At 49.5% G+C, this 144,179-nt stretch overlaps 2 protein-coding genes across 6 annotated transcripts in view; one reads left to right on the top strand and one right to left on the bottom strand.

The window, feature by feature from the left end:
* Positions 1-16,243, bottom strand: part of GON4L (gon-4 like) — a 34,456-nt gene extending 18,213 nt beyond the window's left edge. For 4 of the 5 annotated variants that reach the window (XM_075330182.1, XM_075330183.1, XM_075330180.1 and 1 more), the window contains exons 1-3: positions 16,139-16,243; positions 11,939-12,420; positions 11,765-11,863 (exon numbers count right to left, since the gene is read on the bottom strand). In XM_075330182.1, coding sequence (XP_075186297.1) covers positions 11,765-11,863; positions 11,939-12,110 — 271 coding nt within the window. In that variant the 5' untranslated portion in view covers positions 12,111-12,420; positions 16,139-16,243. The remainder of the gene's footprint in view (positions 1-11,764; positions 11,864-11,938; positions 12,421-16,138) is intronic. The other variant, XM_075330179.1, reaches the window with a different exon arrangement.
* A 28,798-nt stretch (positions 16,244-45,041) lies between these two features.
* SYT11 (synaptotagmin 11) lies at positions 45,042-99,553 on the top strand. The gene is made up of 4 exons (XM_075331263.1): positions 45,042-45,198; positions 93,607-94,397; positions 94,493-94,616; positions 95,286-99,553. The coding sequence occupies exons 1-4, from the start codon at positions 45,165-45,167 to the stop codon at positions 95,594-95,596; spliced, it is 1,260 nt and encodes a 419-aa protein (XP_075187378.1). The 5' UTR covers positions 45,042-45,164; the 3' UTR covers positions 95,597-99,553.
* The last annotated feature ends 44,626 nt before the right edge of the window (positions 99,554-144,179 follow it).

Below are 144,179 nucleotides of genomic sequence, written 5' to 3'. Positions count from 1 at the left end.
GAGGAGACGAAGCGCATCCCGGCACCGGCCCAGGAAGAGGAGACGAAGCGCATCCCGGCACCGGCCCAGGAAGAGGAGACGAAGCGCATCCCGGCACCGGCCCAGGAAGAGGAGACGAAGCGCATCCCGGCACCGGCCCAGGAAGAGGAGACGAAGCGCATCCCGGCACCGGCCCAGGAAGAGGAGACGAAGCGCATCCCGGCACCGGCCCAGGAAGAGGAGACGAAGCGCATCCCGGCACCGGCCCAGGAAGAGGAGACGAAGCGCATCCCGGCACCGGCCCAGGAAGAGGAGACGAAGCGCATCCCGGCACCGGCCCAGGAAGAGGAGACGAAGCGCATCCCGGCACCGGCCCAGGAAGAGGAGACGAAGCGCATCCCGGCACCGGCCCAGGAAGAGGAGACGAAGCGCATCCCGGCACCGGCCCAGGAAGAGGAGACGAAGCGCATCCCGGCACCGGCCCAGGAAGAGGAGACGAAGCGCATCCCGGCACCGGCCCAGGAAGAGGAGACGAAGCGCATCCCGGCACCGGCCCAGGAGGAGGATGAGGAGGAGACGAAGCGCATCACGGCACCGACCCAAAGGAAGAGGAGGAGGGTGAAGCGCATCCCGGGACCGGTCAAGAGGAAGACAAGGAGGGTGTAACACATCCCAGGAACATCCCAGAGGAAGCGGAGGAGGGTGTAGCGCATAACAGGAAAAGCCCAGAGGAAGAGGAGGAGGGTGAAGCACATCCCGGGACTGGCCCAGAGGAAGAGGAGGAGGGTGTAGCGCATCGCAGGAACAGCCCAGAGGAAGAGGAGGAGGGTGTAGCGCATCGCAGGAACAGCCCAGTGGAAGAGGAGGAGGGTGTAGCGCATAACAGGAAAAGCCCAGAGGAAGAGGAGGAGGGTGTAGCGCATAACAGGAAAAGGAGGAGGGTGAAGCGCATCCCGGGACTGGCCCAGAGGAAGAGGAGGAGGGTGTAGCGCATCCCAGGAACATCCCAGAGGAAGAGGAGGAGGGTGTAGCGCATCGCAGGAACAGCCCAGTGGAAGAGGAGGAGGGTGTAGCGCATAACAGGAAAAGCACAGAGGAAGAGGAGGAGGGTGTAGCGCATAACAGGAAAAGGAGGAGGGTGAAGCGCATCCTGGGACCGGACCAGAAGAAGCGGAGGAGGGTGGAGCGCATCGCAGGAACAGTCCAGAGGAGGCGGAGGAGGGTGGAGCGCATCCCAGGAACAGCCCAGAGGAAGAGGAGAAGGGTGAAGCGCATCTCGGGACTGGCACAGAGGAAGAGGAGGAGGGTGAAGCGCATCCCAGGAATGGCCCAGAGAAAGCGGTGGAAGGTGAAGTGCATCCCGGCACCGGCCCTGAGGAGGAGGGTGAAGTGCATCCCGGCACCGGCCCTGAGGAGGAGGAGGAGACGAAGCGCATCCCGGCCCCGGCCCAAGAGGAGGAGACGAAGCGCATCCCGGCACCGGCCCAAGAGGAGGAGGAGGAGACGAAGCGCATCCCGGCACCGGCCCAAGAGGAGGAGGAGGAGACGAAGCGCATCCCGGCATCGGCCCAAGAAGAGGAGGAGGAGACGAAGCGCATCACGGCACCAGCCCAGAAAGGGAGGAGGAGGAGGAGACGAAGCGCATCCCGGCACCGGCCCAGGAAGAGGAGGAGGAGGAGGAGGAGGAGACGAAGCACATCCCGGCACCGGCCCAGGAGGAGGAGGAGACGAAGCACATCCCGGCACCGGCCCAGGAAGAGGAGACGAAGCGCATCCCGGCACCGGCTCAGGAAGGGGAGACGAAGCGCATCCCGGCACCGGCCCAGGAGGAGGATGAGGAGGAGACGAAGCGCATCACGGCACCGGCCCAGGAGGAGGAGACGAAGCGCATCACGGCACCGGCCCAGGAGGAGGAGGAGACGAAGCACATCCCGGCACCGGCCCAGGAAGAGGAGACGAAGCGCATCCCGGCACCGGCTCAGGAAGGGGAGACGAAGGGGAGACGAAGCGCATCCCGGCACCGGCCCAGGAGGAGGATGAGGAGGAGACGAAGCGCATCACGGCACCGGCCCAGGAGGAGGAGGAGGAGACGAAGCGCATCACGGCACCGGCCCAGGAGGAGGAGGAGACAAAGCGGATTTGGGTCTACACACCCCGTATCATTATCAGAGCAGTGAAAAAGTAGAAAGACTTAATGGTACATTGAAAAACAAAATACTGAAAGCTAGTTAGGAGGTCAAACTTCCCTGAATAGACATGTTGCCTACTGCCTTATATTCAGTCTGAAACACTCCAAGGGGTCCCACTAAACTTACACAATACGAGATTCTTTTTGTGGGGCCACAAATAATACTTCCCACAACAGCTAGATTTATAAAGCGATACTCTTGTGAATTATGTTGTTGCCCCTTACTAAAGAATTTTTCAGTAACACATGCACGAGTTTCATCGTCCATTCCAGATCCAGATTCCAGTGAAGGTGTCCATTATTTCCAACCTGGTGACTACATGCTGGTAAAGAAGTTCACCAGAAAGACGTCCCTGGAGCTGAGACTGGGGTCCTTACCAAGTGCTCCTGACTACTCCCACTTCCGTCAAACTTGAAGAAAGATCAACGTGGATACACGCCTCCCACTGCAAGAAGTTCACGCCTCCATCAGAGTCTCTGCATAATGCCACATATCTTTTACCTTATGTGTTACGCCGTTCTACACTCCTTTGTAGGAACACAAAAGACCGCGATCACCCAAGCAGGGGGGTGATTACGTTCTGGTATAACACCACTACACATGTTGCTTCTTTTACATTCGATTATTGTGATGTAGTACAGTGTGACACTTAATGGGCTTCATCACCCTCCTCAATGAGTCTACCGGCACTGCTAAGTTCAGGACAACAATATATACATTACAGACCAAAAGTTCAGACACACCTTCTCATCTCTAGAACAACTATTAAGAGGAGACTTTATGCAGCAGCCTTCATGGTAAAATAGCTGCTAGGAAACCACTGCTAAGGACAGGCAACAAGCAGAAGAGACTTGTTTGGGCTAAAGAACACAAGGAATGGACATTAGACCAGTGGAAATCTGTGCTTTGGTCTGAGGAGTCCAAAGTTGAGATCTTTGGATCCAACCACCGTGTCTTTGTAGAAAAGGTGAACGGATGGCCTCTACATGCCTGGTTCCACCGTGAAGCATGGAGGAGGAGGTGTGATGGTGTGTGGGGGGGGGGGGGGGCTTTGCTGGTGACACTGTTGGGGATTTATTCAAAATTGAAGGCATACTGAACCAGCATCTTGCAGCAGCGTGCTATTCCATCCGGTTTGCGTTTAGTTGGACCATCATTTATTTTTCAACAGGACAATGACCCCAAACATATCTCCAGGCTGTGTAAGGGCTATTTGACTAAGAAGGAGAGTGATGTGGTGCTACGCCAGATGACCTGGCCTCCACAGTCACCAGACCTGAACCCAATTCAGATGGTGTGGGGTGAGCTGGACCGCAGAGTGAAGGCAAAAGGGCCAACAAGTGCTAAGCATCTCTGGGAACTCCTTCAAGACTGTTGGAAGACCATTTCCGGTGACTACATCTTGAAGATCATCAAGAGAATGCCAAGAGCGTGCAAAGCAGTAATCAAAGCAAAAGGTGGCTACTGTGAAGAACCTAGAATATAAGACATTTTCAGTTATTTCACACTTTTTTGTTAAGTATTTCATTCCACATGTGATAATTCATAGTTTTGATTTCTTCAATGTGAAGCTACAATTTTTAGAGTCATGAAAATAAAGAAAACTCTTTGAATGAGAAGGTGTGTCCAAACGTTTGGTCTGTACTGTATGTGTTACGGGTGATGGGTGGGGACAAACATGTAGTTCATGGAGGGCGGTCGATTGGAACACAGGTGAAGATTGGGGGTGTAGACCGAAAACAGTCCTAAATAAACTAGATTCCCATGGCAAACCCCTACTCAACAGGATGACACTCTCTCGTACAAAAGTCCTCAAGCCCTGTGATACCATCGGCTAATGCAATCCCCTAGTCCTTAACCTGGAGAACCCTCAACCAGGCGACAAAGGCACCCAACTGCTGGGTACACATGTATATGGTGGGTGTGCTAGTTGTGCCCATCTAGGGGTGTTCAGATTAGCGGACATAAGAGAAATGTCGACAAAAGATAGAAATACACACTCAAACTCACTAATGTTCCGTATTCAAAAACGTAATAAAATGATGGCCATTGCAAACCCTACATTTGAAGATATTCTTGCTGTTGAAACAGGGTACACTGAGATCAATGGATGAAGTGGATTAAATATACGGCCAATTAATATAATAAATCTAATTGCTTTGTCTGTGGAGGGGCGAGACCCCACCTAGGATCTGTCCCTCTAGATCTCCCCCAAGATGTGGAAAAATGTTTCCAGAGTCTGTTCACTAACAAATCCCTTAGTGAATTAAATTGTGAAAACTGGAAAAAGAAGTACCCCATAGTCACAGAAACACCTAACCCGGGTCAAGGCATCACCATATACCCAGGAAAATACACCTGTTATACTAGCACTGAGGGGAACACATTTGTGGGCAATTTCAGAGGGATATTGCACCAGATATAGTAATGCCACCCGAGAGGACCTGATCAACCAGACCCAGTCCATTTCTGAAGTCTTCTGGATATGAGGGGACATGAAGATTAGAACTCATTTAGAAGGTGAATGGATGGGGGAATGCACACTAGCCAAAGCCATAATGCCCTTCCACATAGCAGCAGAAGGTGAGGAAGCCCTAACCTCAGAAGATCTACACATCCCGAACCCAAAGGCAGTTTTCACCCCCATGTTTATATCGATGCTATAGGGGTCCCAAGGGGGGGTACCAGAAGAATTTAAAGCCAGATATCAAGTCAAAGCAGGTTTTGAGTCATACTACCTCTAATTACCATAAATAAAAATATAGACTGGATGCATCACATCTACTATAACCAACAAAGATTTGTCAATTACACTAGAGAAGATCTTCAAGGTTTGGCAGACGAGCTAGGCCCTACATCAATAATGGCGTTTCAACACAGGATGGTCCTTGACATGATACTGGCAGAGAAAGGAGGTGTTTGTAAAACGGTGAAGTCCGCGTGTTGTACCTATATTCCAGATAAAACGGGTCCCACCGGGAAGGTCACAGTAGCCATAAAAGAAGGGAATTTTGTTTACTTACCGTAAATTCCTTTTCTTCTAGCTCCTATTGGGAGACCCAGACAATTGGGTGTATAGCTTCTGCCTCCGGAGGCCACACAAAGTATTACACTTTAAAAAGTGTAACCCCTCCCCTCTGCCTATACACCCTGCCGTGCATCACGGGCTTCTCAGTTTTGGTGCAAAAGCAGGAAGGAGGAAACTTATAAATTGGTCTAAGGTAAATTCAATCCGAAGGATGTTCGGAGAACTGAAAACCATGAACCAAAAGAACAATTCAACATGAACAACATGTGTACACAAAAGAACAAACAGCCCGAAGGGAACAGGGGCGGGTGCTGGGTCTCCCAATAGGAGCTAGAAGAAAAGGAATTTACGGTAAGTAAACAAAATTCCCTTCTTCTTTGTCGCTCCATTGGGAGACCCAGACAATTGGGACGTCCAAAAGCAGTCCCTGGGTGGGTAAAAGAATACCTCGATAAAAAGAGTCGAAAACGACCCCCTCTTACAGGTGGGCAACCGCCGCCTGAAGGACTCGCCTACCTAGACTGGCGTCTGCCGAAGCATAGGTATGCACCTGATAGTGTTTCGTGAAAGTGTGCAGACTCGACCAGGTAGCCGCCTGACACACCTGCTGAGCCGTAGCCTGGTGCCGCAATGCCCAGGACGCACCCACGGCTCTGGTAGAATGGGCTTTCAGCCCCAAAGGAAGCGGAAGCCCAGAAGAACGGTAGGCTTCAAGAATCGGTTCCTTGATCCACCGAGCCAAGGTTGACTTGGAAGCCTGCGAACCCTTACGCTGGCCAGCGACAAGGACAAAGAGCGCATCTGAACGGCGCAGGGGCGCCGTGCGAGCCACGTAGAGCCGGAGTGCTCTCACCAGATCCAACGAGTGCAAATCCTTTTCACATTGGTGAACTGGATGAGGGCAAAATGAAGGTAAGGAGTTATCCTGATTGAGATGAAAAGGGGTTACCACCTTAGGGAGAAATTCCGGGACCGGACGCAGAACCACCTTATCCTGGTGAAAAACCAGGAAAGGGGCTTTGCATGACAGCGCTGCTAGCTCCGACACTCTACGGAGCGATGTAACTGCCACTAGAAATGCCACCTTCTGCGAAAGACGTGATAAAGAGACATCCCGCAGCGGCTCGAAAGGTGGTTTCTGAAGAGCCGTTAGCACCCTGTTAAGATCCCAGGGTTCCAGCGGACGCTTGTAAGGTGGGACTATGTGGCAAACTCCTTGCAGGAACGTGCGGACCTGCGGAAGCCTGGCTAGACGCTTTTGAAAAAATACGGATAGCGCCGATACTTGTCCCTTGAGAGAGCCGAGAGACAAACCCTTGTCCATTCCAGATTGAAGGAAGGAAAGAAAAGTGGGTAAGGCAAACGGCCAGGGGGTAAAACCCTTATCAGAGCACCAGGATAAGAAGATCCTCCAAGACCTGTGATAGATCTTGGCGGACGTTGGTTTCCTGGCCTGTCTCATAGTGGCAATGACATCTTGAGATAACCCTGAGGACGCTAGGAGCCAGGACTCAATGGCCACACAGTCAGGTTGAGGGCCGCAGAATTCAGATGGAAAAACGGCCCTTGAGACAGAAAGTCTGGGCGGTCTGGGAGCGCCCACTGTTGACCCACCGTGAGGTGCCACAGATCGGGGTACCACGACCGCCTCGGCCAATCTGGAGCGACGAGAATGGCGCGACGACAGTCGGACCTGATTTTTCGCAGCACTCTGGGCAGCATCGCCAGAGGGGGAAATACATAAGGCAGTCGAAATTGCGACCAATCCTGAACTAACGCGTCCGCCGCCAGAGCTCTGTGATCTTGAGACCGTGCCATGAATGCCGGGACTTTGTTGTTGTGCCGTGACGCCATGAGATCGACGTCCGGCGTTCCCCAGCGGCGACAGATCTCTCGAAACACGTCTGGGTGAAGAGACCATTCCCCCGCGTCCATGCCCTGGCGACTGAAAAAGTCTGCTTCCCAGTTTTCTACGCCCGGGATGTGAACTGCGGAGATGGTGGAGGCTGTGGCCTCCGCCCACAGCAGAATCCGCCGAACTTCCTGGAAGGCTTGACGGCTGCGCGTGCCGCCCTGGTGGTTGATGTACGCGACCGCCGTGGCGTTGTCCGACTGTATGCGGATCTGCCTGCCCTCCAGCCACCGATGGAACGCCTTTAGGGCTAGATACACTGCCCTTATCTCCAGAACATTGATCTGAAGGGAGGACTCTGTCGGAGTCCAGGTTCCCTGAGCCCTGTGGTGGAGAAAAACCGCTCCCCACCCTGACAGACTCGCGTCCGTCGTGACCACAGCCCAGGATGGGGGCAGGAAGAATTTTCCCTTCGACAGAGAAGTGGGAAGAAGCCACCACTGAAGAGAGGTTTTGGCTGCCAGGGAAAGAGAGACGTTCCTGTCTAGGGATGTCGACCTCCTGTCCCATTTGCGGAGAATGTCCCATTGGAGTGGACGCAGATGAAACTGCGCAAAGGGGACTGCCTCCATTGCTGCCACCATCTTCCCCAGGAAGTGCATGAGGCGCCTCAAGGGGTGTGACTGGCCCCGAAGAAGAGAGTGCACCCCTGTCTGCAGCGAACGCTGTTTGTCCAGCGGTAGTTTGACTATCGCTGAGAGAGTATGAAACTCCATCCCGAGGTAAGTCAGTGATTGGGTCGGTGTCAATTTTGACTTTGGGAAATTGATGATCCACCCGAACCTCTGGAGAGTCTCCAGAGCAACAGTCAAGCTGTGTTGACATGCCACCCTGGAGGGTGCCTTGACTAGGAGATCGTCTAAGTAAGGGATCACCGAGTGGCCCTGAGAGTGTAGGACCGCCACAACGGATGCCATGACCTTGGTGAAGACCCGTGGGGCTGTAGCCAGGCCGAAAGGCAGTGCCACAAACTGAAGGTGCTCGTCCCCGATGGCGAAACGCAGGAAGCGTTGATGCTCTGGTGCAATCGGCACATGGAGATAAGCATCCCTGATGTCGATTGATGCTAGGAAGTCTCCCTGGGACATCGAAGCGATGACTGAGCGGAGAGATTCCATCCAAAACCGCCTGGTTCTCACGTGTCTGTTGAGCAGTTTGAGGTCCAGAACGGGACGGAATGATCCGTCCTTTTTTGGCACCACGAACAAGTTGGAGTAGAAACCGCGACCACGGTCCTGAAGGGGAACGGGGATCACAACTCCTTCTGTCTTCAGAGTGTTCACCGCCTGAAAAAGTGCATCGGTTCGCTCGGGGGGCGGAGATGTTCTGAAGAAACGAGTCGGAGGACGAGAGTTGAACTCTATCCTGTAGCCGTGAGACAGAATGTCTCTCACCCATCGGTCTTGGACATGTGGCCACCAGGCGTCGCAAAAGCGGGAGAGCCTGCCACCGACCGAGGATGCAGCTTGGGGAGGCCGAAAGTCATGAGGAGGCCGCCTTGGAGACAGTGCCTCCGGCGGTCTTTGGAGGACGTGACTTAGACCGCCATGCAGAGGAGTTCCTCTGGCCCTTCTGTGGCCTGTTGGACGAGGAGGATTGGGACCTAGCTGAGGGCCGAAAGGACCGAAATCTCGATTGAATTTTCCGTTGCTGAGGTCTGTTTGGTTTAGACTGGGGTAAGGACGAGTCCTTTCCCTTGGATTGCTTAATAATTTCATCCAATCGCTCGCCAAACAATCGGTCGCCCGAAAATGGCAAACCGGTTAAGAATTTCTTGGAAGCAGAGTCTGCCTTCCATTCGCGTAGCCACATGGCCCTGCGGACTGCCACCGAGTTGGCGGACGCTACCGCTGTACGGCTAGCAGAGTCCAGGACGGCATTCATGGCGTAGGATGAAAATACCGACGCCTGAGAAGTCAGAGACGCAACTTGCGGAGCAGAGGTACGTGTGACCGCATTAATCTCAGACAGACAAGCTGAGGTAGCTTGGAGTGCCCACACGGCTGCAAAGGCTGGGGCAAAAGACACGCCTGTGGCTTCATAGATGGATTTCATCAGGAGCTCTATCTGCCTGTCAGTGGCATCCTTGAGCGATGAACCATCTGCCACTGAAACAACAGATCTAGCCGCCAGTCTAGAGACTGGAGGATCCACCTTGGGACATTGAGCCCAACCCTTAACTACGTCAGAGGGGAAGGGGTAACGTGTGTCAATAAGGCGCTTAGTAAAGCGCTTGTCCGGAAATGCTCTGTGCTTCTGGACAGCATCTCGGAAGTTAGAGTGATCGAAAAAAGCACTCCGTGTACGTTTAGGAAACCTAAACTGGTGTTTCTCCTGCTGCGAAGCCGACTCCTCTATAGTTGGAGTTGGGGGAGAAAGATCTAGCACCTGGTTGATGGACGCTATAAGGTCATTTACTATGGCGTCCCCTTCAGGTGTATCCAGATTGAGAGCAACGTCAGGGTCAGAGCCCCGAGCTGCGACATCCGCTTCATCCTCCAGAGAGTCCTCAAGCTGAGACCCCGAACAGCGTTATGAAGTCGGGGAAGATTCCCAGCGAGCCCGCTTAGCCGGTCTGGGACTGCGGTCCGTGCAGGAGTCCTCCCCGTGAGATCTAGGGGTCACCCCAGGAGCACGCTGCGGCGCAGACCGAGAGGGGCCTGGGGGCGATGATCGCACAGTGCCCGGGGCCTGTGTAAGAACCGATCTGGACTGCAAGGCTTCTAGTATCTTAGCAGACCATCTGTCCATAGACTGAGCCATGGATTGTGAAAGCGACTCAGAGTTTCTCAGCCAAAACTGCAAACTCTGTCCCTGCCACCTGAACAGGGGAAGCCGGCGGTTCTACCTGAGCCGAGGGTCCCACCAGTGCCCGAGGCTCCGGCTGAGTGAGTGCAACAGGGGCCGAGCATTGTTCACAGTGAGGGTAGGTGAAACCTGCAGGTAACATAGCCGCACAAGAGGTACAGGTTGCAAAATTACCCTGTGTCTTGGCACCCTTGCTCCTTGTGGACGACATGCTGTTGTCTCCTAGGAGAGTGATCACTGAGGGTATATAGCCAAAGGCAAAACAATGCGGCCGAACAGAGAAAATGTATACAAATTATATATATATATATATATATATATATATATATATATATATATATATATATATATATATATATATATATATATATATATATATATATATATATACATACATACATATACATACATACATATACATACATACATACATACATACATACACACACACACACACACTTCGGCACCCTAGGGGGACCAGCACCGGGTGACCGGTGTGGCTTACCGACCGCCCAAGCGGTTGTGTGTCCACCAGATTACCTGCCTTGGGCCTCCCAGTGTTGTAGAGCTCGTTCATGAAATCCTCCACCGGCAGAATGTGAATTGTAAAAATGGCTGCCGGAGCTCTCAGGGGAGGAGGGAGCCGTGGGCGGCGACTAATAAAGTGCGGGAATCTGGTGCCCCTCAGTGATTAGTGAGGGGGGAGGAGGACACCTAAAGTATGCTCCAGCCCTCACTGTCGACGTCAGGTCGACCGTCCCGCCCTTACCCCTGACTGGCAGGCCCGGGGGCGGGAGTTATAGTACTAGGCCGCAGAAGCCGGGGACTAAATTTAATACCGCGGCCGGCAAACAGGCGCGGTAGTCCCGGTCGTCACAAAAAAACAGCAGCCGCTGCAGCGTCTGTGACACAAGCGCTCCATGCACCGTCCCCATGGGGACACAGAGTACCTTTAGATGCAGGGCCTGTCCCTGATGATACCAAGTCTCCTGTCCGGCAGATTCCCACAGGGGCTGCGGAGGGAGCCCGGTCCCAGTGAATGGATGACCGGATAGGATCCCACTTCTCCCAGAGCCTCTAAGGGATGGGGAAGGAAAACGGCATGTGGCTCCAGCCTCTGTACCCGCAATGGGTACCTCAACCTTAACAGCACCGCCGACTTAGTGGGGTGAGAAGGCAGCATGCCGGGGGCCCTGTGGGGGCCCTCTTTTCTTCCATCCGATACAATCAGCAGCTGCTGCTGACAAAAATGGGAGCTTGAGTGAATGTGTGCCTCCTTCAACACAAAGCACAAAACTGAGGAGCCCTGATGCACGGGAGGGTGTATAGGCAGAGGGGAGGGGTTACACTTTTTAAAGTGTAATACTTTGTGTGGCCTCCGGAGGCAGAAGCTATACACCCAATTGTCTGGGTCTCCCAATGGAGCGACAAAGAAAAGCTAGCTTCTCTACAAAAAGAATTAAAAATAATTCAGGTGGAGAAGATCCCTGGGACCAAAACTTTTGGTGGATGAAGGGATGGCAGAGATGCCTGGCTCAGATAGGCATAATGATCCTTGTTGTCTTAATTGTTGCAGCTATTATTGTTTGTTGTGTCTTTCACTGTGTAACGAGGATGATCAAGAAAGTTGAAGAAACGTCAGTTCCCATATTCCTAGCTCAACAAAAAGAAGAAAAAGAAATAAGAAAAGAACCCCAGGACTACAGAGGAGGAGGAAGGGCAGCATCCCAGGACCACCAACTCCCTGGGAAATGGGGAGCAGCATTCCAGGACTACCAACCACCCAGACAGCGGTAAAATCAGTCCCTAAGACTTTATGTACTATACATACACTATGAGATTACTTACCATAAGGGATCACCAGCTCTGCATGATCCTCCTCCTGGTGCAGAGAAACAAGTGGGCAGACACCGCAGCCAACCTCTATATCAGGGTGAGGTTGGCCACCTAGGAGCACAACGATGTGTAAATACCAGGCATCTACAGTATACAGGAGCTAGCTGTATATGTATATATACTCACCAGCATGGATTCCCTCCAGCTCGGCACTGGTGATCCTGCTGCCTCCGGCGTCAGACGCTGCACTGATCCTGGTGTCACTGGCATCAGTAACCCCAAGCCCTGAATCAGAGGGCGGCTGTAAACCCACAGCACACGTTGTGTGGTCACTGACTGTTATTCTCGAAGGATCCATGTCAGCGGGTCTCTGTACAGAGTCTGGAATAAACCACGATGTTGGGGAAAAACAATGGGGTCGCCTTTTATTAAAGCACTGAAAGAAGGATCCGGTGGTGCTCTATTAGTGGGGGCTATTTCTGGAGGGTCTTCTGGAATACTCACTCCTGGATAAACCTGCCTCACTTAGCGGATTCTGTACAGATAAAAGTGAGTCAAAGGAAAAGCCATGACATGTCCGGGAAGTCAAACTAGTAGCAGGACCCAAAGGTGCCCCGAGTCCAGAGATCAGCAAAAGGGTCAACGCTTGGCCGGTCCTCCATCACTGACTGCAAGGAGACCCAGAAAGGGAGGTCAGGACACCAGACTCATCCACAAGGAACACACACCAACTATATACATCTGTGTACTCATACACATACCATATCCCCCGAAAAATATATACACATCCATCCCATTCAACCACGTACATCCTCCGTATAATATATACACATCCATACCATGTGACCCCGTACATTCACATCTATACTATAACCCGTATACCATATACACATTTATACTATACCCCGTATATACACCCATATATTCCCGTATAATATATACCCATCTATACTATCCCCGTATAATATATACACATCTATACTATCCCCCGTATAATATATACACATCTATACTATCCCCGTATAATATATACACATCTATACTATCCCCCGTATAATATATACACATCTATACTATCCCCCGTATAATATATACACATCTATACTATCCCCCGTATAATATATACACATCTATACTATCCCCCGTATAATATATACACATCTATACTATCCCCCGTATAATATATACACATCTATACTATCCCCCGTATAATATATACACATCTATACTATCCCCCGTATAATATATACACATCTATACTATCCCCCGTATAATATATACACATCTATACTATCCCCCGTATATAATTATATACACATCTATACTATCCCCCGTATAATATATACACATCTATACTATCCCCCGTATAATATATACACATCTATACTATCCCCCGTATAATATATACACATCTATACTATCCCCCGTATAATATATACACATCTATACTATCCCCCGTATAATATATACACACATCTATACTATCCCCCGTATAATATATACACACATCTATACTATCCCCCGTATAATATATACACACATCTATACTATCCCCCGTATAATATATACACACATCTATACTATCCCCCGTATAATATATACACACATCTATACTATCCCCCGTATAATATATACACACATCTATACTATCCCCCGTATAATATATACACACATCTATACTATCCCCCGTATAATATATACACACATCTATACTATCCCCCGTATAATATATACACACATCTATACTATCCCCCGTATAATATATACACATCTATACTATACCCCGTATATCCCCCGTATAATATATACACATCTATACTATCCCCCGTATAATATATACACATCTATACTATCCCCCGTATATCCCCCGTATAATATATACACATCTATACTATCCCCCGTATAATATATACACATCTATACTATCCCCCGTATAATATATACACATCTATACTATACCCCGTATATCCCCCGTATAATATATACACATCTATACTATCCCCCGTATAATATATACACATCTATACTATCCCCCGTATAATATATACACATCTATACTATCCCCGTATAATATATACACATCTATACTATACCCCGTATAATATATACACATCTATACTATCCCCCGTATAATATATACACATCTATACTATCCCCCGTATAATATATACACATCTATACTATCCCCGTATAATATATACACATCTATACTATCCCCCGTATAATATATACACATCTATACTATCCCCCGTATAATATATACACATCTATACTATCCCCCGTATAATATATACACATCTATACTATCCCCCGTATAATATATACACATCTATACTATCCCCGTATAATATATACACATCTATACTATACCCCGTATATCCCCCGTATAATATATACACATCTATACTATCCCCCGTATAATATATACACATCTATACTATCCCCGTATAATATATACACATCTATACTATCCCCCGTATAATATATACACATCTATACTATCCCCGTATAATATATACACATCTATACTATCCCCGTATAATATATACACATCTATACTATCCCCGTATAATATATACACATCTATACTATACCCCGTATATCCCCCGTATAATATATACACATCTATACTATCCCCCGTATAATATATACACATCTATACTATCCCCGTATAATATATACACATCTATACTATCCCCCGTATAATATATACACATCTATACTATCCCCCGTATAATATATACACATCTATACTATCCCCGTATAATATATACACATCTATACTATCCCCGTATAATATATACACATCTATACTATACCCCGTATAATATATACACATCTATACTATCCCCCGTATAATATATACACATCTATACTATACCCCGTATATCCCCCGTATAATATATACACATCTATACTATCCCCCGTATAATATATACACATCTATACTATCCCCCGTATAATATATACACATCTATACTATCCCCGTATAATATATACACATCTATACTATACCCCGTATAATATATACACATCTATACTATACCCCGTATAATATATACACATCTATACTATACCCCGTATAATATATACACATCTATACTATACCCCGTATATCCCCCGTATAATATATACACATCTATACTATATCCCGTATATCCCCCGTATAATATATACACATCTATACTATACCCCGTATATCCCCCGTATAATATATACACATCTATACTATACCCCGTATATCCCCCGTATAATATATACACATCTATACTATACCCCGTATATCCCCCGTATAATATATACACCCATATATCCCTCGTATAATATATACACATCTATACTATACCCCGTATATCCCCCGTATAATATATACACCCATATATCCCCCGTATAATATATACACATCTATACTATACCCCGTATATCCCCCGTATAATATATACACCCATATATCCCCCGTATAATATATACACATCTATACTATACCCCGTATAATATATACACATCTATACTATACCCCGTATAATATATACACATCTATACTATACCCCGTATATCCCCCGTATAATATATACACATCTATACTATATCCCGTATATCCCCCGTATAATATATACACATCTATACTATACCCCGTATATCCCCCGTATAATATATACACATCTATACTATACCCCGTATATCCCCCGTATAATATATACACATCTATACTATACCCCGTATATCCCCCGTATAATATATACACATCTATACTATACCCCGTATATCCCCCGTATAATATATACACATCTATACTATACCCCGTATATCCCCCGTATAATATATACACATCTATACTATACCCCGTATACCCCCCGTATAATATATACACATCTATACTATCCCCCGTATAATATATACACATCTATACTATACCCCGTATACCCCCCGTATAATATATACACATCTATACTATCCCCCGTATAATATATACACATCTATACTATCCCCCGTATAATATATACACATCTATACTATACCCCGTATATCCCCCGTATAATATATACACATCTATACTATATCCCGTATATCCCCCGTATAATATATACACATCTATACTATATCCCGTATATCCCCCGTATAATATATACACATCTATACTATACCCCGTATATCCCCCGTATAATATATACACCCATATATCCCCCGTATAATATATACACATCTATACTATACCCCGTATATCCCCCGTATAATATATACACCCATATATCCCCCGTATAATATATACACATCTATACTATACCCCGTATAATATATACACATCTATACTATACCCCGTATATCCCCCGTATAATATATACACATCTATACTATACCCCGTATATCCCCCGTATATTTTCTTACGTGTCTCGCTCATGGTCACATGACTACCGGTGTTTCCCGCTATTCTCCATTCCGGTGAAAACGTTACTAAGAGACCACGCCCCCGGAAGTGAGATCGCGCTGTAAACGTCATTTCCCTCTCCTCTCAGAACAGATGGCGTCAGTGGGCGGAGTGTGTAGGAGGCGGAGTGTCAGGGCTCTGTAAGGTCACGTGTCTTTTGGGAGGCTCCGCCCAGCAGTTGATGTGTGTGCACGTGCACGGTTGCGTCTAGAATGGAGGTGATTTTTTGTGATCCTCATTTTAGCCCCTCCATTCTACACGTAGTGTCGTGACTACAATGGAGCTGAGGTTTTGAGGCCCTCGTTTTAGCAACTCCACAGTAGATGGCTCTGTACCGAGGTGACGAGAATGGAGTTCATCTTTTGAGGATCTCTCTCCCTCAAAAAATCAACTCCAACCTAGACAGCTCCTCATAATATATATATATATATATATATATATATATACATACATATACACATACACATAAATGCACACACATCTATATATATAATTGCCTTATTCTGTCTGTCATGCTCCAAAATTGTGTCACCGTGACATTGTGTCACCGTGACATGTCCTTACGGTGACACAAAGCTGATTGGCCGCTGGGTTCGCCATGGCCCCGCCCCCCCACACGGATTGGCCTCTCGCCCCAGCTGCGCCCCCACACGGATTGGCCAGCCGCTCGCCCAGGCTCTGCCCCCCCCCACAGATTGGCCTCTCGCCCCGTCACCCTGCAGGCATTGGCAACTCGCCCACGCCACGCCCCGCCCCCCTCACGCAATAGACGTTAGCTCTCGCCCCCCCCCCCGCATTGCCCGAACTGACACGGTCACGGAGCCACGAATCCCAGGTGAGTACTGTACTCCCCCCCTTTCCCCCCTCACCAACGGGAGCCCACATCAGCGTACGCCGCCGCCGTATGCTGGTGTTGGCTCCCGTGCGAGCGGGGGACGTGTTGCGCTGGTAACCATGCTTGCATAGTTACCAGTAAATCAAGGTCCTGCAGCGGCGTGACTTCCACACGCACAAACATAACAGCACACACACACGCATACACACACACATCAGATCGCACTCACTCTCACAAACACCTCACACACACCTCACACACACATCGCATCCACACACTCACAGCATCCGGCGATATCGCTTGCTTCTCGGCCTCGATACTGTGCTGTTGTGATCTTCCAGGACCTGACGGAGGATCACATGGCCAGAGGCATGTGGTATGTCCGGATGTTGTGAGTATCAGCGCGTATGTGCGATATCGTCAGTGTCTGTGTGTGTGAGTGGATGCAATCGGGTGTGTGTGAGTGGATGCAATCGGGTGTGTGTGAGTGGATGCGATCGGGTGTGTGTGAGTGGATGCGATCGGTCGGGTGTGTGTGAGTGGATGCGATCGGGTGTGTGTGAGTGGATGCGATCGGGTGTGTGAGTGTCGGCAGAGGAGCACGGCGTGCTGGAGGAGGCTGGGAGCAGAGAGGCTGATCATGGGGAAGGCTGGGAGGAGAGAGGCTGATGCTGGGGGAGGCTGGGAGGGGGAGGCTGATGCTGGGGGAGGCTGGGACGAGGGAGGCTGATGCTGGTGGAGGCTGATGCTTGGGGAGGCTGATGCTGGGGGAGGCTGGAAGGAGAGAGGCTAATGCTGGTGGAGGCTGATGCTTGGGGAGGCTGATGCTGGGGGAGACTGGGAGGGGAAGGCTGATGCTGAGGGAGGCTGGGAGGAAGGAGGCGGGGAGGAGAGAGGCTGATCCTGGGGAAGGCTGGGAACGGGAGGCTGATGCTGATGGAGGCTGGAAGGAGAGAGGCTGATGCTGGGGGAGGCTGGAAGGAAAGAGGCTGATGCTGGTGGAGGCTGATGTTTGGGGAGGCTGATGCTGGGGGAGACTGGGAGCGGAAGGCTGATGCTGAGGGAGGCTGGGAGGAAGGAGGCTGGGAGGAAGGAGGCTGGGAGGAGAGAGGCTGAACCTGGGGAAGGCTGGGAAGAGGAGGCTGATGCTGGGGGAGGCTGGAAGGAGAGAGGCTGATGCTGGTGGAGGCTGATGCTTGGGGAGGCTGATGCTGGGGGAGACTGGGAGCGGAAGGCTGATGCTGAGGGAGGCTGGGAGGGGGAGGCTGGGAGGAAGGAGGCTGGGAGGAGAGAGGCTGATCCTCGGGAAGGCTGGGAAGGGGAGGCTGATGCTGAGGGAAGCTGGAAGGAGAGAGGCTGATGCTGGGGGAGGCTGGAAGGAGAGAGGCTGAGGCTGGGAGGAGAGAGGCTGATGCTGGGGAAGGCTGATGCTGAGGGAGACTGGGAGGGGAAAGCTGATGCTGGGGAAGGCTGGGAGTACGGAGGCTGGGAGGAGAGAGGCTGATCCTGGGGAAGGCTGGGAGAGGGAGGCTGATGCTGGAGGAGGCTGGAAGGAAAGAGGCTGATGCTGGCAGAGGCTGATGCTGGGGGAGGCTGGAAGGAGAGAGTCTGATGCTGGTGGAGGCTGATGCTTGGGGAGGCTGGGAGAGGGAGGCTGATGCTGAGGGAGGCTGGGAGAGGTAGGCTGAGAGAAGAGAAGCTGATGCTGGGGGAGGCTGATGCTGGGGGAGGCTGGGAGAGGGAGGCTGATGCTGGGGGAGGGTGGGAGGAGGGAGGCTGGGAGGAGAGAGGCTGATGCTGGGGAAGGCTGGGAGGAGAGAGGCTGATGCTGGGGACAGAGAGGAGAGGCTGATGCTGGGAGGAGAGAGGCTGATGCTAGGATGAGAGAGGCTGATGCTGGGAGGAGAGAGGCTGATGCTGGGAGGAGAGAGGCTGATGCTGGGGGCAGAGAAGCTGATGCTGGGGGCAGAGAGGCTGATGCTGGTGCAGCATGGGGGATGGAGCATGATGGGGGGGTGCGCAGCATCGGGGATGGAGCATGATGGGGGGGTGCGCAGCATCGGGGATGGAGCACGATGGGGAGTTCACAGCATGGGGGATGGAGCTCGTTTGTGAGTGCGCAGCATGGCGGGTGGAGCACGTTTGGGAGTGCGCAGCATGGGAGATGGAGCACGATAGGGGGTGCGCAGCATAGGGGATGGAGCACGATGGGGAGTGCGCTGCATGGGGGATGGAGCACGATGGGGAGTGCGGAGTATGGCGGATGGAGCACGTTTGGGAGTGCGCAGCATGGCGGATGGAGCACGTTTGGGAGTGCGCAGCATGGCGTATGGAGCACGTTTGGGAGTGCGCAGCATGGGAGATGGAGCACGATGGGGGGTGCGCAGCATAGGGGATGGAGCACGATGGGGAGTGCGCTGCATGGGGGATGGAGCATGATGGGGAGTGCGCTGCATGGGGGATGGAGCACGTTTGGGAGTGCGCACCTCCCCCCAAAACACACACACACACACACACGCGCGCGCGCGCACTGCACAACACACCACACACCACACATCACACACACACACACACACTGGGAACCACAAACAACTGCCCTACACAGACACCCACACACACAGACAACGCTGCGCACACACAGCACCCAACACACAAACACCGCGGCACACACAAATATACGCACATACCGCACAACACACACATTGCACAAAACATACCTCCCCCCAAAACACACCACACACACACAAACCGCGCAACACACACACAACGCTACAGACACACAGCGCTCCACAAACAACGCAACACACGCAACACACATAAAACACCGCTCTCACCCCCCGTCACACCCAGACAACACCCAGAACATGTACAGCCCCTACACAAACACTTGGTAACTACACACAACAACATCTATATATATATATATATATATATATATATATATATATATATAACAAAAATCATACATGAACTACACAATACGTAAATTCTAGAATACCCGATGCGTAGAATCGGGCCACCTTCTAGTATTATATATATTAGTGATGGGAAATCTAGTTCATTTTGGTGATTAGTTCACTGAAAAGATTAGTTCATTTAGTTCAGTATTTCTCTCCTGTGAGGAGCGGACAGGAAACGCATCATGTGACCTGTGAACTAAATGAACTATATGAGCTGCTGAACTGAATGTTCTACTGAGAATGAATCAGGACAGCCTAGTTCAGTCTGATGACTGAGCCCAGCAGCGCCCCATGTGGTAGTGTAGAGTACTGACTTATAATGAATGTGTATGAGGGAGCTGAGGAGCAGTTCAGCAGCCACCATTTTGAGAACAGAACAGGAGCCAGTGGTAAAGATTTTAGCAAGACTGATCTTCTAGACTACAGGAGGCTGATCCTCTACAGGAGGCTGATCCTCTACAGGAGGCTGGTCCTCTACAGGAGGCTTATCCTCTACAGGAGGCTGATCCTCTACAGGAGGCTAATCCTCTACAGGAGGCTGATCCTCTACAGGAGGCTGATCCTCTACAGGAGGCTAATCCTCTACAGGAGGCTAATCCTCTACAGGAGGCTGGTCCTCTACAGGAGGCTGATCCTCTGCAGGAGGCTGGTCCTCTACAGGAGGCTGATCCTCTACAGGAGGCTTATCCTATCACACAGACAGGTGAGGGGCATGAACCACACACACACTCTCTCTCTCTCATACACACATATGAGCTGCGTCTGTCTACTGTGCAATTTCAGTTTTTATTAATATTACTATTATATGTGTATTTGATGTGTGGTAGAGTGTTACTACCTCCTTTTCCAGCATCAGGAGCTATAAAGAGCAGTGTGAGGGCAGGAGCCTCCTGGAGCTGTAGAGGATCTCTGTCTCCTCACACTGCTGTTTAGTTCATAATGAACTAATCTCTGTCAGGATGTGACTACATGAACTAGTTCACTCTGAAGAGTAGTTCATTTTGAACTACTCACTCACGAACTACCCATCACTAATATATATATATACATACACACACACACACACATATAAATCCCCACCTATTGTCTCCTCCCCATAATCCTATAGAATGTAAGCCCGCAAGGGTAGAGCCCTCTTCTCTCTGTACTAGTCTGTCTACAGTAACTTGTATATGTATTTTGTATGTAACCCCCTTCTCATGTGCAGCTCCATGGAATTAATGGTGCTCTATAAATAAATAATAATAATAATAATATAAATATACACACACACATATACACAGACACACATATATAAATGCACACACATACAGTGCCTACAAGTAGTATTCAACCCCCTGCAGATTTAGCAGGTTTACACATTCAGAATTAACTTGGCATTGTGACATTTGGACTGTAGATCAGCCTGGAAGTGTGAAATGCAGCAAAAAAAAATGTTATTTCTTTTTTTTTTTGAAATTGTGAAAAGTTTATTCAGAGGGTCATTTATTATTCAACCCCTCAAACCATCAGAATTCTGTTTGGTTCCCCTAAAGTATTAAGAAGTATTTCAGGCACAAAGAACAATGAGCTTCACATGTTTGGATTAATTATCTCTTTTTCCAGCCTTTTCTGACTAATTTAGACCCTCCCCAAACTTGTGAACAGCACTCATACTTGGTCAACATGGGAAAGACAAAGGAGCATTCCAAGGCCATCAGAGACAAGATCGTGGAGGGTCACAAGGCTGGCAAGGGGTACAAAACCCTTTCCAAGGAGTTGGGCCTACCTGTCTCCAGTGTTGGGAGCATCATCCGGAAGTGGAAGGCTTATGGAACTACTGTTAGCCTTCCACGGCCTGGACAGCCTTTGAAAGTTTCCACCCGTGCCGAGGCCAGGCTTGTCCGAAGAGTCAAGGCTAACCCAAGGACAACAAGGAAGGAGCTCCGGGAAGATCTCATGGCAGTGGGGACATTGGTTTCAGTCAATACCATAAGTAACGTACTCCACCGCAATGGTCTCCGTTCCAGACGAGCCCGTAAGGTACCTTTTACTTTCAAAGCGTCATGTCAAGGCTCGTCTACAGTTTGCTCATGATCACTTGGAGGACTCTGAGACAGACTGGTTCAAGGTTTTCTGGTCTGATGAGACCAAGATCGAGATCTTTGGTGCCAACCACACACGTGACGTTTGGAGACTGGATGGCACTGCATATGACCCCAAGAATACCATCCCTACAGTCAAGCATGGTGGTGGCAGCATCATGCTGTGGGGCTGTTTCTCAGCCAAGGGGCCTGGCCATCTGGTCCACATCCATGGGAAGATGGATAGCACGTTCTACCTGGAGATTTTGGCCAAGAACCTCCGCTCCTCCATCAAGGATCTTAAGATGGGTCGTCATTTCATCTTCCAACAAGACAACGACCCAAAGCACACAGCCAAGAAAACAAAGGCCTGGTTCAAGAGGGAAAAAATCAAGGTGTTGCAGTGGCCTAGTCAGTCTCCTGACCTGAACCCAATTGAAAACTTGTGGAAGGAGCTCAAGATTAAAGTCCACAGGAGACACCCAAAGAACCTAGATAACTTGGAGAAGATCTGCATGGAGGAGTGGGCCAAGATAACTCCAGAGACCTGTGCCGGTCTGATCAGGTCTTATAAAAGACGATTATTAGCTGTAATTGCAAACAAGGGTTATTCCACAAAATATTAAACCTAGGGGTTGAATAATAATTGACCCACACTTTTATGTTGAAAATTTATTAAAATTTAACTGAGCAACATAACTTGTTGGTTTGTAAGATTTATGCATCTGTTAATAAATCCTGCTCTTGTTTGAAGTTTGCAGGCTCTAACTTATTTGCATCTTATCAAACCTGCTAAATCTGCAGGGGGTTGAATACTACTTGTAGGCACTGTACGTGCGGTGGCAGGAAATCCGCAGCATTTTCCGCAGCCGCAAATACCGCAGCATTGATACAGCACTCCCCAAATACCATAGGATAACATGGGGAGTTTCTGTACTAGCGTAAACACGCGGATTTATCTGGAAAATCAGCGGGTTTTCTGCTGCAAAATCCGTGGTTACTTTCTCCCTTGGGCACATAACCTAAGGCTGTGAGCACACAGTGCGTTTTTTGTTGCTGATTTGTTGCAGTATGTAGCAAAAATCTGCATGTCTATCTTTATGCCAGCTATGGCAGCAAAGTTAATGTAAATGCTGACGTGTTTTGCGCACGTTTTTGTTTTTTTGCAGATTTGGTGTGTGGCGCCCTGGACTAGCCAGGTCGTCACAGGGACTACAACACGACACCCCCACCCCGAGATAGGCACATCAGTCAGACACAAATCCTTGTTGCCCCCCTCCAGGGGCGGATGTCCACACCAGGTGGGGTGGAGCCAGGTGGTTGGCCCCACCCACTGAGGAGTTCACAGTCCTGGAGGCGGGAAAGGAAGTTAGTTCAGCTCGGGCAGAGCTCGAGTGCAGTTAGGGAAGTGGTAGTAGAGGAGCAAACTGACTGTGTCCGGGTACGTGGCCCGGGCACCGAGAGCAAGGTTGGCAGACGGTGGTGGCCGTCTGCTGGAGAGGCAGATCAACGCGGAACCGTAGGACCGGGGACGGGCGGTGGCCCGCCGGTACCGAACCGGGGAGCAAAGTGAAGCCAGCACAAACCGGCAGGGCCTGCGGACCCCGACCAGGCTTGGAGTCGCCGTTAAACATGTCAAATCCGTTCGTAACCGGAACCCCAGGGGTTTCCTAACAGCCAAGACCCGATTGAAGGCAACCGTCCAACCAGCAAAAGGGAAATACAGCTACTGCCACAGCTAGAGTTCCCAGGGCCAGAGCCTGCGGGCAAAAGGGCTCCTCCGGCACATATACACGCTGGGGAGCGGGTTACCGGTGGGAAGCCATCGGGACCTAACATACACAAAAGGTGCAGGGAAAGGCAGCCACCACCACCCGTCCGGGAGAAACCACAGCAGCCGGCTGCGGGACCCGTCCATCCAGCCGTTTGGTTTACCAGAGACTTTGCATCCATTTGTGGCTGAGTGAGTACTACCGTGCCATCCGGCACCGCGCTGCGCAGTCCAAGCGACCCTGCACCTTGCCAACCCTGCCTCTCCGACTCCTCACTGGGCCCCAGGACCACCAACCCCCTACCCACAGAGGGGAGAGAAACATCCCAGCTGCTCCCTACCGTCGCTCCCGGGATCCCCGTCAATAGCAGCGGTGGTGCCCAACCTCACCACAACCCGTGGGTGGCGTCACGGACCAAGTCCCCAAACCGAACTACCTCCCTTTCACTCACGGGCGAGGAGCGCCGCTCGAGTCCCCGGATCCGGCCCACCGCTCGAGCCACCGAGCAGCAGCAGCGCCGGACCGAGCGTGGTGAGCGCAGTGCCCCACCGCCCGCGACAGGTGCAATCTACAGCATGTCAATATTATTGTGTTTCCTCCTTCACTTTTTAGCCCTTCAACCCATTGACTACATTAAGAAAAACGTATGGCACCAAAATGTACCAAAACGCATGTGTTTTTTGGTGCATTTTTTTGTCAGAAGGTGCAGATTTCATGGAGAACATTTCTGCACCCAATCTGCTACATGCAAACAGAATGCAGCCAACAGAGTTGTCATAATTTACAACATTGGATTGGAGATGATTTTTTGAGGACCTCATTTTCGTAACTACATTCTAGATGATTCACTAGTGAGCCGGCTAGATTAGAGTGGATTTTTTGACGATCTCCTTATAGCCTCCACTCTGGACAGGTTGGTGCGGAGGTGACTAGAATGGAGTTTTTTTTAAAATTGGGCTGAGCCTCACAGGGAGAAGCGTAACAGAGCGCAGCAGAGTCGTCACAATCTACAATATTGGATTGTAGTTGATTTTTTGAGGACCTCATTTTAGCAACTCCATTCTAGATGGTTCATTAGTGAACTGTCTAGATTGGAGTGGATTTTTTGAGGACCTCATCGTAGCCTCCACTGTGGACAGGTCAGTGCTGAGGTGACTAGAATGGAGTTTATTTTGAAGATTGGGCGAAGCCTAAAGGGGGAAAGCGTAACAGAGTGTAGTAGAGTCATAATAATTTACAATATTGGCTCGTAGTTGATTTTTTGAGGACCTCATTTTAGCCACTCTATTCTAGATGATTCATTAGTGAGCTGGCTAGATTGGAGTGGATTTCTTGAGGACCTCATCATAGCCTCCACTATGGACAGGTCGGTGCGGAGGTGACTAGAATGGATGTTTTTCTGAAGATTGGGCAGAGCCTCACAGGGAGAAGCGTAACAGAGCGCAGCAGAGTCGTCACAATCTACAATATTGGATTGTAGTTGCTTTTTGAGGACCTCATTTTAGCAACTCCATTATAGATGATTCACTAGTGAGCTGTCTAGATTGGAGTGGATTTTTTTGATGATCTCCTTGTAGCCTCCACCAATGGTATACCACCAATAGAGGCAGGCCACTTCACCACTATTAGGCCCGTGAGTCACTGGGGCCCGATGCCAGCGCCGGCATCGACCACCCCCTCCTGCGGGCCCCCTGCTTAGGATCGCACTTTCATTTATATCGGCATCACAGATGCCAATACAATTGAAAGGAATGATGAGAGAAGGAGCAGAACCCTCCCTTTCTCATCATTCTCCCGCTGTGTCTGTGACACTCTGATGTGTCAGCACAGAGGAGCGCGGTGACGTCACTACTGCGTGCCACTGTGCTAAAATGTCAGAGTGGCAGAACAGTGGACACACGCTGGAGACTGGGGCAGTGGGGAATGAGGAGAAGGGAGTATATTTGTGTATTTAATCAGGATGGCCAGAGGACTATGGGGAAGCATACTACTATATGGGGGTTGCAAAATAGTATATGGGGGCTGCATATAACTATATGTTGGAGCACAATTATTATATTGGGGCACACAATATTGTGGTGCACTATATGGGGGCTGCATACTAGTATATGGCGGAATATAAGGGGTGCATACTATTATATGGAGGAATATAAGGGTTGTATTATACTATATGGAGGAATATTAGGGGTGCATAATACTATATGATGGAATAAAAGGGGTGCATAATACTATATGTAGGAATATAAGGGATGCATAATACTATATAAAGGATCCCTTTTACATGAACTATAGGGGTTCATTATACATGAAGGACTATGGGGTGCATTATAATACATATAGGACTATGGGGGTTGCATTATATGGAGGACTAATGGGGTTACCTTATACATGGAGTATAGGGATGCATTATACAGTCATATGTAAAAGTTTGGGCACCCCTATTAATGTTAACCTTTTTTCTTTATAACAATTTGGGTTTTTGCTATTTCAGTTTCATATATCTAATAACTGATGGACTGAGTAATATTTCTGGATTGAAATGAGGTTATTGTACTAACAGAAAATGTGCAATCCGCATTTAAACTAAATTTGACAGGTGCATAAGTATGGGCACCTCAACATAAAAGTGACATTAATATTTGGTAGATCCTCCTTTTGCAAAAATCACAGCCTCTAGTCGCTTCCTGTAGCTTTTAATGAGTTCCTGGACCCTGGATGAAGGTATATTTGATCATTCCTGTTTACAAAACAATTCCAGTTCAGTTAAGTTTGATGGTCGCCGAGCATGGACAGCCGCTTCACATCATCCCACAGATGTTCAATGATATTCAGGTCTGGGGACTGGGATAGCCATTCCAGAACATTGTAATTGTTCCTCTGCATGAATGCCTGAGTAGATTTGGAGCGGTGTTTTGGATCATTGTCTTGCTGAAATATCCATCCCCTGCATAACTTCAACTTTGTCACTGATTCTTGCACATTATTGTCAAGAATCTGCTGATACTGAGTTGAATCCATGCGACCCTCAACTTTAACAAGATTCCCGGTGCCGGCATTGGCCACACAGCCCCAAAGCATGATGGAACCGCCACCAAATTTTACTGTGGTTAGCAAGTGCTTTTCTTGGAATGCTGTGTGTTTTGCCTCCATGCATAACGCCTTTTTGTATGACCAAACAACTCAATCTTTGTTTCATCAGTCCACAGGACCTTCTTCCAAAATGTAACTGGCTTGTCCAAATGTGCTTTTGCATACCTCAGGCGACTCTGTTTGTGGCGTACTTGCAGAAACGGCTTCTTTTGCATCACTCTCCCATACAGCTTCTCCTTGTGCAACGTGCGCTGTATTGTTGACCGATGCACATTGACACCATCTGCAGCAAGATGATGCTGCAGGTCTTTGGAGGTGGTCTGTGGATTGTCCTTGACTGGTCTCACCATTCTTCTCTGCCTTTCTGATATTTTTCTTGGCTTGCCACTTCTGGGCTTAACAAGAACTGTGCCTGTGTTCTTCCATTTCCTTACTATGTTCCTCACAGTGGAAACTGACAGTGTAAATCTCTGAGACAACTTTTTGTATCCTTCCCCTGAATAACTTTGTTGAATAATCTTTGTTTTCAGATCATTTGAGAGTTGTTTTGAGGAGCCCATGATGCCACTCTTCATAGGAGATTCAAATAGGAGAACAACTTGCAAGTGGCCACCTTAAATACCTTTTCTCATGATTGGATACACCTGCCTATGAAGTTCAAAGCTCAATGAGGGTAGAAAACCAATTTAGTGCTTTAGTAAGTCAGTAAAAAGTAGTTAGGAGTGTTCAAATCAAGAAATTGATAAGGGTGCCCATACTTTTGCACCGGTCAAATCTTGTTTAAATGCAGATTGCACATTTTCTGTTAGTACAATAAACCTCATTTCAATCCAGAAATATTACTCAGTCCATCAGTTATTAGATATATGACACTGAAATAGCTGCTGCAAAAACCCCAAATTGTTATAAAGAAAAAAGGTTAACATTAATAGGGGTGCCCAAACTTTTTCATATGACTGTATATAGAGGATTATGGGACTGCAATATACAATATGAAGGACACCTTATACATGGAATGCGAGGGTGCATTTACATGGAGAACTATGGGGCTGCATAATACAATATGAAGAACTATGGGGCTACGTTATAATACATATATGACTATGGGGGCTGCATTATATGAGGACTAATGGCGTTACCTTATACATGGACCATAGGGCTGCATTAGAATACATGAAAGACTATGAGGTGAATAATACAATTTGAAGGACTATGGGGACTGCATAATAATACATATAGGACTATGGGGGTGCAGTATAATATACAGAGGACTATGGGGTGCAGTATATACAGGACTATGGGGACTGCATTATAATACATATAGGACTATGGGGGTGCAGTATAATATACAGAAGACTATGGGGTGCAGTATATACAGGACTATGAGGTTCAGTATAATATATGCAGGACTATGAGGTTCAGTATAATATACAGAGGACTTTGGAGGCTGCATTATAATACATGGAGTACTATGGGGAGTTCATTATACAGTAATACATGGAGTACTATGGGGGCTGCATTATAATATATGCAGGATTATGGGGGCTGCATTATTATACATAATCTACATAATCATAACCTACATCTCCACCCTCCTCTCTGTCTATCACCCCACCCGTTCTCTACGCTCTGCAAATGACTTTCGACTAACATCCACACTAATCCGAACCTCCCACACCTGAATCCAAGACTTCTTCCGAGCTGCACCAAACCTCTGGAACGCTCTACCCCAAGAAGTTAGGACGAATCACAAGTTACTCAGCTTCAGACGCACCCTAAAGACGCATCTTTTTAACACACTCCCTAGCCGAACTAATTTCACATAGTCCCTCCACAACTTATCAGAACATAACCCCACGTCAAACTCCATGGCACCCAAATGCATCTCAAGGCTCTGGCCAACTGGTCCAGGAAGCCATTATCTATCCCCCATGAGATGGCTGGATTGTCATTGTAAATAAGCACTTGTACCTTGTCCCTCCATCTCATTGTAGATTGTAAGCTCTCAGGAGCAGGGTTGCCTTTTTTCCCTTTAAATATTGTATCTTCTATAATTGTTACTTGCTTGTATATGATCCTCCTGAATTGTAAAGCGCTGTGGAATATGTTGGCGCTATAGAAATAAATATTATTATTATTATTATTATAATACATGGAGGCCTATGGGGTCTGCATTATAATACATGGTGAGCTGTGGGGTGCATTATAATACATGCATGACTATGGGGGCTGCATTATAATATATGGAGGACTATGATCTGAATTATAATACATGAAGGAATATGGGAGTTGTAGTATAATAATTGGAGGGCTATGAGAGCTACCTTATACATTGAGGAACTATGAGAAATGCATTATAATACAAGGAGGACTATGGGGTGCATTCTAATAAAATGAAGGGTTACGTGGGACCCAATATAGTATATGGAAGGCTATGTGGGGGCCATTATAGTATTTGGAGAACTATATATATGAGGGGGGACAAATACACAAGCTTGGGATGGGATAGTTTTGTGCTGATGGAAAGAGGCTCTTTCCCGCAGCACCCAGCTTTCCAATACTCTGATATCATGGGAAAGCTGGGTGCTGAGGGAAAGATGTATAGCAGAGCATGGGGATGCTGGGTGCTGAGGACAAGATAGATATCACAACAAAGTAAAGCTGGATGATGATAGAAAGAAGGATTTCAGATCATGGGAAACCTAGGTGCTGAGGGAAAGAGCCAAGCCTTAACATCATTATCCCGTACCCCGTGTGTCTGTGTTGAGGGGGCCCAGGTCCAAACTTTGCACTGGGGCCCATCAAACTTTAGTTACACCACTGCCCAGTAGAGAGATGACTAGATCGCAGTTGTTGCACTGAGGTTCATGATTTCTGGGCACTTTACTGTCTATAAGGCCAGAGTCACACTGGCGTATGACTCGAGAAAATCTCGCATTGCACTCGGCTTCATGTTAGACAATGATGCAGCTCAGATCTACGATCTTTTCTTCAGTCCCAATCGGACTGAGGAAAAAATGGCAGCATGCTGCGATTGCAGGGAGTCTGGACTCACTTGCACTCATACAAGTCTATGGATGCGTGTGAAACATCGCATTGCGCTCAGATGACATCTGGATACACGCAGAGATAAGTAATGGAGAAGATGGAGAGATTAATCCCTCCCTCTCCTCTGCACCTGTGATCCAATCACTGGATCGGATCACTGTATAATGACACTCGACTCACACTTACGGCAGAAGCTGATCCAAGTGCCATTAGCATATCTCATCTGATGCCTTATGCTAGTGTGGCTGTGGCCTAAGGAAAACCCTCTTAACAGCAACTCCGTTCTAGTTTTCTCACTACAGAGGTGACTAGATCAGAGTTGCTGCACTGAGGTTCATGATTTCTGATCTCACAGCACTGTTTATAAGGAACGTCCTCTGTATAGTAACTCTATTCTATCTCACTACAGAGGTGACTAGATCGGAGTTGCTGCACTGAGGTTCATGATGTCTGATCTCACAGCACTGTTTATAAGGAACGTCCTCTGTACAATAACTCCATCTATCTCACTACAGAGGTGACTAGATCGGAGTTGCTGCACTGAGGCTCATGATGTCTGATCTCACAGCAATGTTTATAAGGGACGTCCTCTGTATAGTAACTCTATTCTATCTCACTACAGAGGTGACTAGATCGGAGTTGCTGCAGTGAGGCTCATGATGTCTGATCTCACAGCAATGTTTATAAGGAACGTCCTCTGTATGGTAACTCTATTCTATCTCACTACAGAGGTGACTAGATCGGAGTTGCTGCACTGAGGCTCATGATGTCTGATCTCACAGCAATGTTTATAAGGAACGTCCTCTGTACAATAACTCCATCTATCTCACTACAGAGGTGACTAGATCGGAGTTGCTGCACTGAGGTTCATGATGTCTGATCTCACAGCAATGTTTATAAGGAACGTCCTCTGTATGGTAACTCTATTCTATCTCACTACAGAGGTGACTAGATCGGAGTTGCTGCACTGAGGCTCATGATGTCTGATCTCACAGCAATGTTTATAAGGAACGTCCTCTGTACAATAACTCCATCTATCTCACTACAGAGGTGACTAGATCGGAGTTGCTGCACTGAGGTTCATGATGTCTGATCTCACAGCACTGTTTATAAGGAACGTCCTCTGTATAGTAACTCTATTCTATCTCACTACAGAGGTGACTAGATCGGAGTTGCTGCACTGAGGTTCATGATGTCTGATCTCACAGCACTGTTTATAAGGAACGTCCTCTGTATAGTAACTCTATTCTATCTCACTACAGAGGTGACTAGATCAGAGTTGCTGCACTGAGGCTCATGATGTTTGATCTCACAGCACTGTTTATAAGGAACGTCCTCTGTACAGTAACTCCATCTATCTTACTACAGAGGTGACTAGATCGGAGTTGCTGCACTGAGGTTCATGATGTTTGATCTCACAGCAATGTTTATAAGGACGTCTGGTGTACATCAACTCCACTATAGATGTTTCAGTACAGAGATGACTAGATCGGAGTTGCTACACTGAGGCTCATGATGTCTGATCTCACAGCACTGTCTGTAAGGAACATCCTCTGTACAGTAACTCCATTCTATCTCACTATAGAGGTGACTAGATCGGAGTTGCTGCACTGAGGCTCATGATGTCTGATCTCACAGCACTGTCTGTAAGGAACATCCTCTGTACAGTAACTCCATTCTATCTCACTATAGAGGTGACTAGATCGGAGTTGCTGCACTGAGGCTCATGATGTCTGAGCTCACTGTACTGTCTATAAGGATGTCTGGTGTATGTGACACCCTGACAAAACCGGGTAGTCACACATAGGGCCCCGCATAACATCTTCCCTCGCAGGGTTACACTCAGCCACCTGAAACCCTAGTCACCCCCATCAGGGCAAGACAGGCACACCAGTGGGCAGGACCAGGTGGTTAAGGAACGCCCACCTAGGGATCTAAACAGCCCAGGGCAGTAAAACAAGCAGTGAAGTTTTGGAGTTCAAGTGGAGAGGAGTGGAGGCTGGGGCTAGGTGTAGCTCCAGCAGAGGAGTAGCTGAAGTTGAACAGTGCCAGGGTTGGGGCCCTGGTACCTTGGCTAGGTGGCAGACGGTGGTCTCCGTCGGCAGGCGATAGGAAGACGGAGCTGGAGATCCGAGATGGACCGGGACAGGGTTGGAGCCCGCTGGTACCGACACCGGAGACCCGACCCGGAAACCGTGCACAGAGGGAACCAACAGCCTAGCTAATCAACCGATTGAGGGCAGAATTACAGGTTCTGTCCCAACCAAAGTCCCAAAAGCAGACAACCACCCACAGAGAGGGATAGGGCAACCGCCAGGGCCCATGGATCCAATAGGTCAGCGTCAGTGGGCACGGCTCCTCAGGTACACAAAAGGCCGGGAGCGGACTCCCGTGTTCCATACCGGGAAGTCTAAACAAACAACAATAATAGTGCAGAGGAAAAGACGGCGACCACCAGCCCAGGTGGGGGACCAGAGTACAATAGGCTGCGGCGGCTGGCCACCAGCACCTTGGTTTACCAAAAGACTCGTGTGATTCATTTAATTGTGAGTAACCAAACATCCCCTGGTACGTCCGGGTGCGCAGTCCCTTGTCATCGCCATACCCTGCACAGAGACATTGGGCCCCGGGTCAATCATCCCTATCCACGGAGGGGTTAACATCGAGCTGCCATCGCATCTCTCCCAGGTGCCCCCAAAACAACAGCGGTGGTGTCCCTCTTCACCACACACTGTGGGTGGCGTCACAAACCGAGTACGGCCAAGCCCGTACCACTACGTTCCCCCCTTTTTCATTCGGCATGTCCGCGTGACCCTCGGGTCCGGAGGATCCCTCGAGCCACTCAGCTGGTCTGGATCCGAGCAGTCCGGCTGCTACGGGCGTGGGGGCGGCACATGTACATCAACTCCATTATAGATGTTTCAGTACAGAGATGACTAGATCGGAGTTGTTGCACCTAGGTCCATGATTTCTGGGTATTGTCTATAACAGTGATGGCGAACCTATGGCACGCGTGCCACACTGGGCATGCAGAGCCCTTTTTGCTGGCACGCGCGCGATAGTACACGGCCCTGTATATTGCCCTGTATACAGTATAGAGGATGGTAGACGGCCCTGTATATAGCCCTGTATACAGTATAGAGGACAGCACATAGCTCTGTATATAGCCCTGTACACAGTATAGAGGACAGCACATAGCTCTGTATATAGCCCTGTATACAGTATAGAGGACAGCACACAGCTCTGTATATAGCCCTGTATACAGTATAGAGGACAGCACATAGCTCTGTATATAGCCCTGTATACAGTATAGAGGACAGCACATAGCTCTGTATATAGCCCTGTATACAGTATAGAGGACAGTACACGGCTCTGTTAATAGGGCAGTGGGGAACATAATAGAGCAGTGGGGACATTATAATGCAGTGGGGAACATAATAGGGCAGTGGGGAACATAATAGTCAGTGGGGACATTATAATGCAGTGGGGAACATAATAGGGCAGTGGGCACACTATACGGCAGTGGTGACACTGTAGGGCAATGGGAAACATTATAGAACAGTGGGGGATACTATAAGGCAGTGGGGGATATAATAGGGCAGTGGGGGACATAATAGGGCAGTGGGGGACATTATAGAGCAGTGGGGGATATTATAGAGCAGTGGGGGACATTATAGAGCAGTGGGGGGACATTATAGGGCAGTGGGGAACATAATAGGGCAGTGGGGAACATAATAGTGCAGTGGGGAACATAATAGGGCAGTGGGGGACATTATAGGGCAGTGGGGGACATTATAAGGCAGTGGGAGACATTATAAGGCAGTGGAGGACATTATAGGGCAGGGGGGACATTATAGGGCAGTGGAAGGACATTATAGGGCAGTGGGGGCATTATAGGGCAGTGGAAGGACATTATAGGGCAGTGGAAGGACATTATAGGGTGGTGGAAGGACATTAAAAGGCAGTGGGGGGCATTATAAGGCAGTGGGGGACATTATAGGGTAATGGAGGACATTATAGGGCAGTGGAAGGACATTATAGGGCAGTGGAAGGACATTATAGGGCAGTGGGGGACATTATAGGGCAGTGGAAGGACATTATAGGGCAGTGGAAGGACATTATAGGGCAGTGGGGGACATTATAGGGCAGTGGGGGACATTATAGGGCAGTGGGGGACATTATAGGGTAATGGAGGACATTATAGGGCAGTGGGGGACATTATAGGGCAGTGGGGGACATTATAGGGCAGTGGAAGGACATTATAGGGCAGTGGGGGGCATTATAGGGCAGTGGGGGACATTATAGGGCAGTGGGGGACATTATAGGGTAGTGGAAGGACATTATAGGGGAGTGGAAGGACATTATAGGGCAGTGGGGGACATTATAGGGCAGTGGGGGGCATTATAGGGCAGTGGAAGGACATTATAGGGCAGTGGAAGGACATTATAGGGCAGTGGGGGACATTATAAGGCGGTGGAAGGACATTATAAGGCAGTGGGGGACATTATAGGGCAGTGAGGGACATTATAGGGCAGTGGGGGACATTATAGGGTAATGGAGGACATTATAGGGCAGTGGGTGACATTATAGGGCAGTGGGGGACATTATAGGGCAGTGGAAGGACATTATAGGGCAGTGGAAGGACATTATAGGGCAGTGGAAGGACATTATAAGGCGGTGGAAGGACATTATAAGGCAGTGGGGGATATTATAAGGCAGTGGGGGACATTATAGGGTAATGGGGGACATTATAGGGTAATGGGGGACATTATGAAGCAAATTGGGGCATTATAGGTCAGTGGTGGACAATATGAAAGAAATTGTGACATCATAAGCCAGCGAAGGAGTCTTGCGAGGATAATTTGCATATTCCCAGTGCCTTCTGGGATAAGTGAAGAGTCACCGCGAGCTCAAGGAGAACCGGGTTTTGGCCGTTACAGCCGGAAGGAAGACTTCTGAAAGCCTGAATTTTAGCCTGTCTTCTTCATTGTGAGCGTGAGTGAGCAAAGTGTGAGCAAAAGTAAGTGTGAGTAGAATTGTTTGTATTTAGTTGTTTAATTACTTATCATTTGTTTAGTGCTATCCCCATTAGAAAATGTGCGCCACTATTGCTAATGCGATCCAGTGTACATCTTGTCTCATGTATGCAGTCCTTGAAAAGCCGTTCGAGGGTGCATACTGTTGTTCGAGATGTGCGCACGTTGCACATTTGGAAGCCCAGATACTGGATGTAAATGAGCAGCTGGCAACTCTGAGATGCATTAGCATATTGCCTGGCTACCTCTGGCCCCTTCCTCACTTGCAGCCTGTCCCGGCCCTCTCGGAGCACGCTTCACCATCAGCCTGGGAGCTACAACTCCAGACTTTTCTTCTGTCTGCCTCTCCTTACACTCTGCTCCAGCCCCTCCCCTCTGCTCTGCTTTTCTCTTACCCTGGGGGCTGTGGTTTGTCCTGCTGCATCGGTGTGGGATCAGATTACCAAGGAGGATTAACTCTTTCTGTGACAACCTGGCTGTGCCAGGGCGTCACACACCCCCTTGGTAAAACACGGCCCGTCCTCGGGCCGTCTAGGCACCAACATTTATTAAAACTGGAAAAAGGAAAAATAAACACATTACAATCATACATCTTCCCACATCGGGAGGTACGTTTTCTAAAACTTTAAACCGTTCTGCCACCCCACACCTGCGGAGCAGATGGCCTCCTCCTGAACTTGAGGGCGTTCAACAGGGGTGACAGTCCATAAAACAGTCAACTTTTTAACTTGTGGGTAGCCGTCCATGCTCCACTACCACTGCCGCTGCCGTCACTCCCAGTACGGGGCACGGGTTCCGTGCTCTGCCTCCTGGCTTCTGAGCCCTGTATACAGTATAGAGGATAGTACACAGATCTGTATATAGCCTGTATACAGTATAGAGGACACTACACGGCTCTGTATATAGCCCTGTATACAGTATAGAGGACAGCACATAGCTCTGTATATAGCCCTGTATACAGTATAGAGGACAGTACACGGCCCTGTATGTAGCCCTGTATACAGTATAGAGGACAGCACACAGCTCTGTATATAGCCCTGGATACAGTATAGAGGACAGCACATAGCTCTGTATATAGCCCTGTATACAGTATAGAGGACAGCACACAACTCTGTATATAGCCCTGTATACAGTACAGAGGACAGTACATGTCTCTGTATATAGCCCTGTATACAGTATAGAGGATAGTACACGGCCCTGTATATAGCCCTGTATACAGTATAGAGGATAGTACACGGCCCTGTATATAGCCCTGTATACAGTATAGAGGACAGCACATAGCTCTGTATATAGCCCTGTATACAGTATAGAGGACAGCACACAGCTCTGTATATAGCCCTGTATACAGTATAGAGGACAGCACGCAGCCCTGCATATAGCCCTGTATACAGTATAGAGGATAGTACACAGATCTGTATATAGCCCTGTATACAGTATAGAGGACAGCACACAGCTCTGTATATAGCCCTGTATACAGTATAGAGGACAGCACACAGCTCTGTATATAGCCCTGTATACAGTATAGAGGACAGCACACAGCTCTGTATATAGCCCTGTATACAGTATAGAGGACAGCACACAGCCCTGTATATAGCCTGTATACAGTATAGAGGACAGCACACAGCTCTGTATATAGCCCTGTAAACAGTATAGAGGACAGCACACAGCTCTGTATATAGCCCTGTATACAGTATAGAGGACAGCACACAGCCCTGTATATAGCCCTGTATACAGTACAGAGGACAGTACATGTCTCTGTATATAGCCCTGTATACAGTATAGAGGATAGTACACGGCCCTGTATATAGCCCTGTATACAGTATAGAGGATAGTACACGGCCCTGTATATAGCCCTGTATACAGTATAGAGGACAGCACATAGCTCTGTATATAGCCCTGTATACAGTATAGAGGACAGCACACAGCTCTGTATATAGCCCTGTATACAGTATAGAGGACAGCACGCAGCCCTGCATATAGCCCTGTATACAGTATAGAGGACAGCACACAGCTCTGTATATAGCCTGTATACAGTATAGAGGACAGCACACAGCCCTGTATATAGCCCTGTATACAGTATAGATGACAGTACACAGCTCTGTATATAGCCTGTATACAGTATAGAGGACAGCACACAGCTCTGTATATAGCCGTGTATACAGTATAGATGACAGTACACAGCTCTGTATATAGCCTGTATACAGTATAGAGAAGAAAAAGATTCCGCACATGCAAGCAGAGGCACACCAAAAAATTGTGCTGTATAAAATAACACACCTTTATTTATTGCACAAAGAAGACATGTTAAAATCAATTAAAAACCATACAAAGGGACAAAAAGACACCTGCTGAGCAAAACCAAGCGCCCCCAATCTCATAGTATGTATGTGACAGTACAAATATCAAAATACAATATAATGCCAAAAAGGAGGTCATAGACAGACCAAACACCTGGGTGATGCAATATCAGATATCAAGTGTCCCTGCTTAGAACATTGTCTTGTGGCTGGAGTGGGTACAAGCAAAAGGGGTGATAGTCATTAATTACGGCATAGGTAAATGCACATATCATGCTATAGATTTATCCCTATAATACCACTCCATGTAATAAAAATGTAAGACAGTGTATTGGCAGATATACGTCACTTTATAGTAGCCTATAGAGAAGAATACAACATGTAAAGTGCATATCAAGTGACCATACGGACAATACAGGATATTGAGTGGAATGGACCCTGTATGGGTATCACGAGAACAGTAGCCTGCAGGTGGCACTTGGTGTACCCTGAGGTAGTTACTACAATGAGGAGAACAATACTGATATCCAATCTTCAATTAATAGTAATATACAGTATATAAGCAGCTATGATCCAGCCGTTAGGATCACAGTCAAGTCGGATACTTCGGCGCAATAGTCAGATCATGCAAACCAAGTTGCAGCCGGTGGCCGCAACACTCTGGGATTGTATATCCAATCAACCAGACATGAAAAACGCAGCAAAGTGACAACCAATATTCACCCACATAACAAGTGGATAAACAGTAAGGCTATGTGCGCACGTCGCGTAAAAACATGCAGTTACGCTGCGCTTTGTAGCGCAGCGTAACTGCATGCGTCCTGCGTCCCCTGCACAGTCTATGGAGACTGTGCAGGGGCCGTGCGCACGTGGCGTCTAAGAGCGCAGCGCTTCGGCTACTGCCGAAGCGCTGCGCAAAAAGAAGTGACATGTCACTTCTTTCCTGCGCTTTGCCGGCAGCTCCTGCTCTGTCTATGGCAGGAGCTGCAGGCAGAGCGCATGGAATCGGCGCTCACTACGGACATTTCTGCAGCGATCTAAAGCGCACATGTGCTCTTCAGATCGCTGCAGAAATTTCTGCAGGGCTTGTACGCAACGTGCGCACATAGCCTTAGAGTGTCAAGAGGATGCGAGTCAGTGCAACCTCAACTACCAAAGAGCCAAGGCCATGTTCTTAGGGAGCGGGGTACAATAAATCTGAATAGTCACCAGTCATGAACCCAGGGATGGTCAGTCATGTCAGTGGAACATGGGTGCAGTCAGGTGTAGTGCTCAGCTGTAGGTGGCCACCTGCAGGCTACTGTTCTCGTGATACCCATACAGGGTCCATTCCACTCAATATCCTGTATTGTCCGTATGGTCACTTGATATGCACTTTACATGTTGTATTCTTCTCTATAGGCTACTATAAAGTGACGTATATCTGCCAATACACTGTCTTACATTTTTATTACATGGAGTGGTATTATAGGGATAAATCTATAGCATGATATGTGCATTTACCTATGCCGTAATTAATGACTATCACCCCTTTTGCTTGTACCCACTCCAGCCACAAGACAATGTTCTAAGCAGGGACACTTGATATCTGATATTGCATCACCCAGGTGTTTGGTCTGTCTATGACCTCCTTTTTGGCATTATATTGTATTTTGATATTTGTACTGTCACATACATACTATGAGATTGGGGGCGCTTGGTTTTGCTCAGCAGGTGTCTTTTTGTCCCTTTGTATGGTTTTTAATTGATTTTAACATGTCTTCTTTGTGCAATAAATAAAGGTGTGTTATTTTATACAGCACAATTTTTTGGTGTGCCTCTGCTTGCATGTGCGGAATCTTTTTCTTCTTTCTTACATTGATTCCTCTTTTCCGCACTGGTGTGCACCCAAATAACATACTTTTTCCAGTATCAGTGGTGCGCTCCAACACCCACTTCTTTTGTATACAGTATAGAGGACAGCGCACGGCTCTGTACATACAGTAGCTCTGTATACAGTATAGAGGACAGCACATAGCTCTGTATATAGCCCTGTATACAGTATAGAGGACAGCGCACGGCTCTGTATATAGCCTGTATACAGTATAGAGGACAGCACACAGCTCTGTATATAGCCCTGTATACAGTATAGAGGACAGCACACAGCTCTGTATATAGCCCTGTATACAGTATAGAGGACAGCGCACGGCTCTGTACATACAGTAGCTCTGTATACAGTATAGAGGACAGCACATAGCTCTGTATATAGCCCTGTATACAGTATAGAGGACAGCGCACGGCTCTGTATATAGCCTGTATACAGTATAGAGGACAGCACACAGCTCTGTATATAGCCCTGTATACAGTATAGAGGACAGCACACAGCCCTGTATATAGCCCTGTATACAGTATAGAGGACAGCGCACGGCTCTGTACATACAGTAGCTCTGTATACAGTATAGAGGACAGTACACAGATCAGTATATAGCCTGTATACAGTATAGAGGACAGCGCACGGCTCTGTATATAGCCTGTATACAGTATAGAGGACAGCACACAGCTCTGTATATAGCCCTGTATACAGTATAGAGGACAGCACACAGCCCTGTATATAGCCCTGTATACAGTATAGAGGACAGCACACAGCTCTGTATATAGCCTGTATACAGTATAGAGGACAGCACACAGCTCTGTATATAGCCTGTATACAGTATAGAGGACAGCACACAGCTCTGTATATAGCCTGTATACAGTATAGAGGACAGCACACAGCCCTGTATATAGCCCTGTATACAGTATAGAGGACAGCACACAGCTCTGTATATAGCCCTGTATACAGTATAGAGGACAGCACACAGCCCTGTATATAGCCCTGTATACAGTATAGAGGACAGCACACAGCTCTGTATATAGCCTGTATACAGTATAGAGGACAGTACACAGATCAGTATATAGCCTGTATACAGTATAGAGGACAGCGCACGGCTCTGTACATACAGTAGCTCTGTATACAGTATAGAGGACAGTACACAGATCAGTATATAGCCTGTATACAGTATAGAGGACAGCACACAGCTCTGTATATAGCCCTGTATACAGTATAGAGGACAGCACACAGCTCTGTATATAGCCTGTATACAGTATAGAGGACAGAACACAGCTCTGTATATAGCCCTGTATACAGTATAGAGGACAGCACACAGCTCTGTATATAGCCCTGTATACAGTATAGAGGACAGCACACAGCCCTGTATATAGCCCTGTATACAGTATAGAGGACAGCACACAGCTCTGTATATAGCCTGTATACAGTATAGAGGACAGTACACAGATCAGTATATAGCCTGTATACAGTATAGAGGACAGCACACAGCTCTGTATATAGCCCTGTATACAGTATAGAGGACAGCACACAGCTCTGTATATAGCCTGTATACAGTATAGAGGACAGCACACAGCCCTGTATATAGCCTGTATACAGTATAGAGGACAGCACACAGCCCTGTATATAGCCTGTATACAGTATAGAGGACAGCACACAGCTCTGTATATAGCCCTGTATACAGTATAGAGGACAGCACACAGCTCTGTATATAGCCCTGTATACAGTATAGAGGACAGTACACAGATCAGTATATAGCCTGTATACAGTATAGAGGACAGCGCACGGCTCTGTATATAGCCCTGTATACAGTATAGAGGACAGCACACAGCTCTGTATATAGCCCTGTATACAGTATAGAGGACAGCACACAGCCCTGTATATAGCCTGTATACAGTATAGAGGACAGCGCACGGCTCTGTACATACAGTAGCTCTGTATACAGTATAGAGGACAGTACACAGCCCTGTATATAGCCCTGTATACAGTATAGAGGACAGTACACGGCTCTGTATATAGCCCTGTATACAGTATAGAGGACAGCGCACAGCCCTGTATATAGCCCTGTATACAGTATAGAGGACAGCACACAGCTCTGTATATAGCCTGTATACAGTATAGAGGACAGCACACAGCTCTGTATATAGCTCTGTATACGGTATAGAGGACAGCACACAGCTCTGTATATAGCCCTGTATACAGTATAGAGGACAGCACACAGCCCTGTATATAGCCTGTATACAGTATAGAGGACAGCACACAGCCCTGTATATAGCCTGTATACAGTATAGAGGACAGCACACAGCTCTGTATATAGCCTGTATACAGTATAGAGGACAGCACACAGCTCTGTATATAGCCCTGTATACAGTATAGAGGACAGCACACAGCCCTGTATATAGCCCTGTATACAGTATAGAGGACAGTACACAGCTCTGGATATAGCCCTGTATACAGTATAGAGGACAGCACATGTCTCTGTATATAGCCTGTATACAGTATAGAGGACAGCACACAGCTCTGTATATAGCCCTGTATACAGTATAGAGGACAGCACACAGCTCTGTATATAGCCCTGTATACAGTATAGAGGACAGCACACAGCCCTGTATATAGCCTGTATACAGTATAGAGGACAGCACACAGCTCTGTATATAGCCTGTATACAGTATAGAGGACAGCACACAGCTCTGTATATACCCCTGTATACAGTATAGAGGACAGCACACAGCCCTGTATATAGCCCTGTATACAGTATAGAGGACAGCACACAGCTCTGTATATAGCCTGTATACAGTATAGAGGACAGCACACAGCCCTGTATATAGCCCTGTATACAGTATAGAGGACAGCACATAGCCCTGTATATAGCCCTGTATACAGTATAGAGGACAGCGCACGGCTCTGTATATAGCCCTGTATACAGTATAGAGGACAGTACACAGCCCTGTATATAGCCCTGTATACAGTATAGAGGACAGCACACAGCTCTGTATATAGCCCTGTATACAGTATAGAGGACAGTACACAGCCCTGTATATAGCCTGTATACAGTATAGAGGACAGCACACAGCCCTGTATATAGCCTGTATACAGTATAGAGGACAGCACACAGCTCTGTATATAGCCTGTATACAGTATAGAGGACAGCACACAGCTCTGTATATAGCCCTGTATACAGTATAGAGGACAGCACACAGCCCTGTATATAGCCCTGTATACAGTATAGAGGACAGTACACAGCTCTGGATATAGCCCTGTATACAGTATAGAGGACAGCACATGTCTCTGTATATAGCCTGTATACAGTATAGAGGACAGCACACAGCTCTGTATATAGCCCTGTATACAGTATAGAGGACAGCACACAGCTCTGTATATAGCCCTGTATACAGTATAGAGGACAGCACACAGCCCTGTATATAGCCTGTATACAGTATAGAGGACAGCACACAGCTCTGTATATAGCCTGTATACAGTATAGAGGACAGCACACAGCTCTGTATATAGCCCTGTATACAGTATAGAGGACAGCACACAGCCCTGTATATAGCCCTGTATACAGTATAGAGGACAGCACACAGCTCTGTATATAGCCTGTATACAGTATAGAGGACAGCACACAGCCCTGTATATAGCCCTGTATACAGTATAGAGGACAGCACATAGCCCTGTATATAGCCCTGTATACAGTATAGAGGACAGCGCACGGCTCTGTATATAGCCCTGTATACAGTATAGAGGACAGTACACAGCCCTGTATATAGCCCTGTATACAGTATAGAGGACAGCGCACGGCTCTGTATATAGCCCTGTATACAGTATAGAGGACAGCACACAGCCCTGTATATAGCCCTGTATACAGTATAGAGGACAGCGCACGGCTCTGTATATAGCCCTGTATACAGTATAGAGGACAGCGCACGGCTCTGTATATAGCCCTGTATACAGTATAGAGGACAGCACACAGCCCTGTATATAGCCCTGTATACAGTATAGAGGACAGCACACAGCTCTGTATATAGCCTGTATACAGTATAGAGGACAGCACACAGCCCTGTATATAGCCCTGTATACAGTATAGAGGACAGCACATAGCTCTGTATATAGCCCTGTATACAGTATAGAGGACCGTACACGGCGGCACGGTGGCTCAGTGGTTAGCACTGCAGTCTTGCAGCGCTGGGGTCCTGGGTTCAAATCCCACCAAGGACACTATCTGCAAGGAGTTTGTATGTTCTCCCCGTGTTTGCGTGGGTTTCCTCCGGGTACTCCGGTTTCCTCCCACACTCCAAAGACATACAGATAGGGAACCTAGATTGTGAGCCCCAATGGGGACAGTGTTGCCAATGTATGTAAAGCGCTGTGGAATTAATAGCGCTATATAAATGAATAAAATTATTATTATTATTATACAGTATAGAGGACAGCACACAGCTCTGTATATAGCCTGTATACAGTATAGAGGACAGCACACAGCTCTGTATATAGCCTGTATACAGTATAGAGGACAGCGCACGGCTCTGTATATAGCCCTGTATACAGTATAGAGGACAGCACACAGCCCTGTATATAGCCCTGTATACAGTATAGAGGACAGCACACAGCTCTGTATATAGCCTGTATACAGTATAGAGGACAGCACACAGCCCTGTATATAGCCCTGTATACAGTATAGAGGACAGCACATAGCTCTGTATATAGCCTGTATACAGTATAGAGGACAGCGCACGGCTCTGTATATAGCCCTGTATACAGTATAGAGGACAGCACTTAGCTCTGTATATAGTCCTGTATACAGTATAGAGGACAGCACACAGCTCTGTATATAGCCCTGTATACAGTATAGAGGACAGCACATAGCTCTGTATATAGCCCTGTATACAGTATAGAGGACCGTACACGGCCCTGTATATACCAGTAACGTCGGCTGTTTCCGTGCGCTGGGCGGGGCGGTGACTTCGGCTGTTTCCGTGCGCTGGGCGGGGCGGAAGCTTCGGCTGTTTCCGTGCGCTGGGCGGGGCGGAAGCTTCGGCTGTTTCCGTGCGCTGGGCGGGGCGGTGACTTCGGCTGTTTCCGTGCGCTGGGCGGTGACGGCTTCGCCTTTTTCCGTGCGATGGGTGGGGCAGTGGCTTAGGCTTTTTCTGTGCGCTGGGCGGGGCAGTGGCTTCGGCTTTTTCCGTGCTCTGGGCAGGGCAGTGGCTTCGGCTGTTTCCGTTCGCTGGGCGGGGCTATGGCTTCGGCAGTTTTCGTGCGCTGGGCGGGGCAGTAGCTTCGGCTGTTTCCGTTCGCTGGGCGGGGCAGTGGCTTCGGCTGTTTCCGTGCTCTGGGCAGGGCAGTGGCTTCGGCTGTTTCCGTTCGCTGGGCGGGGCTATGGCTTCGGCAGTTTTCGTGCGCTGGGCGGGGCAGTGGCTTCGGCTGTTTCCGTGCTCTGGGCAGGGCAGTGGCTTCGGCTGTTTCCGTGCGCTGGGCGGGGCAGTAGCTTCGGCTGTTTCCGTGCACTGGGCGGGGCAGTAGCTTCGGCTGTTTCCGTTCGCTGGGCGGGGCAGTGGCTTCGGCTGTTTCCGTGCTCTGGGCAGGGCAGTGGCTTCGGCTGTTTCCGTTCGCTGGGCGGGGCTATGGCTTCGGCAGTTTTCGTGCGCTGGGCGGGGCAGTGGCTTCGGCTGTTTCCGTGCTCTGGGCAGGGCAGTGGCTTCGGCTGTTTCCGTGCGCTGGGCGGGGCAGTAGCTTCGGCTGTTTCCGTGCACTGGGCGGGGCAGTAGCTTCGGCTGTTTCCGTGCGCTGGGCGGGGCAGTAGCTTCGGCTGTTTCCGTGCACTGGGCGGGGCAGTAGCTTCGGCTGTTTCCGTGCGCTGGGCGGGGCAGTAGCTTCGGCTGTTTCCGTGCACTGGGCGGGGCAGTAGCTTCGGCTGTTTCCGTGCACTGGGCGGTACCCCCCTCCTCAGGACCACAGTCGCAGCATCCTCTGTTCGGTCGCTGCTGGGACATGAAGTGACGGCTCCCGCTTGCAGCGCACACGGTCAGCATGGCGGAGATCACCAGCCTCTCCCCCAGCTTCGGTAAGTGGTGTACGCGGCGGAGATGCCCGGACCCGGAATATGGCATGGCTGTGCAGTGTCAGCATCCTAGATGACGTCACCGGCCTGGCTGTAGTGATAACGTCACCACAGCAGATGTCGGCTCTGAAAGAGGTCCTCATCCCAAGTGATATCACGCGTAGAGGAGGGGAGGCCGAGCGGACTCCGCGCACAGAGGAGGGGAGGCCGAGCGGACTCCGCGCGCCGAGGAGGGGAGGCCGAGCGGACTCCGAGCGCAGAGGAGGGGAGGCCGAGCGGACTCCGCGCACAGAGGAGGGGAGGCCGAGCGGACTCCGCACACAGAGGAGGGGAGGCCGAGCGGACTCCGAGCGCAGAGGAGGGGAGGCCGAGCGGACTCCGCGCGCAGAGGAGGGGAGGCCGAGCGGACTCCGAGCGCAGAGGAGGGGAGGCCGAGCGGACTCCGCGGGCAGAGGAGGGGAGGCCGAGCGGACTCCGAGCGCAGAGGAGGGGAGGCCGAGCGGACTCCGCGGGCAGAGGAGGGGAGGCCGAGCGGACTCCGCGGGCAGAGGAGGGGAGGCCGAGCGGACTCCGCGCGCAGAGGAGGGGAGGCCGAGCGGACTCCGCGCGCAGAGGAGGGGAGGCCGAGCGGACTCCGAGCGCCGATGAGGGGAGGCCGAGCGGACTCCGCGGGCAGAGGAGGGGAGGCCGAGCGGACTCCGAGCGCAGATGAGGGGAGGCCGAGCGGACTCCGCGCGCAGAGGAGGGGAGGCCAAGTGGACTCCACACGTAGAAGTGTACGGATGTCACGTGTACAAGAGAGGATGTGTAAGGGGCGTCACATGTAGAGGTGTACAAATGTCACGCGTACAGGAGAGGATGTGTACAGGCATCATGTGTAGAGGTGTACGGATGTCACATGTACAGGAGAGGATGTGTACAGGCGTCACGTGTAGAGGTGTACGGATGTCACATGTACAGGAGAGGATGTGTACAGGCGTCACGTGTAGAGGCGTATGAACGTCATGTGTACAGGAGAGCATGTGTTCAGGCGTCACGTGTAGAGGAAGAGATGCTTAATACGTGCACATGTAGAGGAGGGGGAGTATACAGGCATTATATATAGAGCAGGGGACACGTATGGACGTCAGCTGTAGAGGAGAGGACACTTACAGGCGCCAAGTATAGAGGGGCTGCTGATAAGTCTTTGGCTTTACCCAGAAAGAAGCGAGGTAGCATGATGAAACGTTCCATTTCTTCCACACACTCTCCACTGATGTCACTACACTTCTTACATCAGTATTCCAAGTTCTGTAAGCCTAGCAAAAAGAAGGATTTCGGTTGTGCCTCAAACCAGGCATCCGTAGCAGCCATGGCATCAGAAATGGTGTGAAATTTGGTACCCTTGAGGTGTTTCTTCAGGTTTGGAAACAAATGATAGTCGGAGGGAGCTAGATCTGGTGAATAAGGTGGGTGGTCACCAGCTGGAAGCCCGGCTCTGCCAGTGTTGCTGTGGTCGCTTGTGCAGTGTGATTGGAGGCATTGTCTTGCAGGAACAAGTTTCCTTTGGGCAGCTTGCCGCACATTTTGGCCTTCAGAGCTGCCTGCAATTGATACAAAAGTTCAATATAATACCTTGCATTGATGGTGGAACCCTTTTGAAGGTAGTCCACTAGCAGCACGCCCTCCTTATCCCAGAACACAGACGCCATCACCTTGGTGGCTGAGTTTTGCACCCTGAGCTTCTTTGGATGAGGAGAACCACTGTGCCTCCGCTCTTTTGACTGCTCCTTGTTTTCAGGGTCATACAAATAAATCCAGGTCTCCTCCATAGTAACCAGTTGATCCATGAAGGTCTTATCAGTCTGGAAACGCTGACAAATGGACCGGGAAGTCTTCACTCGCTGCTTCTCTGATCTGTTGTCAGACATTTGGGGACCCACTTAGCAGATCGCTACCTCTTGTCCAAATATTCATGGATAATGACGCAAACATGTTCCCGGGAAATCCCCTTGATGTCTGCTATTGCTTTAGCTGAAATTCGTGGATTCTCCAGTATGAGGTTGTGCCCAGCATTGACGATCTCCAGAACAACAACTACTCTTGGTCGTCCAGGACGTTCCTCATCATTGGTGCTGTAGTGACCCGTTTTAAATTTGGCAACCCAGTTCTTAACTGTGGAATATGAAGGTCATTGATCCCCCAATGTCTGCGACATATCACCATGAATATCCGCCGTGGACTTTCCTTGCAGAAACAAGAATTTTATCACTTCTCTGCTCTTAGTTGCTGTGAATATCGCATTAGACTCCGCTATTTTGTTTTCCCGCCTGTGTAGAACACTGTTGCCATAAGCAATAAACACAAAATTTTGAAAACATATATCAGACACATAAGGCTTCCATGTGATGTAAAATTCGTTACCATAGAAAAAAAAAAAAATCACAAAGCCAAAGACTTATCAGCAGCCCCTTGTAGAGGGGAGTTGTACGAGTGTCACGTTTATGGAGGAGACATATATATAAATCACTTAGAGAGGAGGCGACCTTTTTGTAGAGAAGAGAACGCAAACAGACGTCATGTACAGAGGAGGGGACGCGTATAGGCATCAGGGGTAGAGGAGGGGACACGTATAGGCATCAGGTGTAGCGGAAAGGGCCCATACGGGCTTCAGGTTTAGAGGAGATGACGTGCACGGGTGTCAGATGTAGAGGAGGGGATGCGCACGGGTGTCGGGTGTTGAGAGGACGCTCACGGGTGTCAGGTGTAAAAGAGGGAATATGCACGGGTGTCGGATGTAGAAGAGGGAACGCGCACGGTTGTTGGGTGTAGAGGAGGGGAGCACATGGGTGTCAGGTGTAGAGGAGGAGACGCGCATGGGTGTCGGGTGTAGAGGAGGGGAGCACATGGGTGTCGGGTGTGAAGGATGAAACGCGCATGGTGTCGGGTGTAGAGGAGGGGACGCGCACGGGTGTCGGGTGTACAGGAGGGGACGTGCACGGGTGTCAGGTGTAGAGGAGGGGACGCGCACGGGTGTCGGGTGTACAGGAGGGGACGCGCACGGGTGTCGGGTGTAGAGGAGGGGACGCGCACGGGTGTCGGGTGTACAGGAGGGGACACGCACGGGTGTCGGGTGTAGAGGACGGGACGCGCACGGGTGTCGGGTGTACAGGAGGGGACACGCACGGGTGTCGGGTGTAGAGGACGGGACGCGCACGGGTGTCGGGTGTAGAGGAGGGGATGCGCACGGGTGTCGGGTGTAGAGGAGGGGACGCGCACGGGTGTCGGGTGTAGAGGAGGGGACGTGCACGGGTGTCGGGTGTACAGGAAGGGACGCGCACGGGTGTCAGGTGTAGAGGAGGGGACGCGCACGGATGTCGGGTGTAGAGGAGGGGACGCGCACGGGTGTCGGGTGTACAGGAGGGGACGCGCACGGGTGTCGGGTGTACAGGAGGGGACGCGCACGGATGTCGGGTGTACAGGAGGGGACGCGCACGGATGTCGGGTGTAGAGGAGGGGACGCGCACGGATGTCGGGTGTACAGGAGGGGACGCGCACGGGTGTCGGGTGTACAGGAGGGGACGCGCACGGGTGTCGGGTGTAGAGGAGGGGACGCGCACGGATGTCGGGTGTACAGGAGGGGACGCGCACGGGTGTCGGGTGTACAGGAGGGGACGCGCATGGGTGTCGGGTGTAGAGGAGGGGATGCGCACGGGTGTCGGGTGTACAGGAGGGGATGCGCATGGGTGTCGGGTGTAGAGGAGGGGACGCGCACGGGTGTTGGGTGTACAGGAGAGGACGCGCACGGGTGTCGGGTGTAGAGGAGGGGATGCGCACGGGTGTCGGGTGTAGAGGAGGGGACGCGCACGGGTGTCGGGTGTAGAGGAGGGGACGTGCACGGGTGTCGGGTGTACAGGAAGGGGACGCGCACGGGTGTCGGGTGTAGAGGAGGGGACGCGCACGGGTGTCGGGTGTACAGGAGGGGATGCGCATGGGTGTCGGGTGTAGAGGAGGGGACGCGCACGGGTGTTGGGTGTACAGGAGAGGATGCGCACGGGTGTCAGGTGTAGAGGAGGGGACTCGCATGTAGGGCTGTGGAGTCGGAGTCGTGGAGTCGGAGCTCATTTTGGTGGAGTCGGTATAACATGGAGCGACTCCGACTCCTAAGATAAATAATAAATTGGGCACAGTAGTACAATGCAGAGTGTGATGAATATTTTTTCATAGGAATTTGTGAAACTTATGAAATATCCTATAAATGGCTGTGCTATTCCTGATCTAAGGCTGCATTCACACACAGTGTTTTTGCTGCATTTTTTGAGGATACGTTTTTCAGCTGCAAAAGCAGATCAGCTTTTTAAAAAACGCATCACCTGAAAGGTTTTTGAGCTAATGAATAATGCTTTCAATAGCAAAAGCAGATTAGAAAAATACCACAAACTGACTGCTCATTCTTTGTGAGGATCCTCACAAAACTCTTGACTCCGGAAAGTCTGACTATAGGCCCTCCCATCGAACAATCAACCATCCAACACACACCAGGGTTCTTACCTCAACAAATGCATATGTGTCGCCCGGGGACCAGGGGTACTCAGATCCGGGCCACGAGGTCACTTCTGTGGGTATCACGGTAGCGTGACCCGGTCTGTGATCCCAGGCTCCACAGTAAAAGGGGTTTTGTTAAGGGAGATTGTCCGTGACGCCACCCACGGTTGTGGTGATTGTGGAACACCACCGCTGCTCTGGACGGGGATCCCGGGAGTGATGATATGGAGCAGCTAGATGTTATTTCTCCCCTCCGTGTGTAGGAGGTTGGTTGTCTCGGGGCCCGGTGATGGGGTAAGCAGGGCGCAGTGCTGCGGTGCGGTGCCTGAGGGCACGGGCGTACTCACAAATAGTTCACACAGAGTCACTGGTAACTAGGAATTGCCGGTGTCTGCAGCCTTCGGTACGGGGGTGTTAGTGTCCCACACACGGTGCAGCAGCTCCTGTTGTTCTTTCCCTGCAGCCAGGTGCCTTTCTCTCCACTCTCTTCCTCTTTCTCTTCAGCCGGGAACGGGGAACACACTCCCCTGCAGTGATCCGGGTCACCCAGGTACCGGGGGGCCACTACCCTGCCCGGCTACCTCTGGCCCCTTCCTCACTACAGCCTGTCCCGGCCCTCTCGGAGCACGCTTTGCTATCAGCCTGGGAGCTACAACTCCAGACTTCTCTTCTCTCTGTCTCTCCAAACACTCTGCTCCAGCCCCTCCCCTCTGCTCTGCTTTTCTCTTACACTGGGGGCTGTGGTTTGTCCTGCTGCACCGGTGTGAGATCAGATTACCAAGGAGGATTAACTCTTTCTGTGACAACCTGGCTTTGCCAGGGCGTCACACACCCCCTTGGTAAAACACGGCCCGTCCTCGGGCCGACTAGGCACCAACATTTATTAAAACTGGAAAAAGGAAAAATAAACACATTACAATCATACATCTTCCCACATCGGGAGGTACGTTTTCTTAACTCTAAACTGTTCTCCCGCCCCCACCTGCTGTGCAGATGGCCTCTTCCTGAACTTGAGGGCGCTCAACAGGGGTGACAGTCCATAAAACAGTCAACTTTTTAACTTGTGGGTAGCCGTCCATGCTCCACTACCACTGCCGCTGCCGCCACTCCCAGTACGGGGCACGGGTTCCGTGCTCTGCCTCCTGCTCAGAAGCCAGGCCCACTTGGATGCCCTCGGCGCCGGCTACAACCGGCCTCGCTAACTGCCGAGGGCTCCCTCTCTCACTGGCCTGCTCCTCCTCTCTGCAGGTGCACTCCGGCTGCTCCACAGCCGTGACGGGGGTACCTGGGAGCGACTGGCGCCACATCTGGGGCAGACTTCCAATCGGGTGCCACCTCCGTTCCGGCCGGGCGGACTGCCGGAGCCGACGTCATCACCGTGGCGGCTGGGCGGACTGCCGGAGCCGGGTAAGATGTCATCGGGGTTGCTGCTACTGCTTGTCCAGGAACGGAATTAGGCAAAGTCCTGGCGTCCCTGCCTTTACAGTCCTGGTCACATAAACTGCGGTTCCTTCCTCCTGCTCCCCCTTGGTACTCGGGAGCAGTCCTTCCAGCAACTTTTAAAGTTTTCCTTTCGCTTCCGGTCCTCCGGAGCTTCACTTCCGCCCGCGTTCTCAGGGGGCGGAGCCTCTTTTTCGCGCCCACCGCTTGGGGAAGAAGGCGCTGGGCGGGAGATTTTCGCGCCCAAAATGGCGGCAAAGATGGCGACTTTCAAAATTTTTGCAGCGGAACACCGCTGACAGTCCAGAGTAAGGCGCACTTCCTCCAGGTAACTGGATGGGTTCGATCCTGTTCGTGACGCCAAATGTGTCGCCCGGGGACCAGGGGTACTCAGATCCGGGCCACGAGGTCACTTCTGTGGGTATCACGGTAGCGTGACCCGGTCTGTGATCCCAGGCTCCACAGTAAAAGGGGTTTTGTTAAGGGAGATTGTCCGTGACGCCACCCACGGTTGTGGTGATTGTGGAACACCACCGCTGCTCTGGACGGGGATCCCGGGAGTGATGATATGGAGCAGCTAGATGTTATTTCTCCCCTCCGTGGGTAGGGGGTTGGTTGTCCCGGGGCCCGGTGATGGGGTAAGCAGGGAGCAGGGCGCAGTGCTGCGGTGCGGTGCCTGAGGGCACGGGCGTACTCACAAATAGTTCACACAGAGTCACTGGTAACTAGGAATTGCCGGTGTCCGCAGCCTTCGGTACGGGGGTGTTAGTGTCCCACACACGGTGCAGCAGCTCCTGTTGTTCTTTCCCTGCAGCCAGGTGCCTTTCTCTCCACTCTCTTCCTCTTTCTCCTCAGCCGGGAACGGGGAATCCACTCCCCTGTAGTGATCCGGGTCACCCAAGTACCGGCGGGCCACTACCCTGCCCGGCTACCTCTGGCCCCTTCCTCACTACAGCCTGTCCCGGCCCTCTCGGAGCACGCTTTGCTATCAGCCTGGGAGCTACAACTCCAGACTTCTCTTCTCTCTGTCTCTCCAAACACTCTGCTCCAGCCCCTCCCCTCTGCTCTGCTTTTCTCTTACACTGGGGGCTGTGGTTTGTCCTGCTGCACCGGTGTGAGATCAGATTACCAAGGAGGATTAACTCTTTCTGTGACAACCTGGCTTTGCCAGGGCGTCACACACAGACTGAGTGACGTTGGATATATAAGGCCACAACAGCCCCGTCTATTAATACCTACGGTTCCGCGTCAATCGGCCTCTCCTGCTGACGGCCACCACCGTCTGCCAACCTTGCTCTCGGTGCCCGGGCCATGTACCCGGACACGGTCAGATTGCTCCTCTACTGCTCCTTCCCTCCTTCTCCTTCACTCTCCCTAACTGTTCCCTCGCTCTGCCCGAGCTTAACTGACTTCCTTTTCCGCCTCCAGGACTGTGAACTCCTCAGTGGGTGGGGTCAACCGCCTGGCTCCACCCCACTTGGTGTGGACATCAGCCCCTGGAGGGAGGCAACAAGGATTTGTGTGTGACTGGTGTGCCTATCTCGGGGTGTGGGGTGTGTTGTTGCAGTACCTGTGACGACCTGGCTTGTCCAGGGCGCCACACAACACCGGCTTCACCACTTGCCCTCAGCCGCCTCCACACCGGCTCAAGGACAACTAGCCAAATGTTGCCCACACCATGTCCCGCTGAGACTCAACCCAGCAAGGACCCGAATCCCCAATTACTTGCACCACCAGGGTAACCCGCTCCTGCACTGGGTTCACCCCCTTGTCTTCCGTGTAAACACCCACCTTCAGATACCACCCTCCTTTCCGCAGCTGTTGCAACAAAGTCATCAGGTCCTCTTCTACTTCCATTGCCGAGAATATGACTAGGGCGGGCGGGTGGTAAACGATTCGGTCAGGATGGCGTCCAGGTAAAAAGGACCCTCCCTCACCCCTGACCTGCCCTATATAGGACCCTTCTCCGCCTCCCCCTCCCTGGGCGCTCAGGACCAATTGTATCACCCTTGGGACATAAATGACCCTATTTACAGCCCTAGGTTTTGCTATCCCCTTTAACCCTATACAGAACCTGGGGCCTAGCATCCCTCCTAGTCATGCTGCCCTCCCTTGAGCCCCTTCGGGGCAGCAGAATGGGCTGCTCCTTGTCTCCGGAAAGTCTGACTATAGGCCCTCCCAACGAACAACCAACCATCCCACACACACCAGGGTTCTTACCTCAACAAATACACAGACTGAGTGACGTTGGATATATAAGGCCACAACAGCCCCGTTTATTAATACCAAAGCATAAACAATATACAAACATAATATCCCTTGAAGAACATCCGAAAGGAGGGGGTAAATGAAGTCTGACGAAACCGTAGGATGCAACACCGGCTCCACCACTTGCCCTCAGCCGCCCCACACCGGTTCGAGGACAACTAGCCAAATGTTGCCCACACCATGTCCCGCTGAGACTCAACCCAGCAAGGACCCGAATCCCCAATTTCTTGCATCACCAGGGTAACCCACTCCTGCACTGGGTTCACCCCCTTGTCTTCCGTGTAAACCGCCACCTTCAGATACCCCCCTCTTTTCCGCCACTACGAGCACGCATGACCCCATGTGCGTGCGAGTCCTCCCACACCAGTAACGCTTTTTCGACCCCATCCTTGAGCCCCAGAGCCCAGATATCACTACCCACAGAATTCAAATGAACGCCGTCCTGACGCAAAAATTCAGAAGGTGCAGACTCTATATCTCTATGTCGTACCATGACGCCACCCAAGCGTGAGACAAATCGCGCGACCTCCTGATTAACATTCATCCGCGTCTTATTTACACCTTCAATCGATCTAGCCCGCCTCCACAATTGACGCGCAACAATGTCCGACCACACGAGTACTAGACCCGGCTGGGACGACAGGAGCCTTAGGCAGCCGCACTTGATATCACGGATCAAGTCCCTGGACGCCCGGACACCCAAGTCGTTGCCCCCTGCGTGCAGCACCAGAACATCCGGTGGTCTGTCAAGCTCAGAGTGTTGTCGCCAAGTAGGCAGTACCTCACTCCACAGCATGCCTCTCACCCCGATCCAGCGCACCGTCGCCTTGTCTCTGGTGTCCCCCAATTGACAGCCATTGGGTCTTACGTCCACCCGTAGGGCGCCCCAATAGACATACGAGTGGCCTAGTACCCACACCAGCAAAGGAGAACCTACGAGACAAAAGGTGACACGGTAGCAAGGGGAGGGTAGGGATGGGGGGGAAGGAGTAGGGAAGAGGAAAAAGGGGGGGCAATCACGATACATTATAAACATAACCCTTAACCAACTACCCTCATGAGCATCTTACAACAGGGTGGGCCGCACATAAGATCTGTACCTAGTGGACTCCCAGTGTCCGAACAAGGACCCTGTGCGGGTTCCTCTCATCTTCAAATATGACGAGACCTGTTTGACCGGGCACTCTCCTAGGCCCGGTACCCCCCAGAGTTCTACCACATGACCTCTACCCAGCTGATCCGTCTTGGACAGATTTAAGCGGCATCGCACTACATCCATCTCACATTCAATCTTATCCAACCGTAAACCTCCGTGACATTTTGTGTTCTTGCTAACTAGCTCGCTAATCCTAAAGGCACCGAAAAAGGCCAGGACAAAGGCAGTCCCAAACAATCGACACTCATATTCCGATAAACACACCTGAGGCAAGACCTCAAGCAGTCTACGTAGCAGTTTGAAAGACACTGGTCGCCTCCAATCTTGCCGCGTCCCCTTTTTGTGATAGCCCTTTAACGCCTGGCGTACCATGAAATCTTTAGTAACGTCCCTCCAGCCAAGCAATTTGAAAAAGAAGGCCATACCGGCCAGCCTGCTAGCAACCACCGACCACGACCGACCATCTTCCCTCGCTCGGCCCAACATGAAAAGTAGAAGATACACCCTTTCCTTCTCGGGTACATTACCACCGACATTGTCCATGAGCTTGAGCCACTCCTCCCACGCCGCTGTGTATCTTCGCCAAGTACTAGGCGCCACCGAGTCTCAAATCAGTTTCCAGGCCGGATGCAAACTAGATCCCACAACCAGGCGGGCCAAGCGGTGTCCTGCTGTTCTGCGTCCGGTGCCAGCATATGAAAATGATCACACTGGAAGCGAGATAATGCGTCAGCCACGTAATTTAACACGCCTGGGACATGCGCTGCACAGATCCACAGATTAAGTTTCAGACACTGCAACACCATATGCCGTAAGAGGTCCACCACCGGGGGGGAATCCGCCATCAACTTATTGACACATTGAACTACCCCCAAGTTGTCGCACATAAAGCGCACTTTCCTATCTCTCAGGTCCTGTCCCCAAACTTCAATAGCCATGATGATAGGGAAAAGCTGCAACAAGGCCAAATGTTTGGTCAAGCCTAAAGACTGTCACGCTTCAGGCCACTTGCCAACGCACCATTTACCTCCGAAGTATGCACCGAAGCCACTGGACCCCGCTGCATCCGTGTACAGGACCAAGTCATTGTTGGACACCGCCTCCTTCATCCACAATGACCGACCGTCATACAGCTGCAAAAACCGAGACCACACTCTGAGGTCTGCCTTGTGTTCGACCTTCAAACGCACAAAATGCGAAGGATGTGACACCCCCGCCATGGCTTGTACCAGGCAACGGGAAAAAACTCTTCCCATGGGTAGAATCTTGCAAGTGAAATTAAGCTTACCCAGTAGTGATTGTAAATCCCGCAAGCGAATCTTTTTTGCCGACAAAGCTCTCTGAATGCAATCTCTCAAATCTAACAACTTGTAATACTACTGTATGAACTAAGGATTTCGATTGCGTTAGGGCAATGACAACCAGAGATGGGTTCTTGGTGCAAAGAAGTTTTATAATATGCAACCAACAATATGTACACAGGAAAGAACTTAAACACAGTAGAACATAAATAAAGTAAATACCTGCCAGGTTCGGAGCAAAGGGGAATTCCCGGGCCCGCGCACCGGACTCCCCCAGGGAGGCCGCCAAGAGCGAACCCCTATACAGGGGCTGTCTGGCGATCACCCCAGAAGGTCTAAATGCGCAGCAGCCGGGACACGAAAGGTCAACAGGTTATAGTCCAAAAATGTCCGTACTGGATGTGGAACACGGGTACTAGAGTGGATATGTGCCGAAAGGGACCGGGCACAAACGCCAATCAGAGACAGCAGACAGAGTCCGGGACCAGTGAGGGCACAGCTCGATGAGACCAGGTGGAGTCCAGGGCCGGTGTCAGGTGATTCACTAGGATCCAAAATAGCAACCAGGAAAGGAGAGCAGCAGGGCAGGAGTTGACAGGAAGCAGTATACTCAAGCAACTAGACTAAAGCCTGCTTTACACGTTGCAATTTCGCATACGATATCGTATGCGATTTGCAACGCCCCCATCGTATGTGTGGCACGTTCAATTTGTTGAACAAGCCACACAAACGATTAACCCCCGTCACACGCACTTACCTTCCATACGACCTCGATGTGGGCGGCGAACGTCCACTTCCTGGAGTGGAAGTGACGTTCGGCGTCACATCGACGTCACGCGGCAGCCGGCCAATAGAAGCGGAGGGGCGGAGCTGAGCGGGACGTAAACATCCCACCCACCTCCTTCCTTCCGCATTGTGGGCCGGGAGCCGCAGGACGTAGGTAAGATCTGTTCATCGTTCCCGAGGTGTCACACACTGCAATGTGTGCAACCCCGGGTACGATGAACAATCTGACGGGCAATTCTAGGGAAAGGTACGATGTGTATGCGATAAACGTTTTACCGTTCAATCGCACGTACCTGTCACACACTGCAATGTACCTTACGATGCCGTATGTGCGTCACTTACGACGTGACCCCGCCGACACATTGTAAGATATATTGCAGCGTGTAAAGCAGGCTTAAGCTTAGGGGCGGGCTTTTAAACAGATGAACAGGAAGTAGGGTGACAGAACAGAAAACTCCATGTTAACAAAGGGCAAGATCCTTCAGAAGCAAGCTGGAAATCCCGGAACACTGACATTACTCCCCCCCCCCCCCCCCAGAAACGGCCTCAGGACGAACCAAGGCCAGGCTTGTCCGGGTACCTCCGATGAAACTGAGCAATCTTCCGGGGTGCTCGGATGTTACCCACACCAACCAGATACTGAAGCCGATGCCAATGGAGCCGGGAGTCAATAATGTCCTCAACCACAAACTGCTCCTGGCCATCAACCATCACCGGCGGAGGAGGAGGCACGATACGTCCCTGAAACGAATTAGGGGAAACCGGTTTCAGCAGGGAAACGTGAAAGACCGGGTGTACCTTCAAATTCCGCGGTAACTTCAGCCGACAGGCCACAGAGCCACAGAGCTCACTATCCCGGTGATCTTGAACGGACCAATGAATTTCTGCCCCAGCTTCTGCGAAGGAACACCCAGTTTTAGATTCTTGGTGGACAACCACACCGAGTACCCTATCTTATACATGGGCGCCTGTTTCCGGTGAGTGTCTGCCGACTTTTTGTAACGCTCCTGAGCTGAAGCCAAAGAGTTCTTCAAAACCTCTAGATTTTGCTGTAGCTCCGTCAATCTGTCCTCCACCGCTGGCACCGAAACTGCTACTGGTGACCTAGGCAAAATACTCGGATGATAACCCAAGTTAGCGAAAAAGGGCGTTACCTTAGTGGAGCTGCTCTGAGTATTGTTATACGAGAACTCCGCCAAAGGAAGCAGCTTCAACCAATCGTCCTGCAGATGGCTGACATAACATCGCAGGTACTGCTCCAGGGTTTGATTAGTCTGTTCTGTTTGCCCATTTGTCTGGGGATGGTATGCAGAAGACAAACAGACATCAATATGGAGTGCAGAACAAAACCCTTTCCAGAATTTAGAAGTGAACTGCACGCCCCGGTCAGAGATGATCTCGTCAGGTACCCCATGCAACCGAAATATATTCTGAATAACCAAATCCACTCTCTCTGCGGCTGATGGAAGACCGGTACATGGAATGAAGTGAGCAGCCTTTGTCAACTGGTCCACTACCACCAAAATGGTATTGTTACCACCCGAGATGGGCAACTCCACAATAAAATCCATTGAGATGGATCCCCAAGGGCGAGATGGTACGGGTTATGGTTGAAGGAGTCCCGTAGGAGCCACACGAGGGACCTTGCACCGGGCACAAACCACACATGAGTGGACATAGTCTTTCACATCCTTCAAACAGGTAGGCCACCAGAAAAAACGACTCAGAAATTCCTGCGTCTTCTGTACCCCTCTATGACCTGCCAACACGGAGTCATGGACCAACTTGAGAACCGGAAGTCTTACAGCCTCCGGGACATAAATACGTCGCTCTCTCAACCACACACCATTCCGAAGGACAAGAGTCACATCATTCGGGGGGGCAGCAAGAAATACGTCACCATCATAGGCCAGCTTGATGTCCTTCCACAAGTCCTGGTCCCGGATTACTCCAACAAAATTGGCATCTGATAAAACGGTCTGAGACGGGGTTCCAGGCACGGAGTCCATGGCGTGGATTCGGGACAAGGCATCGGCTTTCCCATTACGTGACCCTGGACGGTACGTGACGATAAAATTGAACTGGTTAAGGAACAGGCTCCAACGGGCTTGCCGTGGAGACAGGCACCTGGCAGATTTAAGGAATTCCAGGTTACGATGGTCTGTGAGAACTACCACTTGTTGCGCTGCTCCCTGTAAGTGGTGTCTCCATTCCTTAAAAGCAGAAATAATCGCCAACAATTCCTTGTCCGCAATGTCATAGTTCTTTTCTGCAGGGGACAACTGAAAAGAAGGCACACAGGTGCAAGAGACTCTTGTCCCCAGTCCTCTGTGAAAGGATAGCCCCTAATGCATAATCGGAAGCATCGACTTCCACAATAAAAGGGAGTGCGGGATTCGGGTGTATTAGTATTGGTGCTGAGGTAAAACAAACGGTGAGACGATTGAAAGCTTCCTGGGCCTGGGTGGACCACACGAACTTCTGCCCCTTTTTGGTTAACAGGGTGATAGGACGGACGATCTCTGAAAAGTTGCGGATAAAGCGTCTGTAAAAATTAGCAAAACCGACAAAGCGTTGTACCTCCTTGATGTTTCCCGGTTCCGGCCAGTCTAGAATTGCCCGTATCTTGCCAGACTCCATGTTCAGTCCCTGAGGAGAGATGACATATCCTAAAAATTGTATCTTTGAGCAATGGAATTCGCACTTCTCCAGTTTAATATACAGGTGGTTATCCCTCAGACGGGCAAGTACTGTCTTGACGTACTCCTGGTGTTCCTGTAGGGAATCAGAAAAGATCAAGATATCATCTAGGTAAATCACCATGAACTGGTCCATTATATCCCTAAAAATATTGTTGACTAGGTGTTGGAAAGTCGCAGGGGCGTTACAGAGTCCGAAGGGCATCACTAGATACTCATAATGTCCATACCGACATCTGAACGCTGTTTTCCACTCGTCCCCGGAATGGTTATCTTATTTAGTTCCCGGTAGTCGATACAAGGTCTCAGAGTCCCCTCTTTTTTCTTCACGAAAAAGATGGGTGCCTCCGCTGGTGAGGTAGAAGGTCGAATAAATCCCTTTGCTAGGTTTTCATCGATATAATCTTTAATTGCTTGTAACTCTGGGGCCGCCAACGTGTAGACATGACCAAATGGGATCTCTGCCCCTGGGAGTAATTCTATGGGACAATCATACGGTCTATGCGGGGGAAGCCGATCTGCTTTTATTTGTCGCATATATCTGCGAATTCCTTATAAACCAGAGGTAGAAGAGGTACCTGTATAGTGCCCTCCGCATTCTGTGATACTGGAACCGGTACAGTTGGACTAATGGTCGGACCACTCTGGGGTGGGAAACATATTTCTTTAGTCTCCCAATCGATGACTGGATTTGTAGACCGCAGCCAAGGAATTCCTAAAATTATCGGAAAATGGGGAGAAGAAATCAACATGAAAACAAGGGTCTCCTGCTGAACTGGTTTCATCACACATTCAAGGGGTACTGTCTCCCGATCAACTGGTCCGGAAACTAATGGAGAACCGTCTACTGTCTCCATGGTAACCGGTGAGGATCTTTCTTGAGTCTGGATACCGTGTTTCCTGGCAAAAGAAGAGTCCATGAAATTTCCCCCTGCCCCAGAGTCTATCATAGCAGATGTAGGAATTAACTGTCCCTCCCACCGTATCTGAATGGGAAGCGAGCAATGGGTGTATTTCCCTTCCGGGTCCTTAGGTGAAGTTGACATCAATGTCGAGGGAAATACCGCATCCAGGTGTAAACTTGCTTCAGAGACATCGGACTCTGCGTCCGTGTTGTCACACTCTGCCACTGCTGCCAGTACCTTATTCGGGCGATTGGGACGTTTTGGGCAGTCAATCAGAAAATGGTCCGATTGACCACAATAGAAACACAAACACTCACGGAGCCGATGTTCACGACATTCGTTGGTCTCTCGCCTTTGCAGAGAGTCCACTTGCATAGGAACATCCTCGGCTTCCCGTGGTGTCTTGTGAGCGGGTTCCCTAGAAGGAAAAGCAAAGTTGGTTACCCGGTTTACAGCTGCCCATTTTCCTGTCTGTGTTCCGTCAAGCGGGTATCGATACGCACACAGTGTTGGAGAAACAGTTCAAAATCCCGTGGAGATTCGGCACGAGCTAACTCGTCCTTGATGGTACCGGACAGACCCTTTCTGAACACTGACAATAGCGCATTATTTCCCCAGTCGGTGTCTACCACTAACCTTTTGAACTCAGTGGCGTATTCGACGACAGACCGCTTTCCCTGACGTAAGGAAAGCAGAGCCGATTCAGCGGTAGCACGGCGATTAGGATCATCAAACATTTGCGCCATTGCTGTTAAAAAGTCATCCAGGTCATCTGTCATGGTTCGCCTCCCTGTCCACATGGCTAGGGGGCGGAGCCTTCTCTCGAGCCTCACTTCCAGACCCTGGATGCCTTAAAAGCTGGCATTTCCAGTGAACCAGTGCCGGCTATAAGCTTAGCACTGCTTTGCCTGTGATTGTTGGTCCTGTGAGTGATATCCTGATCTGTCTGTTCCTGTGCTCCCGTGCCCTTGTCTGTGTTCCATCCCCTGGTCGTCCCTCCTGTCCTCTGTCCCCTCTCCTATTTCCCCACTCGGTTGCTTCCTCCGGTACTGACCTTGGCCTGACTTTGACTCCGCTTTTGCTCGTTCCTCCGGTCCTGCTTCTGCCCGTACGGTGTTTGACCCAGCCTGTCTGACTATTCCTTGCATGCTCTGCAGCTCTGCTTCTCAGCTGTGCTTTGAGGTAATGCATGAGAACGCTGTGAATTCACTTCCTGGTTCTCATTGCTCTGTGTAGTGTATTATGCTACAGAGCTCTGGCTCCCCCTGGTGGCAGCATTACAGTATAGCCGGGCTCTATAGGCTTTATCTCCCATAGGGAAAAAAAAACAAAAAAAAAAACAACAAAACATTTATTTCTTGGTAGTGGGATCCAACTTTACAGCATAAAAAACTGTAATGGATCCACTCAGTACCTTGTGCGAGCAAGTAGCCAACCTTACGCAGCTGGTGCAGGATTTGGCTGCAGAGCATCGCACCCTGGTAGCTTCACACAATATGCTGCAGAGTGAGGTCTCCGCTTCTGCAAGGGCCACCTCAGTGGCAGCTACCTCACAAATCGTAGGACAGCATAGTCCCACGGATGTCCAACTGACCTCCACCGAACCCACGGTGATGCTCCCCGATAAATTCTCGGGGGAGAAAAACCTATTTCGGACATTTAGGGAGAGTTGCAGGCTCCTTTTCACTCTCCGTCCTCGGTCCTCGGGGAATGAGACCCAGCGGGTGGGGATCATCATGTCGTTACTTAGAGGGGGTCCCCAGACCTGGGCGTTTTCCCTACCCCCTTCGGCCCCGGGACGGCATTCGGTTGACCTCTTCTTTGACTCCCTCGGGGTGATATATGACGAACCAGACCGTGTACGAGTGGCTGAGGACAGGATCATGTGTCTCACTCAGGGAAATCACACTGCTGAGCTATATTGTTCTGAGTTTCGGCAGTGGTCCACTGAGGTACGGTGGAATGATTCTGCACTTAGGTGCCAATTCCGGAGAGGTCTTTCGGACTCACTGAAAGACGCTTTGGCTCTGCACCCACCTCCCAGCATCTTGGATGATGCGATGACGGAGGCAGTTCGTATGGACCGCAGATTACGGGAAAGAAGGGGCACCATGCGTGAGATTCCGCCCCCTCTACCCAGGGCACCTTCTTTGCCGGCTACGGAACACATGGAAGTTGGAGCCATCAGTCCGGATGAGAAGGAGAGGAGAAGACGCCGGGATCTCAAGCTGTGCTTCTATTGTGGACACCATGGACACTGGAGGAAAGACTGCCCGGCTTGCCCCTCCGCTAAACAGTCGTCGGGAAACTTCTAAGTCTGGGTAACGGTCGAGGAGGTTGCCCAGACTATCAGGTACCTTTCCTCTCCTCCAATAAGATACTTCTGAATGTTGACCTCCGGGTCAAGGAGTCGGTCTGGTCTGCTACTGCCTTTGTTGACTGTGGGTCCGCTATGAACTTCATTGACTCTGAGTTGGTCCAAAGATTAGAGTTAGGGACAGTGAGGTTAGAAGGACCCATTCAACTCCTGGCAATTGATAAAACACCGCTGCCTCAAAACCTCATTCTTTGCTACTGAAAAATTTACTCTTGTGATCAGGTCTCTGCATTCTGAAACGATTTCTTGTTTTGTAATGGCCAATCTCCCTGCTGGATTAGTGTTGGGGTATCCATAGTTGATGTTACATAATCCCGTTATTGATTGGGAGTGTCGTACCATAGTCAAATGGAGTCCTGCTTGTCATAAAAGATGTTTACAATCGGTACCTTTGTTCTCCGTAAGTCCTGAGAGTCTTCCGGAATACCTGAGGGACTACGGAGACGTATTCTCGGAAACAGAGGCTGAGGTTTTGCCGCCTCATCGCCCATATGACTGTGCCATCGATTTGCTTCCCAATACCAAATTGCCCAAGGCCCGTTTATATCACCTCTCGGGTCCAGAAAGGGCTGCTATGAAATCGTACATATCTGAGAGTATACGCAAAGGGCATATCCGTCCTTCTTCCCCTGTGGCTGCTGGGTTCTTTTTTGTAAAGAAGAAGGACGGAGGATTAAGGCCATGTCTCGATTTCCGAGAATTGAACAAAATTACTGTGAAAAACACGTATCCGCTTCCACTCATCCCTGATCTTTACAACCAACTCTCTGAAGCCCGGTGGTTTACTAAGCTAGATCTCAGGGGGGCCTATAATCTTATCCGTATTAGAGAAGGGGATGAGTGGAAAACGGCCTTTCTGACGTCAGAGGGGTTATTCGAGAATTTGGTGATGCCTTTTGGTCTAACAAATGCCCCTGCGGTGTTTCAAAATTTCATCAATGATATCTTCTCTGATTTTCTTGGTCGTTTTGTGGTCATCTATCTCGATGACATTTTGATTTATTCTGCCAAAAAGGATATGCATATTATGCATGTTCGCTCAGTATTACAGAGATTACGTGATAACCATCTGTTTGCTAAACTTGAAAAATGTGTTTTCTCTGTTCAGGAAATAGCCTTTCTTGGGTTACTCCTTTCTCGTGATGGGACCCAGGAAAGGTGCAGGCTATCGTGGATTGGGTGCAACCCAGGGATATCAAGGCGCTACAACGCTTTTTGGGTTTCGCAAATTATTATCGACGGTTCATTAAGGGGTTTTCTCAAATTGCCAAGCCATTGACTGACCTTACACGGAAAGGGGCGGATCTGCAGAACTGGTCGCAAATGGCTGTCCAGGCCTTTCTTGAGCTAAAGGACCAGTTCATGTCCGCCCCGGTCCTGGTACAGCCTGACCTCGAGGCGCCGTTTATTGTGGAGGTGGGCGCCTCAGAGGTGGGGGTGGGAGCTGTTCTCTCTCAGGGCCCTGCTACTCTGACTAATCAGCGACCATGTGCGTTCTTCTCCAAGAAATTCACTCCAGCTGAGGAATTATGATGTGGGTAACCGTGAATTATTGGCAGTAAAATTGGCATTTGAAAAATGGAGGCATTTTTTGGAGGGTGCTGTTCACCGTATTACTGTCATCACCGATCATAAAAACCTCGCGTATATTGAGTCCGCCAAGAGATTGACGCCTCGACAAGCGAGGTGGGCTCTTTTTTTTTTCTAGATTCCATTTTTGTATTATTTTTCGGCCGGGGTCTAAAAATGTGAGGGCAGATACACTGTCCCGTAGTTTGGACCCGGTGTCACCTCCAGAGCCTCCTTCCTCCATTCTTCCGCGAGGGGTGGTGGTCGCTGCCTTGTCATCCGAGTTGGAGGCGGAGGTCAGGGAGGCCCAGTCCTCAGCGCCATCTTCCGCTCCAGACACTAAACTGTTTTTCCCTTTGCACCTCCAGTTACGGGTACTTCAAGAGTTCCATGAGTCTGTACTCAGCGGCCATCCTGGAATTACAGCCACTCGCAGGGCTGTTGCTCGACTGTTTTGGTGGCCATCTCTTCACTCAGATGTTGCTCGGTTTGTGTCTGCCTGTGCTACATGTGCCCATGCTAAGGTATGTCGTAACCGGCCGGCCGGGGAACTGGTTCCATTACCTGTTCCTGAAAGACCATCGACCCACTTGTCCATGGATTTCATTACGAACCTCCCTGTCTCAAATGGTATGACTGTGATCTGGGTGGTGGTGGATCGTTTTAGTAAACAGGCACATTTGGTTCCCCTCTCCGGTCTACCTAATGCTGCGGCCCTTGCCAACCACTTTATTGACCAGGTGGTTCGGTTACATGGGTTGCCCCTGAATATTGTGTCTGACAGGGGGGTACAATTCATTTCTCGGTTTTGGAGGGCCTTGTGCAGGCGGTTGGGAATTGAGTTGTCCTTCTCGTCCGCCTATCATCCCGAGTCCAATGGGCAGACGGAAAGGACGAATCAGACCCTTGAGCAAATCCTGCGGTGCTTGGTTTCTGCTCAGCAGGAGGATTGGTGTATGTTTTTGCCCCTTGCAGAGTTTGCATTCAATAGCAGAGTCCATCAGTCTACAGGAACTTCTCCCTTCTTCTGTAATTACGGGTTTCACCCTCACTTCGGGACCTTCTCTAGAGTGGATTCGGGGTGTCCAGGGGCCGAGTCCGTCGTTCAACATCTGGGGAAGGTGTGGAAGGAGGTACAACGGTGCATTGAGACGGCTCAACAGTCCCAGAAACGCCAAGCGGACAAACGCCGTTCTCTGGGACCCCCCTTTCGGGTGGGGGACAAAGTGTGGCTGTCCACTCGGAATATTAGGCTTAGGGTTCCATCTGCTAAGTTGGGTCCTACGTTTATAGGTCCCCATGAGATCATCGAAGTGATCAACCCGGTGGCCTTTCGGTTGCAACTGCCCCAGACCTTGCGTATTCCTAACGTATTTCATACCTCCTTGCTTAAGCCATTTGTTCCATCGGTGGTGGATTCTCAGACCCCTCCGGCTCCGATATTGGTGGACGGTGAGGAGGAGTACGAGATCCAGCGTATTTTCGATTTTCGTTGGGTTCGTCGTTCCCTCCAGTATCTGATCCATTGGAAGAGTTACGGTCTGGAGGACAGGTCATGGGTGCCGGCTCGATCCATTCGGGCCGATCGGTTAATTGCGGCTTTCCACCGGAAGTATCCTGGGAAGCCTGGGGGTCCGGTGGCCCCCCCTTGAGGAGGTGGTACTGTCATGGTTCGCCTCCCTGTCCACGTGGCTAGGGGGCGGAGCCTTCTCTCAAGCCTCACTTCCAGACCCTGGATGCCTTAAAAGCTGGCATTTCCAGTGAACCAGTGCCGGCTATAAGCTTAGCACTGCTTTGCCTGTGATTGCTAGTCCTGTGAGTGATATCCTGATCTGTCTGTTCCTGTGCCCCCGTGCCCTTGTCTGTGTTCCATCCCCTAGTCGTCCCTCCTGTCCTCTGTCCCCTCTCCTATTTCCCCACTCGGTTGCTTCCTCCGGTACTGACCTTGGCCTGACTTTGACTCCGCTTTTGCTCGTTCCTCCGGTCCTGCTTCTGCCCGTACGGTGTTTGACCCAGCCTGTCTGACTATTCCTTGCATGCTCTGCAGCTCTGCTTCTCAGCTGTGCTTTGAGGTAATGCATGAGAACGCTGTGAATTCACTTCCTGGTTCTCATTGCTCTGTGTAGTGTATTACGCTACAGAGCTCTGGCTCCCCCTGGTGGCAGCATTACATTATCCAAACGGATATCACGATTCTCAATCATAGGATTAGCCCAAGCCAGTGCTCGTGAGGTTAACAACATGATTATACATAACACTTTTGACCGGTCAGACCGGTAATAATCAGCATGTACATCAAAAACAGTATACACTGATTAACAAACCCACGGAACTGACTTCGATCGCCACTGAAACGAAATGGAGGTAACCTAGGCATACCGGCAGCTGATACGGATGTAGTGGGGGTGGCTTCCTGAGCCTTCACTCTGGCTTGCAACTCCTGTATAACCGGACCCAGTACCTGGTGATTGTGGCCCAGCTGTACCTCCACGTCTCTAAGCTTAGTTTGCACCGCCTCCATCTCCTGCTGCAAGGAGTTATTCATGGAGAAAAGTTGATCTACTCATGTCTCCGTCATTGCCCCAGCGAAATCCTCTTAGTTGGGCTTGAGTATAATGTAATACTACTGTATGAACTGAGGATTTCGATTGCGTTAGGGCAATGACAACCAATGACGGGTTCTTCTTGGTGCAAAGAAGTTTTAAAATATGCAACCAACAATATGTATGTACACAGGAAAGAACATAAACACAGTAGAACATAAACAAAGTAAATACCTGCAGGTTCGGAGCAAAGGGGAATTCCCGGGACCGCGCACCGGACTCCCCCAGGGAGGCCACCAAGAGCGAACCCCTATACAGGGGCTGTCTGGCGATCACCCCAGAAGGCCTAAATGCGCAGCAGCCGGGACACGAAAGGGCAACAGGTTATTGTCCAAAAATGTCCGTACTGGATGTGGAACACAGGTTCTAGGGTGGATATGTACCGGAAGGGACCGGGCACAAACGCCAACCAGAGACGGCAGACAGAGTCCGGGACCAGTGAGGGCACAGCTCGATGAGAACAGGTGGAGTCCAGGGCCGGTGTCAGGTGATTCACCAGGATCCAAAATAGCAACCAGGAAAGGAGAGCAGCAGGGCAGGAGTTGACAGGAAGCAGTATACTCAAGCAACTAGACTAAGCTTAGGGGCGGGCTTTTAAACAGATGAACATGAAGTATGGCAACAGAACAGAAAACTCCATGTTAACAAAGGGCAAGATCCTTCAGAAGCAAGCTGGAAATCCCGGAACACTGACACAACTTATCCTCTGGCAAGCGGCATTCCATAGCAACGGTATCCAATTCAATTCCCAAAAACTTCAAGACTGTCACCGGCCCCTCAGTCTTCTCTGGTGTCAAAGGGATGCCAAAGCGGCAGGCCACCTGCTCCACTGTCCGCAGCAAGAGTGAACATTGTGTGGATCCTGCAGGTCCCATACACAGAAAATCGTCAAGGTAATGCAGTATTGAATCCAATCCCGCCTCCTTTTTTATCACCCATTCCAAAAAACAGCTGAACTTTTCAAAGTAATAGCAAGAAATTGAGCAGCCCATAGGCAAACAACGATCTACGTAAAACCTGTTCTCCCACCAACACCCCAAGAGGTAAAAACTATCTGGATGTACCGGTAAAAGGCGGAAAGCAGCCTCAATGTCTGTTTTTGCCAAGAGGGAACCCTGGCCCAGATTCCTCAGCCATTCCACTGCCCTGTCAAAACAGACATAAAATACTGATATGACCTCGGGGTCAATTCCGTCATTGACCGATTTTCCAACCGGGTAGGACAGATGGTGAATGAGCCTGAACCTTTTAGCTTCCTTTTTGGGCACCAGCCCCAACGGGGAAACTATTAAGTCGGGCAGCGGAGGGTCAACAAATGGTCCCGCCATGCGCCCTAGTTCCACCTCCTTGCTCAACTTTTTGGAAATTACCTCTTTATGTAATCGTGTTGACTGTAAATTTTTTAAACATATCTCGCGAGGCTCGATAACTGATGGAATTTTAAAGCCAAAACTAAAGCCTTCCCGCAACAACTCCGCCGTCTCCTGGTCAGGGTATCTACTTAAAAACGGCGCCATCCGATCTACCCTCACTGGTGTCTGCCTTTTTGAAAAAGACTCTGTTGCTTTTCCTTTTCCCTTTCTGAAACACTTAGGGTAACTGTGGGCGCCGTTACAGCCCAAACACTCATGCTTGAACCGGCAGGTTGCCCCAAAACGGCAGTCCTTCTTGTTGAACTGCCAACATATTGCTGTTTTGGTTCCCGCCGAGCAGATTGATGATCCCCCGCCGGAATTCCCGGGAAAGGACTGCAAGGTTGATATCCACAAACTAATGTCCTTGTGATCCCACCGCAAGTTGGGCCTAATTGCTTTACGCTGTCGAAACTGCTCGTCATAGCGTAGTGAACACCAATTTTATGAATAATTAGAGAAAAATACTGCTAATAGACCGAAGGACGAATTTCTCTAAAATCAATTTTTATTTATAAATAATAAAATAATTAAATCAAGCCATATTTTTTATATGCAGCTTTATCGGTCAGTGAGCACACACCCGGTCGTGCAAAGCTAGATGTACTTAAAGGGAGTATTAATCTAGGAGGGTGAGGTATAGCCCAAGATGATTTTACTCGTTAAAGGGATATCGCTATGATGTACAAATAGGGGCCAGGTCATGAATCCCTAGTCTGTCTCCTTTCTAGCCGCGGAGGTTAATACGCCATACAGTTTTGGGCGCCCCCGCTCGACGTCGGCTATCCCTAGTACACCCTAAAACCTAACTGTGTGCCAAAAATTGACCCAAAGCCCAAAGGGGTATAATTAGTGCTGAAGTCAAAGTGGTTCAATCATACTAGGTGCATAGTCAGAACACTAGTAAAGTTAAGTATAATTGCTGGTCATAGAAAAAATCCCCAATCGGATTATTTATCGCACTCGCTACCCTCTAACAATATATGAAAAAAATAGGGGGGAGGGAGTACTACAGGTAGCCTCTTAGGTCTGCTACCCAGTGTATTTGACCAACAAATTAGTTCATGGAGCTGTAATTATTTGAATCCCAGTTGGGTAAACTTATCTTGCTGGAGAATGAACTCCCAGAAGAATCCCATGCGGAACACCATCCACTGCGGAACCAGTCGCCCCAACGCTAACCGTGTTTTCACTAGTTCCACAGCACTGTTACACAAGGCCCCTTGTCCTCCCAGGCCAGACTCTCCTTCTGACATACCTTGCCATACCGAACTAGGCCCCCCCGCGGGGGCTAACAAACCTCTAACCAAACGCAATAATTCAGACGCTACACTGCCATCCCCTGGAACCGGATTCACGCCCTGCACGCCACTCATACCACTAGACACGCCATCCGCAACTTCCGCGTCCGTAATGGTAGAAAATGGAGAAACTGCGGTTTAACAGGCTGACTCCGAGCGGGGCCCGAAACAGCCGTCACTTGTCCTCCGCGTCGCGCTCCATAGGGTTCCTCCTCGCCGGAGACGTCCTCGTTGATGTCGATCTCCAACATGGATCATGGACCAGGGATCCCACCATCCGGCAGGCTCAACATGCGGCCCGATCTGCACCCGACTTCCGTTGACTCTGTTGTCCATGTCGTCCTCCTGTGCGGTCTATTCTCCGCGTGCTGTATTCCTGAACATCCACAGGGGACATGCCGGATGGCCTCCCGGTTACCTAAACCTGCCCCCGATGCTGCCCGTCGAACTCTCTGTTGTCCGGACCCTCCGGGTGCAGGCCGCTGCCGTGGTCTCCTTGCCCTGGCCCAGTGACAATGCACAGGCCGCTGTTTTTTGTCTGGCGAGGGCCGTCGGCTGCCACCTGACCCCGTGACGTCACCCAGGTAAAAAGGACCCTCCTTCACCCCTGACCTGCCCTATATAGGACCCTTCACCTCCCCCCCCCCCCCCCCGGGTGCTCAGGACCAATAGTATCACCCTTGGGCCATAAATTACCCTATTTACAGCCCTAGGTTGTACTATCCCCTTTAACCCTATACAAACCCTGGGGCCTAGCATCCCTCCTAGTCATGCTGCTCCTGTGTCTGAATGTCCTATCTTAAAACCCTTTGCCTTTGCTGGATTCCCAGAGTCACCGCATTTCACTGAATTATTTTGCCATCAATGTTCGATATGTTTGTGACAAGAAAGAAATTGCTAGTAAAGGCCCCGTCACACTAAGCAACATCGCTAGCAACATCGCTGCTAACGAACAACTTTTGTGACGTTGCTAGCGATGTTGCTGTGTGTGACATCCAGCAACAACCCGGCCCCTGCTGTGAGGTCGCTGGTTGTTGCTGAATGTCCTGGGCCATTTTTTAGTTGTTGCTGTCCCGCTGTGAAGCACAGATCGCTGTGTGTGACAGCGAGACAGCAACAACTAAATGTGCAGGCAGCAGGAGCCGGCTTCTGCGGAGGCTGGTAACCAATGTAAACATCGGGTAACCAAGAAGCCCTGTCCTTGGTTACCCGATATTTACCTTCGATACCAGTCTCCTCCACTCTCACTGCCAGTGCCGGCTCCTGCTCTGTGCACATGTAGCTACAGCACACATCGGGTTAATTAACCCGATGTGTGCTGTAACTAGGAGAGCAAGGAGCCAGCGCTAAGCATTGTGCGCTGCTCCCTGCTCTGTGCACATTTAGCTGCAGCACACATCGGGTTAATTAACCCGATGTGTGCTGTAACTAGGAGAGCAAGGAGCCAGCGCTAAGCGGTGTGCGCTGCTCCCTGCTCTCTGCACATTTAGCTGCAGCATACATCGGGTAATTAACCCGATGTGTGCTGTAACTAGGAGAGCAGGGAGCCAGCGCTCAGTGTGCGCTGCTCCCTGCTCTCTGCACATGTAGCTCCGTGCAGTGGTAACCAAGGTAAATATCGGGTTGGTTACCCGATATTTACCTTAGTTACCAAGCGCAGCATCTTCCACGCTGCGCTGGGGGCTTGTCACTGGTTGCTGGTGAGCTCACCAGCAACTTGTGTAGCGACGCTCCAGCGATCCCTGCCAGGTCAGGTTGCTGGTGGGATCGCTGGAGCGTCGCAGTGTGACATCTCACCAGCAACCTCCTAGCAACTTACCAGCGATCCCTATCGTTGTTGGGATCGCTGGTAAGTTGCTTAGTGTGACTGGACCTTAAGACACTGGCAGTAAAATATACTAAAGCTCATCACACTAGCCAGTTTCTCCAAGCCTTAGTGGAAAAAGTTCTGTAAGATTAGGAACGCAAAAAAGAACAGGTTCTTGCCATTGTAACGAACAATGCTTCAAACATAAGTACAATTAAACTGATGAATGAGAGTAATGAACACCAGCTAGAAGAATATTTAGGATTTAGTATGTGTGAGATGGAGCCACAGCGCTGCTCATGTAACTGAGGATCAAACAGATATTACAACAGAAGAACAGCAAAATTATACTTTAGGATTAGATGATCTTGTTGAAGCTGCTTCAAAACACTTTCATATTCATCACTTGCGCTGTGTTGTGCACACACTGCAGCTGGCAATAAGAGATAGTCTGCAAGAGGGATCCCGATTTCACACATCCGTCTTTTCGCCGGTTTGGCGGATGCGGTGCACTCCAGTACAGTGTATACAGTACAGTGGCAGCGCGACAAACGACGGTCACATGCTTTCATGTGACCGGAGCATGTGACCCGGAATTTGCGGCGCTGCCACTGTACTGTATCGTACTATACTGGCATGCACCACATCCGCCAAACCGGCGAAAAGCCGGATGTGTGAAACTGGGCGGACATGCTGGAAATCTGATTGGAAAAGTGAGGAAGCTGGTTATTGCCGCCCGAACCCCTAAAATTGATTCCATCTTGAAAAGACGTGCTGGCAAAGGGGCAATTGTTGATCAAGCCACTCAGTGAGGCAGCACTTATTTAATGACTGAGTGATTGCTTGAACTAAAATCGTTTCTTATAGATATGGTGAACACTCAAGTAACCTTAAATGAAGGTCAATGGACACAGGTGACTGAATTGAAGGAATTGCTTAATCACCCATTTACCGTGACTACAAAATTACAAGCTGAGGATTTAACTCCTGGCATTTTCATAAGGGAGTGGAAGAACTTGCTATTTTGCCTGTCCCAAAGAGGAGGTTTAATCGGAGATGGCATTTCTGCTTCAATGAAACGGAGAGAAACACAGCTATTGGAAAATAAAATTCTTCTGGCAGCTGTTTATGTGGACTCAAGTCATCATATACTGCTTGATGATCAACAGCTTACTAAAGGAAAAGAAGCTTTAAGTGAGGTAGCAGTTAGGATGAGCGGCTACAGGACTGCCAGGCGCAAGAGGACTTGCTACTGCTGCCATATCTTCATCCTCATCAGATGAGGAGTTTAACTTTGGGAAGTATTTGGATGACATGGAGCAGCAAAGTGTTGCCGCAAGGAAAAAGATTTCACTCCGTCTCCTATAACAAGCAGATTGGCCAGATTTCAGTAAAATTTTTCACTTGCTGTCAAAGAAATAGAAAAATTCAACCGTTCATCAAAACTGACTGTGCAGGAGGCAATTCCTTTATACCCGGAAATTGTTAGAGATGTTGCCCATGTTGTTACAGCTTTGCCTCCAACCCAAGTTACTGTAGAGAGGTTGTTCTCTAGCCTTAAAATTATTAGGTCAGATCAGGTCATCTGCGAAGGAGGATCTGATGGAGGCAATTCTATGTCTTACAACAAATTCATAGACTGCACAAATGTTATTTACTATGTTTTTGTTGAAAACTGTTTTTTGCCACTTACATAGTGTATTACATAGTGTTATATATAACCCTATGTAATATATATATATATATATATATATATATATATATATATATATATATACATATATATATATACATATATATATATATATATATATATATATATATATATATATATATAAAACACTATGTAATACACTATGTAGGTGGCAAAAAAACAGTTTTCAACAAAAACATACTAAATAATAACATTTAGTATATTGCTTATATTTAAGTGAAAAAATTATTGTAGTACAATGTGAACATCAGGCATTTAATCATTTTTCTGATACAATAATCAAGATATTTACGGTAGATAGAACATAAAATATATTTATTGGAATACAACTTTAGAACACAAAAAACTGTAATAAATTGTAAATCTGTAATACAATATGTAAATATATATATATTATACAGTGGTATCTCGCTTAACGAGTAACCCACTTAACGAGAATTTTGCTTAACAAGCAAAGCTTTCTGTAAATTTGTAACCCGCTTTATGAGAAAGCTTTGCTGTGCGAGCAAAATCCTCACCTCACACACTTACGGTTTCGTCCATCCACCGCGCTCTGACCCGCACTTGCAGAACACACACACACACACACACACACACTCACAGTATTATGCTCACCTTACTTTCCGTTCCACCGCCGTCCTCATGGATCTTGTAGTTCCCGGGTATATCGTGGCGAACTACAAGTACCATGAGGCCGGCGGTGGAACGGAAGGTGAGGTGAGCATATAATATGTGTACGTGTACCTTCCGTTTCATCGCCGGTCTCCTGGGTCCTGTAGTGCGCCGTGCCGCTCCGCTCGACTCCAGGCATCTGTATCCATAGCGACGAAGCAGGAACTTCCTGGTTCCTGTGACCGCTACTCAAAGGCAGCGCGCTGGCCAATCAGAGGCACGCGGCTCTGCCATTGACGTCAGCGCTCTGGCAGGGAGTTCCTCCCTCGTCGTTATGGTAACCCGATACACGGCCCGTAGCGGAGAACAGCAAGTCCCAGGAGACCGGCGATGGAACGGAAGGTAAGGTGAGCATATAATATGTGCGTGTTTGTGTGTGTTTGTATATGTGTGTGTGTGTGTGTGTGTGTGTGTGTTTGTTTGTACGTGTGTGGAAAGACAGAATAGGGGACCAGGATGGGACATTTAACTATTTGTGGAACGAATTGTCAGCATTGCAATGATTTCCTATGGGAAATCTTGCTTTGCTGAAGGAGTAACTTGGTTAACAAGCACAGTTCCAGAACGGATTGTTCTCGTTAAGCAAGGTTCCACTGTACATGCACATACAAGATATATATGTAATCTACTGTATATTACATATTGTATAACATATTTATAATTTATTACAGTTTTTTGTGTTCTAAAGTTGTATCCAATAAATATATTTTATGTTCTATCTAAATATCTTGATTATTGTATCATAAAAATGATTAAATGTCTGATGTTCACATTGTACTACAATACATTTTTCACTTAACTATAAGCAATATATGTGGGAGTCGGAGTCAGTGCAAGGGAAATTTAGGAGTCGGGGTCAAAGGTTTGGCTTACCGACTCCACGGCCCTGTTCGCATGGGTGTAGGGCATAGAGGAGGGGACGCTCACGGGTGTCAGGTGTAGAGGAGGGGATGCGCCACTGTTGTCGGGTGTAGAGGAGCGGACGCGCACGCGTGTCGGGTGTAGAGGAGGGGACGCGCACGGGTGTCGGGTGTAGAGGAGGGTTCGTGCATAGGTGTCGGATGTAGAGAAGGGGAAGCGCACGGGTGTCATGTGTAGAGGAGGGAACGCGCACAATTGTAAGGTGTAGAGGAGGGGACGCGCACGGGTGTCAGGTGTAGAGAAGGGGACGCGCACAGGTGTTGGGTGTAGAGGAGGGGACGCGCACGGGTGTTGGTTGTAGAGGAGGGGAGGCGCACGGGTGTAGAGGAGGGAATGTGCACTGGTGTCAGGTGTAGAGGAGGGAATGCGCACGGGTGTCAGGTGTAGAGGAGGGAATGCGCACGGGTGTAGAGGAGGGAATGCACATTGGTGTCAGGTGTGGAGGAGAGGACTCGCATGGGTGTCAGATGTAGAGGAGGGTGTGACGGGGTATGCGACAGAGCAGTGAGGGACGCCAGGCCAAGGAACAATCCAAAGGGCTTTATTGGAACCACAAAGATAAAGCACCAAACATAAATATAAATCCTTAAAGTCTGCAAGGAGTCCACAACAAAACAAAAGATCCAGGGGCGCCTCCCGGTATTCCAACGTCAGGGAAAATATGGCAATGGTCCTTATATGAGTTCCTTGAGTCCAACAGGGTGAACAACAAAACACAATCCCTCGTGGCCACTGATCTCCAATCTGTGACAGTCCATACACATGCTCTAGGATCCAGCCTCAGCTATAAATCCTAGTCCTTTTCCAGCCGAGATTCAACTAACTGACCTAACATGGGTCTCATTGTTCTTCTCTCCTGGGATCAGCCCCTAAGGTGGGCCCAACTCCGCCTGGACATTTGATGACATTTGATACATGAATGGACTTTAGACTCCTGGCTCTGTTCTGTTTACCAAGTTGTGGATTGGAGAAGTCCCATGATGAGAAGAACAAACAATCCCCCACCAGTAGTACATACAGGACAGTCAATAAGAGACAGACTATTACACCATGAGCACAGGCGGGGGAGGGACACACTGTTACAACCCCTTCTCCCTTCAATTTGTGTACGGACTAGTGACCTCAACAGTTCGCTTGTCAAGTACACGTAAACATGGTGGACCTGACTCAGGGTTCTTCTTGCCTGGACAATCCGTCTGCATTTTGGTGTTGGCTCCAGGTTCTTTATTGTATGGGGAAGATGTAGGGTTGAATGTTCGGCTCCAGTTTGTATCCGCCTTCACTTAAACACTGCTTCCTGCACCCACAAATCGGCGTTGTAGGTCTCCCACATAATTGCCTAGGAGAATGTCTGCAGGAAGGCCGCTCATCACACCGATTATGCATTGTTTTGCCCCCAAAGCCATAATCCAGGGTTACACTTGCTCTTGGAATATATCTCTGAGTACCTCCAGCCAATTCAATGGCAATTCCTGGTCCCTTTTGAATTGCTTCTGGTTGAATTACTCGTGGATCTGCTATGGTGAGAAAAGCCCCAGTGTCACGAAAGCCAACAACTTTTTGGCCATCCAGCACGACCTACTGTAGATGTTTATGCTGATAATCAGAAGAACGGGTGGCTGTGGCTCGCACTCCATAGACTCCTGGTAAGGTAGTCAACATATCAGAGTCACTTGGCAAATCATCAGGGCCTGAATCCAGCTCTTCTCCTACTGAGGGTGTCTGTAGATAATGTACAGGTAAAGGTGGTCTGCAGCTGTTCTGCCTCCAAACACCTGGACAGTGAGCTTTCAGATTACCAGGCTGCCCACATTGATAACATCTGCGCTGCGTCTCACTCCTTCCAGTTTGCCTTCTGGAGAAGTAGGTAGGAGACCTTGGTGACTGATAGGGAGGTGCAGATGCTGGAGGTGGTTTTCAATTTTGAGGATGACTCCACTGGATAGATGGGCATGTGGCCCGCAGATGCCCGGGATGCCCACAGCTATAACATCTTCGCTCTTTTACTTTCTCTCCTCGTCGCATTCCAGAAAATGTGGTAGAAACAACTGGAGGCACATGCACATGGGTATCCACATGAGGTGGCGATCTAGGAGGTCGAGGAACATTGGGCACTGAAAGACAAGGAACCTCTGGTGTTGGGGAGCTGGTTATTTTTGCTCCCTCTGCTAGCAGCTTCTTCCACTGAGGTTTGATAGTGAGCACCTCATCAGCTAGAGCAGCAACTTGTTCCACTGTCTCTGGTCTCTTCTCGCGCACCCATTCCCGGATCTCAGTAAGTCACCTGGCATAGAACTGCTCTTTCATGATGACCTGGAGGAAGGTTACCCAAGTTAAGGCCCCCTCTCCCTCCAGTCAGTGTTGGCATACTTGTTTCAGTCTGTGGGCATACATCTTGAAAGACACTTCCCCATCACAGGCTAACGTACGGAACTGAGTCCTATAAGAATCTGGGGTCACGGCATAATGTTTTAGAATGGTTTGTTTTATCTCCCCATACTCACAATTCCACTCAGGGTCCATTGCTCTATAGGTGTCGGAAGCTCCACCCTCCATGAGGCCAACCAGGTGTTCGACTCGCTCTCTTTCTGGGACTTCCATTAATCGGCACTGATGCTCAAAGTCCTGGAAGAAGCCCTCAATGTCGTCTGCAGCTTCATTAAATGGCTTAAAGTCCTTGCGGGACACTCTGGAGAATTCCCTCATAGTGGGTGCTGTAGTTACAGTCTGTCTGGAGCCTCTAGCTGCTTCCACAGCAAACCTCCTCTTCAGCAATGCCCTCTCTTGAGCTCTGCGAATGGCATCCATCTTATATTCAATGGTGACCTCATCTCCAAGCAGTGCCATCTCTTCCTCATACCACATAACCCATTGACTTTTTTGGGTATTTACCTTCAGCTCCCGTCTTTCCTCCCCTTGCTGTGGAAATTGTTCCTCGGTGCCATCTTGCAGGCAAGCGTTTTCCAAAGCCTCAATTAGTTGCTCCTTGGAGAGTCCTTTGTAGCCAACTCCTAATTCATGGGCCTTTGTTTTTGAGGTTCGACATAGTCCAGTGACTGTATCCTGAGGTTCTGGTTTCAGACGTTGATGGGCCGTTGTCCTCCATTCCTTCTGCTCTGATCCCACCGCTGCCACCAGTTTGTGATGGGGTATGCGACAGAGCAGTGAGGGACACCAGGCCAAGGAACAATCCAAAGGGCTTTATTGGAACCACAAAGATAAAGCACCAAACATAAATATAAATCCTTAAAGTCTGCAAGGAGTTCACAACAAAACAAAAGATCCAGGGGCGCATCCCAGTATTACAACGCCAGGGAAAATATGGCAATGGTCCTTATATGAGTTCCTTGAGTCCAACAGGGTGAACAACAAAACACAATCCCTCGTGGCCACTGATCTCTAATCTGTGACAGTCCATACACATGCTCTAGGATCCAGCCTCAGCTATAAATCCTAGTCCTTCTCCAGCCGAGATCCAACTGACTTAACATGGGTCTCATTGTTCTTCTCTCCTGGGATCAGCCCCTAAGGTGGGCCCAACTCTGCCTGGACATTTGATGACATTTGATACATGAATGGACTTTAGACTCCTGGCTCTGTTCTGTTTACCAAGTTGTGGATTAGAGAAGTCCCATGCTGAGAAGAACAAACAATCCCCCACCAGTAGTACATACAGGACAGTCAAGGAGAGACAGACTTATTACACCACGAGCACAGGCGGGGAAGGGACACACTGTTACAGAGGGGACTCGCATGGGTGTCGGGTGTAGAGGAAGGGACGCGCACGGGTGTAGAGGAGTGAATGCACATTGGTGTCAGGTGTAGAGGAGGGGACTCTCACGGGTGTCGGGTGTAGAGGAGGGGACGCGCACAGGTGTCAGGTGTAGAGGAGGGGGACGCTCACGGGTGTCAGGTGTAGAGGAGGGGACGTTCACAAGTGTCAGGTGTAGAGGAGGGGACACTCACGGGTGTCAGGTGTAGAGGAGGGGACGCTCACAGCTGTCAGGTGTAGAGGAGTTGACGCGCACGGCTGTCAGGTGTAGAGGAGGGGATGCTCATGGGTGTCGGGTGTAAAGGAGGGGACGCGCACGGGTGTCAGGTGTAGAGGAGGGGACGCACATGGGTGTCGGGTGTAGAGGAGGAGACGCTCATGGGTGTCGGGTGTAGAGGAGGGGACGCGCACCGGTGTCGGGTGTAGAGGAGGGGACGCTCACGGGTGTTGAGTGTAGAGGAGGAGACGAGCAAGGGTGTCTGGTGTAGAGGAGGGGTCGCGCACGGGTTTTGGGTGTAGAGGAGGGGACGCGTACGGGTGTCGGGTGTAGAGAAGGGGACACACATGGGTGTCGGGTGTAGAGGAGGGGACGCTCACGGGTGTCAGGTGTAGAGGAGGGGACGAGCACGGGTGTCAGGTATAGAGGAGGGGACTAGCACGGGTGTTGAGGGTGGAAGAGGAGACGAGCATGGGTGTCAGGTGTAGAGGAGGGGACGCGCACGGGTGTTGGGTGTAGAGGAGGGGACGCGCACGGGTGTCAGGTGTAGAGGAGGGGACGTGCATGGTTATATGTGTAGAGGAGGGGAAGCGCACCGGTGTCGGGTGTAGAGGAGGGGACGCGCACGGGTGTCAGGTGTAGAGGAGGGGACGTGCATGGTTATATGTGTAGAGGAGGGGACGCGCACCGGTGTCTGGTGTAGAGGAGGGGACGCTCACGGGTGTTGAGTGTAGAGGAGGAGACGAGCAAGGGTGTCTGGTGTAGAGGAGGGGTCGCGCACGGGTTTCGGGTGTAGAGGAGGGGACACGTACGGATGCCAGGTGTAGAGGAGGGGACGCTCACGGTTGTCAGGTGTAGAGGAGGGGACGAGCACGGGTGTCAGGTATAGAGGAGGGGACTCGCACGGGTGTCGAATGTAGAAGAGGGGACGCTCACGGGTGTCAGATGTAGAGGAGGGGGACGCGCCACTGGTGTCGGGTGTAGAGGAGGGGACGCGCACGGGTGTCGGGTGTAGAGGAGGGGACACTCATGGGTGTCGGGTGTAGAGGAGGGGACGCGCACGGGTGTCGGGTGTAAAGGAGGGGACGCTCATGGGTGTCGGGTGTAGAGGAGGGGACGCGCACGGGTGTCAGGTGTAGAGGAGGGGACGTGCATGGTTATATGTGTAGAGGAGGGGACGCGCACCGGTGTCGGGTGTAGAGGAGGGGACGCTCACGGGTGTTGAGTGTAGAGGAGGAGACGAGCATGGGTGTCAGGTGTAGAGGAGGGGGACGCTCACGGGTGTCAGGTGTAGAGGAGGGGACGCTCACAAGTGTCAGGTATAGAGGATGGGACGCTCACAAGTGTCAGGTGTAGGGTAGGTGACGCTCACAAGTGTCAGGTGTAGAGGGGGGGACACTCACGGGTGTCAGGTGTAGAGTAGGGGACGTTCACAAGTGTCAGGTGTAGAGGAGGGGACACTCACGGGTGTCAGGTGTAGAGGAGGGGACGCGCACGGCTGTCAGGTGTAGAGGAGGGGATGCTCATGGGTGTCGGGTGTAAAGGAGAGGACGCGCACGGGTGTCAGGTGTAGAGGAGGGGACGCGCATGGGTGTCGGGTGTAGAGGAGGAGACGCTCATGGGTGTCGGGTGTAGAGGAGGGGACGCGCACCGGTGTCGGGTGTAGAGGAGGGGACGCTCACGGGTGTTGAGTGTAGAGGAGGAGACGAGCAAGGGTGTCTGGTGTAGAGGAGGGGTCGCGCACGGGTTTTGGGTGTAGAGGAGGGGACGCGTACGGGTGTCGGGTGTAGAGAAGGGGACACACATGGGTGTCGGGTGTAGAGGAGGGGACGCTCACGGGTGTCAGGTGTAGAGGAGGGGACGAGCACGGGTGTCAGGTATAGAGGAGGGGACTAGCACGGGTGTTGAGGGTGGAAGAGGAGACGAGCATGGGTGTCAGGTGTAGAGGAGGGGACGCGCACGGGTGTCAGGTGTAGAGGAGGGGACGTGCATGGTTATATGTGTAGAGGAGGGGAAGCGCACCGGTGTCGGGTGTAGAGGAGGGGACGCACACGGGTGTCAGGTGTAGAGGAGGGGACGTGCATGGTTATATGTGTAGAGGAGGGGACGCGCACCGGTGTCTGGTGTAGAGGAGGGGACGCTCACGGGTGTTGAGTGTAGAGGAGGAGACGAGCAAGGATGTCTGGTGTAGAGGAGGGGTCGCGCACGGGTTTCGGGTGTAGAGGAGGGGACACGTACGGGTGCCAGGTGTAGAGGAGGGGACGCTCACGGTTGTCAGGTGTAGAGGAGGGGACGAGCACGGGTGTCAGGTATAGAGGAGGGGACTCGCACGGGTGTCGAATGTAGAAGAGGGGATGCTCACGGGTGTCAGGTGTAGAGGAGGGGGACGCGCCACTGGTGTCGGGTGTAGAGGAGGGGACGCGCACGGGTGTCGGGTGTAGAGGAGGGGACACTCATGGGTGTTGGGTGTAGAGGAGGGGACGCGCACGGGTGTCGGGTGTAGAGGAGGGGACGCTCATGGGTGTCGGGTGTAGAGGAGGGGACGCGCACGGGTGTCAGGTGTAGAGGAGGGGACGTGCATGGTTATATGTGTAGAGGAGGGGACGCGCACCGGTGTCGGGTGTAGAGGAGGGGACGCTCACGGGTGTTAAGTGTAGAGGAGGAGACGAGCATGGGTGTCAGGTGTAGAGGAGGGGACGCGCACGGGTGTCGGGTGTAGAGGAGGGGACGCGTACGGGTGTCGGGTGTAGAGGAGGGGACACACATGGGTGTCGGGTGTAGAGGAGGGGACGCGTATGGGTGTCAGGTGTAGAGGAGGGGACGCTCACGGGTGTCAGGTATAGAGGAGGGGACTCGCACGGGTGTCGAATGTAGAAGATGGGACGCTCACGGGTGTCAGGTGTAGAGAAGGGGGATGCGCCACTGGTGTCGGGTGTAGAGGAGGGGACGCGCACGGGTGTCGGGTGTAGAGGAGGGTACGCGCATAGGTGTCGGATGTAGAGGAGGGGACGCGCACGGGTGTCGGGTGTAGAGGAGGGGACGCGCACGGGTGTGGCTTGTAGAGTAAGGAATGCGCACGGGTGTAGAGGAGGGAATGTGCACTGGTGTCAGGTGTAGAGGAGGGGATTCGCATGGTTGTCTGGTGTAGAGGAGGGGACGTACACGGGTGTAGAGGAGGGAATGAACATTGGTTTCAGATGTAGAGGAGGGGACTCGCACGGGTGATAGAGGATGGGACTCGCACAGGTGTCAGATGTAGAGGAGGGGTCTCGCATGGGTGTCGGGTGTAGAGGAGGGGAAGCTCACAAGTGTCAAGTGTAGAGGAAGGGACGCGCACAGGTGTCAGGTGTAGAGGAGGGGACGCGCACGAGTGTCGGGTGTAGAGGAGGGGACGCGCATGGGTGTCAGGTGTAGAGGAGGGGACGTGCATGGTTATATGTGTAGAGGAGGGGACGCGCACCGGTGTCGGGTGTAGAGGAGGGGACGCTCACGGGTGTTGAGTGTAGAGGAGGAGACGAGCATGGGTGTCAGGTGTAGAGGAGGGGACGCGCACGGTTGTCGGGTGTAGAGGAGGGGACGCGTACGGGTGTCGGGTGTAGAGGAGGGGACACACATGGGTGTCGGGTGTAGAGGAGGGGACGCGTATGGGTGTCAGGTGTAGAGGAGGGGACGCTCACGGGTGTCAGGTATAGAGGAGGGGACTCGCACGGGTGTCGAATGTAGAAGAGGGGACGCTCACGGGTGTCAGGTGTAGAGAAGGGGGATGCGCCACTGGTGTCGGGTGTAGAGGAGGGGACGCGCACGGGTGTCGGGTGTAGAGGAGGGTACGCGCATAGGTGTCGGATGTAGAGGAGGGGACGCGCACGGGTGTCGGGTGTAGAGGAGGGGACGCGCACGGGTGTGGCTTGTAGAGTAAGGAATGCGCACGGGTGTAGAGGAGGGAATGTGCACTGGTGTCAGGTGTAGAAGAGGGAATGCGCACGGGTGTCAGGTGTAGAGGAGGGGACTCGCATGGTTGTCTGGTGTAGAGGAGGGGACGTACACGGGTGTAGAGGAGGGAATGAACATTGGTTTCAGGTGTAGAGGAGGGGACTCGCACGGGTGATAGAGGATGGGACTCGCACAGGTGTCAGATGTAGAGGAGGGGTCTCGCATGGGTGTCGGGTGTAGAGGAGGGGAAGCTCACAAGTGTCAAGTGTAGAGGAAGGGACGCGCACAGGTGTCAGGTGTAGAGGAGGGGACGCGCACGAGTGTCGGGTATAGAGGAGGGTACGCGCATAGGCGTCGGGTGTAGAGGAGGGGACGCGCACGGGTGTGGGTTGTAGAGTAAGGAAGGCGCACGGGTGTAGAGGAGGGAATGTGCACTGGTGTCAGGTGTAGAGGAGGGAATGCGCACGGGTGTCAGGTGTAGAGGAGGGGACTCGCACGGGTGTCAGATGTAGAGGAGGGGACTCGCATGGTTGTCGGGTGTAGAGGAGGGGACGTACACGGGTGTAGAGGAGGGAATGAACATTGGTGTCAGGTGTAGAGGAGGGGACTCGCACGGGTGATAGAGGATGGGACTCGCACGGGAGTCAGATGTAGAGGAGGGGTCTCGCATGGGTGTCGGGTGTAGAGGAGGGGAAGCTCACAAGTGTCAAGTGTAGAGGAAGGGACGCGCACAGGTGTCAGGTGTAGAGGAGGGGACGCGCACAGGTGTCGGGTATAGAAGAGGAAACGCGCACAGGTGTCGGATGTAGAGGAAGGGGATGCTCACGGGTGTCGGGTATAGACGAGGGGGACGCTCACGGGTGTCGGGTGTAGAGGAGGGGATGAGCACGGGTGTCGGTTGTAGAGGAGGGGACGCCCACAAGTGTCAAGTGTAGAGTAGGGGACGCACACAGGTGTCAGGTGTAGAGGAGGGGACGCTCACGGGTGTCAGGTGTAGAGGAGGGGGACGCTCACGGGTGTCAGGTGTAGAGGAGGGGGACGCTCACGGGTGTCAGGTGTAGAGGAGCGTATGAGCACGGGTGTTAGGTGTAGAGGGTTGTGTACAGGCATCATGTGTACAAGAGACGACGCGTATGTGCGTCACATGTAGAGAAATGAATGGACATGTGCTTCACATGTGGAGCAGGGGACGCGTAAAGGAGGGAACGCAATGTGTACGGGCGTCACGTGTAGAAGAGAGGAAGTGTGGGGGTGTCACTTATAGAAGTGAGGACACGTACACGTGTCAGGTGTAGAGGAGGCGACGCATACGGGCGTCATGTGTAGAGCAGAGTTCGGAGACACAAGGGTCAGTGGGTGCTCTCATCTGCAGGCCAGACGGTCTTTAGGAAGATGGCACGGACCAGGTCTCATCCCACTGAGCGCCCACATTCCTTCCCCGTGGGCAGAACACTACACACTCTATACAGACGACAGAAGGGGTACTTCTCACATAGTGAGATCGCTGCTGAGTCACTTTTTTGTGACGCACCAGTGACCTCATTAGCGATCTCGCTGTGTGTGACACTGAGCAGCGATTTGGCCCCTGCTGTGAAATCGCTGCTCGTTACAGACAGTGCTGGTTCACTTTTTGGTAGTTGCTCTCCCGCTGTGAAGCACATATCGCTGTGTTTGACAGCGAGTGAGAGAGCAACGATCTGAATGTGCAGGGAGCAAGCGTCTGGAAGCTGCGGACGCTGGTAACCAAGGTACACATCGGGTAACTAAGAGAAGCGCTTTGCTTGGTTACCCGATATTTACCTTGGTTACTAGCGTCCGCCGCTCTCAGGCTGCCAGTGCCGGCTCCCTGCTCCCTGCACACGTAGCCAGAGTACACATCGGGTAACTAAGTGAAGTGGTTTGCTTAGTAACCCGATGTGTACTCTGGCTACGAGTGCAGGGAGCCAGCGCTAAGCGGTGTGCGCTGGTAACCAAGGTAAATATCGGGTAACCAAGCAAAGCATTTTGCTTTTTTACCCGATATTTTCCTTAGTTACCAAGCGCAGCATCGCTTCCACGTGTCGCTGGGGGCTGGTCACTGGTCGCTGGTGAGATCTGCCTGATTGACAGCTTACCAGCGACCATGTGGCGACGCACCAGCGATCCTGACCAGGTCATATCGTGGTCGGAATCGCTGGTACGTCGTTTAGTGAGATGGTACCCTAAGACTTGTTTGTGACACCAACAGTCAACAGCATATAGTACATCCCCAGCAAGGACATGAGATAGTACAGGCGACAGTTAGTGAGATGGTACCCTAAAGCGGGCTTTACACGCTACGACATCGCTAATGCGGAGTCGTTGGGGTCACGGAATTCGTGACGCACATCCGGCCGCATTAGCGATGCCGTTGCGTGTGACATCGATTAGCGATTTTGCATCGTTGCAAAACAGTGAAAAATCGCTAATCGGCGACACGGGGGTCCATTCCCAATTATCGTTACTTCAGCAGTAACGAGGTTGTTCCTCGTTCCTGCGGCATCACACATCGCTGCGTGTGACGCCGCAGGAGCGAGGAACGTCTCCCTACCTGCCTCCCGGCCGCTATGCGGAAGGAAGGAGGTGGGCGGGATGTTACGTCCCGCTCATCTCCGCCCCTCCGCTGCGATTGGGCGGCGGTTCAGTGACGTCGCTGTGACGCCGCACGGACCGCCCCCTTAGAAAGGAGGCGGTTCGCCGGTCACAGCGACGTCGCCGGACAGGTAAGTATGTGTGACGGCTCTGGGCGATGTTGTGCGCCACGGGCAGCGATATGCCCGTGTCGCGCAACAGATGGGGGCGGGTACGCACACTAGCGATATCGGGACCGATATCGCAGTGTGTAAAGTAGCCTTAAGACTTGTTTGTGACACCAACAGTCAACAGGATATAGTACATCCCCAGCAAGGACATGAGATAGTACAGGCAACAGAGTCTCACCCTTCCGCTTCCCCACCAGGGATTACAATTTTTGTGACTTCGGGGAATCTAGAGTCAACGATCCTAGACAGGAGGTAAACCCTTTTTGTATACCTCAGTTCCCATTTCAGGGTATTAGAGGGGAAGACAGTCATTGCTGTTTCCTCATTGTTCGCTGATTCGATGAGACTGCATTATTGTCCTCCAAATGCAGACTAGTAAACAGAAGGGCGCTGATGCAATCTATAATCAGCAGATATTCCACAAACTAACATACAGAAAGAGGCACCTAACAGTCTGACATGAAACAATGGCTAGTGTCCGAACAAAGAAACAATACATCTGCCATAATTAAGAATAGTTTACCCTCACACAAGAGGCCACTTGATGCTGACTTATCACAGAGGGGGCAAGTACAGATGTCATGTGTACCGGGGGTGATACTTATTGGTGTCACTAGTAGAGGAGGTGACACTAAGGGTACCTTCACACTTTAGCGATGCAGCAGCGATCCGACCAGCGATCTGACCTGGTCAGGATCGCTGCTGCATCGCTACATGGTCGCTGGTGAGCTGTCAAACAGGCAGATCTCACCAGCGACCAGTGACCAGCCCCCACCCAGCAGCGACGTGCAAGCGACGCTGCGCTTGCACGGAGCCGGCGTCTGGAAGCTGCGGACACTGGTAACTAAGGTAAACATCGGGTATGGTTACCCGATGTTTACATTAGTTACCAGCGCACACCACTTAGCTGTGTGTGCAGGGAGCAGGGAGCCGCGCACACTGAGCGCTGGCTCCTTGCTCTCCTAGCTACAGTACACATCGGGTTAATTAACCCGATGTGTAATGCAGCTACATGTGCAGAGAGCAGGGAGCCGCGCACACTGCTTAGCGCTGGCTCCTTGCTCTCCTAGCTACAGTACACATCGGGTTAATTAACCCGATGTGTACAGCAGCTACATGTGCAGAGAGCCGGAGCCGGCAGCACAGGCAGCGTGAGAGCGGCGGAGGCTGGTAACTAAGGTAAATATCGGGTAACCACCTTGGTTACCCGATGTTTATCTTGGTTACAGCTTACCACAGCTGCCAGACGCCGGCTCCTGCTCTCTGCTCGCTTCATTTGTCGCTCTCTCGCTGTCACACACAGCGATCTGTGTGTCACAGTGGGAGAGCGCCTTTGAAGAAAACGAACCAGGGCTGTGTGTAACGAGCAGCGATCTCGCAGCAGGGGCCAGATCGCTGCTCAGTGTCACACACAGCGAGATCGCTAATGAGGTCACTGCTGCGTCACAAAAAGCGTGACTCAGCAGCGATCTCGGCAGCGAGCTCGCTGTGTGTGAAGCACCCCTTATTGCTGGTGTCGCTTGTAGAGGAAGGGACAAGTCTGGGCGTCATGTGTAGAAGAGGAGACATGTATGTACGTTATTTGCAGAGGAGGGGATGTGAACAGATGTCACTTGTAGAAGGGACCCATATGGGCGTAACAGGTAGAGGAGGAGATGCATAGAGACAACATGTTTAGAGGATGGGGCACGTAGACGCATACGGGCGGCTTGTGTACAGGAGGGGACGCGTACGGGTGTAACGTAATGCTCGTGGGTGCGAGCAGGGAGTGGACGCACTGGGCCACAGCACACAGAAAACCTAAAGGGGCTTGACTAAGCAAACACACCAGATTTTCGCCAGAGCCTCTAATGGTGAGGGTGTTGCACTGCAAGTGTGAGACCAGGTGCCACTCAGGAAGACTGATGCTGTGACAGCTGGCCCCAGGGGTACAAACACTGAGTCTCTGTAATAACATGTAGCCGGGATGGCTGATGTGGCAGGCTCAGCCGATACTGATAGTTGCAGTAGCGGGTTTGGCAGATACTGCTTGAACGGATAGTTTCAGCAGTGGATTAAACAGGTACTGAAACACAAACGGGTATTAGTAATGCGGCATGCACCTTCCTTAAGGGTAGGGTCCCTTAATTACCTAGTACCTCTCAGCCGTAGACTGAGAGGCACTTTTGGGTTAAGGTGTACTGGTCCTTTAAGAAAAGATGTGTGTGCTCTAGGAGAGCTCCCAGGAGGCCTGTGCGCTGGGGTCGGCAGCCGGGGCCAGAGCAGTCACCATAGAGAGGCCGGGAAGGTAAGAGGGAAAGGGGCAAGACAGTCTGAGGACGCGGGGACCTGTATTACAGTATCCCCCTTTGCTCCCTCCCTTTTCCATGAATCTCTTAAGGGGAAGAGAGCAATAATATTCTCTTCAGGACCAAAACCCCTCCAATCCACCAAGAAGAGAGTCCTAGCTTTCACTCTGTTCATAGCAAGGATGTCCTTTACCTGTGTCTTCTGCACTGACCTGTGAAGGCAGGGTACCAGGGTTCTTGAAATAGCTGCTCAGGACAACAGGCTTGAGGAGAGACACATGGAAGGAGTTGGGAATGTGAAAGGAGGCAGTAAGTTTCAGCTTGTAAGATACGGTATTGATCTGCTGGCGCACTTTGAAGTGGCCAATGAAGCGGGGTCACAGCTTGTAGGATGGCATCTTGAGATGAACGTATCTGGAAAAGAGCCATACCTTGTCTTCGTGCCTGAATGAAGGAGGATCAAGGTGTCTCTTATCCGCATGCTTCTTTCATTCGGATAGAGGACTGCTCAGATTTCGGAGACGGTCTTGACAAGAGCATCAGCCACAGGTAAATGTAATAGCTACAAGAAATGGGATCTTGGATTGCTCTCCATACACAATACGAAACGGAGAGTTAGCTGAGCACTCACGTGATTATTGTAGGAGATTTACTCCCATGGAAAGAGCTTGACCCAATTGCTATGCTGCTTGTTGACGAATTATCGCAAGAAATTTGTCAGGAGCTGATTAACTCGCTCCACTTTGGCCCTTTGGCTGTGCATGGTAGGCTAACGAGAAGTCACATCTAGCAACTTACAAGTAGCCCTCCAGAACCGAGCGGTGAACTGGACACCTCTGTCAGACACATTATGCAGGGTCAGGCCGTGCAAGCGGAAGATGTACTAGATGTAATGCTCAGCAAGCACTGGTGCAGAGGGCAAACTGGACAGCGGAGTGAAATGAGCCATCTTGGCAAACCTGTGAACTACTACCCAGATGACCTTGGCAGGTCAGTGATGAATCCAATCGATATGTGCTGCCAAGGAGCGGAAGGCACCGGTAGAGGAAGTAGTCGCTCAGTAGGAAGCTTCTTAGGGATCTTGCTACAGGCACAAGAGGGACACGCAAAAACAAACTCCACAATGTCTTGATGCAGCATTGGCCACCAGAAATGCCGAGAGATCAGGTGAATGGACTTCTTCTCTCCAGCGTGACCGGCTTTCTGTCTTCTCACCTCAACTGGAGCCACCTTGATCATCTTGGAAGGCTCAATGATATGTTGAGGCTCCTCCTCCTGGTCTGCCAACATAAAGTACTTAGAGAGTGCTTCCGCCTTGACATTCTTTTTGGCCGTCTGGAAACGGTGAACAACGTCAAAGCGAGCGAAGAACAGTGATCATCGGGCTGCACGCTGTTTCAGTCTCTGAGCCGACTGTAAGTAGGCCAAGTTTTTGTGGTCGGTGTAGATCACTACGGAATGCACCGCCCCCACCAGTAGTCATCACCATCATCCAGAGCCATCTTAGTTGTGAATACTTCTTGGTCGCCAATCGAGTAATTACGCTCATAAGGGGAGAAGGCCCTGGAAAAGAAAGCGCATGTTACCATTTTACCGGAAGCCGATTTCTGCATGAGGACGGCTTCAGCTCTCGAGGAAGACACATCCACCTCCAAGAATAATTGGCTGTTCATGTCCGGTCTATGCAGCGCCAGAGCCCATGAGAAGGCCTGCCTCAGGTAGACAAATGCATTTTCAGTTTCGGGAGTCCGCATTTTGGGATTCACTTCCTTATGAAGGGGCCAAGACTGGAAGAATCTGGAAACTGCATAATGAATTAATGGTAATAATTTGCAAACCCCAGGAACCACTGAATCGACTTCAGGCCATCAGGGAGAGGCCAATTCAGAACCACCTACACCTTCTCTGGGTCTATCTTCACACCGGTGTCAGATATTATGTAGCCCAGGAAGGGAAGGGATGTCTGTTTAAAGAGGCACTTCTCTAATTTAGCTGATAGCTGAGTCTCCCTTAATCTCTGTAAGACCTGGCGAATATACCTCCTGTGGGTAGATCAGGAGTTAACACAAGAATGTTTTCCAGGTACACCACCACACATGAATAAAGGAGATCCCAGAAGATATTATTGACCGCTGGAGCATTGCTGAGCCCAAACAGCATCACCTGGTCCTCATAGTAGTAGTCATGGGTATTGAAAGCAGATTTCCGTTCGTCACCCGACCATCTGCAAACAAGACTGTACGCTCCCTGGAGGTCGAGCTTGGAGTAGATCCTGATGCCTTGGAGACGTAAGCGGCAGCGGATACTTATTCTTGACCGTGATTTGGTTGAGACCTCTATATTCTGTCTACAGGGAGCTATCCTGTAGACAGAAGAACCCGGCTCTAGCCGGGGAGGATGACTTCTGGATGAGGCCACTTGCAAGGATCTCTTTGATGCTTTCAGACATGGCTAAGGTCCCCATCTGTGTCATAGTATAGATTCAACCACGTGGAGGTGAGGAAGCGGGAAATAGTACAATTGGGTAATCATATGGCCTATGTGGTAGCTGATTGTCGGCTTCCTTTTTATCAAAGATATCCTTGTATGTCCAGTAGGCAAACTGCAGGCCCGGAAGATTGGCAGGCGAGCAAGATGAACTGGAACAAGACACTTCTCATAACAGGAGCGACTCCATCTGAGCACATCTTAAAATTCCAGATCTCCAGTCCAAGACAAGTTCATGTCTCTGAAGCCATGGCAGACCCAAAAGCATAGGGTACGACATCCCTGGTAACACATGGAAAGCGATTTTCTTCATGTGCAGCATTCCCACCAGAAGTTCAACTTGCTCAGAGACTAACTGGATAGCCTCGGCCAAAGGTTTTCCATCCACAGATGTGGAACTTGAAGTCGATGGGTGGGAATCCAGTAACGATCCACATTGGCCTATTGTATGACGTTGCTGGAGGAACCTAAGTCCAGAAAGGCAGACTCTGTAAACTGGGTATTGCCACATGACATGGATATAAATAAGGGTTAGAGGACATGCCTTCACCTTGAGTAGCCTCTCTCAGGACTCTAGGACTTTCGCAGTAAACGCACCCCTCTCTGCAAAATTTAGCCGAATGAACCTGATCCACCTCCATGGGCTCAGGAAGAGACTCAGAGACCAAACATGTAGAGAAAGGGGTATATATTAGTGTTATATGTAAAGGAGGGGATGTGTAGCAGCGTCACATGTAGAGGAGAGAGAACTTGTGTGACGGTAGAAGCGGGACGTGTCTGAGCTTCACATGTAGATGAGTGGAAGCATACTGGCATTACGTGTAGAAGAGGGGACACGTATGGATGTTACATGTAGAGGGTTGGACGAGTTTGGACGTTACGTGTAGAGAAGAGGATGCGTACGGATGTCACGTGTAGAGAAGGAGATGTGTTGTGAATATCATCAGAGATGGTGCTGTTCCCGAGAGTGTTTCTGGGCTCTCTCTGGTGGCTAGTGCTGGTAGTGAGTCTGATTCTGCATCTGTTGCTCAGACAGGTGTAGGAGATGATTGCTGTTCCAAGAAGCCTATGGAGTCCAGCCTGGGGGAATAAAGGAAGGCAGTTTCTGTCTAGCCTTTGCCAGTGATAATTGTTTCTGCACCATGAGAAAATGTCCTGAAGTTTGTCCTCCAGCCTTGAGGCTTTTGCCTTTCCCTGTAGATTCTGTTTTTGCATTTTTTTTCTGCTCCTTTTTGGATTTCCCAGGAATGATTTCTACAGCGTTTTTTTCGTTCCTTTGCATCGGTTTTGTTTCCATGTCATCCTGTTCTGCAGCTATGCATGATAAGTATTTTGTTTTTTTCCTTCTGATATTTAATTAGTTCTCATGCACCTTTTTGTTTCTTGCATGTGAATAAGAGCACTCCCTGCACTTTGGAGGACGATTTATTCCCAGCAAGAAAGTAAGTTTTGCTCCCTGTCTGATCTAGAGTTTGTATTTTTGTATCTCATGTGCTTTGGTAGTAAGATCTTTTCTATTATATTTGGATTTTCTATTTTTTGCACATGAGTTCCTGATATAGTGGGAGGTAAGATCGCGTGATCTTTTATAGGAATTTTTGATTATCAGGTGTTTGTATTTTGTAGGGTTTTTACTGGCTGCAACCAGCAATCTAACCTATCCTTTTGTATCAATCTAGCAGGGCCTCACTTTGCTTAACACTATATTTACCATCTGTGTGGCTTTTTCTTTCCTTTGGGTCTACTCTGAGGCAAGTCAGGATTCCTCTTTGAGGTTAGTTAGTTCTCTGGCGATGACGAGGCATCTAGGTTGGTTAGGAACTCTCCACCGTTACTTCTAGTTGTGTTTGTGCAGTTAGTGGATTGCAGCCAGCTAAGTTTCCAAATACTCTTGTGCATTATCTTCTTTCAGTTTTTATTTTTTTTTTGCAAGATCTTTTGCGGTCTCCTGACCATAACAGGGATGTGTACGGGCTTCACATGTAGAGGAGTGGACGTGTACAGGCTTCACTGTAGAGGAGGGGAAGCGTAAGTTCATCACGGGCAGAGGAGGAGACTCATACAGCCATCAAGTGTTGAGGAGGGGACACTTATGGACGTCATGTGTAGAGGAGACAAAGGTAAAAAAACAAATAAAGGAGTGCACATAGGGTGAGTAAGTACTGGTAACATAAGAGATCCAGATAAATTAGGAGTGTTCACCTTGAGATTTTGTGCCAGGTGAGCACAACTCCACTATTAGGTAAAACACGATGCAGCTTCTGTCTTGCATACATGGCTGAGCTTGCCAAGGAACAAAGCTAAGTGGTAACAATAATGTAGCTAAACGTTTGCTGGGTAGTTCCCAACTAAACTCCAAAACACATACGGCGCAAGGTGATTCAAATCTCAGAACACAACGCGTTAGTGGGCTTAAGTGCCCCTCTCTGTCACTTGAGAAAGAGGCCCTTTAAGCCCAGAAATGTGTTGTGTTCTTAGATTTTAAAGGGAACCTGTCAGCAGTATTGGGGCCTATAAGCGGCTGCCACCACCACCGGGCTCTTATATACAGCATTCTAACATGCTGTATATAAGAGCCCAGGCCGCTGTGTAGAATGTAAAAAACATTTTATAATACTTACCTAACGGTTACGCTGCCGTGGATTTGAGTCAGATGGGCGTCTCCGTTGTCCGGTGCCGGCGCCTCCTCTTTCGGACATCTTTGTCCTCCTTCTGAAGCATGTGTGCATGACACATCCTACGTCATACACACTCGCCAATTCCGCCCAGGCGCACTACAATACTTTGAATCAAAGTGCGCTTTGCAGGACCTCAATGCCGGCAAGTGTGGATGACGTAGGACGCGTCATGCACCCCGGCTACAGAAGAAGGACGACCGTTTGGTAAGTATTATAAAGTGTATTTTACATTCTACACAGCGGTCTGGGCTTTTATATACAGCATGGTAGAATGCTGTATAAAAGAGCACACTGGTGGTGGCCGCAGCTTATAGGCCAAAAAACTGGTGACAGGATCCCTTTAATGAAGAAGTTTTTAATCACTTTGAGCCAGGTTTGTTTTGGAGTTTAGTTGGGAACTACACAACAAACAAATAAATACATAATGTGTAGTGGAGGGGGACGCGTAAGAGTATCCTGTGTAGAGGAGGGGACACGTACAGGCATTATGTGTAAACTAGGGGACACTTATGGGTGTCGTGTAGTCTAGGGGACACTTATAGGCATCACGTGTAGAGGAGGAAACTTATGGGTGCCATGTGTAGAGGAGGGGATGCGTGCAGGCATTATCTATAGACTAGGGCAGACTTATGGCCATGCATTGGTCGTTACACGTATAGGGCGGGCGGCATGCCAGATGGGACACGGTCGTTTATGGTCAAGGAGGTGGTGATGATACATGTAGTCTCTTGCCTATTCTTTGCGTTGTGATGCACTTGGTGGTATGTTACTTGTGTGACTTGCTTCTTCTGTTGTGTTTCATAGATATGTCTCCGATAGCAGCGGGTTTTATTGGCGCCGCAGTCTTGGTGGTGTCTGTCTCAGTTGCTGTCTTTATCTGGAGTTGTTGTCACAGCCGTATGGAGAAGAAGTATAAGACCCCTCCATACAAGTTCATCCACATGCTGAAGGGGATCAGTATCTACCCGGAGACCCTCAGCAACAAGAAAAAGACCTTCCGTGTACGCAGAGATAAACCACATGCAGATGGCGGCAGTGCTGAGACTGGTCTGATAGGATCTGAGAAAGGTCCTAACGGCTTGGCCACCGCTGTTACCCAGCTGCCCATCAACCCACAGTACGGGCAGGAAGTGAGTCCAAGTGTAAGCACAAGCTCCGTTGGTAGCAAGACATCATCGCTATCATCCCCAGAGGAGGAGGTGACGCTGGGGTCGCTGACCATTTCTGTGGACTATAACTTCCCCAAAAAAGCCTTGGTGGTGACTATACAAGAAGCTCATGGTCTTCCGGTGATGGACGAGCAGTTTCGTAGCTCTGATCCCTATATCAAAATGACCATCCTCCCAGACAAAAAACATCGGGTGAAAACTCGCGTCTTACGGAAGACCTTGGATCCAGTGTTTGATGAGACCTTCACATTCTATGGCATCCCTTACAGCCAACTCCAGGACCTGCTTCTTCACTTTCTGGTGCTGAGCTTTGACCGCTTTTCTCGGGATGACGTGATTGGTGAGGTGATAGTGCCACTGTCAGGCGTTGATCCGAGTACCGGGCGAGTGCAGATCACTCGGCACATCGTGAGAAGGAACATCCAGGTAATGTGATGATGGGTGTAATCTGGACAGATAATCATATATAGGAACCCTCTGACTACACATAAAGAGTAAATTCTGTATTCTCCTTGTCACAGAAATGCATCAGCCGTGGTGAACTTCAGGTGTCGCTGTCGTATCAACCAGTGGCGCAAAGAATGACGGTCGTGGTGCTAAAAGCCAAACACCTGCCAAGAATGGACATCACTGGCCTCTCAGGTAGCAGCTATTTATCTACCCCGTAATCCCATATTCTGTACATCACACCTCATCACCATATTGTCCTCTGTCCTCTTCAATCTCTGGCCTGTATAGATCTCCTCTTCTTTTTTCTCATCAGTTCAGTGTCTGGCCTCTGTAGCTCTCCTCCTCTTCTCTCTCACCAGTCTCCATAGATCTCCACATCTTCTCTCTTCAGTCTCCGGTGTCTCTAGATCTCCTGTTCTTCTCTCTCATAAGTTTCTGGCCTCGATCGAGCTCCTCTTCTCTCACTCATCTGTCTCTGGTCTCTATAAGTCTCCAGCCTCTATGTATCTCCTCTTATTATCTCTCATCTGTTTCTGGCCTCTGTAGATCTCCTCTTCTTTCTCATCAGTCTCTGTAGATCTCCTTTTATTTTCTCATCTGTGTCCAGGCTCTATGATCTTCTCTTCTTCTCTTTCATAAGTATCCAGCCTCTATAGCTCTCCTCTTCTCTCTCATCAGACTCTGGCCTCCATAGATTTCCTTTTCTTCTCGCTCATCAGTTTCTGGCCTCAATAGATCTCCTTCCCTTCTCTCTCATCAGTCTCCGGTCTCCATAGATCTCCTCCTCTTCTCTCTTATCGGTCTCTGGTCTATACAAATCCCTTCTTCCTTGGCCAGGGTAATTTGTGAGTTTTTCTTCCATAGATCCTTATGTGAAAGTGAACGTCTATTATGGTCGAAAAAGAATAGCAAAGAAGAAAACTCATGTGAAGAAGTGCACACTGAGCCCAGTGTTCAACGAGTCTTTCATCTACGACATTCCCATAGACTTGTTGCCGGACATCAGCATTGAGTTCCTTGTCATCGACTTTGATCGTACCACCAAGAACCAGGTGGTGGGCCGGCTAATCCTAGGGGCGCACAGTGTAACGGCTAACGGCATTGAACATTGGCGAGAGGTGTGCGATAACCCTCGTAAGCTGATTGCTAAGTGGCACAGCTTGAGTGAGTACTAGAGGCTGTCGAACAGGGTAAAGAGGTAACATGGGTCATAAAAATGGGAGGAGTACTGGAACCTGATGGGCAGGAGATATCAATTTTTTCGTGTTATCCTGTTTAACCCTCCAGTAACCGAGGCACCCACTACACATCGTACCTTAGGTCTGTCGAATGCTGAAGGTGTTAGCATTGTTTTAGTGGTAGATTAAATTTTTGTAAGCAGTTCTGATGTTTTCCAGGACACGAATACTAAACACTAAGCCACACAGTAACACATCTCTGTAATATATACACAGAGTATAACCCTTCGTTTGCATGTTTACGACAGACACTTGTCTCTGATGTGTCTTAACAAGCCTTGTGCATGGGAGGTCCACAATCCCAACTCTTGGTCATGATGGTTCTCAAAGCTGGTCCTGTGATTTTGAAAGCTCTTCTGTCATAATCTATGATGGCTGAAGTTTTTTTGCTGGAGAGGATCACCCATCGTCTTCTTCATGAGTCATCTGACTGCATGCAAGCTGCTGACGTTGGCCTCATTTCTCCTGGTCCATGGCTCACAGCTCAGTCCTGATAAACATACTTAAATGCTCCTCAATCAAGTTGTCCTTTTGTGAGAATGCACTTGCTTCCAGCGTGGACTTGTGTCTAGGTTGTTGTTCAATTGTCAACTCTCTGATCTGGAAGATACAAGGTTGGAGATATGTAGAACAGGCTCATAGAATCTTGCCACCCTCAAAGAGACCTGGCATTGAAATGGACCTCATGTTGTAGACATTGCCAAACGTTGTGAAGAGCTCGTCGGCAGGTTATGGGCCATCATCCTCAGTATCACGTGTATACACATGGCCACTTTCTTCTCCCAGAAAATGCAGCTGGATTCCTGTCAGTCCATAGTCTATAAGATGAACCCTTCTACTGGCCAAGAGCCAAAGAAAGAAATTCCCCTTGCTGGTTTAGGTTTTCCTTTGACTTTACTGAATCAGGTTCATAGAAGATGCACATCAACTATCGGCACCCTTAAAACCCATTGGGGGTACATGTGCATTGACCAGCAGGGTGTGTAACCTTCACCTGTGGTCAGCTGCAAGACCAACAAGCTGAATGCTTCCAGCGGTGGCTCTCTTAACTCCATTGCTTGCCACTTCTACAGAAAGGTTATGGTTTTAGTCCATTCCATGAGGTGTCTGCACTCTCTGGAATCATCTTAATACACAGCATTGCAAATATACCACATTTTCTCTTGATTCTTTCTATACCTTCTAGTGACCCCCTAATACTAGGCTCAAAACAACTACACTTTACAGCTAGAAATGCTGTAATAGGTTTATATTCCCCATGAACTGTAAGGATGAGGCGCACTATGGCTCAGATCTCGATGTTAAAATGCTTTGCTAGACACAAACATGAATTAAAGGCTCCGCTCCTATTGTAATCTGCTACTACGCTCAGATCCCCAACAGAAAAGGACCTGCTCGCGCTCTAATCTGCTACTAGGCTCAGATCCCCCACAGAAAGGGCTCTGCTCTCGCTGTACTCTGCTACTAGGCTCAGATCCCCCACAGAAAAGGCTCTGTAGCCGCTGTACTCTGCTATTAGGCTGAGATCCCCAACAGAAAAGGCTCAGATCCCCAACAGAAAAGGCTCTGCTCCCGCTGTACTCTGCTACTAGGCTCAGATCCCCCACAGAAAAGGCTCTGTACCCGCTGTACTCTGCTATTAGGCTCAGATCCCCAACAGAAAAGGCTCAGATCCCCAACAGAAAAGGGTCTGATCCCGCTGTAATCTGCTATTAGGCTCAGATCCCCAACAGAAAAGGCTCTGCTCCCGCTGTAATCTGCTACTAGGCTCAGATCCCCAACAGAAAAGGCTCTGCTCCTGCTGTAATCTGCTACTAGGCTCAGATCCCAAACAGAAAAGGCTCAGATCCCCAACAGAAAAGGCTCTGCTCCCGCTGTACTCTGCTACTAGGCTCAGATTCCCAACAGAAAAGGGTCAGATCCCCAACAGAAAAGGGTCTGATCCCGCTGTACTCTGCTACTAGGCTCAGATCCCCAACAGAAAAGGGTCTGATCCTGCTGTACTATGTTATTAGGCTCAGATTCCCAACAGAAAAGGGTCTGATCCCACTGTAATCTGCTACTAGGCTCAGATCCCCAAAAGAAAAGGCTCTGCTCCCACTGTACTCTGCTACTAGGCTCAGATCCCCAACAGAAAAGGCTCAGATCCCCAGCAGAAAAAACTTAGATCCCCAACAGAAAAGGCTGTGCTCCCGATGTAATCTGCTATTCACACAGATCCCCAACAGAAAAGGCTCTGCTCCCGCTGTACTCTGCTACTAGGCTCAGATCCCCCACAGAAAAGGCTCTGTACCCGCTGTACTCTGCTATTAGGCTCAGATCCCCAACAGAAAAGGCTCAGATCCCCAACAGAAAAGGCTCTGCTCCCGCTGTAATCTGCTAATAGGCTCAGATCCCCAACAGGAAAGGCTCTGCTCCTGCTGTAATCTGCTACTAGGCTCAGATCCCCAACAGAAAAGGCTCTGCTCCTGCTGTAATCTGCTACTAGGCTCAGATTCCCAACAGAAAAGGCTCAGATCCCCAACAGAAAAGGGTCTGATCCCGCTGTACTCTGCTACTAGGCTCAGATCCCCAGCAGAAAAGGCTCTGCTCCTGCTGTAATCTGCTACTAGGCGCAGATCCCAAACAGAAAAGCGTCTGATCCCGCTGTAATCTGATACTAGACTTGAATCCCCAACACAAAAGGCTCAGATCCCCAACAGAAAAGGGTCTGATCCCGCTGTACTCTGCTATTGGGCTGAGATCCCCAATAGAAAAGGCTCAGATCCCCAACAGAAAAGGCTCTGCTCCCGCTGTACTCTGTTACTAGGCTCAGATCCCCAACAGAAAGGGCTCTGCTTCCATTGTACTCTGCTACTAGGCTCAGATCCCCCACAGAAAAGGCTCTGTACCCGCTGTACTCTGCTATTAGGCTCAGATCCCCAACAGAAAAGGCTCAGATCCCCAACAGAAAAGGGTCTGATCTTGCTGTAATCTGCTATTAGGCTCAGATCCCCAACAGAAAAGGCTCTGCTCCCGCTGTAATCTGCTACTAGGCTCAGATCCCCAACAGAAAAGGCTCTGCTCCTGCTGTAATCTGCTACTAGGCTCAGATCCCCAACAGAAAAGGCTCAGATCCCCAACAGAAAAGACTCTGCTCCCGCTGTACTCTGCTACTAGGCTCAGATCCCCAACAGAAAAGGCTCTGCTCCTGCTGTAATCTGCTACTACGCTCAGATCCCAAACAGAAAAGGCTCAGATCCCCAACAGAAAAGGCTCTGCTCCCGCTGTACTCTGCTACTAGGCTCAGATTCCCAACAGAAAAGGGTCAGATCCCCAACAGAAAAGGGTCTGATCCCGCTGTACTCTGCTACTAGGCTCAGATCCCCAACAGAAAAGGGTCTGATCCTGCTGTACTATGTTATTAGGCTCAGATCCCCAACAGAAAAGGGTCTGATCCCACTGTAATCTGCTACTATGCTCAGATCCCGAAAAGAAAAGGCTCTGCTCCCACTGTACTCTGCTACTAGGCTCAGATCCCCAACAGAAAAGGCTCAGATCCCCAGCAGAAAAGGCTTAGATCCCCAACAGAAAAGGCTGTGCTCCCGATGTAATCTGCTATTCACACAGATCCCCAACAGTAAAGGCTCTGCTCCCGCTGTACTCTGCTACTAGGCTCAGATCCCCAACAGAAAGAGCTCTGCTCCCAGGCTCAGATCCCCCACAGAAAAGGCTCTGTACCCGCTGTACTCTGCTATTAGGCTCAGATCCCCAACAGAAAAGGCTCAGATCCCCAACAGAAAAGGCTCTGCTCCCGCTGTACTCTGCTACTAGACTCAGATCCCCCACACAAAAAGACTCTGTACCCGCTGTACTCTGCTATTAGGCTCAGATCCCCAACAGAAAAGGCTCAGATCCCCAACAGAAAAGGGTCTGATCCCGCTGTAATCTGCTACTAGGCTCAGATCCCCAACAGAAAAGGCTCTGCTCCCGCTGTAATCTGCTAATAGGCTCAGATCCCCAACAGGAAAGGCTCTGCTCCTGCTGTAATCTGCTACTAGGCTCAGATCCCCAACAGAAAAGGCTCTGCTCCTGCTGTAATCTGCTACTAGGCTCAGATCCCCAACAGAAAAGGCTCTGCTCCCGCTGTACTCTGCTACTAGGCTCAGATTCTCAACAGAAAAGGCTCAGATCCCCAACAGAAAAGGGTCTGATCCCGCTGTACTCTGCTACTAGGCTCAGATCCCCAGCAGAAAAGGCTCTGCTCCTGCTGTAATCTGCAACTAGGCTCAGATCCCAAACAGAAAAGCGTCTGATCCCGCTGTAATCTGATACTAGACTTAGATCCCCAACACAAAAGGCTCAGATCCCCAACAGAAAAGGGTCTGATCCCGCTGTACTCTGCTATTGGGCTCAGATCCCCAACAGAAAAGGGTCTGATCCCACTGTAATCTGCTACTAGGCTCAGATCCCCAACAGAAAAGGCTCCTCTCCTGCTGTAATCTGCTACTAGGCTCAGATCCACAATAGAAAACGCTCAGATCCCCAACAGAAAAGGCTCTGCTCCTGCTGTAATCTGCTACTAGGCTCAGATCCACAATAGAAAACGCTCTGCTCCCCCTGTACTCTGCTACTAGGCTCAGATTCCCAACAGAAAAGGCTCAGATCCCCAACAGAAAAGGCTCTGCTCCCGCTGTACTCTGCTACTAGGCTCAGATCCCCAACAGAAAAGGCTCAGATCCCCAACAGAAAAGGCTCTGCTCCCTCTGAAATCTGCTATTAGGCTCAGATTTCCAACAGAAAAGGCTCAGATACCCAGCAGAAAAGGCTTAGATCCCCAACAGAAAAGGCTCTGCTCCCGCTGTAATGTGCTACTAGGGTCAGATCCCCAACAGAAAAGGCTCTGCTCACGCTGTACTCTGCTTCTAGGCTCAGATCCCCAACAGAAAAGGGTCTGATCATGCTGTAATCTGCTATTATCTCAGATCCCCAATAGAAAAGGCTCAGATCCATAACAGAGAAGGCTCTGCTCCCGCTGTAATCTGCTACTAGGCTCAGATCCCCAACAGAAAAGGCTCTGCTCTCGCTGTAATCTGCTGCTAGACTCAGATCCCCAACAGAAAAGGCTTTGCTCTCGCTGTAATCTGCTGCTAGACTCAGATCCCCAACAGAAAAGGCTCAAATCCCCAACAAAAAAGGCTCTGCTCTTGCTATAATCTGCTAGTAGGCTCAGATCGCCAACAGAAAAGGCTCTGCTCCCACTGTATTCTGCTGCTAGACTTCGATCTCCAATATAAACTCTGAACTATCTGTGCTTTGTGTACATAATCAGGACACGGCACCGAGGCTCCTCTAAGGGCACTCTCCGTATGGCACCGAGGCTCCTCTAGGGGCACTCTCCATAAGGCACCGAGGCTCCTTTCAGTGCGCTCTCTGTACGTCACCGAGGCTTCTCTAGGGGCGCTCTCCGTACGGCACCGAGGCTCCTCTAGGGGTGCTCTCCGTACGGCTCTGAGGCTCCTCTAGGGGCGCTCTCCGTGCAGCACCGAGGCTCCTCTAGGGGTGCTCTCAGTACAGCATCAAAGCTCCTCTAGGGGCCCTCTCTGTACGGCACCGAGGCTCTTTTAGGTGCGCTCTCTGTATGGCACCGAGGCTCCTTTAGGGGTGCTCTATGTACAGCACCGAGGCTCCTCTAGGGGTATTCTCCATAAAACACTAAGGCTCCTTTTGGTGCGCTTCTCTGTACGGCACTGAGGCTTCTTTAGGGGTGCTCTCTGTACGGCTCCTCTATGGGCGCTCTCCGTGCAGCACCGAGGCTCCTCTAGGGGCGCTCTCAGTACAGCACCAAAGCTCCTCTAGGGGCCCTCTCTGTATGGTACCGAGGCTCCTTTAGGTGCGCTCTCTGTACGGCACCGAGGCTCCTCTAGGGGCGCTCTCCATGCAGCACCGAGGCTCCTCTAGGGGCGCTGTCAGTATGGCACCAAAGCTCCTCTAGGGGCCCTCTCTATACGGCACCGAGGCTCCTTTAGGTGCGCTCTCTGTACGGCACCGAGGCTCCTTTAGGGGCGCTCTCTGTACAGCTCCGAGTCTCCTCTAGGGGTACTCTCCATAAGGCACTGGGGCTCCTTTTGGTGCGCTCTCTGTACGGCACCGAGGCTCCTTTAGGGGTGCTGTCTGTACGGCACCGAGGCTCCTCCAGTGGCACTCTCTGTATGGCACCGAGGCTCCTTTAGGTGCGCTCTCTGTACGGCACCGAGGCTCTTCTAGGTCCACTCTCCGTATGGCACCGAGGCTCCTCTAGGGGCGCTCTCAGTATGGCACCGAGGCTCCTCTAGGGGCGCTCTCAGTATGGCACCGAGGCTCCTCTAGGGGCACTCTCTGTTCGGCACCAAGGCTCCTCTAGGGGCGCTCTCAGTATGGCACCGAGGCTCCTCTAGGGGAGCTCTCTGTATGGCACCAAGGCCTACTCTAGGGGCTCTCTGTACGGTAACAAGGCTTAGGTCACCCCCATATCTCCTACTTTATCCATTGAAAGCTCTGAGCCTTCCTTAAAGATGTGCTCCAAGGCCCTGAGCTCCTGTGATAATGCTCTTAACCTCTAATAACCTCTTCAGATAAGACTTAGGGTACTTTCACACTTGCGTTATTTTCCTTCCGTTACAATCCGCCCTTTTGGGAAACAGCGGAATCCGTTAACGGATTCCGCTGTTTCCCATAGACTTGTATGGTTGACGGATTGTACCAAAAGGAGCTGCGTTGCTTCCGCTGGGCGACGCTCCGTTGCTTCCGCCCAGCGGGAGGAACGCAGCATGTAACGTTATTTTGAGCAGCGGAATCCTCTGGATTTCACTGCGCATGCTCTTTTTTTTTTTTTTTTTTTTTTTTTTTTTTTTTTAAATCAAACTTTATTTTGGCTCGCGGTGGCCGAACGTTCAGCTGAGCGCCCGGCCGTCGGCAAGCGACAGCGCTCAGCTGAATGACCGGCCACCAGCATGCCCGGCCGCCGGCAAGTCACAGCGCTCAGCTGAGCGCCCGCCCGCCGGCATGCCCGGGCGCCGGCAAGTGACAGCGATCAGCTGATCACCCGGCGGCCGGCTGCAGGGAGCGATCAGCTGATCACCCGGCGGCCGGGAGCGATCAGCTGATCACCCGGCAGCCGGCTGCAGGGAGCGATCAGCTGATCACCCGGCGGCCGGCTGCAGGGAGCGATCAGCTGATCACCCGGCGGCCGGCTGCAGGGAGCGATCAGCTGATCACCCGGCGGCCGGCTGCAGGGAGCGATCAGCTGATCACCCGGCGGCCGGCTACTGGGAGCAATCAGCTGATCACCCAGCGGCCGGCTGCAGGGAACGATCAGCTGATCGTTCACTATAGTCTGCCGCTGGTAAAACCGGGAAAAAAAAAAAAAAAAATCAAAACGAATTGCGTTGTTTTGCAGCATCCGTTGCATCCGTTGTGTCACTATATGCAACACATCCGTTGCATCCGTTACACAACGCAATGCAACGGATACCGTTCAACGCAAGTGTGAAAGTAGCCTAAGGTACCCAGTTGTACAGTTTGGGTCACTTATGATAAGGTGGGGAGCAGCGGTGTCCCAAATGTTCTGCTTACTTGGTTATAACTATTATCCCATTATATTTGGCGACCCCCCCCCTTCACATGGGGCTAAGCTGACTGCGGCAGAACATGTAGTTTCTATTAGGGGGGTTTGGAGCCAGAGGAGTTTATGTTCCAGTGAATGTTCCTGTATGTGAGGTTGGGAGACCCTGTACCTGTGCTATGTGACCCTGCCTACAGCAATGTGCTGCCATATTACTGCTCTGTACCGCTATCTTGTACCTTGGATCTGTTAACACAAATAAAGACTGATTCACTGGAACAGCATGACATCATTCACAGGTGTGCGATTAAAAAGTTGTATATTTTGATCTAATTTCCATGTATTTTGGTGTGCTGAAAATGAAAAAATATATTGAAAAAAATCTGGACGTCAGGATTTGCCACAAAATGCAAAATTCTCTTCAAATTTTATAATTTTTTCTCAATTTTTGGTATTTTTTTGATCTTAGGGTTATTAACCACATTTACAGTAGGTTTGGAAAGTATTCAGATCCCTTTAAATTTTTCACTCTTTGTTTCATTGCAGCCATTTGGTAAATTCAAAAAAGTTCATTTTTTTTCTCATTAATGTACACTCTGCACCCCATCCCCCATCTTGACAGAAAAAAACAGGAAGGAAGGCATTTTTGCAAATTTTTTAAACGAGAAAAACTGAAGTATCACATGGTCATAAGTATTCAAACCCTTTGCTCAGTAGTGAGTAGAAGCACCCTTTTGAGCTAGTACAGCCATGAGTCTTCTTGGAATCCTTGATTTGGGGATCCTCGGCCATTCTTCCTTGCAGATCCTCTCCAGTTCCGTCAGGTTGGATGGTGGACGCCATTTTCAAGTCTCTCCAGAGATGCTCAATTGGGTTTAGGTCAGGGCTCTGGCTGGGCCAGTCAAGAATGGTCACAGAGTTATTCTGAAGCCACTCCTTTGTTATTTTAGCTGTGTGCTTAGGGTCATTGTCTCGTTGGAAAGTGAACCTTCAGCCAAGTCTGAGTTCCAGAGCTATGGGGAGATAAGGTATGCACACCAGTGACTATGTAAGGGGAATACATGAAATAGCAGAAACTGCTGTGTGAATACTGACTTGAAAAATCCAATAGCTATATGTAAGAGTGAAAATGTGAGAAATGGAATCTGCATTACTGCCATGAACATATGAATCAAGAGAAATTTAGCTACTGAATTGATCAATGCAATAGAGCCCCAACACTACGCCAAAGTATTTCTCTACGTTGGGGTCCCTAGCTTGTGTGTGTCTTCTCATGCAGTTAAAAAACTTACCGTGTATGGGAAGCTGAGACCCAGGCTATTTATGCGTATGATATGGATTGGCAATAGGTGTGGTTGGGGAGGGTTCACAAACGAAAAACTACTAACAAATAAGGAATAACGTTTGGAACACCATTCTAAGTCTGAACTGGGTGCAAAAACCTAAAAAAACATCACTATGGGGAGATAAGGTATGCACACCAGTGACTATGCAAGGGGAATACATGAAATAGCAGAAACTGCTGTGTGAATACTGACTTTAAAAATCCAATAGCTATATGTAAGAGTGAAAATGTGATAAATGGAATCTGCATTACTGCCATGAACATATGAATCAAAAGAAATTTAGCTACTGAATTGATCAATGCAGGTTGGATGGTGGACGCCATTTTCAGGTCTCTCCAGAGATGCTCAATTGGGTTTAGGTCAGGGCTCTGGCTGGGCCAGTCAAGAATGGTCACAGAGTTATTCTGAAGCCACTCCTTTGTTATTTTAATTGTGTGCTTAGGGTCATTGTCTTGTTGGAAAGTGAACCTTCGGCCAAGTCTGAGTTCAAGAGCATCTGGAAGAGGTTTTCTTACAGGATATCTCTGCACTTGGTCGCTCTCATCTTTCCTTCAATTGCAGCCAGTCGTCCTGTCCCTGCCCCCATAGCGTGATGCTACCACCACCATGTCTCACTGTGGGGATGGTATTGGTCATGTGATGAGCAGTGCCTGGCTTTCTCCACACATACCGCTTAGAATTATCACCAAAATCATCTTCATCTCATCAGACCAGAAAATCTTATTTCTCATAGTCTGGGAGTCCTTCATGTGTTGTTTTGCAAACTCTATGCAGCTTTCATATGTCTTGCACTGAGGAGAGGCTTCCGTCGGGCCACTCTGCCATAAAGGCCCGACTGGTGGAGGCTGCAGTAATAGCTGACTTTGTGCAACTTTCTCCCATCTCCCTAGTGATCTCTGGAGCTCAGCCACAGTGATCTTGGGGTTCTTCATTACCTCTCTCACCAAGGCTCTTCTTCCACGATTGCTCAGTTTGGCTGGACGGCCAGGTCTAGGGAGAGTTCTGGTGGTCTCAAACTTCTTCCATTTAAGGATTATTGAGGCCACTGTGCTCTTAAGAACCTTGAGTACTGTAGAAATTCTTTTGTAACATTGGCCAGATCTGTGCCTTGCCACAATTCTGTCTCTGAGCTCCTTGGGCAGTTCCTTTGAACTCAAGATTCTCATTTGGTGTGACGTGCAGTGTGAGCTGTGAGGTCTTATATAGACAGGTGTGCGCCTTTCCAAATCAAGTATTATCAGTTTAATTAAACACAGATGGACTTCATTGAAGGAGTAGAACCATCTCAAGGAGGATCACAAGGAAATAGACAGCATGTGACTTACATATGAGTGTCTGAGCAAAGGGGCTGAATACTTATGGCCATGGGATATTTCAGTTTTTCTTGTTTTAATAAATTTGCACAATTCTACATTTCTGGTTTTTTTTTCTGTTAAGATGGGGTGCAGAGTGCACATTAATGAGAAAAAAATTAACTTTTTTTGAATTTACCAAATGGTTGCAATGAAATAAAGAGTAAAAAATTTAAAGAGGTCTGAATATTTTCTGTACCCACTGTAAAGTCAAAATTACTATTAATTAATTCACATCAGTGCATTCAAGATATACAGTACCAAAAAAATATAACTTTCAAGGACAAGAGCTTTCAAAGTGAGCTAATGAAACCAGCATCAACATGTTGCAAGCTGGACGTATGGGCTTGGATGTGCCCTGGCTTGTTTTTTCTTGGTTCACGCCTGTACACACTTTTTCATCTCCGTTCGTGTCAGCTCGTTATTATTCAACTGTGTTTCCCAAAATTAGCATTATGGCTGAGCGGAAGTGTTTTAAGTCACCTGACAGTTTAGAGTAAAAGAACCATAGTGACGATTCTTACTTTTGTTCATGCTATATGAAGGTTATAATGCAAAATCGAAGTATTCCATTTCATACCCCAATCTTCACTCAGTAATTTGTCCCATCCCCCATGGCACAGATATAACAGTACCTAAGGCCCCAGCTACCTTGGAAGACATAACTAGCTCCGATGAATCAAGTTCTGACTATGAAGATGGTACAAAACCAAATTGTTTTCCCAGGAGGAGATGAATGATTGGGTAAGAGACTTGAATCTTCCCAAAGATGCCGCTGAGTTACTCGGATCAAGGCTCAAAAGGAATTTATTGTTGCCAGGAGAGTCTTTTTCATGGTTCAGACATTGTGAAAAGGAGTTCTTTCCTTACTTTGCCCAGGAAGACAAGTTGGTTTATTGCATCGATGTCGAAGGTTTGATGGGTCAATTCACAATCCAATATGATTCAGGGCAATGGCGTCTTATTATAGATTCTTCAAAAAGAAGTCTCAAAGCAGGTTTACTCCACAATGGCGGTTTTATGCTTCCATCCCTGTAGGTCATTTTGTACACCTCAAGGAAACATATGAGAACTTGGAATTGGTTCTTCGTAAACTTAAATATGAAGACCACAGTTGGCAAGTGTGCGAGGATTTAAAGGTCTTGTGCAAGCTTCTCGGGCAACAAGCTGGGCATACCAAATACACTTGTTTTCTGTGTCTATGGGACAGTCGAGACCGACAAAATCACTGGACCAAGAAGAGTTGTCAGCCGAGGGTGCTCACAGTTGGTGGAAAAAATGTCCTCCGAGAAACTTTGGTACCTCCCCATAAAGTTCTACCACCTCTCCACATAAAATTGGGATTGATGAAGCAATTTGTAAAATCACTTCCAAGAGATGGAGAATGCTTCAAATATTTGGTCACTAAGTTTCCAGGCCTCTCAGAGGCAAAATTGAAGAAAGGCGTGTTAGTCTGACCAGGCATTAGAATTTGTAATAAAAAAATAATTTTATAAGAGTTTTTAGTTTATTTTGAGATATTGCCTTATTTAACATAGTTACCTAAATTATCAGAAAACGTGATGTCCTATGACTAAATGGAGGTCATTTTCGGAATTAGCGCACCCAAAAACAAAGATTACGTGTAATAACCAAAACAGCTCTTGAAAATTATATTTTTTGCAGACCTGTAATCTGACAGTGACATCACACGCCGGCATCCCCATCCATATTGTATGACCCTCACACTGCCCACCTCTCCCCGAAGTAACAAGCATAGCGCTCACACCCAACATGGTCACCCCAAAACCCTCAGTCACTCCATAGTATATCACCCCTGCAACTCTCATCATCTCCCCCCATACTGTGTAACCTCCGCACCCATCATTATCTCCCCTCGTACTGTGTAACCCCCACACCTCTCATCATCTTCCTCATACTGTGTTACCCCCCTTCTCTCATCATCTCCCCCGTACTGTGAAACCCCCACCTCTCATCATCTCCTTTACTGTGTAACCCCCACCTCTCCCCCCATACTGTGTAACCCCCACCTCTCATCATCTCCCCCATACTGTGTAATCCCCCTCCTCTCATCTCCCCCCATACTGTGTAACCCCCCTCCTCTCATCATCTCCCCCTGTACTGTGTAACTTCCCTCCTCTTATCATCTCCCCCGTACTGTGTAACCCCCACCTCTCATCTCCCCTTGTACTGTGTAATCTCCCACCTCTCATCATCTCCCCCCACACTATGTAACCCCTCCAACTCTCATACTCTCTCCCCATACTGTGTAAACCCCCACCTCTCATAATCTCCCCCCATACTGTGAAACTCCCCACCTCTCATCATCTCCCCCATACTGTGTAACCCCCCTCCTCTCATCATCTCCCCCCATACTGTGTAACCCCCCACCTCTCATCATCTTCCCCTTACTGTGTAACCCCCCTCCTCTCATCATCTCCCCCCGTACTGTGTAACCCCCTTCCTCTCATCTCCTCCCGTACTGTGTAACCCCCCCACCTCTCATCATCTCCGCCCGTACTATGTAACCCCCCACCTCTCATAATCTCCCCCATACTGTGTAATCCCTGCACCTCTTATTATCTCCCCCTGTATTGTGTAAGTCCCCTCCTCTCATCATCTCCACCCGTACTGTGTAACCCCCACCTCTCATCTCCCCTTTTACTGTGTAATCTCCCACCTCTCATCATCTCCCCCCACACTGTGTAACCCCCCCAACTCTCATCATCTCCCCCCATACTGTGTAACCCCCACCTCTCATCATCTCCCCCCATACTGTGTAACCCCCCCACCTCTCATCATCTCCCCCCATCCTGTGAAACTCCCCACCTCTCATCATCTCCCCCCATACTGTGTAACCCCCACCTCTTATCATCTCCCCCCATACTGTGTAACCCCCACCTCTCATCATCTCCCCCCATACTGTGTAAGCCCTACCTCTCATCATCTCCCCTCGTACTGTGTAACACCCCTGTCATGAACAGCCGGGTGGAGGTCTCGCAAGATCCACCCGCTGTTTATCAATATGTCATGATCAGAGTGCTCTCTAGCGCCCCCTTATCGGCAGGTCAGTTTTGGTACTGACGGACAATAAGCAAATGAGGTTGCTGAGCTACTAATGCCAAATATTGAAAAGTATCCCAGCATGGGTAATGTATATGTCACCAATTACCGCTAATAGAATATATATACCCCGGTACCCTTACTGGTAGCACCCCAATAATTCTACACAATAATTTTGCTGCCACCACCGAACGTTTTACAAGTAGTTCAGACACCCGTTCCAGATAGCAAAAAGGTTCTTCGGGTTCGGATTCGTAAATAGATCAAGAGAAACCAAGCTATTACATTTTATATATTTAATCTGATAAATTGAATAGTTTGCCTGGATGGGTACAAAAGGGAAGACAAGTGCGGCGCTGACCTAAGCGCAGTAAATTGTGAAAAGACTTGGATATAAATGAATTCAATGCTCACCTTTTTGAAGGTATAATTCGCCTTGAAAGTAGCTGTATTGAGCCACGGCACCTGGCCACTCTTGGCTTGCAGCTATTCCTGGACACTATGAGAGAAACCTCCCTTGGATTCACATAGGCACCAAAAATCAAAACCATAAAAAAATCCAGGCTGTGTGTGATTGCACTTCCGTAGGAGGCCAGAGCGGGGTGATCCTTTTTAAAAATGATTTATTGATGTTCACATAATCAGCATAGTATGTGGTTTATGTGACATCAATAAATCATTTTTAAAAAGGATCACCCGCTCTGGCCTCCTACGGAAGCGCAATCACACACAGCCTGGATTTTTTATGGTTTTGATATTTGATATATTTAATTTGAAAATAGGCAGTGTTTATAAAATATACAAGATGTTACAAAAGGGGAACAATACAAATACAGGGAAGGCTGGTTTCACACTACGTCTTTTTAACATCCGTTGAAAACGTTATTTTAGCGGAAGTACGGATCCAGTGCAAATGCGTTTTCATTTCAATGCATTTGCAATGGACTCGCGTTAACATCCGTTCACCTGCGTTTGCGTGCGTTATAGTGCGGATCCGGTGACTTGCAGTTTTTTAACATGTTTCAAAAACGCTACTTGTAGCGTTTTTGAGCTGCGTCAAAATACTGCAAGTCACCGGATCCTGACTAAACAGCATGCAAACGCAGGTGAACGCTGGCGTGCTGATAGACAGGATGCTGCTTTTGTACTGAGCATGCCCAGAAAGTACTGAGCATGCCCAGAACCAGTCTCGCGTGATCTGTCTCTCTCTCCTCCTCCCTCCCTCACCCTCTCTCTCTATCTCTGTCTTTCCCCCTTCCTCCCCCTTCCTCTCTCTCCCACCTGAGAGCTGCGGACACTCGTAACCAAGGTAAATATCGCGTAACCACTTCTCTTAGTTACCCGATGTTTACGTTGGTTACGTGTGCAGGGAGCCCTGCTCCTAGCAGCTGCAGACACTCGTAACCAAGATAAATATCGGGTATCCAAGGCCGATGTTTACCTTGGTTACCAGCGTCTGCAGCTGTCAGAAGCCTCCTCCCAGTCTAGTTCCCCTCACTCCCGATCACATGACTCCAATGCCCGCCCCTAAACATCCAGTGCAGGATCCTGCAAAATAACAGATGCGTTTGCATACGTTATTGCTGTAAAAGCAGGATCCGTACTTCCGCTAAAAAAACGTTATGGACGGATGTTAAAAAGACGTAGTGTGAAACCAGCCGAAGACAATTGCATAAAAATAAAAGGGATAAACATGAAACTTACTAAACTCATGCCATAGATGTGACGTCCGAATTTAGGGTGGCAGGGTCTCCAGTATAAGATGGTACACAAACGGGCAGCACCAACACTTATTTATGCCCTCCAGTACTGACCAAGTCCAAAAATGGGCTTCTGACTTTTATGACCTCAGCTCAACCTCCCATCTGTGACCTCATTTTACAATATGTTGTGGGCTGTGCTGAGAGCTTCGGAAAAATTAGGTAATTCTATTTTTTTGCACATCTTTGCCCCTGGACCACACAGGTGAGAGATATTAGCATCATATTTTATATCTCGATTTTTCATTCGCATAGATAGCAAACACAACACATCTAGCATGATTTATTGGCCAATACCCATTTGTTAGGATACCAGCAATTGCCCAGCAAGGTAAGATGTGCTCTGCTTTCATCTCTGCACCGGGATTCCAACAATATGCTTTTCATTTTTCTAGTATTAACGAGGCACCTAAAAACTGGGTTCACAGCTTTTTTACCCTAAAGCCAAAGGAACGTCTTTGCACAATCTTTTCCTTCCAGTGGCTTCAACCCCGGTCGTAAATACCACACTCTCAGGCTGATCAGATAAGGTCGTCATAGTTACACTCATCTCTGTGCTGGGGTGGGGTGTGGTATAAGGGATCTTAAAGTTTTAACATGGCACCACCCCCTTTTTGAGGTAGCATGAGAGATTGATTTGCCAATCATTTCCCAAGCCTACCTCGCTGGCATCCCCCTGCTGGGACAGCCCATCAGCGTTGCCATGCTCACCATCCTTCTTTTGTTGAATGGTAAAATCATACTGCTGTAGAGCCAATCTCTACCACAGTAGCTTACCAACATCACTGGCCACCTGCGGTGCAGCCAGCTGAGAGGGTTATGGTCTGTTACTATGGTGAAGTTGCGTCCATATAGGTAGGGTTGCAGCTTCCGCAGGGCCCACACTATAGCGAGACACACCTTCTCCACAGTGGCGTAGGCCACTTCCCGGGGTAAGGGCTTGCGGTTGAGAAACACAGATTATTTTCCCCCTCCCCATTTACCTGGCTGAGTACTGCACCAAGGCCAAATGTACTGGCATCTATGAACTGTCAGGTGAAGTCCGGGGCTTGTAGGATTGGAGATATTGGTGAGGGCATCTTTCAGTGCTCTGAAAGACCGCTCACAGTCATCTGTCCAGGTGCTTGCGGTAGCTTATTTTTGGTGAGGTCAGTCAACGGCTTAGCAAGGGCACCCTAGTTAGGAACGAACTTCCTATCGTACCCTGCTATACCCAAGAAGGACATCACCTGCTTCTTTGACTTGGGGGTAGGCCAGGTGGTGATGGCATCAACCTTTCCTAGCTCTGATATCGGAGTACCACCACCCACTCGGTGTCTGGGGTACTGCACCTTCGTCATGACGATCTGACACTTCCCTGGCTTTATAGTCAGACCAGCGCTCTGGATCTTTAATCAATTTGTCCTACACATATAATCAGTGCACACATGAGAAACGTTAAACCAAACCTCCAAACCCAAAGATATCCAGGGCCGGAATTATGCAATTACACTAAAAAAAATTGTTTAAAAGAACAGAGAGTCCTCAGTGGTTGATACCTTTTAATGGCTAACTGAAAAGATGGTAATAATTGCAAGCTTTCGAGACTACTCAGGTCTCTTCATCAGGCATGGTATGATACCATGCCTGATGAAGAGACCTGAGTAGTCTCGAAAGCTTGCAATTATTACCATCTTTTCAGTTAGCCATTAAAAGGTATCAACCACTGAGGACTCTCTGTTCTTTTAAACAATTTTTTTTATCTCTACTGGCTAACACGGTACAAAGAGCAATTACACTAATGATATTTATTCAAATGTATTTTTATTGTACTGAAAAATTCATAATTCATTCAAAAATATAGCAAACAGACCACCACGAGGGGCACACCGAATTTGCAGACGCTAAATATATATGATGTCACTGAGTTATAAGAACCGCTATTTATTTATATATGCTATTTGTAAATACTCAAATGACACCAATAGCATAAAACTGGCAATGTCAAAATCTAATATATAAAGCTGAATGTGTGTGTGTATGTATGTGTGTGTGTGTGTGTCCGGGATTGGCATCTGCACCGTCGCAGCTACAGCCACAAAATTTTGCACACTCACACGTCTGGACCCCGAGAGCGTCATAGGCTATGTTGTAAGGCAAAATTTTAACCCCGCGCATTCCAATTTACCAATCAATTTTGCCCCTATCTACATAATGGGTAAAAAGTGAAACGAAAAGTGAATCCGCATCGTCGCAGTTACAATCACGAAATTTTACACAGACACCTCATGTGACCCATGGAACGTCGTAGACTATGTTTTGACAGGAAAATTTAACCCCGCGCTTTACAGTTACTCTCCAAAAAACATGCCTCCATTAAAGTAAATGGAGCTTGGAACTACAGGTTATTAGTAGGAGCTGTGATTGGTTGTTATAGGAACAAAAGACATTCATAGTATAAGAAGCTTATATGTGAGGTAATAAGATGTCGGTGGGGAGACGGATAGAGAGAGACAGACAGAGACAGAGAGAGAGACAGACAGGGAAAGAGACAGAGAGATAAGAGACAGAGACAGACAGAGAGATAGAGACAGACAGGGAAAGAGACAGACAGAGACAGACGGTGAAAGAGACAGAGACAGACCTGGAAAGAGACAGACAGAGACAGACCTGGAAAGAGACAGACCTGGAAAGAGACTGACCTGGAAAGAGACAGACCTGGAAAGAGACTGACCTGGAAAGAGACTGACCTGGAAAGAGACAGATGGGGAAAGAGACAGATGGGGAAAGAGACAGATAGGGAAAGAGACAGACAGACATGCAGACAGGGAAGGAGGAGACAGCCAGAGAGACAGACACAGATAGATGGGGAAAGACACAGACCTTGATAGAGACAGATGGGGAAAGAGACAGAGAAATAGAGACAGACAAGGAAAGAGACAGACAGAGACAGGCAGACAGGGAAAGAGACAGACAGAAAAAGACACAAAGAGACAGGGAGACAGACGGGGAAAGAGACAGACCTGGGAAAGAGACACACCTAGAAAGAGACAGATGGTGAAAGAAACAGAGAGATAGAGACAGACCAAAAAAAAGAGACAGACAGAGACAGGCAGACGGGGAAAGAGACAGACAGGGAAAGAGACAGATGAGGAAAGAGACAGACGGGGAAAGAGACAGACGGGGAAAGAGACATACGGGGAAAGAGACAGACCTGGAAAGAGACAGACCTGGAAAGAGACAGACCTGGAAAGAGACAGACGGAGCATATTACTTGGCCAATTTAGTTAACTCTGTGTGGAATATCTGTGGTGTTGAAATATATATTGTGAAATGCTTCTATTAGCTTAGTTTTTGCCTTTTAATAATTACATTTCTATCTATTTGTTTTGTGGTTTTTGTGTGCAGAATACATTTTTGTTAATACATTCTATTTTGTTAACAACAGTTATTAACCCGGGCGAAGCCGGGTAGTACAGCTAGTACCCAATGTAGTTACTTGTAAAACAACAAGGAATTTGTACAATCATTGTTTGTGACATATCCAACCCATCTGTAGCATAAAAGCAGATTATCCAACTGCTACTTCAATAAAGTCCAAATATATAAATGCTAAAATACCCAATATAGTTACTTGTAAAACAACAAGGAATTGCCTCTTTGAGAAAGCATTTGTGAAACGTACGTCAGAGGTGGAGGGTCACGCTGTCTTTGCAGATCGCTTTAAGGTAATGTTTTAAGCATGGTTTAATCTTTGGTATCTTTAAGAACAAACATTTTCATTGTTGTGGGTCCAGCCCCATTTTTTTAATGAATTGTGAATTTTTCAGTACAATAAAAATACATTTGAATAAATATCATTAGTATATATGCAGCCGGCTTGCTGTGTCTTTACGGCTCTGTTGTACTCGGGTCACATGTTGTCCCAGGTCATCTGATCCGTGACGCGGCCGCTGGCTTGGCGTCGGTACATCACCATGATGACGCGAGCGTCACTATGGCTGCTGTGCGGTGATTGGAGGTGGGCGGTATTCAAACCTCCTCTCTGGTCAGTCAGACATGCGCCCTGACGAAGAAACCGAAACACGTGTCGGGTGTCGCACGCAACTTTCTGGTAACGGCTGATTTATATGTTATGGGTTTGACACAATACTTTCCTATGTATTTACATCTGTTAGCGCTATGCTAGTAATGGATTATGCATACAATTGTCTGCACTAGTTGGCAAGCTCTATGTTAAGCTCTATGTTAACCTATAGACATAGTGGCCATTGAACTGTTTAATGAATTAGGAGCGACCCCTTGTGGTCAGATATGTTATCAGCGCTATGCCATTAATGGACTATGCATGCATTTGTTTGCAGTAATCGGCAAGCTCTATGTTAACCTATAGACTTAGTGGTCATTGTACTGCTTTAGGAACGACCCTTGGTGGTCAGATATGCTAAATATTTGAACCCATTTTTATATATTATATATACCTTATATCAGAGGTCCCCAACTCCAGTCCTCAAGGCCCACCAACAGTGCAGGTTTTTGGGATTTCCTTAGTATCGCACAGGTGTTAATGTAATTACCTGCCCAGGTGCTGGTTCCAACAGCAGTGCAATGCTAAGGAAATCCTGAAAACATGCACTGTTGGTGGGCCTTGAGGACTGGAGTTGGGGAACCCTGCCTTATATGATGCGGTCCTGATAATTATTTCTTGATGATGCTTGATGAGTTGTCCCATTTTTGTACCTGTTAAACCTTAGTATTTTTCCAATAAAAATTAAATATCTATATATATAATTGCCTTATTCTGTCTGTCTGTCTGTCTTGCTCCAAAATTGTGTCGTTACAGTGACAACCAGCGGATTGGCCGCTGGGCACGGCATGCCCCCCCCCCCTGCACGGATTGGCCACTCGACTCGGCCTGGCCCCGCCCCCCGCATGGATTGGCCTTTTGCCTCGGCCCCCTGCACGTACTGGGCGCTCGGCCAGGCCCCGCCTCCTCACGCATTGGATGCTCGCCCTGGCCCCGCCCCGTACGCATTCCCCGAACCCACACGGAGACGCCTGACTCCCAGGTGCCGAGCCCCCCGCACGGATTGGCCTCTCGCCCCGGCCCCCTGCACGTACTGGGCGCTCGGCCAGGCCCCGCCCCCTCACGCATTGGATGTTCGCCCTGGCCCCGCCCCCCGCACGCATTCCCCGAACCCACACGGAGACGCCCGACTCCCAGGTGACTGCTGCAGCCCCGGAAGCCCACACCGGCAGGACTAAGTGGAGAAAAGCCACTAGCTTAACCCGCCTGCTGGCACACGTGTGCCAGAGCCGGCGTAGGCTGGTAACTATAGTACACATCGGGTAACTATGGAAACTGCTTTCCTTAGTTACCCGATTTAACTAGCTTACCCCGGGTCCCACACACGTCGGCACTGTCGCTTTTAATAGTTACCTTTTCTCCACTTTGTCGGCGCGCTCCCGTGCACTGTGTACACAACAGGTGCCGCGCGACAAGCTCCGATCACATGTTGCCATGTGACCAGGAAGTTGCGGCGCAGCCACTCTCCTGTACACAGTGTACGGCTGCTTTCAGACGTCCGTGTCACACATACCACACATGCATGTATAGTCAGGGCCAGGTGGACGGGCAGACCCAGGAGGTGGATCCACTGGGCCGAACTCCTAGATGGTGGTAAGGGGTCCGGTAGCTGGAGCACTATAGACAGCAGAACAGTCCGTGCACACGAGGATAACGGAGAAGTCCCTGGGACCTCGGAGTCACTGGTGGTAGTCCGGGTGACGAAGCTCAGGTTCGGAAGCCGAGATGATGTCAAGCGGGGTCCGGAACCTTTGGAGCGAGATGACGGGTCACCGCAGGGATCCGAGATGGTACGGACTGTCAGGATGGCAGATGGACAGCGTTCGGGGTTCGGGATTCGGTCAGGACCGGATGGCGAGGCAGGCACGGCTCTACAAGAGAGATAGGTGAGTATATCACAAAAACACCAGGAGACCTGACTCCTAGCTTAGGAAACACGAAGATCAGGCCCCGCCCCCTTGGACAATAAACCCCTTTATACCCTGTACCTGTTTTGCATCATTTCCTGTTAATGGACGCTGGCCCTTTAAGAAAGGGTCAGTGACCGCGCGCCCTAATGCGCATGCGCGCGGCCCGGGCGCCAGAAGCCAGGGAAGGAAGCTGAGAGGAGGACGCAGGGGAGCCGGCCAGGACCTGGGAAGCCGTCGGGCGCCGGGAGCGGAGACCAGGGGGCCTGGGAAGGACGGGCACCGGAGGCTGGAGAGCGGGGAGCGTGGCAGGTGAGCCGGGGAGCGGAGCTGAGGACCCGGGGAGCGGAGCAGAGGACCCGGGGAGGGGAGCCGAGGACCCGGGGAGCGTGACATATATACACACAGCAGACACACATGGATACACCGAGCGCATACACACATACCGCACATGCATGTACACACATACACACACACACTCTGCTGTATACTCACCCAGCGATGCGGTCCCCGGCACTGAAGTCCCCAGCGCTTCCTGCTTTCAGCTCCTCAGGGCACTGAATATTCAGTGAGTATAATAAGCGGCGATAAGGAGCGGGAGGCAGCAGAGCCGGAGACAGCAGCGCTGGAGAGAGGTAAATATAGAAAATATTTTTATTAAAAGCAAAACCTATGGAAAAAAAAATGCTGTGCGCACTATGCGGATTGTGACAGCTGCATGTTTTGCTACGGGATTCCCGCAGCGAAAACAATTGTATGTCACTTCTTTTCCGCAGGTAGCTGCGGGATTTCACTCCATTGACTGCAATGTAATCGTGAAATCCCGCAGGGAATAACGCAGGCAGCAAATTCTGTGCGGTTCGTTGCGTTTTCCTGCGGTATTTTGCGGTTTACCTGCGGTAATTACATCGCTGCCTGCGGTTTGCAGGGAAGTGATGTCATTATGACAGGAAGAGGAAGCGGAGCAGAGAGTAAACACACACATATCAGACACAGACACATATAGAATATACACACATCACATCACACACAGACACAGAATACACACACATCACACTCACACACAGACACAGACATATAGAATACACACAGAAATCAAACGGACATATACAAAAAAAAAGTGGGCTCCGCTGTATTTTTACCGTCCAGCCGCGGTAAACACACAGTGGCGGACCGGTATTCTCATGCTGGGGAGAGCGAGGGACAGCGTTAATGTACCCCCCCCTCCCACAGCCGAGAATATCAGCCCGCAGCTGCTCCGGGACTGTCGCATCCATTATGTGGCGGTCCCGGAGTGTCCCCGGCTCTTCCACACGCCGTGATGCGGTGGCAGTCCAGGTAATAAGGAGTTAAATGACAGCGCATCGCCGCCATTTAAGTCCCGACTTTTAATCATGCCAGCGCCTATGAGACAGCTTTCATGATTAAAACCCATAATTAAAGTGAATAAACACAAACACTGAAAAATCCTTTATTTTAAATAAAACAAAAAGCTCCTCTTTCACCCGTTTATTAAGCCCCCCCAAAACACACAGTTCCGACGTAATCCACGTCCTCCGATGCCTGCATCCAGCTGCAACTGACAACAGCGCTGAATGAATGCAGCCTCGCAGGGAGCCTGTAGAGGTAATTACAGGTCATTTCCCACGGCCGGTAATATAAACACACTACCGCCTGGGAGAAATGCAGCGTGTCAATCTGTCCTCTATCATCTATCTATCTATCTATCTATCTATCTATCTATCTATCTATCTATCTATCCATGTATCCCTCTATCTATCCATCTACAGTGCCTACAAGTAGTATTCAACCCCCTGCAGATTTAGCAGGTTTACACATTCGGAATTAACTTGGCATTGTGACATTTGGACTGTAGATCAGCCTGGAAGTGTGAAATGCAGCAAAAAAGAATGTTATTTCTTTGTTTTTTATTTTTCTAAATTGTGAAAAGTTTATTCAGAGGGTCATTTATTATTCAACCCCTCAAACCACCAGAATTCTGTTTGGTTCCCCTAAAGTATTAAGAAGTATTTCAGGCACAAAGAACAATGAGCTTCACATGTTTGGATTAATTATCTCTTTTTCCAGCCTTTTCTGACTAATTAAGACCCTCCCCAAACTTGTGAACAGCACTCATACTTGGTCAACATGGGAAAGACAAAGGAGCATTCCAAGGCCATCAGAGACAAGATCGTGGAGGGTCACAAGGCTGGCAAGGGGTACAAAACCCTTTCCAAGGAGTTGGGCCTACCTGTCTCCACTGTTGGAAGCATCATCTGGAAGTGGAAGGCTTATGGAACTACTGTTAGCCTTCCACGGCCTGGACAGCCTTTGAAAGTTTCCACCCGTGCCGAGGCCAGGCTTGTCCGAAGAGTCAAGGCTAACCCAAGGACAACAAGGAAGGAGCTCCGGGAAGATCTCATAGCAGTGGGGACATTGGTTGCAGTCAATACCATAAGTAACGTACTCCAACGCAATGGTCTCCGTTTCAGACGAGCTCGTAAGGTACCTTTACTTTCAAAGCGTCATGTCAAGGCTCGTCTACAGTTTGCTCATGATCACTTGGAGGACTCTGAGACAGACTGGTTCAAGGTTCTCTGGTCTCATGAGACCAAGATCGAGATCTTTGGTGCCAACCACACGTGACGTTTGGAGACTGGATGGCACTGCATACGACCCCAAGAATACCATCCCTACAGTCAAGCATGGTGGTGGCAGCATCATGCTGTGGGGCTGTTTCTCAGCCAAAGGGCCTGGCCATCTGGTCCGCATCCATGGGAAGATGGATAGCACGGCCTACCTGGAGATTTTGGCCAAGAACCTCCGCTCCTCCATCAAGGATCTTAAGATGGGTCGTCATTTCATCTTCCAACAAGACAATGACCCAAATCACACAGCCAAGAAAACCAAGGCCTGGTTCAAGAGGGAAAAAATCAAGGTGTTGCAGTGGCCTAGTCAGTCTCCTGACCTTAACCCAATTGAAAACTTGTGGAAGGAGCTCAAGATTAAAGTCCACATGAGACACCCAAAGAACCTAGATAACTTGGAGAAGATCTGCATGGAGGAGTGGGCCAAGATAACTCCAGAGACCTGTGCCGGCCTGATCAGGTCTTATAAAAGACGATTATTAGCTGTAATTGCAAACAAGGGTTATTCCACAAAATATTAAACCTAGGGGTTGAATAATAATTGACCCACACTTTTATATTGAAAATTTATTAAAATTTAACTGAGCAACATAACTTGTTGGTTTGTAAGATTTATGCATCTGTTAATAAATCCTGCTCTTGTTTGAAGTTTGACAACAATTCTCAATAAATGAGCCATATGGTGTGCACGCTGTCGGTATGTATGTACCCCGACAGGGTGCATGCACTACTCGTACAATATGCAAGAAACAGGAGATACAATGAGTATATATGCAATAAGAATATTTTATTAATATGAAAGAGACATACGCAACATAACATAGATAATTAAAAACAACTACCAATAATCAAGGGGGGCACATGATATAATGTGTAGTTTTTTATTCGGGGTTGTCCATGTATAGGCCAGACTCAAAACAGATGAAAAAATGTAATAAAACTGAGCCTGAGTGTTCGGTCCATATATATCAATCTCCAATAGTCGTGAAAGAGGTAAGGCTACGATGTACATATAATCCAGTACAAAAAAGGGGGTTTTCAGTAGTACATCTAGCCCATATCAGTCTATCACAAATAGCCGTGGCAAAAGTAAGGCCAATCTATTAGAGATGAAGGGACAAAACACAAAGGCAGAGTTATACCCAGTCTCAATTAAAACCTATTTTTTGCTGAGAATTATACCCATTGTACAGGCACAATACTACACAAAATGACAAGGTAATGTCTACGTGTTTGTCACTGGTAGCCGTGGGAGAGGTAAAGCCAGTTGCAAACTGAATTGGAAAGGACCAAAAAAGTGCCGCAGTGAGAGTACCTGGTCAAAAATGAAAATAATTGTCAAAGTCATAAAGTGCAAGTGCATACAACTATGCCAAAATCAAAGGGACTCATGTGCAGCAGATTGCGGTCTCATACAATACAGTGCAAATACTACAAGGACAACACCAAATACATGATCAGTTATAAAGTGCACATACCCACAAGGAACAGGATCACCACCAACGCGCGTTTCGCGAAGGTACTATTGCTTTCTCAAGGAGGAAACCCTACTGGCATTGTATACCCGGTGGCTATAAATAGCCCCATGGTAATTAACTAATCAAATCAGGTGCACAGGCACAGGAAAAGGAAGAGGTATAATACAACAATTAGAAACGCCCATGAATGATCCTAATAGGATGTTTCGTATGATGGATAAGATCAGGCACCAATAGAAAATCAACAAGAGTCGCACAGAGGAGTAATATACATAAACATTCAGAAAATAAAACACATACACCCTATCATAGTATGGTATGAAGATAGTATTACATTATAGGGTGTTGGAGCTGTAAATGTTTAACACTGTGTAAATCGTAACACAGGAAATGCCCAGTAACTTAAAAGTCCCGCCCAGCGTCTGTGCATAGGGAGGCTGTATCATCAGGGACGCGTAACCCCGGCAACGGCAGAACGTAATACCGGAAGTGACCGGACTTGTGGAAGTCCCGCCCCCAGCTGTGCATTGAAGGAGCGTAGTACGCCGGAGAATAATATTCCCGGCAACAAAACCATCCGTCCATGCACAACACTTAACAGGGCAGGAGTAATCATGTAGGACGTAATTCAGGAAGTCCCTGAGGTCTGGACGTTCCGCCCCCGGCCGCGCATGGAAGAAGCATGTGACGCCGGGGACGCGTCACACCGGCAACCACACGATCCAATCCAAAGCACAGCCTGACAGGGCAGAAGACGTCACAGACAGAGGAGGTCCCAAGAACATAGCCCGTGGTTGCATAGACTGGGGAAGATAAGGTAGAAAAGAAGTGAAAAAGAGTTTCCCCACACGAACCGGTATATCCATATAGTGAAAAAATATATATGGAGCAGATAACTCTGCCAATAAGGAGGCCCCCATAATCCCACCAATCCCCAATAGGGGGACAAGAGTATATAGTACAAGGACATAATCCAAATGATGCAGGGACAGTCTTAATTAAGGAGCAACACACACTATACAATATATTAGATCATCAGGAATGCATAGGAATACTTGTCAATAATGTGAGTTATGCTGTGTCAGTGGGAATAATAACTATCCTATTATAGTTCAATTAATGAAGTACAAATGATAAAAAGGGGCCAATAACAAGATTATATAGTTAAAACTCGATGCGAATGGACCAGTCCCATACCCAGTAGGACCCGCAACGGGGAGATGGCACGTTACCCTAGGTACGCGTAACCAAAAGGGCAAACAAGCCAGTCCCCAAAGTGGACCACCAACAATAGGGACGTCAATAAGCATCAGAGTCAAAAGATAAACCCCGATTATATCCTAGTATAATATCATAAACAATTTTTCTCAAAAAGGCAGAAAAATACCCTAATCCACTGACACAGCACAAAAAGAATAACATCTACCAAAGACTTCCTCGACTTTCTCTTCCCTTACAACAAGCATGGTACACAAAATACACATGTTACATAACAGGCAGACACAACGTCCATGTCTGGGCAAAATGACAGGAACAATTATTCTTTTTTTGAACTTCCGTCCGTAAGATTAAAAGATGATAATGTAGGCTGGATGCACAAAACTCAAGGACCTCCAATGGTTGAGGGGGGCTGATCCTGGATTCTTACGATGTAAAAACAGTATATCAACAGGCGACTCTAAAGCCCGCTACACACGCTTCAATATATCTCACAATCCGTCGTTGGGGTCAAGTTGTAAGTGACGCACATCCGGCATCGTTTGTGAGGTATCTGCGTGTGACAGCTACATGCGATCAGGATTGAACGCAAAACCGTTGATCGCAAACACATCGTATCATTCTCTAGAATTGAGCGTTTTGTTGCACGAACCTAGTGAATTGTAACGTGTGACATCCCTCATACGATTTTGGTGTCTGATGCTATGTGCGCAGGTGTGCGCTCTGCACCGCAGCTTAAAAAAGGTCTGCTTCAGCACGGCATTCACACTGCTCCGGCGGCTTTTACTGTTTTGAAAAAGCCGGCCGCCCATTAAACAATTTCGTATTCCCTGCTTTCCCCGCCCACCAGCGCCTATGATTGGTTACAGTGAGAAAAAAAAGGCAAGGAGAGAGGCGATCAATTGGTACAAAAATTATTTTTATTCACAATAATAGCATACAGGTGAAAGATTGGGAGGCAAAAAGCGATTTACATCACCACAGTGTAAGGTGATAATATTTAGTAAAAAGGCTAACAAGTGGTGCATAGAGGTATATGTGTTGAGCCCATGCTGCCGCGTATAGCACCAATATCCTTTATATCCATATCATTTATATCATATTTATATCCTTTATATCCATATATCCTTTTATCCATATAATTTTTAATTTTTATTTTTACCTGCAGGCCTACTTTCATTATGTGATAATATCTTGGAGTGGCTCGTTATTTTTGAAATATTTCCTCATATGTGATTGTGGACTTAGAACTGACGCCCTGAAATGCAAGATCAAGAATATATGTTTTTTCAATAAATATTTGTGTATTGTATAATTGCTAGTTTACATCACATGGGACGTTATTGTTGATTCTTGCTGTAATATAAATGGAATCATATATACATGTGTGGCTTTTATCTGGCCGCATGGAATGTATGTGAACATGCTGTATATGCATTTTCTATGGTATGCCTTTAACATGATTTGATTTATACATTGGTTTACTCTGAAATGATGTATATGCAACTTGGATAGATGTGTATATAACACTATATGTGCTTTAATTATCTTTGTACAGATTGCTATGGTCTTTATATTACTGTCCTATGGGGTTTAATCTATATCGAGCTCTCTCCTATTATGAGATTATTAATATCACTGATGAAGGATTATGTATTATTGGTTATGATCCACATAAAGTATTTCTGTCTTTCCCCACCTGGTTGGGCTGTCTACGCATGCGTCGCCGGCCCTGGATTTCTCTGTCTCCCGGGCGCGTCTCTATGGTTACGGGAGCGCTGGTTTTCTTACCCGGCGTTCTCTGTGGCTATGACGCGTCTGTGAGGCGGGACTTCCGCCCGGCCGGCTTCGGATGCGTCATGATGGCTGCCCAATCAGCTGGGGATTGAGGCCTTTTTAAAACGGCACCCCCTTTCCTTTCCGGTCACGCCCCCTGACGAAGGTACACACCGAAATGCGCATTGGGCGCATTACCATCACAGTGTTTACTATCATCTAGGTAATGTTATCCACGCTGATTTATGGCTGGTGGTGCATTTTTTCTATTCTCTGCACTTTTGTATGAGTATTGATAAGTGTATGGCTGTGTCTATGGTATCCTGGCGTGCTATGTGTGCTGCAGTTCACTGCGCCTTTTGGTGGACATATAGGGAATGATGTTGGCTCTCTATCTAAATGCAATCAGTTAATGGACTACCTGTGAGACACCTGCTATGATCTTATGCTAGATATATTCCTTTTCTCTGCATGTGATTATGTGGTGACGTCTGAGGTGTACTCCATTATGTACTATATTGCGAGTATGTGTTGGAGTATTGAGTAGACATCCCTTGATCCTATGGTGGATGATAATTTTGGATGGGTTTCCATTTAAATATATAGATATGCAATGTTGGCTTGTGTGTAGTCCCTTATGGACAGTTTTGTATACACACTGGTCATGAGCCTTCTCTATGGAGTAATCTATTAATCCCTGACATATGTGTCTTCATCGTAGCGCCAGGTTATATTCTATGATCGGAATTAGTGTGATCGTGGAATAATGAATAAATGCTTACATGGACATAGCAGCATGATACTGGTATGAACATATGTGTATGATTATTTGTCCGTGTATGGCATGTGTTGTGTTGACCCCATGTTGCTGATGTGACAATGATATGGATATAAAGGATATTGGTGCTATACGCGGCAGCATGGGCTCAACACATATACCTCTATGCACCACTTGTTAGCCTTTTTACTAAATATTATCACCTTACACTGTGGTGATGTAAATCGCTTTTTGCCTCCCAATCTTTCACCTGTATGCTATTATTGTGAATAAAAATAATTTTTGTACCAATTGATCGCCTCTCTCCTTGCCTGTTTTGTAACTGTTTAGCGATTTGGTCCATATTTAGTAGTCCTTATCTGCAATTTAGGATTTACATATATGATATATTGATATATCCTTATGAACATGTTGATGGTTATGCCGTTATTTATATTGGTTACAGTGAGACACGCCCCCACTCTGAGTGACAGGTGTCACACTGCACCCAATCACAGCAGCCGGTGGGCGTGTCTATACTGTGTAGTGAAATAAATAATTAAATAATTAAAAAAAACGGCGTGCGGTTCCCCCCATTTTTAAAACCAGCCAGATAAAGCCATACGGCTGAAGGCTGGTATTCTCAGGATGGGGAGCTCCACGTTATGGGGAGCCCCCCACCCTAACAATATCAGCCAACAGCCGCCCAGAATTGCCGCATACATTATATGCGACAGTTCTGGGGCTGTACCCGGCTCTTCCCGATTTACCCTGGTGCGTTGGCAAATCGGGGTAATAAGGAGTTATTGGCAGCCCATAGCTGCCAATAAGTCCTAGATTAATCATGTCAGGCGTCTATGAGACACCTTCCATGATTAATCTGTAAATTACAGTAAATAAACACACACACCCGAAAAATCCTTTATTAGAAATAAAAACACACACATATACCCTGGTTCACCACTTTAATCAGCCCCAAAAAGCCCTCCTTGTCCGGCGTAATCCAGGATGATCCAGCGTCGCATCCAGCGCAGCTGCATGGAGGTGACCGGAGCCGCAGCAGACACAGCCGCTCCGGTCACCTCCACACAGCAACTGAAGACAGCCGTGCGATCAGCTGCTGTCACTGAGGTTACCCGCGGCCACCGGTGGATGCAGCGGTGGCCGCGGGTAACCTCAGTGACAGCTCAGCTGATCGCGCGGCTGTGTTCATTTGCTGTGTGGAGGTGACCGGAGCGGCGGTGTATTCTGCAGCTCCGGTCACCTCCATGCAGCAGCGCTGGATGCGACGCTGGATCATCCTGGATTACGCCGGACAAGGAGGGCTTTTTGGGGCTGATTAAAGTGGTGAACCAGGGTATATGTGTGTGTTTTTATTTCTAATAAAGGATTTTTTTCTGGTGTGTGTGTTTATTTACTGTAACTTACAGATTAATCATGGAGGGTGTCTCATAGACGCCTGACATGATTAATCTAGGATTTAGTGGCAGCTATGGGCTGCCAATAACTCCTTATTACCCCGATTTGCCAACGCACCAGGGTAAATCGGGAAGAGCCGGGTACAGTTCCAGAACTGTCGCATATAATGTATGCGGCAATTCTGGGCGGCTGTTGGCTGATATTGTTAGGGTGGGGGGCTCCCCATAACGTGGAGCTCCCCATCCTGAGAATACCAGCCTTCAGCCGTATGGCTTTATCTGGCTGGTTTTAAAATTGGGGGGAACCGCACGCCGTTTTTTTTAATTATTTAATTATTTATTTCACTACACAGTATAGACACGCCCACCGGCTGCTGTGATTGGGTGCAGTGTGACACCTGTCACTCAGAGTGGGGGCGTGTCTCACTGTAACCAATCATAGGCGCTGGTGGGCGGGGAAAGCAGGGAATACGAAATTGTTTAATGAGCGGCCGGCTTTTTCAAAACAGTAAAAGCCGCCGGAGCAGTGAGAACGCCGTGCAGCGCCGGGGATCGGGGATCAGTGAGTATGAGAGAGGGCTGCTAACTTCAGTTACTCAGGAGATTAGCGGTCACCGGTGAGTCTTCACTGGTGACCGCTAATCAGGACACGGCACAGACAGAGCCGCAGCATCACAATGAAGTCGGGTGAAGTTCACCCGAGTTCATTCTGACAGTGCGGCTCTGTCTGTGTCTGCTGTTATCTGCCATTCAGCTCTGCTACATGGCTGTCTGTGTCTGCTGACATCTGCCATTCAGCTCTGCTACATGGCTGTCTGTGTCTGCTGTCATCTGCCATTCAGCTCTGCTACATGGCTGTCTGTGGCTGCTGTCATCTGCCATTCAGCTCTGCTACATGGCTGTCTGTGTCTGCTGTCATCTGCCATTCAGCTCTGCTACATGGCTGTCTGTGTCTGCTGTCATCTGCCATTCAGCTCTGCTACATGGCTGTCTGTGTCTGCTGTTATCTGCCATTCAGCTCTGCTACATGGCTGTCTGTGGCTGCTGTCAGCGGCCATGTAGCAGAGCTGAATGGCAGATGACATAGTAAAAACGCATCCCTACACATAACACACGCTTGGCAAGTCAATAAATAAAAAAAAAAAAAAGGTGCTCAATGCATACGTCACAGAACACATGATCTAAAGGATCGCACATAACATTGATCAATTTAACATAGACTACTAACGCTCGTGTGACAGCAAATGAACGACCAACGTGAAATCTCATAAGATCGCATATGCAACCTGGGCGTGTCACATCGCAAATGCGATTGTACAACTAATTGCAACGTGTAAAGTGGGCTTAATAGACACAAATAAAAAGACACAATGAATACCAAAAATATATACAGATATACATGCCAGTAAAAAAGAATAAATTAAAGGTAGAAGAAACAAACAGCCATTACATAGAATAATAAAATTTAAACTTTAAAAGACCAGATGATGAGAGGAGCAAATATATGTAGGAACCGAAAAAGGTATGAGTACCCTATAAAAATGGAACAAAACTGATGTTTTCATTTAACCCCGCAGGGGTCAGAGTACCAAGGGTGGTGATCCAACGAGCCTCAACCAAAAATCAAGGTGTTGCAGTGGCCTAGTCAGTCTCCTGACCTTAACCCAATTGAAAACTTGTGGAAGGAGCTCAAGATTAAAGTCCACATGAGACACCCAAAGAACCTAGATAACTTGGAGAAGATCTGCATGGAGGAGTGGGCCAAGATAACTCCAGAGACCTGTGCCGGCCTGATTAGGTCTTATAAAAGACGATTATTAGCTGTAATTGCAAAGAAGGGTTATTCCACAAAATATTAAACCTAGGGGTTGAATAATAATTGACCCACACTTTTATATTGAAAATTTATTAAAATTTAACTGAGCAACATAACTTGTTGGTTTGTAAGATTTATGCATCTGTTAATAAATCCTGCTCTTGTTTGAAGTTTGCAGGCTCTAACTTATTTGCATCTTATCAAACCTGCTAAATCTGCAGGGGGTTGAATACTACTTGTAGGCACTGTATCTATCCCTCTATCTCAGAAGGATTTTTTTTTTTCTTCAATGTGCTTTATTGCATTGAATGCATTAAAACACATGTACCAATCCGCACGTGGCAAAACCGCGGCAATACCGCGGTAAAGCCACCGCAAACCGCATGTGGTTTTTTGGGTGCGGTTTGCTGCCGTTTTTTACCGCAGGTGCGGTAATCTTTCAGACCCTGCGGAATTTTCTTAAGAAAATTCCATTTTCCAGTGCGCACAGGGCCTAATACTTACCTTTTCTCCACTTTTTCGGCGCACTCCCGTGCACTGTGTACACTACAGTTGCTGTGCGACAAGCTCCGATCCCATGTTGTCATGTGACCAGGAAGTTGCGGCGCAGTCACTGTCCTGTACATAGTGTTCGGCTGCCTTCAGACGTCCGTGTCACACATACCACACATGCATGTATATATACACACAGCAGACACACATGGATACACCGAGCGCATACACACATACCGCACATGCATGTACACACACACACACACACACACACACACACACTCTGCTGTACACTCACCCAGCGATGCGGTCCCCGGTACTGAAGTCCCCAGCGCTGTTCCCGCTTCCAGCTCCTCAGGGCACTGAATATTCAGTGAGTATAATGAGCGGCGATAAGGAGCAGGAGGCAGCAGAGCCGGAGACAGCAGCGCTGGAGAGAGGTAAATATAGAAAATATTTTCATTAAAATGACCCATATTTTCTCCGGTATGTTTTACACTGATGTCGCACGGATCACATCAGTGTGCGATCCATGTGACATCCGTGCTGCCGGAGATGCCTGCGTGTGTGCGTACGGGGTCATGAAAAGTCACATGGTCCGTGTGCAAACACGAACGTGTGAGGCACATCAGAGAAAAACATGGGTACGTGTGACATCCGTGTTACAAAACGCATGTCACACGTACCTAAAACACGGACGTCTGAAACCGGCCTACGGCAGCGCGCCGGATCCGACAAAGTGGAGAAAAGCTGGATGTGTGAAACCACTAGCTTACCCCGGCTCCCGGCACACATGTGCCGGAGCCGGCGTAGGCTGGTAACCATGGTACACATCGGGTAACTATAGAAACCGCTTTGCTTAGTTACCCAATGTGTAACATGGTTACTAGCTTACCTTACCCCGGCTCTCGGCACATGTGTGCCGGAGCCGGCGTAGGCTGGTAACCATGGTACACATTGGGTAACTATGGAAACCGCTTTGCATAGTTACCCGATGTGTTCCATGGTTACTAGCTTACCCCGGCTCCCTGCCCATTCAGATCGTTGGTCTCCCACTGTCAAACACGCCGATGCGTGCTGCACAGCAGGAGACCAACAAGCAAAAAATAAACCAGCACTGTCGCTTTGCATAGTTTCCCAATGTGTACCATAGTTATCAGCTTACCGACGTACGCTGGTAACAAATGGTACACAATCTTGGAACTATGGAAAGTGCTTTCGTTAGTTACCCAATGTGTACCATGGTTACATGGTTACCACCTTACCCCCGGCTCCTGGCACACGTGTGCTTGAGCCGGCGTACGCTGGTAACCATGGTACACATCGGGTAACTAAGCAAAGCGCTTTGCATACTTACCCGATTGTGTAACATGGTCACCCTGCCCATTCAGATCGATGGTCTCCCACTGTCAAGCACGCCGTGCTGCACAGCGGGAGACCAACGAGCAAGAAATGAACCATCATTATTCAAGACTTGATGATTATATTATTATTCAATCTGCTAACCTACATACACATTCTAGACTACCCGATACGTTAGAATCCGGCCACCTTCTAGTGATAAATATTGTCCTTCTGAAATTTCGGCTTTTTTGATCGCGTTTCTCCTCCTTCGTGTTCCCAACTGTGAATCAGAGAAGCCTGGTACCAGCGCTGCACCGCCCCCCGCATTCCTCCTGTTGGCCCTCTTCCCTCGCTAAGGATCGCACTTTCAATTGTATTGGCATCGCAGAGTCCGATACAATTCAAAGCAATGATGACAGGGAGCAGCGTGCTCTGCCTCTGACAGCTCAGTACAGCGGAGCGTGATAACGTCATTACTGTGCGCGCTTGTGGGCTGAGCTGTCAGAGCGGCAGAACAGTAGACATGCTGAGGAGACCGGAGCAGTGGGGGAACGAGGAGAAGTAAGTATGTATTAATCACGGTGGCAAGACCACTATGGGGCTGCATTAAACAATATGGGGTCTGCACAAATGTAACGCCTGCCTGGATCCACAGACTCAGACGGGATGTAATGGACAGGCTAGAGGGAAGCCACTCGCCAAGCAGGACCCCCAGAACCCTGAAACCCTTTAATCCCTATACAGGGATTTGGAATTACACAGGGCCCTGGAGATCACTACCTGTGGAAGGCTGCAGTCCAATGAGAGTTGTCGTCAGGCAGGGTCAAACCAGGAATTGCGGAACAGGGACAGAATCGGCAGGCAAAGACTTAATTAGAAACAAGCAGAGGTCAAAACCGGATCGGGCAGCGAGGTACAAAAACAGCAGGCAGTAGGGTAGTCAGGAAACAAGCGGTAATCAGCACACAAAATCACAGGACAAAACAGGAGCCAGAATTCTCATGTAACACCCCTTTAATTTGCCGCTGGGGCAGGGTGTTCGGTAGGTCTCACCTTGATATGACGCAGTGCCTCCACCCGAATCTTGCTAGGAGCTCTAGTGGAATGCAGAAGGGTCTTTGTCTTCTGCTAGGGGTCGACTCGGGAAACCCCTACCCACGCTCCGTACACACTCACAATAACTGAGGTTAGAAATCTTAACAGGTTTATTTGCAGGAGGATGGCAATGGTAATTGCAGGGAAAAAAACAAATAACAGTGAAACGACAGGTAGTGTTATGCAGTATTCTACAAAAATGCAGGAGGGGCTCTTTGTAATAGACCTGAAGGTTAGGGGTAATACTGCCTTCATTACTTTAAGTGCACCAACGTACTGCAAGCGCGCCAACATCCGCGGCAACTGGGGCCCCAATTTGGGACTGTGTCAATTGTGAGGCTGCAGCTGTTAGTTGGTAGGTTGTAAGTAGTCAGCAGAGTGTGTGGTGTAGGTTAAAGAGGAAGCATTACCCCTAACCTTCAGGTCTATTACAAAGAGCCCCTCCTGCATTTTTGTAGAATACTGCATAACACTACCTGTCGTTTCACTGTTATTTGTTTTTTTCCCTGCAATTACCATTGTCATCCTCCTGCAAATAAACCTGTTAAGATTTCTAACCTCAGTTATTGTGAGTGTGTACGGAGCGTGGGTAGGGGTTTCCCGAGTCAACCCCTAGCAGAAGACAAAGACCCTTCTGCATTCCACTAGAGCTCCTAGCAAGATTCGGGTGGAGGCACTGCGTCATATCAAGGTGAGACCTACCGAACACCCTGCCCCAGCGGCAAATTAAAGGGGTGTTACAGTGGAGGCACTGCTGAGATCGATCAAGACAGGTATCGCTGACATGGAGGCTTTAACTGAAGCACAGGTGTCCACATGGTGTGGGGAAAGAAGTATACTTGAAGAACACAGTTTTGCAGTATGCGGTGAACTCTCCAAGGTACCGGATGAAGAAGTACTGAAGATTGTGAACCAAGTTCATGGAGTTGTCCATCCCAGAGTGGTTGACAGAAGGACTGATGAAGGGAGTCCATTATCAGCGGCTCTAATCACTACTGAGGGGACACTAGATAAAGGGTACTTTCCATCTGTCATAGCTGTGCCATTAAAACATGGACCACATTGGAAGATCACCTGGCCTGTGAGGTCCGAAGCAGGGACATCATCTTCGGGTGCAAGTTCACAGCCTAGGAGATCTAGTCGATGTCTACCTTCCACTCCTACTCGGGACAAATCTGAAGAAACAACCATGATGGTTGACGTGGTAGTGGCAGCCATGGAGAAGTTAGTCACCCAGTTTACAAAATTACAACCTGAAGGGGCCTACCGTCGTCTGAGAACCTTCTCGGGTGTCACTCCTGTCCCAGCTGGTGAAGAAGGGTATGACACGTGGAGGGATGTTACTCTGCAATATCTGGAAGAATGGCAGTGTACTGATGCAGTGAAGAAGCAGAGAATTGTGGAGAGTCTGAAGGGGCCTGCTATGGAAGTGGTGCAGGCTGCTTGGAGAAGTCAGTCAGAGACAACTTCTAAAGATTACATGACTGCTCTTGAAGATGCTTTTGGATCCCCAGAGGATGCCACTGATCTCCTTTATCAACTCCGCACCACCTATCAAAACTCTGGTGAGAAGATGTCAGATTATCTTTATCGATTGGACAAATTGGTGCATAGGGTCGTATCCAAGGGGGGACTTAGGCCCGAACAAGTTGATCAGTGTCGTTTAGAACAAGTGCTCCGAGGAGCTCTGACTCACGATCCTATTGCTCAACGACTGAGGTGTTGCGACAAAGGGCAGATTCCCCGTTCTTTCCATCAGTTGCTTAAAGAAGTCAGACAAGAGGAAGCTCTCCTGGCCGCCAGAGAACAAGTGACCCAGCGAGTGGCTGCTGCCCCTGTACATCTTGAATCCAGCCATCGAGAGGGAGAGTTCTTGAAGGTCATTGAGAGGCAAGGGGAACAGCTTGCCCAACTTCTAGCTGCCCAGGCTCTGAAGGTTGACCAGCTAAAGCAAATTGTTGAGACAGCTGTCAAGAGTCAAAGACCGCCTTTGCAAGTGGCAAGTGATGACCACAGTCTGGTAGAAGATACAAAGCCAGAAGAATGTTTTGTCTGTGGGAGCACCCATCATATGGCTCGCCAGTGTCCGAAGAGGTGGAATTTGAAGAGATCTCGGGACCCCCCACCTAACAAGAAGGGGCAGACGGGAAACGGGAAAGGGGGCCAGTAGAGTCCTATACTGGCCCCCCTTCAAAATCAGAGGTATATTCTACTGCTCCATCTAACCCTGTCCAGTCAGAGCAATTTCCTAAAGGTCTCGTAGGACCAGCACCACATGTACCGGCCTGTATCAATGGGCAGCCATGCACTGTATTACTGGATAGTGGTTCACAAGTGTCCATCATTTTTGAGAAGTGGTACAGAAAATACTTGCCAGATGTGCCCTTGCAACCCCTATCTGGACTTGTAGTCTGGGGTTTGAGTGAAAACAGTTACCCCTACAAAGGATACGTGGCTGTCACACTACGATTCCCAGAGACTATAGCTGGGGTGGAAAGAGAGGTTCCCATCATTGCATTAGTCTGTCCAGACACTGATGAAGACCGGGAAACAGTGCCTGCCATAGTAGGGACAAATGCCAACCTATTCCGTACTCTTGCTCAGTGGTGTCGCGAAATTGGAGGTAATAGATACTCGCAGGCCCTCACAATCCATCCTGTCTGTTTGGCTGCTTATGAGAAAAAAGAGGAAGAGGAAAGGAAGGAACTACGTCCTGAACATTTTGACCTCTGTTTTGAAGGTAGTGATCTGAAGAAGGAGGAAAAGCAGTCAGTGATAAATGGTATGATGAAGCGTGCCGGAACCTTCTCATTGGGTGATTGGGACCTGGGCCTTGCAAGAGGAGTGGAGCATCACATCCGGCTGATTGATGAGAAGCCATTTCGAGAAAGATCCCGACGATTAGCTCCCGCCGATGTGGAGGATGTTCGAAAGCATTTACGGGGTTTAATGGACACTGGAGTCATAATAGAGTCCAACAGCCCATACGCATCTCCGATAGTGATCGCTCGGAAGAAGAATGGAGCTATTAGGATGTGTGTGGATTATCGCACCCTGAACAAACGCACTGTGCCTGATCAGTATACTGTGCCCAAGATTGACGAAGCTTTAGATTGCCTGCAGGGAAGCCAGTGGTTTTCTGTGTTAGATCTTCGGAGTGGATATTACCAGATACCCATGAGCAAGGAGGATCAGGAGAAGACTGCTTTCATTTGCCCTATCGGTTTCTATGAGTTTCAACGGATGCCGCAAGGAGTGACCGGTGCCCCTGCTACTTTCCAGAGATGTATGGACAAGGTGATGGGAGACATGAACTTTCGTGAGGTCCTGGTTTACCTGGATGATCTGATTGTATTTGGCCACACCTTGGAAGAGCACAACCTGAGGTTATTTAAGGTGTTGGACCGGCTAGAGGAAGCTGGGTTAAAACTATCCCTCGACAAGTGCCTGTTCTGCCAGAAATCTGTGAAGTATGTAGGACACATTGTCAGCCGAGAAGGAATCTCCACGGATCCAGCCAAAATAGAAGCTGTGATGGAGTGGCCCAAACCCACCAAATTGGGGGAGCTTAGATCTTTTCTAGGTTTCAGCGGGTACTACAGAAGATTTGTGCCACAATATTCCAAGATCGCAAAGCCATTGACAGCCCTCACTCAAGGGTATCCCCCACCTCGAGGGACAGCTCGCTCCAAGAAACCAGCAACAAAAACCTACTTCAAGGTGAATAAGCCTTTCGGAGAGAGATGGACATCAGAGTGTGATGAAGCCTTTGAGAAACTCAAGTACTGCTTGACCCAGGCACCTGTACTGGCCTATGCAGACCCCAACAAGCCATACGTACTTCATGTGGATGCTTCTTTTGATGGACTTGGAGCAGTCTTATACCAGGAGCACTATGGCGTCCTGCGGCCAGTCTACTACATCAGTCGTGGATTGTCTCCAAGTGAGCGCAATTACCCAGCACATAAACTGGAGTTCTTGGCCTTGAAATGGGCTGTGGTGGACAAGCTGCATGACCACCTCTATGGAGTGCATTTCCAAGTTCATACTGACAACAATCCACTGACCTATGTGAGGACTACAGCAAAGCTGGATGCTACTGGCCATAGATGGCTCGCCGCGCTAGCTATATATGATTTCAGCCTGAAGTACCGACCTGGTGCCACCAACATCGATGCAGATGCTCTGTCCCGCCTGCCCAGGCAGATGGTGAATGAAGAAGAGGAAGCCTGGATTGAGGTTCCAGCCCCAGAGGTGAAAGCTATGTGTCATCGACATCAAGGAAGGATTGCTCAATCAGGGGGCTGTGCTACCTTCTTAGGGGCTCCAGAGGAAGCTCTTCCACTATTGTTCTGTCAACTGACCAACGTTGATGCCGGCTCTCTGCCTCAACTGACTCAAAACCAGATTGAAAAGGCTCAACAGGAAGATCCTTCTGTGGGAGTTGTTCGATGGTGGGTGAAAAGGGGCCAAAAGCCTGAGAGGAATGCTCTGAAGACACAAGAGTCTGTTCTCTTGACCCGACAGTTAGACTTTCTGGTGGTGAAAAATGGATTGCTGCACCGCGAGGTCAAACGCCAAAATCGAGAAGTTCGTGTCCAGTTGGTGCTTCCTGCTCAGTTCCGTGAGATGGTCATAAGGGCACTGCATGATGATCATGGACACCTTGGGGTGGAAAAGACCACCAGCCTCATAGCAGATCGGTTCTATTGGCCAAAGATGGAAGCTGACATTGAACAATACTGTAAATCTTGTAAGCGGTGTATCCTAAGGAAAACCTTACCTTCTCGGTCCGCCCCCCTTGTCAACATAACCAGTGATGGCCCCCTTGATTTAGTGTGTATCGACTTCCTTTCTATTGAGCCTGATGAAGGAAACGTCAGCAACGTTCTAGTGGTCACTGATCATTTCACAAGATATGCTCAAGCTTACACCACTAGAGATCAGAAGGCAACCACTGTGGCTAAAACCTTGTGGGAGAAATTCTTTGTGCATTATGGGCTGCCAGCACGCATCCATTCTGACCAAGGGAGAGACTTTGAGAGTCGGCTAATTAAGGAGTTGTGTGAGGTTTGTGGGATCAAGAAGTCCAGGACCACACCATTTCATCCGCAAGGAGACCCTCAGCCTGAAAGATTCAACCGTACCCTTCTTAACATGCTGGGCACTTTGGATTCAAAACAGAAAGGAAGGTGGAGTCGACACATAAGTCAATTAGTTCACGCCTACAACTGCACCAAAAATGAGTCAACAGGGTACTCGCCCTACTTCCTCATGTTTGGAAGGGAAGCCAGACTACCTGTGGATATTAGTTTTGGAGTGTCCCCTGGCAATTCATCTGGGAAGAACTACCTGAAGTATGTGTCACAGCTGAAGGAACAATTAAAGGAGGCCTACAAGTTGGCTGATGAGGCCTCTGGTCGATCCGGGAGGCGAAACAAAATGTACTACGACCGCAGAGTCCGGGACCAAGTCCTGCAACCTGGAGATAGGGTCCTCATCCGTCAGTTGGGCCTCCATGGAAAACACAAGCTTTCTGATCGATGGCGTTCAGAACCTTATGTGGTGGTAGAGAAGTTGCATGGCATCCCAGTCTACAGAGTGAAGCCTGAGAAAGGCGGGGGGGGTGTTAAGACCTATCATCGTCAGCATTTGCTACCTATAGGACAGAATGTCCGATTCCAGTCGCCACAACGCACCGAAGCCCATAAAACCACCCGATCTCACCGAAGGAGTCTTCGGCCGCCGCAAGCGACCCATCCTGTGGTCCCTCCTGAAGGTAGTGAGAGTGATTCCAGTGATGAATGTGGACCATGCTTCAGATGGACAAGTGACCCAGGCTCTGTAATTCCAGATCATACAGACCAACCAGCCGAAGAAGTGTCCCAAGACGAGTGTGGTCCGGCACCAAACCCATGTTGCGATCAGTCGGGGGAGAGTTTAGAAAATGCAGAGCTGCCAAGTGAAGAGGTTGCTGTCATAGAGCCTGAAAGTCAAGAGCTAGGGGTCGATGAGGGGGTCCCTGTCCCTGCCGTGCACACTCGTCCAAAACGGGACATTAGACCTCCCATGATGCTGACATATGACCAGATGGGGCAAGTCACTGAGGTTCCTAGAGTAGTACACCCCTATTCCAACTATGCGTGGCCCTATTTCCCCCCTACAGCTATGTGGCCTGTTAGTGATTTGGGTGTAACTAGTTGTGGTGTTAGTCAGGATGCTTTAACACAAAATTTCCTTCCAGGTGGTGAGTCTTCATTTTGTGCTTGGGAGCCTACAGCGACTCACCAGGGGGAGAGTGTGACACCTGCTTTGGGAGCGATCTATAGTGTTCCACCCACATTCACCTCTACAGATGCTGCTTCTTTGGTTGAACTGGAGAATACTACAATTCCCAAAGTGCCTTGCAAATCTGGGGGAGGAGGAAACAGGACGGAGGGGTGGAAGGAAGCTGAGTCAACTTGGAGGCGGGAAGCTGCAACTCTGTGTGAGGAGAGACTGTCTAAGAAAGTGACAGGAGGCACCATTAGCAGGAGCTGCGGCCTTCCAGGTTTACCACGCCGAAGAAGGATTTTGCCTGCTGTACCAACTCTCTCCCAGACATTGAATCCAGACGCCCCAGTGTGGAATAGTCTGAGAGGACAGACCTGCTGCAGACAGAAGTGAGTAGGACATTGCTGGGACTTGTAGTTCTACAGTTTGAGAAGTGCGCTGGAGCAAATTACAAGGCCTTGCTAGAGAGGACGCTTCCTTCCACCCCTCCGTCCTGTTTCCTCCTCCCCCAGATTTCCAAGGCACTTTGGGAATTGTAGTATTCTCCAGTTCAACCAAAGAAGCAGCATCTGTAGAGGTGAATGTGGGTGGAACACTATAGATCGCTCCCAAAGCAGGTGTCACACTCAGAACTATCTCTGGCAGAGGTCAGCAGACAGGAGGGGAATTAAAAAGGGTGTGGTGTCTTCCCATAGGCTGTAGCTGAATGATGGTACCTCAGCTGGGAGACACCCGCCACCTACAGTCAGCCAGTGGCACTGCAGATCCCCAGGAAACCCAGACCAGTGGATGAGCGGAGCCTGCACCCACCGGCGCCGCTGGCATCGACTCCTCTCCCATCACCAGCACCATCCACGGCAGGAACACGGCGTCACCTGGCGATCGGAGCAGAAGTCGATGGAGCGGACTGCGGTGGTGACGTAACAATAATGCTGCCACATGGGGGTTGCATAATGCTGCCACATGGGGGCTGCATAATGCTACCACATGGGGGCTGCATAATGCTGCCACATGGGGGCTGCATAATGCTGCCACATGGGGGCTGCATAACAATATATGGAGGAATATGCAGGGGCATTATATGGAGTAATATGAGGCTGCATTAAATTATGTGTGGCAATATGGGTGCATTATGTTATATGGAGGAATGTGGGGGCTACATACTTCTATACCCCCCAGAGCTGTATGTCCCCCTACACCCCAGTGCTGTATACCCCTCAGAGCTGTACCCCCCCCCCCCTGGAGCTGTATGCCCTTCCATTTGCTGTATATATGTCGCGGGCGGGGAAGGACGCCGCTGCGCTCGCTAACGCTCGGGTCCGGCGCTGCTGCGATGGCTGCTCGGGGGCTCGAGCGGTGGGCCGGATCCGGGGGCTCGAGCGGCGCTCCTCGCCCATGAGTGAAAGGGGGGTAGTTTGGTTTGGGGATTTGGTCCGTGACGCCACCCACGGGTTGGGGTGAGGTTGGACACCACCGCTGCTGGTGACGGGGATCCCGGGAGCAATGGCAGGGAGCAGTTGGGATGTTGTTTTCCCCTCCGTGGGTAGGGGTTGGTGGTCCCGGGGCCCGGTGAGGTGACGGGGAGGCAGGGTTGGCAAGGTGCAGGGTCGCCTGGACTGCGCAGCGCAGTGCCGGACGGCACGGTTGTACTCACTCAGCCACAAATGTAGGCAAAGTCTCTGGTAAACCAAACAGCTGGATGGACGGGTCCCGCAGCCGGCTGCTGTGACTTCTCCCGGACGGTTGGTGGTGGCTGCCTTTCCCTGCACCTTTGTGTATGTTCGGTCCCGATGGATTCCCACCGGTAACCCGCTCCCCAGCGAGTATATGTGCCGGAGGAGCCCTTTTGCCCGCAAGCTCTGGCCCTTGGAACTCTAGCTGTGGCGGTAGCTATATTTCCTTTTTCTGGTCGGATGGTTGCCTTCAATCGGGTCTTGGCTGTTAGGAAACCCCTGGGGTTCCGGTCACTGACGGATTTGACCTCTAATGGCGACACCAAGCATGGTCGGGGTCCGCAGGCCCTGCCTGTGTGTGCTGGCTTCACTTCGCTCCCCCGTTCGGTACCGGCGGGCCACCGTCCATCCCCAGTCCTACGGTTCCGCGTTGATCTGCCTCTCCTGCAGACGGCCACCACCGTCTGCCAACCTTGCTCTAAGTGCCCAGGCCACACACCCGGACACAGTCAGTTTACTCCTCACTTCTCCACTTCCCTAACTGTTCTCCACTTCTCACTCACTACTCTCAACTTCCTTCTCCCGCCTCCAGGACTGTGAACTCCTCAGTGGGTGGGGCCAACCGCCTGGCTCCACCCCACCTGGTGTGGACATCAGCCCCTGGAGGGAGGCAACAAGGATTTTGTGTCTGGATGATGTGCCTGTCTCAGGGTGGGGGTGTGTATTGTAGTACCTGTGACGACCTGGCTAGTCCAGGGCGCCACATATACAGCAGTGCATGATGGCTGTTAGTTACAGAAAAGGGCTGCTGGAGGATGGTGACTTATCCTCGGGATATTTATCTCATTACTGGACTACTTTGTGTGGTGGATTATTTTAATGGACCTTCTGGACTGCATTGAATAAAGGTTCTTTGTTGATTGTGTGATAACGGAGAAGGACCCGGTGACAGTGGTGAACATCCCCAAACCCAGTGACAGTCAGGAGTGAGATCAACAGAGCATAACCTAATGGAGAACCACCCAGAGAGTGGGTACTGGAACTGGACCGTATCTAGTCTACAGGAGAGAGCCAGAGATCTGGGCCTGAACTACCAGGGACTGACTAAAGAGGCCTTAATTGATCTACTGGTGGTGTGCGAGCCAGACCCCCTCCTCCCAGATGTCTGAAGGACAAGCACTGGAGACGGGTATCCCTGCCCCAAAAAGCCAGTGATTGGTGTGGTTCGAAGAAGAGATGGCGGTTCTGGACCCAGGTGTATCTCAGGAGTATAAGGACGAGGCTGTTCGCCAAGCTCAGCGGAGACCAGAAGCAATGGCGTCCGGCAGAGGGAGTAATATGAGTTGGAGTGTAAACCCAGCGATCCGGGAGCCTGTACCGATCACCCAGGCAGACTTGAAGCCATTTGATGAGGCTTTCGGAGATGTGGAGGGGTTCTTCAAGGACTTTGAGCAGCAGTGCGCCGTGATGGAGGTGCCCCACTCTGGCTGGATGCATTTATTAGTGGGACTACTGAACAGAAGCCTGGCAGAGGCTTATCGCACCATTGACTCACGCAGAACTGGGATTACAACATTGTAAAACGGACTATCCTGGAATACCATGCTATCACCCCAAACTCACATAGGGCACAGTTGTGAGACCTCCCATGCACCACAGAAAGAAAATGTTATGAATGCGGGGAACCTGGGCACCTGCAATCCAGTTGTCCCGCAAGTACTCTGAGGGACCCGCACACACCTCCACCTCGTCCAGTGCATTTTGTGCACTCCATGCCGCTTGAGGAAGAGTTACCATCACCTCCACTGCAGTGTACCGCTGATCCCTGCACCATAGATGCCCCTATTGGAGTATATGGGCTCTGGCCGTTGTCACCAGGTTCTTCTACTGCGTTCTCCAGAATGCAGATTGGAAGGAGTATGATGCAGCACATATGTTATCAATGTGGACAGCCTGGGCATTTGCATGACACTTGCCCTGCTGGTCGATTGAGGAATGACCTTGCACCAAATCGACCTGTTCATTCTCTACAGCCAAATACTGTACAATGGGGGAAGAGTTCTCACCCCTCCAAGTTGACTTGCCTAATGACTCAGACACTTGTGGTCGGCTACTAGGGATTTATAGGGTTCAAGTCACAGCCCCGAGTTCCTCTTAGTATCAAAGTAAGCACTTATGTGACACCCTGGCAAAACCAGGTAGTCACAGATAGGCCCCCGCATAACACCTTTCCTCACTTAGGAACCACACAGCCGACCTGAAACCCTAGTCACGCCCCCTTAGGGAAAGATAGACACCCCAGTGGGCGGGACCAGGCGGTTGGGCACACCACCCAGGGGTCTAGAGAGCCCGGGGCGGGAAAACAAGCAGATTAAGTTTGGTAGTTCAAGTTGAGAGGAGTGTGGGCTGGAGCTAGGTGTAGCTGCAGCAGAGGAGGTTCAAGTTGAATGGTGCCAGGGTACGAGCCCTGGTGCCTTTGGCTAGGTGGCAGACGGTGGTCTCCGTCAGCAGGAGACGGGAAGACGGCTCGGCAGAACCGAGGTGGACCGGGACAGGGTTGTAACCCGCCGGTACCGACACGGGGAACCAACCCCGAAACCAGAGCAAAAAGCGGGTTACTCGGACCCTGAAGCCAGGACCGGAAACCAGCGGCCTGGTTAATTAACTGATTGAGGCCAGGACTAGAGGTCCTGACCCACCCAAAGTCCCTCATAGAAGACAACAGCCCACCCATAGGGATAGGAGGTCACCTCCAGGGCCCATAGATCCCACAGGCCAGCGTCTGCGGGCACGGCTCCTTAGGCCACATCCAGCCGCGAGCAGACTCCTGAGTTCCAGACCAGGCAGTCCACCATACACAAAGTCAGTGCAGAGGAAAAGGACAGAGATCACCAGCCTGAGTGGGGGACCCTGAATGCAACCGGCCACAGCGGCCGGTCACCAGCACCTTGGTTTACCAAAGACTCGTGTGTGTCATTTACTGTGAGTAACCAAAACGTTCCCCTGTTGTTGCTATACCCTGCACAAGGACACTGGGCCCCGGGGCAACCATCTCTACCCACGGAGGGGTTAACATCCAGCTGCCACTACACTTCCCCCGTGTGCCCCATAACAGCAGCGGTGGTGTTCCATCTCACCACACACCGTGGGTGGCGTCACAAACTTAACACGGCCTAGCCTGTACATCTACGTCCCCCTTTTTATTCGGCGTGTCCGCGAGACCGCCGGGTCCGGAGACCCTCGAGCCACCCCCCTTTGGAGGTCCGGATCCGAGCAGCGGCGGCTGCTGGCACGGGGCGGCACACTTACAGAAGGTCGTGCTGGATGGGCAGAGAGTTATTGGATTTTGTGACTCCGGGGCATTTCTGACAATAGCTGAACCCTGGGTGGTTCAGCTAGAGGCAATACATTACAAACGAGGGATTGTTATTGAATTGGCTGGAGGACATAGGAGGAATATCCCAAAGGCCAATGTAGATATGGACTTTGGCTTTGGGGTTAAGAAATGCGTGGTTGGGGTGATGAGCCGCCTGCCTGCAGATATTCTCCTAGGAAATCATGTGGGAGATCTACAATGACGATTTGTGGGTGCTGGAAACACAGTTTGAGTGAAGGAGGACACAAATGGAAGCTTGTCCTTACAACGTTACCGCTGTAAAAGGAACTATCAACAGCTGAACAACATGGACTTAAGTGAGGTGGCCAGAGGTCTATGTAGGTCTATCCCTGGCACATTTATCCTATTACTGGACTACTTTACCCTCTGTGTGGTGGATTATTTTTATGGACCTCCTGGATTGCATGAAATAAAGGTTCTTTGGATTGCTCACCCATCTGTCGCTCTGTTGATTGTATGATACCGAAGAAGGACCCTGTGACAGTGGCGAACACCCCCAATCCCAGTGACAGTCAGCAATTTAACCGGGATAACGTTTTCAGGAGGCCCCAGTTTGGGGTGGATCAGGGTTCGTTTGGCTCCAGTGTCCTTGAGCCCCACGGTGACTGTGTCACCCACAGTGATGGAGTGTAGGTTTTCACAGGCCCTTTCACCCTCCTCCCCACCATAAAAACAGTAGCTTTAGGTGTGACGGGGTATACAACAGAGTAGACAGGGACACCAGGCCGAGGAATAATCCAACAACATTTATTGGGTCAGGGAGCATAGAACCTCCAATATCCAAATGGTTCTTTAGAGTCCACAATGAGTCCACCCAAAGGAAACAGATCTGGGGGCGCCACCCAGTAATCCGACACCAAGAGAAATGCAACAACAGTACTTTGATGAGCTCCTTAAATCCAGCAGCGTGACTGAGACAACACAATCCCATCTAGCAGCTGATCTTCAATGTCCCAGAGTCCATACACAGGCATCAGCACCTGGCCTCAGCAACAGATCCTAGCCCTTCACCCAACTAAGCATCAACTAACTCAAAACATGTGGCTGATTCTTCCACCTCTCCTTAGGGCGGCTTTGCACGTTGCGACATCGCACGTGCGATGTCGGTGGGTCAAATCGAAAGTGACGCACATCCGGCATCACTTTCGACATTGTAGTGTGTAAATGCTAGATGATACGATGAACGAGCGCAAAAGCGTCGTTATCGTATCATCGGTGCATTCACCAACATTTCCATAATGCCAGTGCCGCGACAGGTACGATGCAGTTCCTCGTTCCTGCGGCAGCATACATCGCTGTGTATGAAGCCGCAGGAGCGAGGAAAATCTCCTACTTGCCGCCGGCGGCTCTACGGAAGGAAGGAGGTGGGCGGGATGTTTACATCCTGCTCATCTCCGCCCCTCCGCCGCTATTAGCCGCCTGCCGTGTGACATCGCTATGACGCCGCACGACCCGCCCCTTTAGGAAGGAGGCGGGTCGCCGGCCAGAGCGACGGTCGCAGGGCAGGTGAGTGCATGTGAAGCTGGCGTAGCGATAATTTTCGCTACGCCAGCTATCACAAGATATCGTGCCTGCGACGGGGGCGGGGACTATCGCGTGCGACATCGCAGCATCGGCTTGCGATGTCGCAACGTGCAAAGCCCGCCTTAGATCCACCCCCAGGTCACTTGTTAAATACATGTAAACATGGCTGACCTGACTCAGGGCTCCTTCTGTCTGGATAATCCATCGGCATTTTGTGTTGGCTCCATCTTCTTTAGTGTGTGGTGGAGTAGTAGAATGGAAGGGTCGGGCTCCAATTTGTATCCTCCTTTACTTAAACTCTGCTTCCTGCACCCACAAATCGGCATTGTAGATCTTCCACATCATTGCCTAGGAGAATATCTGCAGGCAGGCCACTCAGCACCCCAACCACGCATTCCTTGACCCCAAAGCCAAAGTCCAGTTCTATACTTGCTTTTGGGATATTTCTCCTTTGTCCTCCAGCCAATTGAATAACAATCCCTGGTCCATGATGTATCGCCTCTGGCCGAGCCACTCGGGGATCATCTATTGTGAG

Source organism: Anomaloglossus baeobatrachus, chromosome 12, assembly GCF_048569485.1.
Source record: "Anomaloglossus baeobatrachus isolate aAnoBae1 chromosome 12, aAnoBae1.hap1, whole genome shotgun sequence".
Lineage (NCBI taxonomy): Eukaryota > Metazoa > Chordata > Amphibia > Anura > Aromobatidae > Anomaloglossus > Anomaloglossus baeobatrachus.
This window is presented reverse-complemented; position numbering and strand designations above follow the sequence as displayed.

Coding starts and splice junctions, on each gene's coding strand:
- SYT11 (XM_075331263.1), top strand. CDS start 45,165: ATGGCGGAGATCACCAGCCTCTCCCCCAGCTTCG. Junction 94,398..94,492: donor TCGTGAGAAGGAACATCCAG/GTAATGTGATGA, acceptor TCCTTGTCACAG/AAATGCATCAGCCGTGGTGA. Junction 94,617..95,285: donor CATCACTGGCCTCTCAGGTA/GCAGCTATTTAT, acceptor TTTCTTCCATAG/ATCCTTATGTGAAAGTGAAC.